At 46.6% G+C, this 122,620-nt stretch overlaps 3 protein-coding genes, 1 long non-coding RNA gene and 6 other non-coding genes across 13 annotated transcripts; 3 read left to right on the top strand and 7 right to left on the bottom strand.

Annotated features, from left to right (window-relative positions):
• Positions 1-29,590: 29,590 nt before the first annotated feature.
• Positions 29,591-33,162, bottom strand: UBC (ubiquitin C). The gene is given in 7 exon segments (XM_027956404.2): positions 29,591-29,701; positions 29,703-30,391; positions 30,394-30,468; positions 30,471-31,301; positions 31,304-31,386; positions 31,388-32,172; positions 33,096-33,162. Coding segments are annotated over 6 exon segments (2,487 nt in total). The 5' UTR covers positions 32,170-32,172; positions 33,096-33,162; the 3' UTR covers positions 29,591-29,674.
• Positions 33,163-40,669: 7,507 nt separating this feature from the next.
• Positions 40,670-40,741, bottom strand: TRNAA-UGC (transfer RNA alanine (anticodon UGC)). The gene has a single exon. It is a non-coding gene; the product is annotated as a tRNA-Ala (tRNA).
• A 3,329-nt stretch (positions 40,742-44,070) lies between these two features.
• On the bottom strand, positions 44,071-44,142 carry TRNAD-GUC (transfer RNA aspartic acid (anticodon GUC)). The gene has a single exon. It is a non-coding gene; the product is annotated as a tRNA-Asp (tRNA).
• Positions 44,143-44,268: 126 nt separating this feature from the next.
• On the bottom strand, positions 44,269-45,215 carry LOC114118845 (uncharacterized). Its single transcript, XR_003591982.3, has 2 exons — positions 45,112-45,215; positions 44,269-44,540 (listed from the first exon to the last, which is right to left on the bottom strand). It is a non-coding gene; the product is annotated as an uncharacterized LOC114118845 (long non-coding RNA).
• TRNAF-GAA (transfer RNA phenylalanine (anticodon GAA)) lies at positions 44,647-44,719 on the bottom strand. The gene has a single exon. It is a non-coding gene; the product is annotated as a tRNA-Phe (tRNA).
• Positions 45,216-46,934: 1,719 nt separating the features above from the next.
• On the bottom strand, positions 46,935-47,006 carry TRNAD-GUC (transfer RNA aspartic acid (anticodon GUC)). Its single transcript has one exon. It is a non-coding gene; the product is annotated as a tRNA-Asp (tRNA).
• Positions 47,007-47,268: 262 nt separating this feature from the next.
• Positions 47,269-47,340, top strand: TRNAA-UGC (transfer RNA alanine (anticodon UGC)). Its single transcript has one exon. It is a non-coding gene; the product is annotated as a tRNA-Ala (tRNA).
• Positions 47,341-51,995: 4,655 nt separating this feature from the next.
• DHX37 (DEAH-box helicase 37) lies at positions 51,996-82,857 on the bottom strand. 3 transcript variants are annotated; one of them, XM_027956402.3, is made up of 27 exons: positions 82,654-82,857; positions 79,507-79,676; positions 76,480-76,592; positions 74,846-75,212; positions 71,507-71,655; positions 70,572-70,664; positions 69,316-69,412; positions 68,344-68,457; positions 65,500-65,601; positions 65,211-65,325; positions 64,510-64,605; positions 64,223-64,305; positions 63,250-63,397; positions 62,720-62,796; positions 62,191-62,423; positions 60,318-60,429; positions 58,570-58,676; positions 58,291-58,479; positions 57,708-57,832; positions 57,492-57,608; positions 56,070-56,242; positions 55,156-55,270; positions 54,895-55,032; positions 54,606-54,700; positions 54,440-54,513; positions 52,669-52,766; positions 51,996-52,512 (listed from the first exon to the last, which is right to left on the bottom strand). In XM_027956402.3, the coding sequence occupies exons 1-27, from the start codon at positions 82,757-82,759 to the stop codon at positions 52,427-52,429; spliced, it is 3,492 nt and encodes a 1,163-aa protein (XP_027812203.1). In that variant the 5' UTR covers positions 82,760-82,857; the 3' UTR covers positions 51,996-52,426. The 3 variants fall into 3 exon arrangements, with proteins under 3 accessions (XP_027812203.1, XP_060257069.1, XP_042090449.1); XM_060401086.1 differs by lacking the exon at positions 82,654-82,857 and adding an exon at positions 82,093-82,111; XM_042234515.2 differs by lacking the exons at positions 51,996-52,512; positions 52,669-52,766 and adding an exon at positions 52,773-54,138.
• Positions 65,810-65,882, top strand: TRNAR-UCU (transfer RNA arginine (anticodon UCU)). The gene has a single exon. It is a non-coding gene; the product is annotated as a tRNA-Arg (tRNA).
• A 4,027-nt stretch (positions 82,858-86,884) lies between the features above and the next one.
• On the top strand, positions 86,885-112,457 carry BRI3BP (BRI3 binding protein). 2 transcript variants are annotated; one of them, XM_042234514.1, is made up of 4 exons: positions 86,885-87,201; positions 98,536-98,638; positions 106,169-106,252; positions 106,649-112,457. In XM_042234514.1, exons 1-4 carry the CDS (start codon positions 86,998-87,000, stop codon positions 107,068-107,070), a joined length of 813 nt encoding a protein of 270 aa, XP_042090448.1. In that variant the 5' UTR covers positions 86,885-86,997; the 3' UTR covers positions 107,071-112,457. The 2 variants fall into 2 exon arrangements, with proteins under 2 accessions (XP_042090448.1, XP_027812202.1); XM_027956401.2 differs by lacking the exon at positions 106,169-106,252.
• Positions 112,458-122,620: the final 10,163 nt, after the last annotated feature.

The raw sequence follows: 122,620 nt of genomic DNA, 5'->3' as shown, positions 1-122,620 counted from the left end.
ACAGTGCCCGCTGCCTGGTGTGAGTGGGCATCCTGGTTACATGCTTAACACAGTGCCAGCAATACAGGGAATCAACACTCCATGCAGGCTGTCACATGTTGTCTGCTCCACCCCAGCCCAGGTAGAATCATTAGCCCCCAGAGCAAAGCATGAGAAGTGTTTCTGGGAAGCTGAATGACTTGATTCAGAGAATCATAGCCAGTGAGTGGCAGAGCTGGGATGGAACAAAGTTGTTTGGCTCCAGAGCCTAGATGTGAATTACTACTCTCTTAGCTGAAGAAAGAGTGGAGAGAGGGAAAAGAGGAAGTAGCTGGGTAGATGGTGGGAAGAGTGAGAGAAAGCACAGAGAAGAAAGAAAAAGCCAACCAGGAAGCAAAAGCTATCACTTTAGGCCACATCTGGAGCCTATGTCACTGCAGCACGTGGGATCTTCTTTGCAGGATGGGAACTCTCAGTGGCAGCACATGGGATCTAGCTGCCTGACCAGAGGTCGAGCCCCCAGGGGCATCCTTCATTGGGAGTGTGGAGTCTTAGCCACTGGACCATTAGGGCAGTCTATCACTCAGTTGATGAACACCTACTGTGAACACCTATTATGTGTCAGTCACTCTGTTAGTGACTAGGGACCCAGCAATGAACATGACAAAGCTCCCTGGCCTTGTGGATCTTCTGTTCCAGGAGACAAGCAAGATCAGTAAATGGTAAGCATAATCACTGGTCAATTATATGACATGCCAGGGCTGCACTAGTCAATATGATTGCCATTGACCATGCGTGGTGACAGGGCACTCAAAATCATGCTTGCCCCAAGTGAGAGTTGCTATGTCCTTCATACACGCCAGGTTTCAAAGACTTACTGTGAAAGAAAGATCACAAAATATCTCAATATTTTTATAGTGATTACACAGTTAAATGATAACATTGAGATATATTGGGCTAGATAAAAATATGTTATAAAAATGAATTTTGCCTGTTTCTTTTTCCTTTTTAAATGCAGCTACTGAAATTCCCTAACAGTCCAGTAGTCAGGACTCTGAGCTCACACTGCTGAGGCCCAGGTTTGATCCTTGGTCAAGGAACGAAGATCTCCCAGGCTGCACAGCATGGACAATATATATATACACACATATATATGCAGCTACTAAAATTTTTTAAAATTTCTTTTCTGTTGTACTGAACTGTATTAGCGCATGATACGTGCTTTAGAAGGAAAAATACAGGATAAGTGCTCCCAGTGGGGAGGGTTGCAATTTAAAGGGAAGTGGTTGGGGGAGGACCTCTGTGAGATGACATTTGAGCAAAGACTTAAAGGGAGTGCAGGAACAAGCCATGTAGATATCTGGGGAAATGTTTTTTCAGGCCCTGGCAACAGTCAGTGCAAAGGTCCTGAGAAAGAAGTGTGTCTGGATAGATTTTCCTTAAGATGCTGATTTCTCATGTTGTTGCAAATGACTTCTTAGGAGCTGTTTCTCTTCAGTAGGTGAAAATGACCCTTGCATTTTGTTTTTTACAATCAAAAAACACTTATTTAGAATTTAGGAAAGTAGATTATTATTGTATTTATCAATACAATAGGGCTGTAGGAATAGCAAACTGAAAAAACAAAGGAGGAAAGACCCAGTTTAATTAAGTAACGGTGGCAGAGGGTAGTGGGGGACAAGTCATTAAATGAATAACAAAACAGTTGAGCTTCATGGAAGAATTCCCTTTTTCTAGGGCCCACGCTCTTGTGATTCCTGCTCTCTGTGTCTAATGAACACATCTGCTGTGTTTTGTTTTGATTTTTTCGGCTGCACTACCCCCACCAGGGATCAAACCCGTGCCCCCTGCCGTGGAAGCTCAGATCCTTAACCACTGGACTGCTAGGGAAGTCCCACACCTGCTGTGTTTAAACCAGCAGGAGATACAGTGATCGTGTTTACAGACTCCCCATGCAACAGTGCGCTCTTCAGAAGTAGTAGAATCCTGGTTGGCTTGACGTCCTATGAGAGGATCCACAACATGGTTCCTGCTGGTGGCACGGTTACCAACCACAATAACCCAGGCTCAGGCACTCCCACCTTCCCCTTTTGCACTTCAAAGTGTTTCTTGCCCAAGATGATGCTGGTGTCACCCTGGGTATTCACATCCTTCACTGACGCCATTTTGGAAACACACAGACTCTTGCAATTGTATGAATATTAATATTAGTGGAGGTCTCCAAACCACTGCCCCCCACATCCCCTAGGAGGCTCAGTCAAGCCCCACTTCCTGCAGAATCACCCACCACCTTGGGCATCTCCAGCCACCTTCCTTCTCAAAGAGCTGGCAGTTGAACTTCACCTTTGCCCCCGCCTCTCAGCACTTGAGGCATGCCTCCCTGGCAAGAGCTAAGCCTCCAACACAAAACCACCTTCCAGATCAAAGGTATAAGTGTGTGGGAGGGCTCAGCCAGATGCCAGGGGCTAATAACTCTGCTCTGTTTCTGCCAGATTGCAAGAGAAGAGCCTTTGTCTGCTCCCACAGCCCACAACAGTTGGAGATGTGAGGATGGTTCCAGTCCTAGGACCCAGAAGGCTCCTCTGAGGTCACCTGGCCCTGCCGGACTGGCCCAAAGAAGGGATCTACACCCATCCATTCATTTACATAGCAAATATTCAGCGAGCACCCACTCTGTGCCAGGCCTACTGTGTACAAAGGGCTGGAACAGAACAATGAACAAGACAGTCCCCACTCTGGCCTGGCCTTCCTTTTTAGTAGGAGAGATTTTAAAACAAAACAAAACATGCCTAAGCAAGTAAACAAGGATGTTGATGATGCGAAAGTGCCAATGAGAGAAACAAATGAGGTAATACCACAGAGAAATGAGGGGGTGGAGGGGTGAGACCAAAAGGGTGAGACAGACCAGGGAGGACATTCTGGCAAAACAGCCAATAAATGCAAAGACCCTGTGCAAGGAGATGTCCCATCTGTGCAAGGATCAGATAAGCAGAGATGGCGTCATGAAGGGCTGGCCCCTCAGCACAACCACCCAGTTTATAGCTCTTGTCCCAACATCATTACTGATAGCAGCCCCCTCTTACTCTCAAAGTTTGTGCAATAAATTTAGTTATCATGTTTTCCTTAGGCCGTGATAAAAAATTCCAATTTTTAGCCACATAGGTCTCATAGCGGAAGAGTAATCTGACCTGATTTAGGTTTTAAAATATCTTTCAGGAATTCCTTGGTGGTCCAGTGGTTAGGACTTGGCACTTTCACTGCTGAGGGTGTGGATTTGCTCCCTGGTCAGGTAACTAAGAGCCTGCAAGCCACACAATACAGCCTATAATATATAGATATATATATATTTCAATGACTGCTAATTTTGAAGAGGTGATAACAGCATTATGGTTTTTGGTTTGTTTTTTTTTTGTTTTTTTTTTTTTGGCCACACCACACAGCATGTGGAAGATTAGTTCCCGGACCAAGGATCAAACCCATGTCTCCTGCATTGAAAGGGTGGAGTCTTAATCTCTGGACTTCCAGGGAAATACCTGTTCATACTTCTTAGATGTACATACTGCAAGATGTAGGGGGGAAAGGCCATCATGATTAAGCCTAGCTTCAAAATAATTTACTAAAAGAATGAATGAAGCAACCTTAACAAAAAAGCTTGATAATAATTGAATCTGAGAAACAGGTACATGGGAGTTCATGGTACGATTTTCTCTACTTTTGTGTACGTTCCTACTATAGACAGAATGTTTGCATCCCATTTCCCCCTCCCCACCCATAAGTTCAAATATTCGATCCTAACATCCAGCGTGATGGTATTTGGAGATGGGTCCTCTGGGAGGTGATGAAGTCATGAAGTTGGAGCTCTTTCGAATGAAATTCATGCTCTTATAAAGGAAACCCCAGAAAGCTCCCTCACCCTTTCAGCCACATGAGAACCAGGAAGCCTGTGACCATCTATGAACCAAGAAGTGGGTTCTCACCAGCCACAGAATCTGCCAGCCCCTTGGTCTTGCACTTCCAGCCTCCTGAACTGTGAGAAATACATGTCTGCTGTTTAGAAGTCACCTAGTCTGTAGTATTCTGCTACAGCAGACTGAACAGACAAAGACAATTTCCTTTTTAAAAAATAGTAATAATAGCAATACATCTCCCCGATTGCTACTTGAAAGTCAAGAGTAAAGACGGGCACAGTGCTGGCCTGGGGGGATCCAAAGGTGGGCAAAGCAGCCACGGCACCAGTCTTCTTGGAGCTCTCGGTCCTGGAGACTGATGACAGATAAATAATCACAGAGGGGGAATTCCCTGGTGGTCCAGTGGCTAAGACTCTGAGCTCCCAGTGCAGGGGGCCCAGGTTCAATCCCTGGTCAGGGAGCTAGATCCCACATGCTACAACTAAGACCCAGAGCAGCCAAATAAATAAATAAAAATTAAAAAAAAAATAATAATCACAGAGGCCTCAAATTAGAAATTGCACAACAAAGGAAAAAGAGTTCTTGCAGAACTGAGAGTGGGAGGTCCTATGCCAGGATATTATCCTCGCCCTCAAAACCACCTTCTGCTTCTCCACCCTAATGTCTTCCTTAAGAAGATGACCCACAGGAACCAGGTCAGCAAGCTCCCTTGTCTTCTGTTTTTTAGCTGGTTCTAGCCAATGGGAATTAGGAGACCCCAAGAAGGTGAGTGACGAAAAATGAGATGTTCTCCAGCCTCCTCCAGCTATATTTCCATAGATTAAAGATACCCCTGGGACTTCTAGGGTGATCCAGTGGTTAAGACTCCACACTTCCAATGCAGGGGATGTGGGTTCAATCCTTGGTTAGGGAACTAATCCCACATGCCACATGGTGTGACCAAAAATAAATAAATAAATATAATAAAAATAAAAGGTTTGAATTTAACAGACAGCTTGTTATCCATGCTAATACAAATAAATACTTTAAAAAAGTTATACTGCTAATCCCCTTCTTACTCCTCTTATTGTGAATCTATTTTCTCTCCCCCAGAATCTGGGTTGACACTGTGACCCAGATTGGTTTCAATCACAGGTTGAACTGTGGCAGAAGTGACCCTGTGTCACCTCCAAGAGTGGGCCTTAAGCCATCAGAAGCTTTTGCCTTCACCTCCTAAAACATTCCTTTAAAAAAAATTGTTTTTATTTGTTTGTGCCAGGTCTTACTAGTGGCTTGTGGGATCTTCAGTTGTGGCATGCAGGATCTAGTTCCCCAGGGATTGAACCCAGGCCCCCTGTGTTAGGAGTGTGGAATCTTAACTGCAGACTACGAAGGAAGTTCCTGAAACACTCCTTCTTGAACTCAGCCACCATGCTGTAAAGAAGCCCAAGCCTTGTGAGTGAGGACCTCGCCTTCAGACAACAGCCCAGCTGAACTCCCAGCTAGCAACTAGCATTTGTGGACCTGTCAGGCATCTCAGCATTCCAGAACTATTCAACCCAGAAGATAATAAATTCTAAGTTTTTGTTGCTTCAAAATCACTACATTTTGGAGTGGTTTTTTTTTTAGCAGCAACAGATAACAGAAACACTCAGGTTGGTAGTGATCCTTTCCAGGCAAGGCAGACCCTCTCCTTCCAGTTTCTAAAATCATTCCCTCCCCTCCAATCTGCAGCCCGAGGAGGGAGAACATCTTCATGACCTCTTGTTCTCCTAATAGCTTTAAAACAGTCCTCATATTAAAGCCTCTTCAAAATCTTCTATTTGAGGTGCACTGTTCTCTTCCTTCTTGGAACCTGACAGATACAGGAACTGATACGGTGGTGAAAAAGGAATTAGTTGGGAAAGAAGAGACTCCTAGAGACAATGTTCTGAGGGCAAAAGCCTGGAAGTAAGAAAGCATAGTCATAAAAAACAGCAAGTCTGTATCCAGAGAGTCCAGGTTCAAATCTTGGCTCAACTTGACACTTACTCCTCTGGACTTCAATTGCCCTATCTGTAAAATGGGGTTAATAATACCTATTTTGGAGAGTTGTGGTGTGAATCAGAGAAGGCAATGGCGCTCCACCCCAGTACTCTTGCCTGGAAAATCGCATGGACGGAGGGCCTGGTAGGCTGCAGTCCATGGGGTTGCTAAGAGTCGGACACGACTGAGGGACTTCACTTTCACTTTTCACTTTCATGCATTGGAGAAGGAAATGGCAACCCACTCCAGTGTTCTTGCCTGGAGAATCCCAGGGACGGAGGAGCCTGGTGGGCTGCCGTCTGTGGGGTCGCATAGAGTCAGACATGACTGAAGCGACTTAGCAGCAGATATGAATCAAATAAGCTCATATATCTGAAGATTAAGATTTCACATGCTGCACAGTACAAAACAAAACTAAGCAGAGGAGAGGCCCTCCTTGTCCACTAGATGTCAATTTAGAAAGCCTTCCCTGGCTGGTCCAGATGGGGTCGGGTAGCTCCATCATTCATTCCACAAACCATGGAATGGGTTTGCATTGGGCCCTGCTGTGAAGACAAGCGAGGTCTTTGCCTTTGTGATGCTTTCATAGCAGTGGAAGAGACAGACATAAGCAATCAGGCAGGGTGAAGTCAGAGTGTCATGAAAAGAAGATAAGAAGATGTCGACAGGAGAGTTACTTGAGATGGGTCGGCCAGGGGAGGTCTGTCTGTGAAGGTGTCATTGGAGCCAGACTTTAATGGAGACCTGTGAAAAGTGTTTAGAGCAGTGAGCACAGCACATAACAAGGTCCTGGGGTGAGCACAGCCTGAACACAACAGATGATCCACACAAGAGGCTAGGAAGCTTGTATCTCAGGGAGTGGCAGGGGGGAAAGTGGGGCACCTGGGCCAGGGCCAGAGCTTCAGGGCCTTGTGAGCCCTGGGGAGGGGTCTGGGCTTTATCCCTGGGATTTAAGCAGGAAGTAACTTGATCCTATTTGCTTTGAAACAGGTCCACTCTGTGACCTCTGTAATATACCCTCCCTGAAGCAGATTTCTTTCCCTGAGAGCATTTTTCTCAGGTGGCATTATAGACTCATTGATGTGAAAATAATACTTTTGTCACCACAGGTCTGGGACCTGTGTGAGGCTGTGTCCCCCTCTCCTCCCTTGGAAATTCTCGGCAAACACAGTTAAAAAGCCCTGTGAGTGAGTGTCCAGTGGTCCCCCTTGGTACCACCACATCTTGCCTAAAGGATTTTCTGCAGCTGGCTGCAATGTGCAGAATAGTGTCGCCATCCATTGGTTGCCAAACAATATTTTTGGAACTTGCTTGTACCTAGGTTTCAGCCACCTCTGGCACACACATCTCAGTCTGGTGCCCAGAAACAATGTCCCCCTTAGGAAAGAAACTGGCAACTTTGCTGTTCTGAAGTTGAATGGAATTTTTTAAAAGGGCAAAGGACTTTTCTATTCTAAAGGAGTCTTTGTACCAACATTGGCCTCAACAACATTCCTGCCTGGCCATCCTCTTTTTTCCTTTTTCAAACAATTTTATTTATTTATCTATATTTGGCTGTGCTGGGTCTTCGCTGCAGCACGGGCTTTTCTCTAGTTGCAGTGAGTAGGGGCTATTCCCTAGTTGTGCTGCACAGGCTTCTCATTGCAATGGCTTCTCTTATTGCGGAGCATGGGTTCTAGGGTGTGTGGGCTCAGAAGTTGCCATTCCTGGGCTCTAGAGCTCAAGCTCAATAGCTAGGTTTAGCTGTTCCACATCATGCGGAATCTTCCTGGACCAGGGATCGAACCCATGTCTCCTGCACTGATGGGCAGATTCTTTACCACTGAGCCACCAGGAAAGCCCTAGCCATCTTCTTGCTCTGAGGCTGTGGGATATGGCCCCAGGCCTCAGCAGGCCCCAGGCAAAGGAGGTGGGTATTGGAAAGGAAGGGGGCATGACAAGAGCTAAAGTTTTCTGGGCAAGACAGAAAATGTTGCTCTGGCAGAAAAAAAAATAGCAAAACAGACGGAGACTTACTGCAGATGGAGCCGTTTAGTTAGGCTGAAGCACAAACACTTGGCTTTCACTGAAAAAAAACCAGTGTACAGCTGACCACACACAGTGAGAGGTTAAGTGGTTCTCTTGAGTTAGGAAGAGAAGCCTGAAAAACTCCACTCAGATTTCAGCAAACCAGAGCTCATACACTTTGGGCCTAAGAACAAAAGCCCTAAGAAATTGAGACAGAAACTTGGACTGTGGAGCTTTTGTGTGCTTTTAGCTACTTCCCTGAAAACCTCTGCCATAATCATGCCACCTTCACAATCCACATTTCAGATGCTTGAACAAAGTTCACTCCCACCCCAGGGCCTTTGCACCTGCTGTGTCCTCTACCTGGAATCCTTCCTGCAGGGATGTTCACATGGTTGGCTCTTCTTCATCCAGTTGTCTGCTCAGATGTCACCTTCCCAGGGAAGCCCCAGTCTCCCGCACTCTCAAACCACTCTATTTTCTTTCTTGAACATTATCTGAAATTATTACTTTTGTGTCTGTCTTCACTCACTGGAATGCAGCTCTATGACAGCAAGGCCCTCTCTCAAGCTCTTCTCTACCCAGAACCATCCTGACACACAGAATGCCCTCAGTAGACTTTCACTGAATAAAGAAATCAATAAAGCTGTTGATTACGGCTGCTGGCTCCTTGCCAAAAGATTTCACATCTGCAGCAATTGCAATGCTTTCAGCTGAAAGTACTAGAAAGCACCAACCCATTGTGTTTAATAATAAAGACATTTATTACTTCCACATCTCAGGAAGTCTTGAGATGGTGCAGCTTCAGGGTTCTCAGTGTCAGGGGTCAAGTATGGACACCACTGAGAACTCAGATTCTTTCTGTCTCCCTGCTATAGTATCTTCTGCGATGTAAGATAGTGGTTATTAACCTGGAAGTCCCCCAGCAACCACCCCTTTGTCTTATTGTCCAGACACTGTGGACACTGTGTCTACTGCTCAGCCAATCATAGTGATAGAATGATGCTAACCTCAAACCTGGCTATCCTTTAGCATCCTCGGGTGCTCTAAAGTCAGAGGTAATGCTCCATCCTTGAAGATTCTGGCAGTCTGGGGTCCAGCACTGGCATTAGTATTTTTAACTCCCCTTATCCCTGGGTCGGGAAGATCCCCTGGAGAAGGGCATGGCAACCCACTCCAGTATTCTTACCTGGAGAATCCCCATGGACAGAGGAGCCTGGCAGGCTACAGTCCATGGGGTTACAAAGAGTCCAGCACAACTGAGCAACAAAGCACAGCACAGAACAGTGACCCCCGCATGCAACCAGGGCTCGGAGCCATTCATCTCTGGCTGTGGTTCTCCATTCTCAGAAATGGGAACAACAGAGAAATGCAAACTTTGGGTCCTTACCTCAGACCTGCTGAATCAGACCCTCTGAGGTGAGGCCCGGTGATCTGTGTCTTCCCAAGTCCTCCAGGGGATCAGAACCTCTGGGCACTGCAAAAAGGGAGGGAAACAAGCTCCCAGGAGAGCAAGTGCTTTGAGTCCAGCCTGAGTCAGAAAGGAGGGGCTCCCGCATCCACTGGTCCTCTAGATGCTCCTCCTTGAGAGAGGCCCATGGTCTCCCATCCCATCCTTTCCTTGAGGCAGCTAAGACATGGAGCAGCTTCAGGTGTCCCCAGCTCTCTGTGAGCTTGATTTTGGATTTCCATTGTGTTCTGAATTGAAGTTAGTGCAATCAGCTGGGGATTCCATGGGTGAAGGGCATGTGCCCTTCCAGCTCCTCCCTCCCCAGACCTGCCCCACGGGTAAGGGAGATAGGCTCTCAGGCAGAAAGTTTATTTCAGCAAGATGTTTACTGATCCCAATATATTGGAATCAAGTTCCTGAAACCCTACCCTAAGGAACTCATTCAGAGAGGAGCAAGACACCAGCGTCACTCCAGGCTTTGTTATTTATGTAACAGTATTTGAGTCATTTTACTCTTTGTTCTGTTTTCCCTCCTTCCCCCCCTCAAATAATCATTAAGATTTCTCTTGTTTTGATATTTCTCGAATCCCTTCATGTCTCTCCATATGTTGTGTGTGAAACTGTGTGCCCTGAAAAAGGTTATGTTCAAGTCTCAACCCCCAGGACCTGTGAGTGTGACCTTATTTGGAAACAGGGTCTTTGCAGGTGAGATCAAGTGAAGATAAGGTCATCCAGGATTTGGGTGGGCCCTAAATCCAATGACTGGTGTTCATACAAGAGAGGGGGCTTCCCTGGTGGCCCATTGGCTTACGACTCCATGCTCCCAATGCAGAGTGCCTGGGTTCAGTCCCTAGTCAGAGAACTAAGATCCCATGTGCCACAACTAAGACCTGGTACAGCAAAATATATTCATTCAGTTCAGTTCAGTCTCTCAGTCATGTCCGACTATTTGCGACCCCATGAATTGCAGCACGCCAGGCCTCCCTGTCCATCACCAACTCCCGGAGTTCACTCAAACTCATGTCCATCGAGTCGATGATGCCATCCAGCCATCTCATCCTCGGTTGTCCCCTTCTCCTCCTGCTCCCAATCCCTCCCAGCATCAGGGTCTTTTCAAATGAGTCAGCTCTTCGCATAAGGTGGCCAAAGTACTGGAGTTTCAGCTTCAGCATCAGTCCTTCCAATGAACACCCAGGACTGATCTCCTTTAGGATGGACTGGTTGGATCTCCTTGCAGTCCAAGGGACTCTCAAGAGTCTTCTCCAACACCACAGTTCAAAAGCATCAATTCTTCAGTGCTCAGCTTTCTTCACAGTCCAACTCTCACATCCATACATGACCACTGGAAAAACCATAGCCTTGACTAGATGGACCTTTGTTGGCAAAGTAATGTCTCTGCTTTTTAATATGCTATCTAGGTTGGTCATAACTTTCCTTCAAAGGAGTAAGTGTCCTTTAATTTCATGGCTGCAATCACCATCTGCAGTGATTTGGAGCCCAAAAAATTAAAGTCTGACACTGTTTCCACTGTTTGTCCATCTATTTCCCATGAAGTGATGGGACCAGATGCCATGATCTTCGTTTTCTGAATGTTGAGCTTTAAGCCAACTTTTTCACTCTCCTCTTTCACTTTCATCAAGAGGCTTTTTAGTTCCTCTTCACTTTCTGTCATAAGGGTGTTGTCATCTGCATATCTGAGATTATTGATATTTCTCCCGGCAATCTTGATTCCAGCTTGTGCTTCATTCAGCCCAGCGTTTCTCATGATGTACTGCATAGAAGTTAAATAAGCAGGGTGACAATATACAGCCTTGACGTTCTCCTTTTCCTATTTGGAACCAGTCTGTTGTTCCATATCCAGTTCTAACTGTTGCTTCCTGACCTGCATATAGGTTTCTCAAGAGACAGGTCAGGTTGTCTCGTATTCCCGTCTCTTAAATTTAAAAAAAAAATAATTTTTTTAAAATAAAATAAATTAAAAAAAGAAGAGTTACCTGATGGGGCTGGGGGCAGGGGAGGGGTTGAAAGTACTGCCCCCTGTTACCCAGGGTGCCAAATTCAGTAGGTTTTAATGAGGTTATAATTTTGCATTTCTAGCAAGTTCCTGGGAGACACTGATGCTGTTACTTCGAGGATCACACTTTGAGCATCACTGAAACACCATCATGCTGCCTGGATGACCGACTCATCCCCTAACTGGCCTAAACTGTCTCTTCTGCCTTCCACCCGCAGGCAGACAGCTTCTTAAAACTCACCTCAGAAACAGTCATTTTCTAATTTAAAACCCCGAGGAGTTCTCAGGGCCTTCAGGACAAAGTCCAAACACCTTCAAAAGCCACTTTCGCTACCTGGTCTCAGCTGTGAGAACTCATCCCAGACACAGGAAGAAATAGATAAAGAATCACTTTTCTTTGAATTTATCAAATAATTTTGAATAGATATAGTATTGCTCTCCTAGGCCTGTTGTAACAAAATGTTTGCCACAAAAGGGGCTGCTTAAAATACAGAGATGTATTCTTGGACAATTCTGGAGGCTAAAATCTAGAATCAAAGCATTAAGCTGGGCCTCACTCCCTGTGAAGGCTCTTAGGGGAGGATCCTTCCTTTCCTCTTCCAGCTTCTGGTGGTTGCTGGCTTCCTCGGTGTTCCTTAAATTGTAGACACATCTCATCACGTAGCTGTCTTCTCCCTTTGTGTCTTCAGAGGCCTTGAGCAAAACATCCAGCTAAGCTGTACCAGAGTGCTGACCCACAGACTTGATAAAAGGTGTCTGTCTCCTCTCCCATAAGGACATCAGTCACCTTGGATTAGAGGCCCACCCTATTCCAGCATGACCTCATCTTCACTAATCTGCAATGACTTCATTTCCAAATAAGGTCACATTCTGGGACTTCCCTGGTGGTCCAGTGGTTAGGACTCTGTGTTTCCAGTGCAGGGGATGTGGCTTCAATCCCTGGTCTGGCAGCTAAGAGCTTATCTGCCTCACAGTTAGTTCAGTTCAGTTCAGTAGCTCAGTCGTGTCGGACTCTTTGTGACCCCATGGACTGCAGCATGCCAGGCTTCCCTGCCCATCACCAACTCCTGGAGCTTGCTCAAACTCATGTCCATTGAGTCGGTGATGCCATCCAACCATCTCATCCTCTGTTGGCCCCTTCTCCTCCTGCCTTCAATCTTTCCCAGCATCAGGGTCCTCTCCATTGAGTCAGTTCTTTGCATCAGGTGGCCAAAGTATTGGAGCTCCAGCTTCAGCATCAGTTCTACCAGTGAACATTCAAGACTGATTTCCTTTAGGATGGACTGGTTTGATCTCCTTGCCATCCAAGGAACTCTCAAGAGTCTTCTCCAACACCACAGTTCAAAAACATCAAGCATCAGTTCTTTGACGCTCAGCCTTCTTTATGGTCCAACTGTCACATCCATACATGACTACTGGAAAAACTGTAGCTTTGACTAGATAGACCTTTGTTGGCAAAGTAATGTCTCTGCTTTTTAATATGCTGTCCAAGCTGGTCATAGCTTTCCTTCCAAGAAGGAAATGTCATTTAATTTCATGTGTGCAGTCACATCTGCAGTGATTTTGGAGCCCTAAAGTCTGTCACTGTTTCCATTGTTTCCCCATCTATTTGTCATGAAGTGATGGGACCAGATGCCATGATCTTCGTTTTTTGAATGTTGAGTTTTAAGCCAGTTTTTTCACTCTCTTCTTTCACTTTCATCAAGAGGCTCTTTAGTTCCTCCTTTAGTTTCTGCCATAACGGTGGTGCCATCTGCATATCTGAGGTTATTGATATTTCTCCCTGCAATCTTGATTCCCGTTTGTGCTTCATCCAGCCCGGCATTTCACATGATGTACTCTGCATATAAGTTAAATAAGCAAGGTAACAATATATAGCCTTAACATACTCCTTTCTCAATTTGGAACCAGTTCGTTGTTCCATGTCCAGTTCTAACTGTTGTTTTTTGACTTGCATACAGGTTTCTCAGGAGGCAGGTAAGGTGGTTTGGTATTCCCATCTCCTGAAGAATTTCCCACAGTGTTTTGTGATCCATACAGTCAAAGGCTTTAGCATAGTCAATGAAGCAGATGTTTTTCTGAAATTCTCTTGCTTTTTCTATGATCCAACAGATGTTGGCAATTTGATCTATGGTTCCTCTGCCTCTTCTAAATCCAGCTTGGACATCTGGAAGTTCTTAGTTCATGCACTGTTGAAGTATGGCTTGGAGAATTTTCAGCATTACTTTGTGCAGTGCTGCCTCCAAATAAATAAACAAACAAGGTCACATTCTAAGGTGCTTGAGGTTAGGGATCCACATGGCTTCTTGGAGCACACACTTCAATGCATAACAGATGTTGATCATAACAATAGCTGACACTTAGGGACCCTGGACTGTGCCAGGTGCTATTCTGAATGCTTTACATCTTAGCTAACTGAATCATCACACTGACCTTCTGATGTCAGAACCCATAGTATTCCTACTTTCCAGATGAGGAAACTGAGGCACAGAACAGTGAGGTGTCCTGTCCAAGGTCACACAACCAAGAAGTGACCAAGCCCGGATTGGAAGCCAAGTCTTCAGATTTTTAGAGCCTGAGTGCTACAAGATTCAAGGTAAACAGAAAGGCCTACCTGATGAATTCAGTCCCCTCCCTTGCCTGTCCCCCAGCTACTTGTTTCACTCTTACAAATTCTGAGGGACTTCCCTGGTGGTACAGTGGATAGGAATCTGCCTGCCAATTCAAGGGACACCAGTTCAATCCCTAGTCGAAAGATTCCATATGCTGTGGAGCAACTAAGCCCGTGAGCCACAATCAATAAAGCCCACAGGCTCTAGAGCCTGTGCTCCATAGCAAGAGAAGCCACCACAATGGGAAGCCCACACTCTGCAGTGATGAGTAGCCCCCGCTGGCCACAGCTAGAGAAATCTCGCTTGCAGCAACAAAGACCCAGTGCAACCAATAAATAAATTTTTTTTAAAATTCTGAAGAATTTCGTATTTATTATTTTTAAAACACATCAAGGTGGCCAGCGTGAGATTATTATAAAGCTGTTAGAGGACTTCCTTCGAGATCCAGTGGTTAAGACTCTGGGCTTTCACTTCAGGGGGTCCAAGTTCAATACCTGATCAGGGAAGTGCCACATGCCGCAAGGTACAGCCAAAGAGGAAAAAAAAAAAAAAAAAAACAGGTGTTAAACTTGCTTTACCCACTTTACTGTTAAACCATGGGGTTATTTTGAATCACTTCTTTGCCCATAATTTTTTTCAGAGTTTAAAACCTTCAAAAGCTTCACTCCAAACTCCAATAGCAGAGGTCTACCCAGCGGCCATTCCCCATCCCTTCCTCCCCGTCTCACAGAATCCTGACAGTATTTAACCAGCAGAGTTTGCTAACCCCTCCCCAGGCCTAGGATCTGGCATCCTTATGATATTATAGGTAACCATTATAATGCTAAGGTAAAAGCAATGGAATTTTTCTTAATTTTTCATTTTGTATTGGATATAATTGATAAACAATATTGTGTTAGTTTCAGGGGTACAGCAAAGTTGTTCAGTTAGATGTATATATGTGTCTATCCTTTTTCACATTCTTTTCCCATTTAGGTTATTACAGAATATTGAGCAGAGTTTCCAATGCTATATAGTAGATCCTAGTTGGTTATTTATTTTAAATATAATAGTGTGTATATGTCAATCCCAAACTCCCAATTTATCCCTCCCTGTTAAAAACAATGGAAGTTTTAAAACACACACACACAGTTTGCATCTCTATATATTTGTGCGCATTTGCACAGTGAGAGCAAATTTTTTTAATTTTTAAATAAATAAAATAATCAACTTTTTTTTCTTTTTTCTCTTTTTCTGGGCATACCATATGGCATTCAGGGTCTTAGTTCCCTGACCAGGGATCGAATCTGTGCCCCCAGTAGTGGAAGCACAGAGTCTTAACCACTGGACCACCAGGGAAGTCTCTTAACTTCCTCTTTTAAAAAACAATTTTATTCATAAAATTCAGTCTTTTAAGGTGTATAATTCTGTGACTTTTAGTATATTCATAATGTTGTACAATGATTACCACCATTTAATTGCAGAACATCTTCATCTCCTCAAAAAGAAACCCCAGCATACCATTTTAAAGTCATTCCCTGCTCCCCCTCCTCCATCCTCTGACAACCACCACTCTACTTTCTTTCTCTGTGGATTTGCTTATTCTGCACAGTTCATATAAATGCATCCAGTTAACTCTTAAAAGAATATAAACAGACTTTGTATGGGCCAAATGATGAGACTGTGCTATGAACCATGAATTATGGTTCATTCAATTCTGTGCCCCGACATTCAACTGAGAAAAACCAGTACCTGAGTCCTTGTGGTGATATTCAGATACTAAATTAACCCCCACTGGAGCAGCCTCATTTCTGGCTTCTTGTTATGCAAAGCAACAAGTCTCCTTAAAAATTGTTTTGTTTATTTATTGGCTGTGCTGGGTCTTAGCCATAGTATGTGGGATCTTGTCCCCTGACTAGAGATCGAACCTAGGCCTCCTGGGAACACGGAGTCTTAGTCAGTGGACCACCGGGCAAGTCCCTCAAGTCAAATTTGATTGGATTTATTCTTATTTGCCACCCAGAGCCCTCAAAGTGATACAGTCCTGCAACCCACACCCCTACAGCTACTACTCCTTCCAACCACGAGCCTCTGTATGCACTATTCCCTCTGCCTGGAAACACTCTCCAATCAGCTGTGGCTTTCCCATTCTTTTTATTTCAGCCTGTGTTTAAAAGTCACCAGAAAGTCTTATTTTAGGGGTTTGTTGGAGGCCCTGCCTACGTCTTGCTGGATGGGCACATAGGCATTCACACAGATACATGCCTTGTAGAGGAAAGAGTTCTGCTCCAGAGGAGGCAGAAGGAGTACAATTCTGGCGGGGGGGGGGGGGGGGGGGAAGCAACTATACTCCAATAAAAATTAATTTAAAAAAAAGATTCTGGTGGGACAACCATCAGTGCCACCTAGGCTGAATACCCAACTGTGAGCTGGATCCAAAGTATACACTTTTTTCATTTTGAAAAACTTCCCCAAGCCAGTCTCCAAAAAGTATCACCATTTATACTTCCATTAACAATATATGTAGTGTTTTCTCTGTATCCTCAACACTTATCATCAAACTCTTTATTTTCACATACTGAATACACAAAAGATTACTAATTGCTTTGCTCTGCACTTCTTTTCATTATAAATGAGGCTGAACATTTTTTCATATAGTTATCTGCCGTTTTTGAACTTCATTTTGACCTCCCGTGATTATTTCTTCTACTGGCTTGTTTGTTAATGCTCACTTTTTGTATATGAAGGACATATGCAATTCTTTGCCTGACACAGGAATTCTGAATATATTTTCCAAGTTGGCTTTGCTTTTGATATTTTGCAAAAGATGAAATTCTCATGATCAGATTTATTTCTATGAATTCTTAGTTTTGGGTTATATTCAGATAAGCCTTCCAGGACTTCCCTGGTTGTCCAGTGGTAAAGAATCTGCCTGCAATGCAAGGGACACAGGTTCAACCCCTGCACCAAGAAGATCCCATACACCAAGAGGCAGCTAGGCCCATGCATCACAAATGCTGAACATACATGTTGCAACTACTGAAGCCCAAGAACCCAAGAGCTAGTGCTTTGTAACAATAGAAGACACCACAATGAGAAGCCTGCACACCAAAACAAGAGAGTAGCTCCCACTCACTGTGACTAGAGAAAGCCTGTATCCAGCAACAAAGACCCAGCACAGCCAGAAAGAAAGAAAGAAAAAAATGTTTGAAAAGACAGTCTGCTAAAGAAAAGAAAAGGCTCCCAAACCAAGAATTTTTTTTAAATCTACATTCTCTTCCAGTGTTTAGTAGGTGTTTCTATTTTTAAATCTCTGCTCTGTAAAGCAAATTTCCCCTCACTAGTCTCCATTTCCCACTTTTCCTGGCAATTCTTATGCATTCATTTTTTTATATACTTCAGCATCATTTTCTCAAATTCCCCCATAATTTTCTGTTGGTTATATAATTGGGATTGCATCAATTTCTGGCTAAATCTAAGGAACTGACGTTGTTCCAAAATTGAGCCATCTTCTCTAAGAACAAAGATCATCTAGCTATTCATCCAAGGTTTCTTTTATATGCGACAGTAGAATTTTAACATCTTTTATATTTATATCCTCCACATATCTTGAGAAGTTTGCCACTAAATATTTCATCATTATGGTTGCTATTGTAAATTGGATCTTTTCTTCCATGATAAGTATAATTGTATATTTATAGCCAAGTCCAAAGATTGATTCCGCAGGTTTGAGTCAAAACTCCAAGAATTCTGCACTGTTAATCCAAGATGGAGTCCAACGTGATGCTCCCTGACTGGAGCCTGAGAAACTTTTTATTCAACACTATGAATCTCAGTTTGGGGAATAATTTTAGGGTGGAGCAGCAGATTCGTTTTCTTCTTGTGCCACATTTCACATCCTTTGTAATTTCTGAAAAATAAGAACTGAAATGAAAGTTTCGCCCAGCACAGAACTGAAGAACTGACAAGAGGAACTGTTTTCTTACTTAAATGAAATGAAACACAGCCTCAGATTCTCATATAACAACAACTCAGACTCTGCTCAGAGTAGATGCTTTCTCCTTTTAGAAATCACCTTCCAAGACAAGCCCAAACTTCCATCAGTTGAGTGAAAGGAGGCTCCAGAAGCTTGTGAGAAAGCACTCTTTCCCAGCATGTGGCCCATGTTCATTCAGGATGTAGGGTCTTTACAAATCACCCACTCCAACTGTCCTGTGTTACAAATCAGAATTATGAGGTTCGGAGAAACCTGTCCCAGAGAAGCCAGTGTCTACTTCACAGTTCACTTTGCATAAATACAAACTCTGTGCAATTTCTATAGAGACATTACAACCCAAAGCCTCAAAGAAAATCTCTGGAAAGCTACACAATAAACTGGTAACAGAGATTATCTCTAGGGAGGGCAATCAGAGCACAGCAAGAATTTTTTTCCCCCAAACCCTTTCATGTTGTGGTGACTTTAAAACATATTTGCAAATTCTTGGACATTTCTTCATGAAAAGATGGGAGAGGTTGTGAAAAGACAACCTATAGAATGGGAGAGAAAATATTTGCAAATCCTACATCTAGTAAAGGGTTAATATCCAGAATATAGACTTTTAACTCCACATCCCCAAAATCAAATAACCCAATTTAAAAGTAGACAAAGGACTTGAATAGAAATTTCTGAAAAGATGATATACAAATAGCCAACCAGTATATGAAAAGATTCTCAGCATCACTGACTGTCAGAGAAATGGAAATCGAAACCACAGTGAGATACCACCTCACATCCATTAGGATGGCTACTATATTAAAACACACACACACAGAAAATAACAAGTGTTGGGAAGGATGTGAAAAAATTGGGAATTGTTGGTGGGAATGTGAAATGGTACAGCCATTATGGAAAACAGTATGGTACTTTCTCAAAAAATTAAAATAGAACTACCATGCATGCTAAGTGGTATCCAACTCTTTGGGACCCTATGAACTATAGCCCGCCAGGCTCCTCTGTCCATGGGATTCTCCAGGCAAGAATACTGGAGTGGTTTGTTGCCATGCTCTCCTCCAGGGGATCTTCCTGACTCAAGGATCGAAATTGTGTCTCTTATGTCTAGTGCATTGGCAGGCAGGTTCTTTACCAGCAGGGCCACCTGGGAAGCCCAGAACTACCATGTGATCCAGGAATTCCACTTCTGAGAATATACCCAAAAGAATTCAGAGCAGAATCTCAAAGAGGTATTTGTACATCCATGTTCATAGCAGCCAAGAGATAGAAGCAGCCCAAGTGTCCATTGACAGACAGATAAACAAAATGTATACACATAAAATGGAATATCATTCAGCCTTAAAAATTAGGAAGGAAATCCTATCAACATGGATGAAATTTCACGATATTATGCTAAGTGAAATAGGAGAGTTACACAAAAAAGACACACTGTAAGATTCCACTTACATGAAGTCTCGAGAGTAGTCAGACTCTTAAGGACAGAAAGTAGAATGCTGGTTACCAAAGGCTGGGTGGAAGTGGGTGGGGAGTTATTAATGACTTTTAGTTTTATAAGATGCAAATGTTCTGCGCTTCTGTCATAATGATGTGCATACAGTTAACAGTACTGAGCTCCTTACTTTAAAATGTTTAAGATGGTACATTCTATGTTATGTGTTTTTCTTAACCACATTGTGGGGGTAGGGGGAGGCAAAAAACAGAATAAAAATGTAGAAACTGATTATCTTCCCCTTGAGTGTGGACAGCTGCCTCGCAGCTCTGCCACTCCCTCCCTGGGGTCAAAGCTGGTGCACTGGCAACCTGTCCACATCAAAGCCCAAGGCAAGAAGGAAAGAGAGGGTGGAGGACAACCAGTTCTTTCTTTAATAACGTGATCTTGAAGTTGTACCTTCTAACTGTACTTGATTCTAATGCATAGAATGTGGTAGAAGTCATGCATCGTTCGCCTGGCTCTCAACAGTGGCTGGTTCTTGGAAGCCAGCCGCTGTAGTGGGAGGAACCCTCAACCACATGCAGCTGATCCATGCAGTGTTCTGGTAACAGCTGCCACAGAGGTCTCAGCCAAAACCAGCTTCCAATGTCAGACGAGTGAGTAAGGAAGCTTCCCTGATTCCTCTAGCCATCTTCCACCCCAAGCACGAGAGATCCCTGTAGTAACCAAAAACCATGTGATAGCATTATAAACAATCATAATTATTTTCCACCACTAAGTACAGAATGGCTTACAAAGCAACAATAGATAATCAAAGCCATACTGTTGCTCTTTTTTGGGGGCAGGGACGGGTTCCTGCACTGGATCTTTCCTGTGGTGCACAGGCTTCTCTAGTTGTGGTGCATGGGCTTAGTTGCCCATGACATGTGGGATCTTAGTTCCCCGACCAGAGATCAAACCCATGTCCCCTGAATTGCAAGGCAGATTCTTAACCACTGGACCCACTGTGCTCAGTCGTGTCCAATTCTTTGTGAACCCATGGGCTGTAGCCCACTAAACTTCTGTGGAGTTGCCATTTCCTCCTCCAGGGAATCTTCCTGATGCAGGGATTGAACCCATGCCTCTTTTGCCTCCTGCATTGGCAGACAGATTCTTTACCACTGTGCCACTTGGGAATAGGTAGGCTTTTAACTTGAAAAAGATAATCAAAGCCTTATTGCTCCTTTTAAAAAGTCTAAGGATTTTCATAAGCTAAAAGGATTCTAGATCACAGTTTTTTGCCCATGTATCCTAAAGAACTACTTTCAGAGTTTTTTCCTAATTGTGGAATATTTTAAACATTCAAGAAAGGACAGAGAATAATGTGCTCCGTGCTAAGTTGCTTCAGTCATGTCTGACTCTTTGCGACCCAATGGACTGTAACCCACCAGGCTCCTCTGTCCATAGGACTTTTTTCAGGCAAGAATACTAGAGTGGGTTGCCATTTCCTTCTCCAGAGGCTCTTCGGGACCCAGGGATAGAACCCACATCTCTTGCCTCCTGCATTGGCAAGTGGGTTCTTTTACCACTAGCGCCACCTGGGAAGCTCAAACCTTAATAGTACAACATGTTTGCTCTGCTTGTTTTTTGAAAGTACATTAAAAAAAATTTTAATTGTAATTTTAAAATACACATAACATAAAATGAACCATCTAACCACTTATAAGTGTACAGGGCAGTGGTGTTGAGTACTGTGGTACAAAACCCCTTACCATGGCCCCTGGTGGCTGTTGAAGTTTGGGCTAACCTTGGAGAGAACTGGACTCTCCATTTAGGTTGTAAAACTTTTCACTAGCGCCCTCTTCCACCCCGATGCTCCAACCTCTTGTGCATCTGGGAGAAACCTATACATTGGGGTAATCACAGATGGTTCATTTTCCAGATAACATTTTAAAATCTTCCCAGGGAAGTCCTTGGCTGTCTGGTGGTTAGAACTCAGTGCTTTCACTACAAGGCCAGGTTCCATCCTTGGTTGGGGAACTAAGATTCCGCAAGCCACTTGGCCGGTCCAAAGAAAAGGAAAAAAAAAAAACCTTCCCAAGCGAGAGCCTCTATGACTATTTTCTATTTTTCCATCTGTTTCCTAAACACTTTTCCATGTATACACACGCACACACACACACATATAAGGCAATTGTCCTCCAATACTTGCATTTTGTTATATACTTCTCAATATTGTACAATTATAATCTTGATAATTATTACTCAAGAACAGTTGCTTTATGAGTATTGTTCAATTGTCATCACCAATAGAATGATACTCAAATGTGTTCTTTCTATTATAATTTAAAAAGACCCCCAAACTGTGTAACATTTAAAGAAATGATGGTACACCCATGTCCATAGCAGCATTATTCCATAGCCAAAAATGGAAAGAATCACAATGTCTATCAACAAGAAAAATGGATAAACAAAATGTGGTATATACATATATTAGGATATTGCTTAGCCATGAAAAGGAAGAGGATTTTGACACAGGCTGAAACATAGATGAATCTGGAGTGCATTATGCTCAGTGAGATTAGCCAGTCATAAAAAGACAAATACTGTACAAGTCTGGTTATATGAGGTCCCGCTGCTGCTGCTGCTAAGTCGCTCAGTCATGTCCAACTCTATGTGACCCCATAGACAGCAGCCCAACAGGCTCCTCTGTCCCTGGGATTCTCCAGGCAAGAATACTGGAGTAAGTTGCCATTTTCTTCTCCAATATGAGGTCCTAGAGAGGTCACTTGCTATCTATTTTACATATGGTAATGTATATGTTTCCATGCTATTTTCTCAATTCGTCCCACTCTCTCCTTCCCTAGCTGGATCCACAAGTGTGTTCTCTATATCTACGTCCCATTTGCTGCCCTGCAAGTAGGTTTATCAGTACCCTCTCTCTAGGTTCCATATGTATCCGTTAACATACAATATTTGTCTTTCTCTTTCTGACTTACTTCATTTTGCATAATAGGCTCTAGGTTCATCCACCTCATTGGGGTCTTTTTTTTTTTTGACCAACCAGCATGTGGGATCTCAGTTCCCCAATCAGGGATCAAACCTGTATCCCCTCCTGCATTGGAAGCAAAGAGTCTTAACCACTGGACCACCAGGGAAGTCCCTATACAGTTTAAGAATCAGCAGTCCTAAAAATCAACAACAGTCCTGTGTGTATGTCTCTGCAGATTTGCATTCCCAGAGCAAGTCAGTCAACCACTCAAGAGGATAAGAACCAGGTGATAGCCCCTTATCTGTCCAGTTAGATGAACAAGCTGTACGTGAAATGGAGTCTCTTATGAAAAGCATCATACTTATTTTTAAGTGACAGCCAGGCCCTTTTATAGTTTCATAGCTCTGGGTGTTCCATATCCAATTTTGCCTTTCGCTCTGCATCCACCATAGCTAATAATTAGCAGCACACAGTTCAAAACCAGTGACGGGTGAGGCAATCAATATAAACAGTAGACACTGTCCTGAAGGACAAAGTCCCCAACTAAGATACAAATGACTTGGAAAAATGTTTGTCATATTGAAAGTACTTTTGTCACTGGAATAATGAATGAGGTCCTAATGGTGTTAGGAGAAACGTAAAATAATTTCCAAATTAAAAATATTATATCATTATTCACCTAGTGGACAAGCAAAGATCAAAGGTTGAGAAGCCCCAGTTCTGGCCAGGCTGTGGGTGTTGATTCTTGTTGGCAGAGTGTAAATTTGAGTAACCTCTTTGAAGGGAGACTTAGCAAAGTCTAAATGTAAAATGCATGTGCCCTTTTACCTACAAGTTCCCTTGAGAAGTGTAGCTATCAGACATACACGCACACATGGGCAAAGATCTATGTGTAAGAACGGTCTTATAGTGAATTCCCTGGCAGTCCGGTGGGTAGGACTCTGCACTCTCACTGCCAAGGGCCTGGGTTCAATTCCTGATCAAGGAACTAAGATCCCACAAACCACAAGTTGAGGACCAAAAAAAAAAAAATTTTATAAAAAGAAAACTTTAATGAAAGAATAGTTTTATAATCGTCACACTGATTATCGTAGCAAAATATTGGAAGCAACAAGAATATCTAATAGTAGAAGAATGCTTAGCTAAATGATGGTCCATCTACACCAGCACCATTCCACAGGATTTTCTGCCATGATAGGAGCATGTCCACTAGTCACATGTCTCTACTAAACTTTTTTAACTTTGGCCAGGCCACAAGGCTTGCAGAGATCTTATTGATCTTATTGGCCAGGGATTGAACCCAGGCCACAGCAGTGAAAGGGTCAAATCCTAATCACCAGATCACCAGGGAATTCCCCCCATCCCAAACTCTTAATATGTGGCTTGTGCAATAGATGAACACATTTATTTGATTTTAACTAATTTAAAAGTAAATAGCCATATGTGGTTAGCTTCTTGGAACTGAGCTACAAACTTCTAACAACTTGGCTTTGACTTTCATTTAGCCACACTAATGAGTTATGCCTGAGACTTCCCTGAAGCTGTTCTTTCTCTGACACGCGTGACGTGGCTGACTATTCCTGAGGCCCAGAGCTTGCTGCAATGGCTCCGCCACCCAGCCCAGCAAGGAGATAAAACGCTTCTTCTTGGAACTGGACCCGGATTCAGACATTTTAGGTCCTTAGCACTGACAGCCAAGGTCAGAGCAATAAAACAGAAAAAGCCTCAGTCTTCATGGTGCTTCCATGGGGATCTGAGAGCACAGTGGTTAAGAGTGGGCAATTCCACTCCTGGGTCTAAATCCGAAAAAACCAAAGACACTAATTCAAAAAGATACACACACCCCAATGTTCATAGCAGCTTTACAATGGCCAAAATACAGAAGCAACCTAAGTGCCCAGTGCCCATCAAATGATGATGTGGTATACTATATATATATACAACGGAATACTCTTCAGCCATAAGAACAATGAAATAATGCCATTTGTAATTACATGGATGAACTTGGAGGGCATTATGCTAAGTGAAATAAGTCAGACAAAGACAAACACTGTATGTTATCACTTATATGTGGAATCTAAAAAAATATAACAAACTAATGAATAAAACAAAAAAGAGGCAGATTCACAGATACAGAGAACAAATTAGTGGTTACCAGTAGGGAGGGAAGGGAGGAAGAATGGATATGGATGGTAAGAGTGAGAGGTACAAACTATTGGGGATAAGACAGGCTCAAGGATTTATTGTATAACACAGGGAATATAGCCAATATTTCATAATTATAAATGGGAAGTTGCATAAACATTTAAAAATACCAAAAAAGTCAGTATAAATATGTAACAGGAAAAAAAAAAAAAAAGAGCATGGAACTGGAGCCAGACTGTCTGGTGCCCTCCCTTTAGCTCCTATGCCTCAGTTTCTGCATCAATAAAATCTGGAACACATTTCTTATCTTCCAATTTGCCTTTGTCACAGAGTCACTAAGAAGTTTCAGACTGAGGGACTTTCTTGATGGTTCAGCAGTTAAGATATCCTTTTCCAATGCAGGGTGTACAGGTTCAATCCTTGGTTGGGGAACTAAGATTCCTCACAACTCATAGCCAAAAACAACAACAAAATGAAATAAAACAGAAGCAGTATTGTAACAATTCAATAGACTTAAAACATGGTCCATATCATAAAAAGCTTTTAAAGAAAATTTCAGATTGAAGTGAGCCCACTGCATGGTGAGGACTGAGTTATCAGTATCCTAACAGGTAGGGGATCTTACCAGACATTGAACTGGTGCCTTGGCAATGAGAGAGTGGATTCCTAACCACTGGACCACCAAGGAAATTCCTTTCTCTTAATCTAGAATTTCTTCTCTTAATCTAGAACAACCCTATGCTTTTTTTCCCCAAGGACAGACTTTGATGAACCAGACCAGCTGACTTAATAAATGTCTCCCATTCTGGATTTGTCTGTTTCCTCATGCATGTGCACCATTCTGAAAAATATATAATAGAACACATTTACTGTCCTCAAATTTGCACATCTCCACCTCTCATCTTATCATTTCACCTAGTACCTCTTCCATGTCTTCTTGTTCCAGCCAAAGCCTTAATCTCTTCTTTCCATCCATCCAGTCCCTCCCAGTGAGGAGGAGGGGGCAGGGAGTGCGTAAACCAGTGTGGAGGGATCAGCATTTCCTTTAAAGCCTGTATGAAAAGTCTGTTTTGCATTGTATATGACCCTCTAGGAAGTCCACTTACCAGTTTCCCTTTCCTGGTATTTTTGGGGGTTTCTGAGGAATACTTATACCTTTCACAAGTCTGTGCTGATAGTCACTTGTTTCTCAGCCAGCCTCCTGCCCCAGGAAATTCTGCCAGTGACCTCTTGCGATCCTATACGTGCCTTCTTTGAGAAACTACTTAATCTCTCTGTGCTGTTCCAGGAACCCAGCTCTTTCTTCATCACAGCCAAGGATAAAGATTTTAAGTCAGAGATAGGGTAATGGAATATTAGGAAAAGAGAACAGCTGGAATGAAACAAAGTGGAAAATGTCAGAGAGCATATGGAAAAAACGAAAGTGACCAGCAGTTAACAGAAGCAGGCAGATCATTTTAAGGGGTCAGACCTGATGAGATGCTGTAAGAAACGGAGTCTACATTGAATAACAGCTATGTTAGATGCTGTGGAGTCATTCCAGCTGAAATCGAAAGAGATGGCTTCAGGACTGGCAGAAAAAGGATAAAGTAAAAGGAATTAGGGGAACAGTAAGTTAACTTTTACTGATGAGTAAGCAACCTTCTGAGAAATAGAGAAGTATTAAAAGCACAAATTGCCTGGCCATCCACAACCGCTTGAGGGCGTTGCAAGCTACATGACTAAACCAAAAATCTATCCCCGTAGCTTCCTCTTCCCGCAGATAGGCACTACACACTAAGGACGGTATCAGTTTAAAAAGCACTTGCCAATCAATACACATACCTCTGTGAGAACCATATTTATAATAATGCGACGAGGATTTTGTTGTGCTTTCAGACAAAAAAGGAATACTAAAAAATATGAGCTATTCATTTTTTTTCTGGTTTATTCAACATTCACATGATCACATCTATGTAACTGAATCCTTACATAGTATTAACTATGTGTGAAACCAAACTTTGGGGTACTTTCGGATTTAGCAATCATTCAACTTTCAGAAACTGAACAAGTCTAACATTTCTGTTCTCTAACAAGAGAGTAGATCCCTTGATATTAGAAATTCTTCTCATTCATCACCTTATCATCGTTCCCGACAAGCTTATTGTTAGAGAGTCCTGTAAATATTCACTAGGGATTGTGTTGCTCTCGTGGTCTTTGAGAAAATTACATGAAAAGTGTATTTATCCTTTATACAGAATGAAAGGATGTAAGAGCTCTATCAAACTATAAAAGATATAAAGTGAAAAAGCATGGTGCAAGAAACTGTAAACCAGCAATTAATTAGTAGTTGCTTGTTGTACATGCATGGGGAAACTCTGAAGTATATACTAGGGCAGGTGGAGAACTGGGAGGAAAAAACGGAAGATCTTGCACTATATACTGTTTATATATCTGTAACACATGCAAGTATCATTTACTCAAAAAAGTAGGAAAATATGACAGTACTTATAAAACTGTTGACTGATTTTTAAATTATCACCAAGAACTTCATTAAATAGAAATCTTGTTTTTATACTATCCAAGTATTAACATATGAAAAATACATGTATGAGAATATACTTCACCAGCATCTTAACAGCAAAAACCTAGAAACATATGTTGGTAGACAGGTTAAGTAAATCATAGGCCATCTATACTATTGAATACTGGAATATTAAACAGAATGACAGCAATATTGATATGCTGTCACAGAAAGATGTCCACAATTGCCTAGTCAAAAAGAAAAAAAAAGCTGAGAAACACTACATGAATGGTCCTATTTGTATTTGTACGTATGTATACATATATATGCATACATGCATTTACTATACAGGAGTCCAAAATACCACCAAACTAATTTTAGTTATCCGTAGCAGACTTCCCTGACAGTCCAGTGGTTACGATTCTCTGCTTCCACATCAGGGGGCGAAGTTTCAACCTCTAGTTGAGAAACTTAAGATTCCCACATGCTGGAGTGGTCCAAAAAATGTCTAACTGGTAAGATGTAGTTAACTAGTCAAGAATCCGACTGCCAACACAGGAGACACCGATCCCCTGGAGTAGGAAATGACAACCCATGCCAGTGTTCTTGTCTGGAAAGTTGCATGACAAGAGACTGGCAGGCTTTAGTCCATGGTTAGCAGTCTGACACGACTGAGCAATGAGTACACACACACACTTAGGGACTGACGTGGGCTACCTTTGACTTTGTAAAACACCTGTGTAAACATTTTAACTATAAACAGTAAGAGGCAAATATACTAATTTTTCCCCCCTGAATAAGCTTATATGGAACTTTCACTTTCTACAACAATTTTAATGTTTGTATTAACCTGTACTTGTTTTTCAAAACTTTTCAAGTATTTACATTTGTGATTAACAATTTCCTTCATTAAACTTGACAGGAAGGAGCCACGTGTTCTTAAATGACTTCTCCAGTAAGCATCCCCACCCTGAAATACCCACAGCTTTATTAGACATATGCTTTACTGCTCCAGAGCGAAGACCCTTCCAACTGCAGTGCATACGTGTCTTGGTGAAATGACCCAGCCCCACCTTCTCGAGTGCTAACTAGCCATTGACACACTCACAGTTGAAGACAAAGAACTCATCATTCGATAACACTGATGGAATTGTGCAAAACCTGCCCCACAGAACAGCCATTTTCAAGATGCTATTGAAGTTTTTCCCCTAGTTATGACCACTCATTTCCAATGAGTAACACAACTATACAATAACTATTCACAGTGACTAAATGTGGTTACAGGTCTATTCACATATTGACCAGATTCACATAGTGACTAGATGTGTGAAGTACCATTATCCTTGTCATCTTGCTTCTTGACCTATGTATTCACTTTTATGGGTGAATCATGAAAATCCAATGAGATACACAGGCATTCATGACAAGTGAAAAACCGCAAGTAACGAATTTGCCTAAGATTTACAAATTTACCAAATGGCATTTCTTGTCCCCCATACCTAGGCCTTACTTAGCTCTCTCAGTGACACCTATTTTTCTCTGCACAGATGCTATATGTGGATGCCCTAAATATGGGCGTGGAAGGGAGAAATTGGAGTCAATTTGTTCTTTGGAGTAAACAACCTATTTAAACTCCTTCAGTGTGTGATTTCAGCAGTGCCTACCCACCAGCTCCTTCCAACTTTCAAAAACCTTGGCTCTCATCACTTAAAAAGCATACCAATAGCACCTGATTTTGAAGGTGGCAACAGCAACCCACTCCAGTACTCTTGCCTGGAAAATCCCATGGACAAAGGAGCCTGGTAGGCTGCAGTCCATGGGGTTGTGAAGTCAGGCACAACTGAGTGACTTCACTTTCACTTTTCACTTTCATGCACCGGAGAAGGAAATGGCAACCCACTCCAGTGTTCTTGCCTGGAGAATCCCAGGGATGGGGGAGCCTGGTGGGCTGCCGTCTCTGGGGTCGCACAGAGTCGGACACAACTGAAGTGATTTAGCAGCAGCAGCAGCACCTGATTTGATGTCACTACTGTAGAACACCAAGAGCCAACTGCTTCACCCACAATTAAGCTGTATAAAAATTCTTCATATAGTCATATAAAATTAAGGAATCTTGACAACTTTACTACAGCAAAAATGACAATAGCTTCAATTACTAAATCCCAAACTTTCTACATTAACTCTGAGACTATGCCACATCTTTTAAAAAAATCTGGTCAAATGATTATCTATGTACCTCAAGGTGACCTTGCAACTATGTACTGAAGGTGGTTTTTCTGCAGGCTCTCTTCCACCATTCCCACCCCTTTTAATAACCACCTCCCTGCTGGTATTCCAGAAACTTTCCCACTCTTAAGCACAACTCCCAAATGCAGTGCTTTTAAAAATCAGTAGCTTATAAGTAAAACTACATATGAGTGTACATTAGAATTCTAACTACGAACTCCAAATTTTCTATTTATACTCATTCACTACAGTTCTAATTAAGGCCACCTTTTCTTGACATTTCTTACCTCCAGGTTACTACTAACACATCTGCTGGAACAAAAACCTTGAACTTTTACCCACCCTTAACTAAATAAATAAATTACACTATTTGGGAATGCAACAACTTTATTGAGAGAAAAGTGCAATGTAATGTATCGAAAGCTTAAAAGGGAGAACTTAAAACACCTCCCCTCAAGCGCAGGACCAAGTGCAGAGTGGACTCTTTCTGGATGTTGTAGTCAGACAGGGTGCGCCCATCTTCCAGCTGCTTCCCGGCAAAGATCAGCCTCTGCTGGTCTGGGGGGATGCCCTCTTTGTCTTGGATCTTGGCCTTGACGTTCTCGATGGTGTCACTGGGCTCGACCTCCAGGGTGATGGTCTTGCCGGTCAAGGTCTTCACGAAGATCTGCATCCCACCTCTGAGGCGGAGGACCAGGTGCAGAGTGGACTCTTTCTGGATGTTGTAGTCAGACAGGGTGCGCCCATCTTCCAGCTGTTTCCCGGCAAAGATCAGCCTCTGCTGGTCTGGGGGGATGCCCTCTTTGTCTTGGATCTTGGCCTTGACGTTCTCGATGGTGTCACTGGGCTCGACCTCCAGGGTGATGGTCTTGCCGGTCAAGGTCTTCACGAAGATCTGCATCCCACCTCTGAGGCGGAGGACCAGGTGCAGAGTGGACTCCTTCTGGATGTTGTAGTCAGACAGGGTGCGCCCATCTTCCAGCTGTTTCCCAGCAAAGATCAGCCTCTGCTGGTCTGGGGGGATGCCCTCTTTGTCTTGGATCTTGGCCTTGACGTTCTCGATGGTGTCACTGGGCTCCACCTCCAGGGTGATGGTCTTGCCGGTCAAGGTCTTCACGAAGATCTGCATCCCACCTCTGAGGCGGAGGACCAGGTGCAGAGTGGACTCTTCTGGATGTTGTAGTCAGACAGGGTGCGCCCATCTTCCAGCTGCTTCCCAGCAAAGATCAGCCTCTGCTGGTCTGGGGGATGCCCTCTTTGTCTTGGATCTTGGCCTTGACGTTCTCGATGGTGTCACTGGGCTCCACCTCCAGGGTGATGGTCTTGCCGGTCAAGGTCTTCACGAAGATCTGCATCCCACCTCTAAGGCGGAGGACCAGGTGCAGAGTGGACTCTTTCTGGATGTTGTAGTCAGACAGGGTGCGCCCATCTTCCAGCTGCTTCCCAGCAAAGATCAGCCTCTGCTGGTCTGGAGGGATGCCCTCTTTGTCTTGGATCTTGGCCTTGACGTTCTCGATGGTGTCACTGGGCTCCACCTCCAGGGTGATGGTCTTGCCGGTCAAGGTCTTCACGAAGATCTGCATCCCACCTCTGAGGCGGAGGACCAGGTGCAGAGTGGACTCCTTCTGGATGTTGTAGTCAGACAGGGTGCGCCCGTCTTCCAGCTGTTTCCCGGCAAAGATCAGCCTCTGCTGGTCTGGGGGGATGCCCTCTTTGTCTTGGATCTTGGCCTTGACGTTCTCGATGGTGTCACTGGGCTCCACCTCCAGGGTGATGGTCTTGCCGGTCAAGGTCTTCACGAAGATCTGCATCCCACCTCTAAGGCGGAGGACCAGGTGCAGAGTGGACTCTTTCTGGATGTTGTAGTCAGACAGGGTGCGCCCATCTTCCAGCTGCTTCCCGGCAAAGATCAGCCTCTGCTGGTCTGGGGGGATGCCCTCTTTGTCTTGGATCTTGGCCTTGACGTTCTCGATGGTGTCACTGGGCTCCACCTCCAGGGTGATGGTCTTGCCGGTCAAGGTCTTCACGAAGATCTGCATCCCACCTCTGAGGCGGAGGACCAGGTGCAGAGTGGACTCTTCTGGATGTTGTAGTCAGACAGGGTGCGCCCATCTTCCAGCTGCTTCCCGGCAAAGATCAGCCTCTGCTGGTCTGGGGGATGCCCTCTTGTCTTGGATCTTGGCCTTGACGTTCTCGATGGTGTCACTGGGCTCCACCTCCAGGGTGATGGTCTTGCCGGTCAAGGTCTTCACAAAGATCTGCATCCCACCTCTGAGGCGGAGGACCAGGTGCAGAGTGGACTCCTTCTGGATGTTGTAGTCAGACAGGGTGCGCCCGTCTTCCAGCTGTTTCCCGGCAAAGATCAGCCTCTGCTGGTCTGGGGGGATGCCCTCTTTGTCTTGGATCTTGGCCTTGACGTTCTCGATGGTGTCACTGGGCTCCACCTCCAGGGTGATGGTCTTGCCAGTCAAGGTCTTCACGAAGATCTGCATCCCACCTCTAAGGCGGAGGACCAGGTGCAGAGTGGACTCTTTCTGGATGTTGTAGTCAGACAGGGTGCGCCCATCTTCCAGCTGTTTCCCGGCAAAGATCAGCCTCTGCTGGTCTGGGGGGATGCCCTCTTTGTCTTGGATCTTGGCCTTGACGTTCTCGATGGTGTCACTGGGCTCGACCTCCAGGGTGATGGTCTTGCCGGTCAAGGTCTTCACAAAGATCTGCATCCCACCTCTGAGGCGGAGGACCAGGTGCAGAGTGGACTCCTTCTGGATGTTGTAGTCAGACAGGGTGCGCCCATCTTCCAGCTGTTTCCCGGCAAAGATCAGCCTCTGCTGGTCTGGGGGGATGCCTTCTTTTTCTTGTATCTTCACCTTGACATTCTCGATGGTGTCACTGGGCTCCACCTCCAGGGTGATGGTTTTACCAGTGAGGGTCTTTACAAAGATCTGCATTGTCTGTTGGAACAAAAAAATAACACAAAAAAGAGCCCCACCATTTAGCAGTTAATTCACAGCTCAACCAACACCTTATGTTAAAAACTTCACTATTTACCAGCCAGACAACTAACTTGCCCAACAACTCACAAGCTTGACAAGCTCAAAAACAGAGTTTCAGGTACTTAAGAAAGAAAAGCAGGGAAGCCTGACCCAAGTCAATTCACGGGCCTCACTTATCCTCCCCCCTCACTGGATGTCTGTCCTTTGTCAACATTGCAGCGTCCACCCCAGGCCCAAACCCTGTGTCCCAAGACGAGTAAACACCTCCCCACATACGTGCCGGGAGACGGCCCCACCCTAGATTATGAGCCCACAAAAGGGCTGACGTCTTCTAACTGCAGGGGCCAGCGCGTCCCCTCCCCCATCACGGGCGTAGGACGGCTCAGTGGCGTCTGCAATTAATAGCCGGCCCCCGAAAGACAAGAAAGCTTGTCGTGCTGTAGCCCACAGGCTTGCAGAGTCGGAAACGACTGAGCGAATTAACACCACCACCGCGACAGGAAACCGAGTAGTCGCACCTGTCAAACCGTGACCTAATATTCGACTCCTTCACACACTACCCAACCCTCGTCCCACAGAAAGCTGGACCCCGCCGCCATGGAGACTTCATGAGCCTCTCGCGTTCACTTGACACTCACAGTCCCCTCCCTGCCCCCTATCCTCGCGTCCCACCTCAAAACCAGCTTCAGAGCCTGCCTTCTCCCACTGAGGGATCGGGAACGGCCGCCATTTTGCCGCGTTCCTACCCCTCAGGGCCACCCGGCTGCTCGCGCGCCAGAGGGAACTGTAGGCCCCGGATGCCCCTCGGCCCGCGGTGGCCGGTGAACCACCCGCGTCCCCAGCGGCTGCACGGCCGCAAGACCCCGAGGACCCCGCCTCACCAATTGGTGTTGGTGCCAGCAGCAAACAGAGAGAGATGAAGACTGAACTCCCGGTCCGGACGGAACTGCCTGCGCCACACCCGGGGCTTCCTTATATAGTCATGGGAAGCCCCGCCCCTGTGGATTCTTCCGCAAAGACGCCGGAAAGGGACTACTTTTCGCAGGCCTCCCACCCTCTAAAGAGAAAAGCAGTCCCCCAGAATCGACTCATTCTCTTCCTAAGATGCTCTCTTATGAAGACTGGGGCTTTGGAACCAAGTCTTCTGGGGAGCGGGCGGCCGTCCTGAGCGGCCGAGCGGAGGGATCAGCTCGTTCGCTGAACAGTAGACAACGGAAGCAACCGGCCCTCGACTTGCCCGGAAGGAGGTGGAGAGCGGCAAGCGCGAAAACCCGGCACGGATTTATCTGGGCGTCCGGAATGGTTTGTCCAGCCAACCGGGCCCGTTGCCCCCTCCTCTCAGCCCAGACGGCCCCCGTTGTTCGCTAGACGCGCCCTAGGCGGACTGTGGTCCGGTCTAGCGCCTCAAGCCGAGCCAGGGTCCGGGTCCCCAGGTGCGCACGCCTCCCTGCCCCTCCCCCCACATCGCTAATAAAGAGGGGTCTTTATTCTGGATCTACTTTAGACAACGACACTATTTCCCTAACCCCCTTATCTTCAGCCCGTCGCGAGGCCTCCCCGGGGGTCCAGCCCCCAACTTGTGGCGGCCGAGCCCGTCCTCCACCGGGCGGGCACCAGGACAAGGTGAATGACTCGGCAAATATCAAGGCTACGGTCTAAAGCCCGCCTCAGATAGGTTGTCAGAACCCTCAGGAATTCCTCCGAAATGTTTCCAAGGGAGAAATCCCTATGGCAGGTGTACACTGAATTTTGAAAAGAAAAGCACAAATTCCACACAGCTGTGTAAAACTCTTTGAGCTGGACCTGGAAGCTGATAGAACTTTCCAGATTGTTCTTCCTGGTTTGTGCTTCATTTGTAAACAGGGAGGCGTCAGGATTTGAATTCTGTTGATATTTACTTGAGCTCAGAAATCAAACCTGTTTAAGCCCAAGACTTTAAAAAGATATTAATTGAATCTAAGTTCTGTTTATTCCTGGGGGTGAAATTAATATCCCAAACATAAAACTTAATTCTATAGGCAAATTTCATTTGGGTAAAAGAAAGATTACCAGTTAGATCTTTTTTATTTTTTTAAGACAATGTATTTTGTGATTGATCTCTATGTCATTTCTGCAGCAGATTTTTAAACGTATTTAAACCATATGAATATGATGAGACCTTAAAACACTTTAACATGTTTACATGAAATTTACAGTGAAAAATCTTCCTCGTGTCTGCAATTTCCCAGCTACTGTTCTTTCTGGACTCTTCTAGAATATTTCCTATTTCTGTAAATGAAAGGAGGGTGTTTTTAAGTTTTTACCGCTAACGCCTTCAAAAATATACGTATATAGAAAAAGAGGCAACCAACTAAGAAATATTCTGCCGTTAAGAAAAGACTACATTCCTGCTTGAGATTATGAACATTACATAATTTAAAGATTATACATAAAATGTGAATAAAAACAAAACATATATTTTCTTTGGTAACCCATATATATGTAGTTATGAAAAAGATCCAGCGGTTTTCTAAACAGCCTTTAACCTCTGTCAATTTTTAACATTTTTCAGAATGAGTTTATTACTGGGAAGTTAAAATTTAAAATATCACTTTTCATGTTAGTAGAGCCTAGGTGATAGGGACTAAGAGACAAAGCTGATGATTAAATAGTTAATCCCCTAGGGGATTATAAGAGAAAAGAGTAAGGGAGATCGTTGTAAATTAAGGGGTCTTTCACTCAAGAAAGCAGCTTTGCTTAACCACAAAAGCAAGCAGGCTTGCTCAGCAATAAAACCATACAACAGAAGCATCAGGCAGGCCCCCAAACCGATGAAACAATGGTAGAATGAGACCCACATCCTGCCCACTGAGCTCAATAACTTATTGATTCCTAGGACATGCTCCTCTGGGCACATTAAAAAATATAAAGAAAGGGTGACATTATACTGAAACCTGACATGTTTTACCATTTTTAGTATATGTTACCACCTTTTTGCTCATCTCTATCATGCCGTGACTATCCTGACTCGACCATGTAGGGATAAGAAAACTACACTGCCCAACAGGGAGGAGGTACTGATGATGGCAGCTTTACGTCTACTTGAGAAGTCTACTTGAGAATGAGGAAGATGGTCTTCTCCCCCTCCCTAATTTTCTTTTGATTATAAAACTGTAGCCCACTAAGTACCTGGCGCTCAGCACCGTCTCACCCAGCCACTTGTAAGCCTTACAATTACCTTAGTCTAATAAATCACTTTTTATTTATCACTTTGCCTCTCATCAAATTTTTTCTGTACTGAAACTTACAGAACTGGAGCTCCTTAGAGCCCCTTCTCCCTGCAAACCAGATTTCTGTGGTTTCACAATGACTTCTAATACAGATTTCTGTGAAAGTTATTTCTAAATTTTTGGAAAGGGGATTTAAAGGAACAGAACATTGAGTCTCTAGGTTTTTGTTTTTGTTCCGCCCACCCCCCGGCTCCCTAAATTTCAGAAGAAATTTACAGAGGAACAAAAAGGTGAGGTTCTTTCTCAGATGACCAGGACTGGCTTCAAACCACACCCTGTTTGCTTTGGGCTGTTCCTTTGCTGGAAGCCTTGTGATTCATGCTGTTTAAAGCCTGAGTCACAAGCTTTGTGACATAGTTTTTTTCAGAATCCAAAAGGTACAGAGAAAAACAGGCCTGATTTCAGAGACATGGGAGGAAAGAAGGATAAAGAGGAGAGAGAAGAGGGGCTCAAAGGAGAGGGAGGGGAGCGGAAGGGGGAATGGGCCAGGGGTTATCTCCAGAGAAAACTATATTCTTATGAACTGAAAACACTGATGTTGTCTTTATCAGAAGAGTTCTCTACAATATGCTTGCAGTCTCTAATTTAAGTCTAATTGTGGGTTTGGTTGAAGCAAATAGAAATAAAAATTTGCCCAAGGTCTAGCCCTGAGGTAAGAGGGAGGGGAGAGAAAAATGACCTCTCCAAAGACAGGTGGCTGCTATTTCTCCGGAGCGGTAATTTTCAACTGTGAGAGATTTGGCCCCTGGGTGGGCATTTGACAATGTCTAGAGACCTTTTTTTTTTTTTTTTTGGCCCAACACTAGGCTTGTAGCATCTCAGTTCCCCAACCAGGGATTGAAGTCAGGCCACAGCAGTGAAAGCATAAGTTCTAACCACTGAACTTCCAGGGAATTCCCAGGAGCCATTTTTGGTGGTCACACTATGGTATTGGGGTTCAGGGGTGCCACTGATATCTAGTGAGGAAGGCCAGGGATGCTGCTAAACAATCTGCGGTGAACATTCCCCCACAATACAGAATTAACTTAGCCCCGAATGTCAGTAACCCACTGTGTTGACAAACCTTGCTCTACAGAGGATTATTGTTGTTGTTACAACTGCTTTTCTATTTGCTGAGAAGGGCTCCCAAGATTTAAATGTCCCACTTGGATTCAGTAATCCAAGTCACGCTCCTAAAATCCCCTGACCTAGAATGCAATGTGCTAGAACATGCCAGAAGCAGGATGAGTCACTGGATCCATTTTCAGTTTCTTCCACCCACTTATTCGTCCTTTGCAGACACCCCAGAAAGGATTGCTTCAGAGCTGGCACCAATGGAAGAGTGACAGGCCCAGCAACAAGGCAGAATTGGCAGGCAGGCACGAGCATGTGATGAGCTGAGCTCACAAAGGGCCTGGGTGTTGGGCTGCAGGAGACTGGACTGGTGCCTGTTTGTCTGCCTGCCTTTCCTCCTTCCCTTTGAAGGTCACAACATTGTATGGGACTTAACTCAGCATCATGAGAACGTCCACAAAATGACCAACAAATGTTTTCCTCCCAAGAGAGAGGGTGAAATTGGAGAGCTAGATGGGAAAGTTTTGCCTTACAGTGTCATCAGTTATATAACCATAAAAGGAAGTCAAGGAAACCTACTGTTTGGGGGAAGAAAAAGAGAAGCCCTAGAGACTCTGCTCCCTTCCCTGCGTACATGTGTGTATTTGATTGTCCAGCTTCAAAACAACCCATTTCATAAACCACCAGTGAGAAAATCATACTGAAGTTCCAGTCCCCAATTTTGCCTAGTATAGGAATGTTAAGCAGTTAGTTAACTTATTGGGTCTTTGCTTTGTTTTGTGTTTTAATTTGTTGTTTCTGGATTGTGGCAAAATACACACAAAATATATCTTCTTAACCACTTTTAAGTGTAAAAGTCAGTAGTGTTAAGTATATTGTAGGGGAGGAAAAATTATTTTCCTTTTACCCTTCTAAGTTCTTAGCCAAAACACCTGTAATGAAAGATTTAGCAAGAGATATTAAAGACAGTTAATATTAACAGTTTATTAACATGCACACCTCATATATGTTAGTGAGATACTCCAGAGGGAAAATGTGTCACTCAGAGAGGAGACTTTAGAATTTAGGCTTACATACCATTTTAACAGGCTTCCCAGGTGTCTCAGTTGGTAAAGAATCAGCCAGCAGTGCTGGAGACCGGAGTTTGACCCCTGGGTCTTCACCTGGAGAAGGCAATGACAACCCATTGCAGTATCCTTGCCTGGAGAATTCCATGCAAGAGGAGCCTGACAGGCTACAGTCCATGGGGTCCCAAAGCAACTAACACACACACATCATCTTAATATAGAAGGGTCTCTTCAGTCAGTTCAGTTCAGTCGCTCAGTCGTGTCAGACTCTTTGGGACGCCATGAATCACAGCACACCAGGCCTCCCTGTCCATCACCAACTCCCGGAGTTCACTCAGATTCACGTCCATCGAGTCAGTGATGCCATCCAGCCATCTCATCCTCTGTCGTACCCTTCTCCTGCCCCCAATCCCTCCCAGCATCAAGGTCTTTTCCAATGAGTCAACTCTTCGCATGAGGTGGCCAAAGTACTGGAGTTTCAGCTTTAGCATCATTCCTTCCAAAGAAATCCCAGGGCTGATCTCCTTCAGAATGGACTGGTTGAAAGGTCTCATAAGGGAGAGTAAATGATTTTTACTGGGAGAACAGAAGGATAGATAGAGATATGACACTGAACTTTGTGATAAAGAAGTTCAGTGTCATTTTAGTCTCCCCTATGTCAAAAGCCAACCTTCTCTGATTAGTTAAACTCTTGGGAAGAGGATCTTGGACCCCTGAGCTGCTTTTGAAGGATCTGTGTTTGGCCAGATAAGGGGAGTTCAGTGAAAACCTCGCTTTGCTGTTTTTCAAGTGCCAATAGCTCAAAATAATATCAAAGGAACATATTTTCGTGTGGTATATTCTTCTACCTTTCAATTTTCAGCTCACATGCAACCATCACCACCATCTGTCTCCACTCTTCATCTTGCAAGACTGAAACTCTGTACTCATTAAACACTAACGCTAATCCTTCACACCCAATCCTTGGCGACCATCATTCCTTCTGTCTCTATGAATTTGACTGGTTTTTTGTTTTTTACTCCTGGAAGAGTGTATGCAGGGATGTTAGTTCCCTGACCAAAGATGAAACCCCTGCCCCCTGCAGTGGAAGGGTGGAGTCTTACCCAGAGGACCATAAGGGCAGTCCCATGAATGTGACTACTTTTGGTACCTCATACAAAGGGCTTTGATTTTTTTAAATTGTTAAACCAGATCTAATGATTGGAAAACATTTTTTCCCCCAAAGATTCAAGACATCTTTTCTAGAAAGCTCCATTTCCCAGCGCAAGCCTTGTTCTTTCTTCCTTATGGTGTTTTTTTCTTTATCATTGTGCCATTAGAAATATTTAATCATAAGATACACAGTAAAACAGAAGCATACGATTCATTTCATGTGAGGTCTGATAACTTTAAAAATAATCTCAACTTTTTTTTTCTCTTAAAACCTTGTTGACATTTAGGGAGAAATAACCTTCATGGAATTTCCTTACAAAGAGAAGCTGTCACCGGTATTTGACTCCCTAACTGGTGAGTCATTTCATGAATTTCAGTTTCATCTCAAAACATGAGGGCTGTGCAGAGTCAGATCCCTCCAGCTCTAAGCTGAGCTGTTTTTATGATTTAAAATATGAGGTCAGATCAAATGAGAGAAAGGATTTGATGGCTGACAAAGAACTGCCAGCCCCACAGAGTGCAACAGGATCCCTTCTTTTAATAAAATAGCTTTTATTTTTAATGATAAAATACATACAGTGTACAAATATAGTTTGAAAAGGTTTGTCCGCCACAGCCATTCATGCATTCATTTGTGGCCTGTTGGGGAGGACGCGGGAAGCAAAATGCTGCCTCCTCGAACTGCTGGTTTCCTTTTGGGTGGCTGCCTTTGAAAAATGGTCGTTACTGAGAGCAGAAAAAAGAGCAAGGGCCAGCACAGTTGCTCAGACCTTTGAAGGACTTCCAAGCTTGCCGTCTCACGTCCTGGAATGAGTCACCAGGCCTCCAAGCTTCTAACTGCAGTCAAATGCCAGGAAGCAGGGGGTAAACTCCCTAAATGATTGTTCTCACTTTTGCTGTGGTTTCAGTCATCATGTCAGGTTTTGCCTTGACATGTTTCTTGTAACTGTTTCCTTTTGCCTCTTCTAACAGCAAAGGTCCATCTAGTCAAGGCTATGGTTTTCCAATGGTCATGTATAGATGTGAGAGTTGGACTGTGAAGAAGGCTGAGCACCGAAGAATTGATGCTTTTGAACTGTGGTGTTGGAGAAGATTCTTGAGAGTCCCTTGGACTGCAAGGAGATCCAACCAGTCCATTCTGAAGGAGATCAGCCCTGGGATTTCTTTGGAAGGAATGACGCTAAAGCTGAAACTCCAGTACTCTGGCTACCTCATGCGAAGAGTTGACTCATTGGAAAAGACCTTGATGCTGGGAGGGATTGGGGGCAGGAGAAGGGGACGACAGAGGATGAGATGGCTGGATGGCATCACTGACTCGATGGACGTGAGTTTGAGTGAACTCCGGGAGTTGGTGATGGACAGGGAGGCCTGGTGTGCTGCGATTCATGGGGTTGCAAAGAGTCGGACACGACTGAGTGACTGAACTGAACTGAACAAAATTACTTGGGAGTATTAGGGAATTAAGCAAGGGGAGGTCACATCTATTGTAAAAATCTCATTTTCACGTAGTGACTGGAGGAGTAATCAGTTCAGTCCCTCAGTCGTGTCCAACACTTTGCGACCCCATGGACTGCAGGACGCCGGGCTTCCCTGTCCTTCACCATCTCCCAGAGCTTGCTCAAACTCATGTCCATTGAGTCAATGATACCATCAAACCATCTCATCCTCTGTCATCCCCTTCTCCTCCTGCCTTCAGTCTTTCCCAGCATCAGGGTCTTTTCTAATGAGTCAGTTTTTCACATCAAGTGGCCAAAGTATTGGAGCTTCAGCATCAGTCCTTCAAATGAATATTCAGGGCTGATCCTTTAGGATTGACTGTAATACCTTCTGTTATAATCACGTCTGAGGTGTTTGTATGGTGAACACCTGCAGAAATTGAAGTAAAATGAAATCACGAGAAAAGAGATGCTATAGTGGAGATGCCGGGGATCGAACCCGGGGCCTCATACATGCAAAGCATGCGCTCTACCACTGAGCTACATCCCCCTCCCTCCTTGATGTAGTTTCTGAAATTCTCTGCTATAGTCTATTCTTTAGATTTTTTTTTCAAATAAAATTTTGTATATTTAAATGGGTGTTGCAGTTTAGCAAAAACAAACCAAAATAAATCCGGACTTGACTTTTATGTTTCTGAACTAGGCCTGTGGTTCATAGCTCTGCAGCCAGCAGCCGAAATTCTAACTGATACCAGAACCAAGGAACAAAAGGAGACAGACCTATTCGTGAATGTTTCTCCTCACAGTCCGAAAAGAAGGAAAGGAAAATAAAGAGTTTCTTTCCAATGAATAAGGACTTGCCCCCACTGTACCCTCACCCAGAAATCTCTAGTTTCTTGTTCTTTACAATCATTCCAACTTTCGGTGACTTATATTTTTATCTATGTATAACTGAAAAAGAATATATATATGCATGGCCTTTGCTATACACTTGAAACTAACAAAGCACTGTAAATTAACTATACTTTGATGAAAATGGAGTTTCCTTCAAGTCAACAAGTTGCCATTCACCGGTTAGGTGAGAGACAAGGAGAACACAGAAAACTGAGGCTTCACATTTTCCCACCAGCACTTGAGATTTCCTGGTAGGAAAGAGTCACTTACTATGATGTGCAGAACACACCTGAAAATACCCTGCTACCTCAGTCCTCAATTGATCATCTCTCTTCCAGTCTGTGGATACCTGAAACTCTTCAAAGTAAAGTCCAAATGAACTGGTGCCCAGGACACTGGACCCAGCAGCTGTGATTTCATTATCTTACCTCTCTGGGCCTTCTCTGTGAAATGGAGATTTGAATAGTAACTACTTCATAGAGTGATTGTGACCGTTGAATGATATACAGAGAAGGTTGATCTTTTTATTTATTTATTTTTTCATTTTCATTTTGACTCCAGAAACAATTTGTTTTGGGTTATAGCCAATTGACAAGGTTGTGTTAGTTTCAGGTGAACAGTGAAGGGAGGCCGCCATACATGTACCCATTCTCCCCCAAAGCTCCCTCCCATCCAGGCCATCACATGACATTGAAGAGAGCGCCATGTACTGGACAATAGGCTTTTGACTGTTATCCATTTAAAATATATAGTGTGTACATGACTTCCCAAACTCCCTAACTATCCCTTCCCTGTGGCAACCGTGAGTTCATTTTCTAAGTTTGAATCTCTTTCTGTTTTGTAAGTAAGTTCACTTGTATAATTTCTTTTTATATTCCGCATCTAAGGGATGTCAAATGATACGTCTCCTTCACACAGAGGTTTAGAACAGTGCCTGGTACAAGACCCGTGCTCTAAAATGCCAGTTCTCATTATTAAAAATGCTGTTATAGGAAATGGCAACCCACTCCAGTACTCTTGCCTGGAAAATCCCATGGACAGAGGAGCATGGTGGGCTACAGTCCACGGGGTAGCAAAGAGTCGGACATGACTGAGCAACTTCACTTCACTTCACTTCACTTCATGAACTCCAGCAAAGGCCTATTGCTTTGCATAATCATCCCATGTGTGGACTGATGCTTTGCTGATGCTGTTTGGTGAAACAGAAAAAGAACAGGAGGGCACTGGGGTGCAGTGCGGAATGGGGCTCCGCAGAAAGCCATTGTCTGACCTTATTCCCGTAGCTCAAGGGGACAACCACAAGAGCGACCTTACCTGCAGAATGGAAGAAGGATAGTGGCTTCGGCGGAGGTATTCTGGACCTGGCTTGGAAGCCAGTTGAGGGGTTGTAGTCAGTTCAGTAAGTGTCCCTGATTGCTCTGCTCCAGACAAGCCCGATCATGTTTAAAACTCATGTGTAAAACTTAGAATCAAACCCATGCTCCTAACTGTGGCCTTTAAGGCTCTCAGTGATTTGGCAACTCTGTGATCTGGCATCTGGGGGACCCTGCCCCACCAGTGTCCCTCCCATACTCCCCTTCTCTTCTCTAGGAGAACTCTAGCCACACACCTGTCTTTGCTGTTCCTCAGGCAGACCAGACTCCCTGCACCTCAGGGCCTTTGCACTTGCCGTTCTTTTGGCATGGAAAGCAGATATACTCATGATCATCTTTTTCTTATTGTCAGGGTCCTCAGAAAGGCCTTTCTCTGACTAACTCTCTAAAAGGACTAACTCTCTAAAAGGATCTGTGGGGATATCCCTGGCCGTCCAGTCTTTAAGACTTAACCCTCCTACTTCAGGGGGCCGGGTTTGATCTCTGGTCGAGGCAATAAGATGCCGCCTGACGTGCTGATGGCCAAAAAAAAATTCTTCTTTTAGGTTTTTAATAAAAAAGGCACCCATGAATCCTTTGCATTCACTTTGATTTGTTTTGGTTTTCTTCATAGTATATATCGGTCTCAGAACCTGTTTTTACACTGTGTTAATTGTCTGTGTCTGTAACTTGGTAGGTTCATAAGAGCAGAGCCTCCTCTGTCTTGCTTTCTGCTCTATCTTCTGTGCCATGAACAGTGCCTGGCAGACAACTACTCAGTAGATATTCATAGAATTAGTGTGAAACCAAAAAAAAAAAAAAAAAATGAACAGACAAATAAATTAATGAAGACTAGGAGCCTGGGGAGAATGATAGCTATATTTAAAAAGTTCAGTCTGCAAGTGAATTAAGAGGAGAAAACAGTTCGGTTTAGAGTCGCTCTGTTTCAAATCCATTAACATTTTCTGAAGGCCAACCTCTGAGCCGGCGCAAGACCTAAGAAGATGAAATATTTGCAGCAGAGTGAGCATCTTCTGGTTTTAGAGGGAAACAGTTTTATTTGGGGAAACCATTAGAGAAACCAAACACTTGACAGCGGCGTTGTGGCATGCCGGAAATGGAAAATTCCGCTTCAATGTGAGAACTTTTTCTTTCTTGTAACCAAGGAAAGAAGTGAGGGTGCTCGTGGGTGACTGTAACCAAGCAGTTAACAAGACAACCGCCCGACCAAATCTCGCTTGCTTGCCAGGTTCATTTTTTAAGAGAAGAGTAAGGAATTTTTCGGAGAAGGCAATGGCACCCTACTCCAGTACTCTTGCCTGGAAAATCCCATGGACGGAGGAGCCTGGTAGGCTGCAGTCCATGGAGTCGCTAAGAGTCGGACACAACTGAGCGACCTGACTTTCACTTTTCAGTTTCATGCATTGGAGAAGGAAATGGCAACCCACTCCAGTGTTCTTGCCTGGAGAATCCCAGGGACGAGGGAGACTGGTGGGCTGCCGTCTATGGGGTCGCACAGAGTCGGAGACGACTGAAGCGACTTAGCAGCAGCAGCAAGGAATTTTTATGAAAGTTCAAGCATTGGCTTGAAAAAGAAATGAAATTAAAATGCAGGGGGTAGAAAACAAGTTGCCTCCCCGTCGGGGAATCGAACCCCGGTCTCCCGCGTGACAGGCGGGGATACTCACCACTATACTAACGAGGACTAGCTCCGTCAGTGGCTTTTCAGCTCAGCCCTTAAAGGTATACTCAGTGTTCCTTAGCGTTCCTTAACCAGTGACGTGTTCTAAAAGGTTAAATATCTCATCTTTTCTTACAAAATACAAAAAGGCAATGTTCTACTTCATTTAATTCCGTCTTAAAAAGTCCGTTTCCTCCTCTGCTCATGATTTAGTCGCGAGGGTTCTGAGAACGGAAATTAATAAGCAGCAAAAAATAACCAGCAAAAAGTAACCAACAGACGTCAACAAACGTCTAACAGAGGTAGTTTAGGAAATGAAAGAAATGGAGTCAAGTAATTCTTGGACTTGTCGGATTTTTCCAGTCGGGGAAGTGTGAGGAAGTTCCCATACCGTCTTGGCTTCCCTTTGATAGTACTTGAAGCTGTTTTAAACAAAGAAAATGAAATCCTTTTATTAATTCGAAAGAACAATTTCGTATTGTTTTCCCCCGACACAGGAGGAAAGGGGGAAAAAGAAAAAAACACTGCTGCCGAAACCCGGGATCGAACCAGGGACCTTTAGATCTTCAGTCTAACGCTCTCCCAACTGAGCTATTTCGGCTACTGCTGGCATAAGGCTGCATTTCTTTCCTCCTCGTGATCTACGGGCCCCGCGTCATCGACCAGGAGATCCGCTGCTGGGGGACCTGGATCAGCCGGAATGCACGCATTTTAGGATTGCCCCGCACCTTCCCCCTCTCGTCCTTCAAGGTCGTCGCCTCCGAGAAGCTTTGCCTGACCACGCCTCCCACCACTACCCCAGCCCTGTATTGTTCACTGTTAGCCTAGGTACTGTTTTCCTTGTCCACCATCTGTTGCCTCCCTCCCCCAGCGAGAATGACAGATCCAAAGACGGGCAGAGAAGTCATCAGCCTCGGTCACTGCTGTATCGCTTAAGGCCGACAACAGTGCCTGGCACTTAATAGGTGCTTAAAAATATTAGTTGAATCTTACCTTTCTCAGAGTTCCGCTTTTTCAGGATCTCTTCTCTGAGCAAAAGGATAAGGTCTCCCCCTGGGTGCAGCTCCCGGAGCAGCCCAAGGCATAGCAAGGATGCTGACCACGCCAAGGCGTGTGGGATGCCTTATAGGCCAGATTGTGGCTTTCCTCCAGGCAGTGACTCAAATCCAGACTCTAAGCATAGCCACCTCACCTGTGACACCTGCTCAGCTTCAAGGCACCAAGAAATCAACAGGTCGGCATCCAGGTTCGGCTCTCTCTGCTTCCCTGCCCTTGGGAGATGGATGCGTAGGGCGTACTGTTTGGGAGAGGTTGAGCAAATGGGTGTGAAGTCGTTTAATAAGTGTTTGCGAAGCACTTAATATCTATGTGATCCAGTCACAAAAACGGTAACAAACTAGTTCCTTGTGATAGGAATGCTAAGAAGCAAAATAAATGGTAGTGAGGGGGTGGAATACCTGCTTATGGGGGCAGTAAGAGGAAGGGAATGCTGGGAAGACTTGGAGCAGGAAGAGCCCGCTGAGGAAGAGCCTCTGGAGTAGAGGCAAAGCTAACGCAAAGGCCCTGGGGCTGAAAGAGCCGGGCTATTTGTAGGAATGGAAAGGAAGCCAGTGTGGAAGAGGCAGAGAGGGTGAGGGGGCAGAAGGTAGGAGGCAAGGAGAAAGAGGTGGACAGAGGCCAGGTCTTGCCCGTCTTGAAGGCCGTGGTAAAGGGTTTGTATTTTCTTCTGTGTGGGAAAGCCTCTGGGGAGAGAGTGATATTATTTACGTCTTAAAGTCTCCCTTGGCTTTCTTGTGGAGAATGGACAGGAGGGACTCAAGTGGCAGCAAGAAGACCAGTGAGATAACAATACACCAAAGCAGCATCTCCAGAATGCCTTCAGGAGAGAGGAGATACGGCAGGAGACCCTACTGCTGCTTTTCACGAAAGCATAGTAGTGTATCAGCTTGATAAAATCCAGTGTGGAAGAAAGGAAGGAAGGAAGGCAAGGAGAGTGAAAAAATCCACAGTCCACGGAAGTACAGGATTTTGGAAAGGCAGAGTCACTCCCACCTTATCCCAGTTTTCCCCAGAAGTAACCAGTGTCTAGACCAGATTGTGATTTATGTGACCTTAGACAAGTTATTGGACCCTTTCTCTGTGCCTGTATTTCATCTGGTTAATATCATAAACTGACCCCCACCAGACTTGCTGTGAGGACTGCATGAGTGCACACCTGCTAAGCGCTTGCGCATGCTATCCTGCACGCGATAGGAGCTATATAACGTGTGCTCTAGTTGTCATTAATTGTGATCAGATCAGAAATGTAACCAAGACGACATTGCTAATCAACTATACTTAAATATAAGATTTTGTTAAAATTTTATCGATTTATTACGATAGAATTATTTAACATTGTGTAAGTTTATGGTGTACAATGTGATTAGATACATTTATATAGTCTGAAATTAACCACAGTACAGTTTTTCATTATCTGACACGATAACCATTTCTTTTCATGTCATGATAGCATGTGAAATCTGTTCTCTGAGCAATTTTCATTTTAAACTATAGCCATAAAAATGTGTTAAAATAAATTTTCTTAAACATACAAATATGAATACACTCACTGCATGTTTATTCTTACATAAAAGAGAGCTTGTACGGCTTCTAGGTTGAGTACCAGGTCCTTTTCACTATGTTCTTGGAGCCACGGACATCCTTCGAGACTTACATGTACTGGTCACAAACCGATTAGCATGGCTTTCGTTTATCTATCCGTAGACTGTTTAGGGAGACATTTTGGAGATTGTAGTGAATTAAAACGTCTTGTTAGCCTCCCCGTCGGGGAATCGAACCCCGGTCTCCCGCGTGACAGGCGGGGATACTCACCACTATACTAACGAGGACGCAACTTACTAAGCATTCTCCAGCCGGACTCATAAAGAAATAACATTCTTTCGCTGCCACATCCACTCCGCACTACAATCTCCACCCGCTCAGTGCTGGGCGTCCCTGGCTAGCGGGCTCCTCGGGATGTGGACCTATTTGAATTGGTAAAGGCACTCACGGACTGAATTCTGAGTGTCCAGAACGAACGCCATGTTTGGAAAAGAGGAGAAAAATGTGATTTCCTATATCCTCATTCCAAGAAGACAGCATTTGAAGGGAGGGGATGTAGCTCAGTGGTAGAGCGCATGCTTTGCATGTATGAGGCCCCGGGTTCAATCCCCGGCATCTCCAGGTCTTTCTTTTCTTCTCTCTTTCTTTTTTTAAACCACCTCCTTTGGATCAGTCCGGAGAAGGCAAGGGCAACCTACTCCAGTACTCTGGCCTTGAAAATCCCATGGACAGAGGAGCCTAGTGTGCTGCAGTCCATGGAGTCGCTGAGAGTCGGACACGACTGAGCGACCTCACTTTCACTTTTCACTTTCATGCATTGGAGAAGGAAATGGCAACCCACTCCAGCGTTCTTGCTTGGAGAATCCCAGGGACGGTGGAGCCTGGTGGGCTGCCGTCTATGGGGTCGCACAGAGTCGGGCACGACTGAAGCGCCTTAGCAGCAGCAGCAGCTGGATCAGTCATACAGCAAATCAGGAAAGGGGACCTAAATTCTCCGTATCATCTGACTTAAGAAGTGGGTTTCATTGGAGAGGGCAGTGCTAGTCAAATGCCCCTGGTCTCAATCACAGATGCCCCTGTCCCCTCCCCTGAAGATTCCCATTCAGGTCAGCAGGGAGCCTGCGGTTTTAAACTAACACTCCTAGTGATTCGGGTCATCGAGCAGTTGGAAAACACTAACTTTCTAAGGAGGGTTTTGCAGCTGGCCATTCATTCATTTAAGGACTCCTAAGCACCTAGTGGACACACTGAGCACCTACTGTGTGCTCCGGTAGTGTCAGTTACCCTTGAATCCCCAGATATGGCATGCAAGATTTCACACCCCTCCCAGACTTGGTATTCCATTTTAGAAAGCTAGCAATAAGCAAGGAGCAGTAAATCTTATGAAGACAGTAATAGTGATGACATGGAGACTAAAGAGGGAGGATGTGGGAGCTGCCATAGATAAAGTGTGTGAGTGGCGGGACACTGCAGAAACAGAGGACATAGCAGATGCAAAGGCCTTGAGGTTGAGAGCAGTGGGGGATGGAATTTGCCTTTAATGAATGAGAGTAGAACAGAGTTCACTTCCACTGTATAACTGGAAGGGATTTGATTAGGTCATATCTGAATGGCCTAGTGGTTTTCCCTACTTTCTTGAACTTAAGTCTGAATTTTGCAATAAGGAGTTCATGATCTGAGCCACAGCCAGATCCCGGTCTTGTTTTTCTTGATTTTGTAGAGCTTTTTTCGGCTTCCCAGGTGGCTCCTGTGGGTAAAGAATCCATCTGCATGCAATGCAGGGGAAGCAGGCAGACATGAGATGGATCCCCAGGTCAGGAAGATCTCCTGAGGAGGGCATGGCAACCCACTCTTGTATTCTTGCCTGGAGAATCCCATGGACAGAGGAGCCTGGTGGGCTACAATTCATAGGGTTGCAAAGAGTCAGATATGACGGAAGTGAGTGACTATGCATAGAACTTCTCTATCTTTGGCTGCAAAGAATATAGTCAATCTGATTTCGGTATTGACCATCTGGTGATGTCCATGTGTAGAGTCATCTCTTGCATTGTTGGAAGAAGGTATTTCTTCTTGACCAGTGTGTTCTCTTTGCAAAATTATGCTAGCCTTGGCCTTGCTTCATTTTGTATTCCAAGGCCAAACTTGCTGGTTACTCCAGGTATTGCTAGACTTTCTACTTCTGCATTCCATTCCCCTATGATAAAAAGAGGATCTTTTTTTGGTGTTAGTTCTAGAAGATCTTGTAGGTCTTCATAGAACCATTCAACTGAAGCTTCTTCAGCATTAGTAGTTGGAGCATAGACTTGGTTTGCTGTGATATTAAATGGTTTGCTTTGAAAACAAACCAAGATCGTTCTGTTGTTTTTGAGATTGCACCAAAACCTGCATTTTGAACTCTTTTGTTGATTATGAGGCCTACTCCATTTCTTCTAAGGATCCTTGCCCACAGTAATAGATATAATAATCATCCACTATTTGTCACAGTGGAATTGACAAATAGATTCAAGGGATTAGATCTGATAGAGTGGCTGAAGAACCATAGACAGAGGTTCATAACATTGCACGGGAGTCAGTGATCAGAACAATCTCCAAGAAATAGAAATACAAAAAGGCAAATTGGCTGTTTGACAGGGCCTTACAAATAGCTGAGAAAAGAAGAGAAGTGAAAGGCAAAGGAGAAAAGAAAAAATATAACCATCTGAATGCAGAGTTTCAAAGAGAGATAAGAAAGCCTTCGTAAGTGAACAATGCAAAGAAATAGAGGAAAACAACAGAATGGGAAAGACGAGAATACTGCAATGGTTGCCATTTCCTTGTCCAAGGACAAGAAAGTTAGAGATACCAAGGGAACATTTCATGCAGAGATAGGCACAATAAAGGACAGAAATGGTATGGACCTAACAGAAACAGAAGAGATTAAGAAGAGGTGGCAAGAATACACAGAACTAAACAAAAAAGATCTTAATGACCCAGATCACCACGATGGTATGATCATTCACTTAGAGTCAGACATCCTGGATTGATAAGTCAAATGGGCCTTAGGAAGCATCACTACAAACAAAGCTAGTGGAGGTAATAGAATTCCAGCTGAGCTATTTCAAATCCTAAAAGAGTTAGGATTAGCAAGGCTGCATGCTGTTAAAATGTTGCACTCAATATGCCAACAAATTTGGAAAACTCAACAGTGGCCACAGAACTGGAAAAGGTCATTTTTCATTTCAATCCCAAAGAAGGGCTACGCCAAAGAATGTTCAAACTATCGCATAATTGCTCTCATTTCACATGCTAGCACGGTCATGTTCAAAATCCTCCAAGCTAGCTTCAACAGTATATGAACAGAGAACTTGAAAAGGCAGAGGAACCAGAGATCAAATTGCCAACATCTGTTGAATCACAGTGAAAGCAAGAGAACTCCAGAAAAACATCTACTTCTGCTTCATTGACTATGTTAAACCCTTTGACTGTATGGGTCACAACAAATGGCAGAAAATTCTTCGAGATGGGAATACTAGACCACTTTACCTGCCTCTTGAGAAATCTGTATGCAGGTCAGGAAGCAACAGTTAGAACTGGACATGGAACAACAGACTGGTTCCAAATTGGGAAAGGAGTACGTCAAGGCTGCATATTGTCACCCTGCTTATTTAACTTATATGCAGAGTACATCATGAGAAATGCTGGGCTGGATAAAGCACAAGCTGGAATCAAGATTGCCAGGAAAAATATCAATAACCTGATATGTAGATGACACCACTCTTATGACAGAAAGCAAAGAGGAACTAAAAAGCCTCATGATGAAGGTGAAAGAGGAGAGTGAAAAGCTGGCTTAAAACTCAGTATTCAATAAAACAAAGATCATGGCATCTGGTCCCATCACTTCAAGGCAAATAGATGCGGAAACAATGGAAACAGTGACAGACTTTATATTGGGCTCCAAAATCACCGTGAACGGTGACAGTAGTCATGAAATCAACACACTTGTTCCTCGGAAGGAAAGCTATGACAAACCTAGACAGCATATTACAAGGCAGAGACATTCATATAGTCAAAGCTATAGTTTTTCCAGTAGTCATGTACGAATGTGAAAGTTGGACCATAAAGAAGGCTGAGTGCCAAAGAATTGATGTTTTCCAACTGTGGTGTTGGAGAAGACTCTTGAGAGTCCCCTGGACTGCAAGATCAAACCAGTTGATTTCAAAGGAAATCAGACCTGGGTATTCTTTGGAAGGACTGATGCTGAAGCTGAAACTCCAATACTTTGGCCACCTGATGCGAAGAACTGCCTCATTGGAAAAGATCCTGATGCTGGGAAAGATTAAGGGCAGGAGAAGGGGACAACAGAGGATGAGACGGTTGGATGGCATCACCGACTCAATGGACATGAATTTGAGCAAGCTCCAGGAGATGGTGAAGGACAGGGGAAGTCTGGCATGCTGCAGTCCATGGGGTCACAGAGACTTGGACACAACTGAGCGACTAAACAACGGGAGAGGGTTGACTCTTCCAAGACACTGGAAGACCTGTTGCAGGGGAAGGATGTGATATGTTTTCAATGGCTCCCTCTGGCTGCCATGTGGAAAATTCATCATAGTTGGGCAGAGGGGACCTGAGGCCAGCCAGGAAGCCACTGCCACGGCCCAAGTGGGAGCTGGTGGTGGCACCCTGGCAGTGGAAGTGGGGGTGACCCAGTAGTGGAAGTGGGAAGCGCAAGGGGCAGATCCTGGAAGCGAACTAATAGATATAGACCTGGCAGATGGCTTAGATGTGGGCGGAGGAGTAGGGGATACCTCCTAGTTGGGGAACACTCGGGCCATGCTATGGAGAAAGTAAATAGTTTTGGAAATATTAACCCCCACGTATCTTTGTTGTTCTGTCTTATGTATGTATATTATGGAATGTATGTGTTTATTTTTTTGGCTGCACTGCAAATCTTACAGGATCTTAGTTCCCTGACCGGGGATCAAACCTGGGGCCCAGCAGTGAAAGTGCAGAGTGCTAACCACTGAACCACCAGGAAATTCCCGAATTTATGTGTTTCTATTTGTGCAAGTTGATTCAGGGCAAAAACCTAAGTAAATGAAAGCTGATCAACTTCTATAGGCTCACTGTGCCCTGTGTCACCACTAACACGTTTGTGAGCATCTACTCAGACTAGTTTCCACATGCATGCGTGCGTGTGTTGAGTGTGCAAGTATGCAGAGGCAGGATGTTCCCAGACCCGCCCCCCCCCGCCGCCCAATATGGAGATTCACCAAAAGAATGTACTAGACTCAGTATACAGCTGTTGTCACTTAGGATTTATTACACAGCAATGTAGACTGTGGGGAGCTGACCCCACCAGCTCCACGGGAGCCAGCTGGAGCCCTGGGGACCCTCCCTGGCTGGGGCAGGGGAGGGGCTTGTACCATACCAGCAGGGAACGAAGAGCAGAGGAGGCCCTGCTGCTCTACAAGGGACTAATGTAGTCCACAGAGCATGTTTAAAATGGGACCAGCGTGGGAGATAAATCCATTTTCTATTTTGTAATAAATATTTAAGAAAAGTCACCCTAGGTTGGACTGCCCAGGATGGCAGCAAATTGTGCCCAGGATTGAGCCAAGAGGGTGTCCCAGGGCTCCACCTGTCCCTGGGTGCAGTCTGGAGTCAGGGTGGCCACAGCAGACCCTGATCGCTGCCAGGCCCCCTCGGCCTGCAAGCAGGCGCCGTGTCAGTGGTCACCGGTGGGCGGCCAGGCTTTCTCAACATCAGCGTGCACGGCCTGTGGGAGCCACTCAAGGTACTCGGTTAGCAGGTCTGCAGAGAAGGGAGGGAGAGGGGGTCAGAGTGGCTCTCTGCCCGCCTGCCAGCTGCAGGGCAGACCCTCCCACCACCCCCAGGTCCCCTGGGTGGCCCCATCCCATCGTCCCACCAACCCCGTTGCTGTGGGACACCCGCCCTGGTCAGGCTCACATTTGGGGTTTTTGCTCCAAGCCACCAGCAAGGCATCTCGGCAGTTGGCTTTCTTGGCAACAAGGGCTCTCAGGAGGCTCTCTGTCCTGGGCTGCAGCCTGTGCATGGGATGCAGGATATGGAGCATCTTGAAGTCCACTGCCAGGCCAGCCCTGCCTACGAGGTCTCCTTCCCTCCATCTCACTAGGGGTGCCGGGCGGATGAAAGGATCTAGACTCCATCACCTCCCACCACTTGCCTCTGGTCCACCCACCCAGGCTGCTTCTGTACTTGCTGCTTGTCTCATTTAGAACCTTCCTCCAGACCTCTGCCTGCCTCACAGCCCTGCCTCCCCTGAACCTGCTCAGTCAGGCTTTCCTTTTCTTTCCCTGCCCAATGCCTCATCTCCACGTCCTGCTCTGTCCTTTCGTGGCTGGGCTACCAACTGCCATTTGTACTAGTTGTTCAACCTCCCTGCACTGGAACATTGCACAGGACATGGTCGTGGCTCGATCCCAGCACGAGAACATGGCCGGCACAGAGTGGATGCTCAAAACCAAGTGCTGGGTGAATGACCTGGTATGCAGGGGCTCCTGGAACCACAGCCCCATCGTGAATCCCCGGGGAGTTGCAGGTGTGTGTGCACACCTGTCTGCCTGCTTCTGGTGCCTCAAGCCCCTTGCCTGGTCTGGGGTGCCAGCCTCAGGAAGAGGGAGGCAGCTTCTTGGGACTGGTCCATGGGCAGAAAGAAGAAAGACATGTGTGTATGCTTAGTCGCTTAGCCATGTCTGACTGCGAGCCCATGGACTGCAGCCAGCCAGGCTCCTCTGTCCATGGGGATTCTCCAGGCAAGAATGCTGGAGTGGGTTGCTATTTCCTTCTCCGACCGATCTTCCTAACCTAGGGATTGAACCCAGGTTTCCCACTGTGCAGGCGGATTCTTTATCATCTGAGCCACCAGGGAAGCCTAAAGAGAGGAGCAGGGATAAGCCGAGACCAGGAGGAAGGGCAGGAGGAGGAAAATGATGGGTGGGATGGGGGTGGCTTCTTGCTCACTGGGCAGAAGCCCCCAGGGGCACAGGTGTAGCCAGGGCACAGGTGTACAGGGTGCCTCCTGCTTGGACCTGGCAGCTCTATAATAGGCTGACTTGTTGTTTAGTCACTAAGTCATGTCTGACTCTCTGCAACCCCGTGAACTGAAGCCCACTGGGTTCCTCTACCCATGGGATTCTCCAGGTAAGAATACTGAAGAGGGTTGCCATTTCCCTCTCCAGGAGATATTCCCGACCCAGGGACTGAACTCACGTCTCCTGCATTGTGGGCAGATTCTTTACCACTGAGCCATCTGAAGCCAACAGGTTGGCTAGTTATCTCCCCAAAAATCCATGTCTGCCTAGAACCTCAGGATGTAACCTTATTTGGAAAGAAGGTCTTTGCAGATGTAATTAAGACAAGGTCAAATAGGAGAGAGTGGACCCTGGATCCGATAACCTGAGAAGACACAGAGACAAGGGAAAGCCATGGGAAGAGAGGGAGAGACTAGAGGGATGTGGTGGCCAAGGGGTGCCTGGAACCACGAGGGTGGGAAGAGGCTAGGAGGCTCCTCCCCTGGAGCCTTCAGAGGGAGCACAGCCCTGCTGACACCCCAACTTGAACTTCTAACCTCCAGAACTATGAGAGAATACACGTCTGCTATTCTAAGCCCCTCAGTGGGTAGGGATCTGTTACGGGAACCCCAAGACACAGCTCTTCCACCACCTGCCTGCCCCGATGCTCCCAGGGAAGCCCATACCTGGCCCATGTCTTCAGCATCGTGCTGGGGCTGGATAGCAAACAGCCCTTGTATGAGGCCAGCTTGGGGAAGACCTGGGGAGAGATCACAGGACAGTGGTGAATCCGGGGCTCATGACCTGCCCATGGTGCCAAGAAGAGGCCAAGGGAGTTGTTGGGCTGCTTACCTGCCCCTCCAGGAGAACCCGGGCAAAGTGTTTGTAGCAGTCAAGGCCTTCTGGAAAATCCACCTGGACAGCCGGGAGCGGCCAGCCAACGTGATCTGGAGCACAGGAGCTGGTGAGCGAGGGGCCGCGATGGATCCCCACGGCTCCCCGCTCAGTCCCATCCCCACCCATCTGCAGGGTCCTGCAGCCTGGGATGACACTGCCCAGGACGCAGACACTTCCCAGGGCACATAGGGTGGGGAACCACGTGTCTGGAGCCCAAGGCCATTGGGAAATCACCCTGACTCACAGAACACGCTGGCCCGGTGACACAGCATCCGCCCCTTCTCAGGGCAGTAGGTGGGGGGCGGCTCCTCCAGGGGCTTATCAAACTGGCAGTAAGAAGGCAGCAGGACTGGGATCCACTGCATGTCCACGGTTGAGACACCTGGGGGCCCGGAAGTAGGGGATAGTGTCTCAGTGAGGGGCTTGTGGGCTCTCCTCACACAGGTCCGGTGACACAGCTCACCAGAGGAAGGGGGTCAGGTGAGGGTCCAGCCAGTTGCACTACCTTTCATGTACATCTTGGTGGTCTCCACGATCTCCTGGTAGACCACAAACTCAGGGAGCTCCTTGAAGAGCACAGAACTGGGGTGGATGAAGACAGGGTCGTCGAGGAGGGGGGTCTGCAAGAGAAATGGTAGGTGGGGATGAGTCTGGGAGATACATGAGCAGCGCATGAGGCTGACCCCTGTGAAATTCAGTTACACTCTTGGCCAGAAAAGCAGGACAGCATCCATCAAAAGACAAATAGCTACACCAGCAGGGTGTGTCCACCGATGGAGTGGGTAGCCTGCTGGGAGAGGTACAGACACAGGCTACAGTTATGACCTGCCCAAAATGGGACACTGAGCTAAAAAAGCCAGTGTAAAAGGCCACACAGTGCAGGATCCCATTCATGGGAAACGCATTAGAACAGCAAATCCATATAGACAGAAAGCAGACTCAAGGGGTGTGGAGATTCAGAGAAAATGTGGAGTGATATGGTGATGGGTACAGGGTGTCTTTTTTGGGGGAATAAAAATGTTTTGAAATTAACTATGGTAATGGTTACACAACTCTGTGAATAGACCAGAAACCTCTGAATTGTACATTTTACAGTGGCGAGTATGGGATGTGCTTTCTGTCTCTGTTCAATGAAGTTGGGGGGAAGCTCAAGCCCAAAGGGAGAAGCAGCTGCATTGCCATTTCACCTTGGTCCTAGGTGGGAACTTTCCTGGGGGCAGTGGGACCAGTGACTGAGGACGACAGGCCCACCCAGAGCCAAGGGTCCCCCCAGCTGCCACTCACAGGCATCCTGACACTGTCCAGAGCCAGGTGTCTTAAGCGCCCAGACTGTTAGGCCATGAGACAGACGGGAGGATGAGGAGGGCAGGGGCCCTGGGCATGACTGCCCCACTGGCCATTCCCGAGCCAGCGGCAAACCTTGTAGGCGTTCTTCCACTTGTCGTCCACCAGGTCCTCGCTCTGGACTTTGCGGGCCAGGTGGTCACCCAGGCCGGCTGTCACAATCTGCCGCAGGTAGGTCACCTGGTTCTCGTTAGGTGGCTGCATCTTAGGGTCCACGAAAAGCCCGGCCTCAGGGCACATGGTGTTGACTGAGAAGAGAGCCAGGTGTCAGGACAGCTAGGCCCGGGCTGGCTCTGCCTGGCCTCAGCCACTTGCGTATCTAGGCCCCTGGGCACAGAGGTTGCTGGGAGACAAAGCCCCCAGTGGGGCAGAAACAGCTGCCCACACATGTCTGCTTCTTTCTTGGGACAAAACCCCAGTTTCCTTGTGGGCAGCAGACTATGCTGAGACAACGTGCACCTGCCTCCCTGTCGGCCTCGGGGCAGGGAGCACACCCACCCAGGAGACACATTGCACGGGCCATGCTCTCTGAGCAGGACAGTGTGGAGACAGACCATCTCTCCCGAGGGCCCTGTGCTGCGGAGCCCTGGCGTGAGACCCAGGGCGAGGCCTCCTCCTTCCACACAAGAAGGATCTGAAGCCCATTGTGCACCAGGGAGAAAGGAGATGGGGCTTTGGGCCTTGCTGTATGAGTGGGAGGGAGCAGAAGGGTGAAAACAAGAAGGACCGGGAAGGCAGAAGGGAAGAGTGGGCTTGTGGATCTTAGTTCCCTGACCAGGAATGGAACTTGCGCCCCTTGTAGCGGAAGCCCCAAGTCCTAACTGCTGGACTGCCAGGGAATTCCAGGGCTTTCTGTTATGAGGTTTGCAATGTAGATCTGTCTTCTCTAGAAAACCTTCAGTGAAACCCATGTTGTTTAAATTAAAAGAGAAAGAAGAAGGAAAAAAAGGGGAAGGAAGCAGATCCCTGGGCTGGACAAAGAAGATCTGCCACCCACACCAGGCCCTGATGTGGTTTCAAACAGGTCTGGTCCTCACTGTTCAGACCAAACGGGAGTGGAAAGTGGGGAGCTGAACTGCCACCTGCTCCCCAACTTCAACAAGAGAGGCCCCCTCCACTGCTGGAGAAACAAACCAGGGTTGGACCCTACTTAAGAGTAGAGACCCCTAGATGTGGCCACTGGGCAGGAGGTGCAGCCAGCAGCTGGTCCACACTAGGCCTGGGACAGAGGGCAATGAGAGGGACATCATCAAGGAAAAAAGATGGACATACAACCTGATGAGAGAGCGTCCAGGTATCACTGCCCTGCTCGTGTGCATGTCCTCAGAGGACCACACAAGTGCCACACGCTACAGTCAATTTTATTGAATATGTAAATTCGCAAAATGAGAACTGACTATATGTAGATGACATTGCTCAGAATGTCAACAGGGTCAAGTTCTCTGCCGGGTGTTGCCCAAGGATGGGAGGAGGCCAGAGGGTGGGGGGGCGCCGTACCTGCGGTGGTTAGCTGGCCCCGCAGGCGCCGGATCTCCATCATGGCCTTGTACCGCAGTCCGTTGGCCTCGCAGAACTGGGGTGAGCAGCCTGCGTACTCGCAGGCTCCCACAGCGCCTGTGCGAAGAGGAGGGGAGCACTTGCTTGCTGCCCTGCCCTGCCCTGCCCTCCCACCCTCCCCACCACCCACAGGCCACGCCCATATTGGGCACTCACCAAGCAGCACCATTAGGTCTCCAAGCTTCAGAGAAGCTCCTTGCCCTGCCCAGATCCTCTTCATCTGAGCCACGCGGGCCCGCTTGCCCTTCAGTCTGGCGAGCTCCTCGTCACTGGCGGCTGGCCTACGAGCACACGCCACTTGGGCTTTTTGCCCTGATGCTTGTGGCCACAGGGGCAGGGGACCTGCCAGTTACTCAGAGTGGGCCCAGAAAATGCCTGGTGGGGCCTCTGATCACCATGATCGTGGTCTTGGGAATTCCCTGGAGGACCAGTGATTATGACTCTAGGTTTCCACTGCAGGGTGCACGGGTTTGTTCAATCCCTGGTCAGGCAACTAAGATCCTACAAGCCTTGTGGCAGGGCGAAGATTAAAAAACAAACCACCCTCCGACCCCCCATCTGGAGATCTGTAAAGACTGGAACACTGGCAGGGCACAGGGAGGATGTAGATTTCATACAAGACCACTCACTGAGTCAGTTATGCCCCAGGAGGCTGGATTTCACAGTATTGCTCAGCCCAGGGGGGTCGCCCCCCACCCACCCACCCAGATCCCTGAATGCCCGTCCCACAGCCCCCTACCTGTCCAGCTCCTCGAACAGCTCCCGGACGGTCATGGCAGCCACGATGGTGATGGCGTAGGGCAGGCAGCCATGTTGCCTGCTCAGCGCCAGCATCTTGGCATAGCGTGGCGCCACGGGGAACGTGGCCATGGTCCTGCCCAGCTCGGTGATGGGGCAGCTCAGCCGGGACCTCTGCAGCTGCTTCACCCTGGAGGATGGAAGGTTAGCTCGGAGAGGGGTCAGAGCGGAGAATGGGGCGGGAGCTGGGCTCCCCGCTTCCCTCAAGTCCCTCCCCTACCTTTCTGTTTTTGGGGGAGCCTGCAGGGCACCCAGTGCAATCAGCAGCTCCTCAGCAGCGATGAGGGCTTCCACGGAGGGGGGTGTCGGAAAGGGAAAGTTGATGACCTAGGACACAGGGAGCCGTGGCGGGAGACATGTGTGAATGCAGAGGAGGGCTGGAGGAGGGGGCGAGGGCAGGTCTGGCAAGGGGATGGGGCTCCCACTGCCTACCCTCCAAGCACCATTCACGCTCAGAACATGGGACATGGGGGCCTGGGCACAAAGTCCATGTGCCAGGGGAACCCCAAAGGCTCTTTTTGTTCATTCATTCACATTGTCTCTTACTCGAGAGCATGTACTGAGCACTTCATGTGCACCAGGTGCTGTTCCTGGTGACAGAGGTTGATAAAACAAGACAAGGGCTGAACTGGAATATTGGGATTGACATGTAAACACTACCGACACTATGCATAAAAGAGCAAACAAAAAACTACTGTATAGCAGAGGGAATTCTACTCAGCACCCTGTGGTGACCTAAACGGGAAGGAAATCCAAGCAAGAGGGGAGATACATACACATATAGCTGATTCACTTTCCTGTAGAGCAGAAATAAACACAGTACTGTAAAGCAACTATACGCCAATAAAAACAAAATGAAAAAAATAATACGAACGAGACAAGGGCTCTGGCCCCACTGAGCTTTCACTGCAGATGACCAGTGAGTGATACTCAGTCTCACGTGAATAAACAGTCTCACGGGAGAAAATGTGCCCAGACAATGAGGTGATCGGGGAACAGAGAGCGACCAGGCTCAGGGATTGCCTGAGGGTTGCTTAGAAAGAGTGACCAACTCAAAACCAGTGTTCAAATAAATAGCTGTACACAAATGTTCATGGCAGCATTAGTTGTAGCAGCCAAAAGGTGGTAACAACCCAAATGTCCATCAACAGTTGGACAAACTATGGTCCATCCATCCATACAATGGAGTGCGATTCAGCCATAAAAAGGAAGGAAACTCTGACGTGTGTCAGTGTGGACAAACCTTTAAAACACAACCGCTGGTAAGTTCAGCTGTGGATGACCAAAACACAGAAATATGAAACAGCTATCAATTGACAATATTTTCCGAAATAAACTAATTCAAACTGTCAGCTAGGTTCTTTGACAGTGAAAAATAAAAACCCAAACATACTAATGTAATGAAAAGCATGATCCTCTCTTTTATGATGTTATCTTACTGTGAACTGAATTGATAAATGAATTTTAAATTGGCTAAAACAAACAAAAATCCACAATGTTGACTGAAAGAAGTCAGATAAGAAAGAATAAGTATCAAAGGATTCTATTTTTATGAAATGTCCAAAATGTAAATTCCACAGAGATAAAAAGACTCATGGTTGCCAGTGGCTCGAGGGAGGAAGGCTTGGGAGTGACAGCTGATGGGGAGGGGGTTTCTCTGCCTACACCACCCCTCAGGGAGCAGGGGAGAGGCGAGTGACCCTTCCCCTAGAAGACCAAGTGGGCAGAACATCTCTTGAGTCCCAAGGTCACTGACCACGCTCTCCTCAGAAGGCACAGTACTGGGAAGGTAGGGGTCTCACAGGAGACCACCAGGGGGCTGGGTGAGCACCACGTGGCTCAGCTCTCAGGGCCACAGGGAATGGGGAACAGCCCATGAGGGGGCTCAGGCTGCCCAAGAATACCAGCCTGAACTCAGGGACACTGGCAGGTCACTGGAGCGAGGCCAGGGCTGTGGCTACAACTGACCTTTTCGATGTTGAGAGCTTTCATCTGAAGGATCAAATCCTCCACTGGCCTCCGGGTGATTTCAGGAGGCGGGTACTTCTCAAAGTCACCGAAAACTGCAGATGAGTAGAGTCTGAGCAGAAGGAAGCACCAGAGATTAAAAAAAGAAAAGGGAGTAAACAAAGAGACTCAGCCAAACTACCTGGGATTGAATCTTGACTCTACCACCTTACTAGGCAAGGTATTTACCCTCTTCCTGCCTCACTTTCCTTACCTGTGAGATGGGCTAACACAGCAGCTACCCTGTCGAGACTGGGAAAGATACTTTATTTATTTATTTGGCTGCGGCGTGCAACATGTGGGATCCTAGTTCCCTGACCAGGGATCGAACCTGCGGCCCCTGCACTGAGAGTGTGGTGTCTTACCATTGAAGCACCAGGGAAGTCCCCGGTGAAGATACTTTAGGTGTCACACAGAGTGCTTGGAACTGTGCCTGGCACTTTATTTCTTACTACTTTTCTTTGCATAGTTTCTCATTTTTTTTTCTTTTTTGTAATTTAAAGCAAAGTTGAAAAGAACAGTGTAAAGTTAGTTATTGAAGGAAAAAAAAAAAGACCAGCACATAAACTGGGAGAAAATTATCTGCCAATGATACCTCTGACAAGGATCTACCTCTGACAGGATCATCAGGGAATACTTACAACTCACCAATCAAAAGACAGACACGACTGAAAAATAAACGACAGATCTGAATAGACATCCCTCAAGAGGACACGTACAAATGGCCTATAAGCATGTGAAAAGATGCTCAATGTCATTAGAGAAATGCAAACCAAGACCACTGCGATATACCACCTGTACTTTCATTTCCCATGAAGTGGAAAACGGCAAGCATTGGTGAGACGTGGAGAAATTAGAACCTTCACACACTGCAGGTGGGAATATAAAATGGGGTGCCTGCTGCGGAAACAGTCTGGCGTGTTCCTCAAAATATCAGAATCACCACATAACTGTGAGATTCTACTCCCTAGGTATTTACCTGAGAGACATGGAAACAGACATTCAAATACTTGTACATGAGTGTTCACAGCAGCACTATACACAGGGGCCAAAATGTGGACGCAATCCAAGTGTCTTATCAGCCGATGAACAGATGGGGTCCCTCCAGTGTGCAACAGAATGTTGTTCTGCCATTAAAAGTAACGAAGCACTGACACAGGCTATGGATGAGCCTTGAATACATGATGTGGGGTGAAAGACGTCACATACAAAAGGTGACATACCGTCTGATTTCCTTTACAGAAAATGCCCCGAATGATCAGATCCATACAGACAGGAAGTAGATAGTGGTTGCCAGATCCTGGGGGGTGGGGATGGTAGGGAGGTGTGGGGAGAAACTGATTACTGGGTATTGGGTTTCTTTTGCAGTGATGAGAATATTTGAAAATGAACAGTAGTGGGACTTCTCTGGTGATCCAGTGCCTAAGACTCCACACTCCCAATACAGGGGGCCCAGGTTCATTCTCTGGTCAGGGAACTACATCCGACACGCCACAACTAAGACCCGGGACAGCAAAATAAATAAATAAAATACATTTTTTTAAGAAGAAAATTAATAGTGGTGATGGTTGTACAACTCTGAACATATTAAAATCTACAGAATTGCACATTTCAAAATGGTGAGCTTTATGCTATGGGAATCTGATGCCAATAAAGCTATTAATAAAATAAAAACAAAGGTGCTAATCAACACAGGGCCTGCTATCAGTAGCAGAATAACGAACGATGCAAGTGCCGACCTCCAGCGGGACATGGGGCCCCCTTTCCCCGGACGAGGGTGGGTGACCACTGCACAGTAGCCCTGAGGACACTGAGGGGCCCCAGGGAGCCCCACCTGTAGCAGTGGCCGGGCTCTGTCCGGCCCGCGCGGCCAGCCCGCTGGTCAGCTGAGGCCTGGGAGACCCAGGTGACGCGGAAGGAGGACACGCCGGTGACACGGTCGTAGTGCCGCTTCTTGACCTTCCCACAGTCCACCACGTACTTGATGCCCGGGATGGTCAGGGACGTCTCGGCCACGTTGGTGGCCACGACACAGAGCCGTGCCCCCTCTGGGGGAGGTTGGAAGACCTAGGATGGAGGGGAAGGCGGGTGGCAGCAAGAAAATTGACCACAGTCTCGCCAGTCAGGGAAGAAATCATGGGACTGAGGTCAGAGGAAGTTAGCAGGCAGGGCAGGGCCCTGGAGGTGACCAGCTTGATAGGTTCTCTCCTTGCCTACGGCCACTGTTCCCAAACTAAACATGGGAATGCTCTTGGAGTGCTGATCTAACGGCTGATGGGGAGGTGACCCAGGGCCTGATCTGCCCCCATCTCAACGTCCTGGGAACCCCTGCTGGGCATCCATCCAAGGCCCCACCCAGTTACCTGCGCCTGTTTCTCCGGGGCCAGCAGTGAGTACAGAGGGAGCACGTGGAGGGGGAGCGAGGCATCGGGCTGCTCACCTGCAGGGGCAGCAGAGGTCGGCTGTATCTTGTGGCCTCAGCTGCTGGCACCCCTGCCTGCTCTGTCAGAGAGGCTCCCCTGCAGCTCCACTGCCAGGCCTCAACCCTGGGCACCGGCAGAGGGTGGGCACACTGCAGTCTCTCCTCGGAGAGCCCCCCCAGTCCTGCAGAGGGACCCCCAAGGGCTTGATCGCAGCCCCTCCAACCCCACACTGCCTGCAAAGCTGAGCCTGGGAGTGTCGCCCCCATGACAACCAGCACAAGAGATACTTGAAGGCCTCCTCTGTGCTCGGTGGTTTCAGGAGCCCAGGAGACAGCAAAGGGTGGAGCAGGCAGAAACCCCAGCTCCCCTGTCATCCCCAGGGAGGATTCCTCGCTCGACCCTGGCCCAGGCAGCAGGAACCAGCGGCCTGGGGCTCAACAGGCAGTGAGCGAGTCCCTGCCAGGTCCCACCTCCGTCCACCCCGAGGTCCCCTGAGTCCAGGTCCAGGTCGGAGCCCAGGGCCGCCTCTTCCTCCTCATCCATCTCTGCCTCCCTGTCCTCATCGCCTTCGCCTGCTGGCAGCACTGAGTAACTGTCCAAGCTGATCTGGGGCAGCATCTACGGTAAACAAGACATCAGCATGGAGGGCTGCAGGTGGCCCTACGTGGAGACTGGTGTTGCGAGCAGAGTCCAAGGCCACATGACCCCAGGCCGGTCGCATGATACCCCTGCCTCAGTGTCATCTGGGAGTCAGGAGTGGTCACAGGACTGCTCGTAGGGCTGCCCTGAGAATGCAGAGCTAACACACATGAAGCCCTGAGACCACTGCCTAGTATGGTATAGAGGCAATATTGAAGTCGTGCAAATGCCCTGGGGTGAAAGCCCCCAGTGCCCAGCCCGCCCTCCCCCAGCTCTCCAGCAAACCCCAAAGGCCACTTTCTCTGTCCCACCCCTCCTGGGCATTTCTGCAGGCCCAGCTCAAGGCCTCAGGGCTGGGCCTTCCAGAAGCTTCCTCCCAGCCCCCAGCACAGGGAGCCTGGAATGTCTGAAATCCCAGCCCACCCTCCAGCCCCTGAAGCAGCACCAGCCAACCACTCCCTCCTTGGCAGGAAGGTTCTAGATCCCTGCTGCCCAACAAGGTCACCGGCAGCCCTGAGGGCCCACTGGGCACCAGAAAAGTACCTAAAATGACCAAGGAATTGAATCTTAATTTTATCTGGGTTTTTTCTGGCTATGCTGTGTGGCTCGCAGGATCTTAGCTTCTTGATCAGGGACTGAACCCAGGCTCTCAGTTAAAATACTGAGTCCTAACCACTGAATCACCAGGGAAGGCCCTTATGTGGTTTAATTAACTTTACGTCTGTGCAGGTGCACAGAGCTGGTGCCCACCACGCAGACAAGGCAGCTTCAGAGCCTGGGCTGCCTTTTTTGGCTTCTACGTACCGCGGCCTGGGCCTTCTTTGCCCGTGCCCGTGACTTCTTAAACCTCCTTGTTTCTTCTACCGAATCTTTCTGATCGTCCTTTTCTGGGAAAAGATGAACCAATTAGAAAGGAAGACATCTCCGGGCTCATGCCAAGTCAGCAGGATCCATCATTCACTGTCCAGGGTCACTGATCACCATTCATGGGGAAGGGAGGGCAAGCAAGGGACCGGCTCCTTTAGGGAGGCTCCAAAGGCCAGGCGACCTGCCCCCAGCCTCTTGGGTGATGGGCTTCCACTTGGGATTACCTGGGGGCCTGTGTCTGGTGAGGGGGAAGGCTCTTCTCAGCCTGCGGCATAGCGCGTGCACCTCCGCCTGCCCCGTGAGGAACACCAGGATGCCGCCTGCAGGGAGAACCAGACCCACCGTGACCCGCTTGTTCACATGGCAGATGCAGCCTTGGCAATGACCGTGTGCCAGGCCCTGATCTGAGAGCTGGGGCGCAAGGAAGTGCCGGTTAAATCAAAGCTGCAGAGGCCCAGACGAGCAATGGGACGAGCTGGGATGAGGAGGTAAACCTTTACCATGGAAACAGGCACTGAATCCCTGGACATGAGCACTGGGAAAGCAGGTCTACTCCCAGGAAGTGGGAGCAACCCAAATATCCATCACCTGGCAAATGGATAAATGGAACTACCAGAGCATGTGCCATGGGGATGTGCGGAGAACTGTGAGGGCGGGCGGGGGTTGGGGGGATCAGGAGGGACACTCAGGTGAACACACCTGCCCACTTGCTCTGTATATGTGGGGACAAAAGGCACCCAGAGCCCCACTGTCTGGTTAGTCCCTGAAGCCTTGCAATCCTTGGGGCAGGACAGGTGTGGTGAGTGCCCCGGGACCACTGCAGACACTGAGGTACAGAGAGAGCAAGTGCCACCCCGAGCCCCCGCTGCCTGCAACCCTGGGTCCGCAAGGGGAGGACCCCCGGCCCACCCTGCCAGGGTCTCACCTGCGGGCAGCATGCGATGGATCTTGCAGACCTTCCGGAAGCACTCCCCACTGTAGTCTTCCAGTGGCGTCCGCTTGTTGAAATGCACTGTCACCGGGAACTGCCGGGACTCAACCTACCGGGAGGTACGGGGTCAGGGGTGGGGGATGACCTGAGCCCTCCCACTTCTCTGAACTCTGACCATGAAGGCTGCTGCTACCCCAACCCTCAGGCAACCCCAAGCTCTGCTATGGCTGACAGAGGGGCCCTCCTCCCGCCGGCAGCCCTGAGACCCTGGCCTGGATGGTACCTTGATGACTGGGGGTGGCTGGGTGAAGAGCCGCTGGTTCTGGGTGAAGTCCTCCACTCGCAGTGTGGCCGACATGATGAGCAGCTTCAGCGGCAGGTGCCTCTGGGGAACGAGAGACCCGGGGACCCATGGCCACCCGAGGCCAGGAACACTGACGGCAGCATCGGGGGAGACTTCTGCCCTCCTGGTCTCATCTCCAGCCCCACAAACCTGCTCCTCAGCCCCTCTTCTGGATGCCAAAGACCCAAGAAAAGCAGAAGTGGATGGTAGTGGCCTGTTGAAGGAGCCCTTAAGATCCCCCTGAGGGACTTCCCTGGAGGTCCAGTGGTTAGGACTCAGCACTTCTACTGCTGGGGACCAAGGTTCAATCCCTGGTCGGGGAACTAAGACAGTGCAAGCAGTGTGTCATGGCAAAAAACAAACAAAGGCTTAAAAAAAAAAGATTCTCGAGTCAAGCCCTGATGACGTTAGGCGAGACAGGAGGGCTGAGCTTGGGGTCCACCCCACACACGGGAACAGTGGGTACGGTTGCTGTCAGCCCCCGCTCGACATCATGACTGTCTGTCCCCAAAATGGACAAGGAGGTGCAGCCTGACTCAGGGATGGGTGCAGTGGGTGTGCCTGGTTTTCAGCCACCTCAGCAGCACCTCTTGTGCCCCCTGTGGTGGGCTCTGCTCTCGAGCCCGTGGAAGCTGTCTTCTGAAGCTTGTAAATTGCAAACCCCGGAAGTTCAGCGTCTTTGGTGAACAAAAGCCAAGGTGAGAGGCACAGTGCAGACCAAAGGTTCTGCCTCCTCCCCAACACAACCTCCCTGTCTGGCCCCACCCCATGCACCTCTATGACCCCATGCGTCTCCTGTTTTTCCCACCTCACTCGCTCTGCTCCACCACCCTCAGCTGCCTAACCATCCTCAGTGCACAAATCAAGACCACAGTGAGATGCTGCTAGAATGGTTGAGGACTAAAAACACGCAAAATGTCAAGTGTGGGTGAGGACGTGGAAGGCAGCCTGTACACTGTGGGCGGGAACACGGGAGGCGTGACCACTGCAGAAGCCAGTCAGGAGCGGCTCAGATGAACACAAGGAGCCCCTGGGGGACCTGGCAACCCTGCCCCTGGCACGGGCCCCAGAGAAAGGAAACACGGCCACCTGGACATGGACATTCACAAGAGATGGAAAGTGGGAAGAGCCCAAGTCTCCAATGGTAGATGGATGGGTATATGAAATGTGGTCCAGCCACACAATGGACGATGATTCGGCCATAAAAAGGAATGAAGCACTGACACACGCAACAACGGGGATGAACTCTGAAAATGTGCTAAGTGAAAGAGGCCAGCCACGAAAGGCCGCATGCTGGGACCTCCCTGGTGGCCCAGTGGCCAAGACTCTGTGCTCCCAATGCAGGGGGTCTGGGCTTGGTCCCTGATCAGGGAACTGGATCCTGCACACTGCAACAAAGATCAAAGATCTTGCATGCCATAACTATGACCTGGTGCAGCCAAACAAATAAATTAAAAAAAAATACACACACATACTGTGTGATTTCATTTACGTGAAATATATGGAATAGATAAATCCGTAGAGACGGGAAACAGACCATGGATACCTTGAGATGGGAGAGTGGGGGAGGACCATGGAGATAGCTAAAAGGTTTCTTTTCAGGGTGATGAAAATATTTTAAAGTTGACTGTACTGATGGCATATAACTCTGAATATGCTGAAGCCCACTGAATTGCACACTTTAAATGCATCAGTTACATACAGTTAACAAAAAAAACCCAAAATGAAAACCCGACACAAGCCCTACACCTGCCCCAGGGTCTTTGCACCTGCTTTTCTTGACATTTAGAATCTCCTCCTCTGGCAGCTGCTTCTCACTCCTTCCCTTCCCCCAACCCCCACTCAAAGGCCACCCTCTCTGTGAGTCTCATCACACTACCAACCCTCCTACCTTCTGCCTGATTTTGCTCCCTCTTTCTGGTTTTGTCCACCAGGAATTCACAGGCTTCTGAGTGGCTTACTGCCAGTTGCCTTCCCTTAAATGGAAACCCCATGAAGGCAGGAACCTCTGTCTTGTTTACTGAGATCTGATCGGTGCCTGGCACACAGCACACATAGAACTGATGTCTGATGACAAAGGTTCTGCACTTCTAAGAACTAGGCATGAAAAAGCATCAACTTCTCAGTGGGACTGGCGGGAACTGTTCCATGGCACCCCATCCTAGCACAGCATCCCTTTGATGACCATCCCCGTCCAATCGAGGGACGGGGGGAGATGGAGGGAAAAGCTGACCCCAGGCCGGGCACAGGGTGTCTCACAGCACATGGAGCATACGGGCTTGGTGGGCGGCCCCACCAGTTCTGTGGATTTCAAAGACCTGGCTGGTGTCTTAAAGCCAGATGCAGTGGGGTCTGGCTAAGTGCACGCGTGTTCAATCAAGTCCAACTCTTTGTAGCCCCATGGACTATGGCCCGCTAGGCTCCTCTGTCTATTGAATACTGGAGTGGGTTGCCATTTCCTTCTCCAAAGGATCATCCCGACCTAGGGATCAAACCTGCATCTCCTGCACTGGCAAGTGGATTCTTTACCACTCAGCCAGCTGGGAAGCCCACAGTGTCGCCTGGCCCACCGTGAGCTCCTTGCTTGAGCCTCTTGCTCTGATGGAGGGAAAGGTAACATGATGGAGGCTGAACCTAGGGGTGGAATCTATTTACACCAAGACCCAGAGCCCTCGCTCCTGGCCTGGAGGAGGCAGTTCTAGGAGACCCTCTCATGGCAGCAGTCCGGGTGTGGATGGGCGTGGGCTGAGTGGGCCTCGGGGTTCCCCGGCACCTCCCGCCTACCTTCTCCCGGAGACACACGATGCGGGACAGGAGGCCGATGAGGATGTCAGTGTACACACTCCTCTCGTGGGCCTCGTCGATGATCACCACCTTGTACTTCAGCAGCAGGAAGTCCTAGGGAGGAGTGGGGAGGGGGTCCAGGGATGAGGATGGCCACATGGACTGGAGCACCCCAGGATGAGTGTGCATCCCAAAGCACCCACTCAATGAATTCCTTTGGTAGCTGGCACGGATACAAGAGCACTTGGCCTGCAGCGGGTTGTGGCCTATGACCCCAGGCCTATTTCTCCATCTGTAAAATGGGACAAGAGGACCCATCTCAAGAGGTCATGGAGAAATTTCGATGACAATTACTGTTTATAAAGCAGACAGCACAGAGCCTGGGGCCTGGCAGAGAAAAGGCAGCTGTGATCTATTAGAGCCGAGCTACCAATGCGGATGGTGGGGAGGCGGGCAGGAGACAGGGACCAGGGGAAACAGGGCAGCACACGCCACACAGACAGGGGCCATCAGAGCCCAAAGCACTCCCACAGCCGCCTTCACAGTGATCCTGGCTGGCCTCGAGGCAGAGGAGGCAGGAGTCACCTCTGCCCTCCCCAGAGACCCCTGCCCAGGGGGACCTCAGACAGCCAGTGGGTAGCAGTGTGCTGTTGGCTAATGCCTAAAGTCTGTGAACCAAACTGCAACAAACATACAAGCTCACATGTAATGAACACCGATTAGGTGTTCTGCTAAAGTGCTTTCATGCTTCACATGATTTAAAGCAATTAGGAGGAAGGTACCAGCTTGCAGATCAAGAAACCAAGGCCCAGAGAGGTTAAGTAACTTATCCAAGATCACACAGCAATACAACAGTAAATGCAGTGCTTTGCCAAAATTTGTCACGCTGGCTGCTCACATCCTGGGTGACATCCTAGCTTCCCACTCTTACGCTCACCAGCCTTGCTCTGTGACATGAGAAAAGCAACCAACCTTTTGGATTTCCTTGAGCAAGACACCATCAGTCATGAACTTGATTCTGGTCTCTTCGGTCACGTTTCCTTCATATCGGATCTGGTAGGAGACAACCCTGCAGGCACAAGCTACAGATCAGTCCCCTAGAGCTGCGGCTGCTTGGGGTGGTGGCTACTCCAAGGAGATAAGCAGAGCAGGCCTGGTCCTGCTAGGCAGGCGGCTAAGGGCAGGACTCACCAGCTCACCTACCAAGGCCCAGACACTGGGCCACTCTGCCTACCTCTCTAGGACCCTGGCCTCCAGTGTGAGGGGTGAGGGGAGCTCACAGACAAGTGCAGAGCATGTTAACCACACATGCACATAGACCTTGGCTGGAGCCTGATGTAAACAATCAACTCTAAAAATTTTTTAGGAGGCAACCCAGGAAATGGGAACACGGAAGGAACACACTCAGGAGTTAGGACACACTTTTTAGTGATGGTGATGGTACTGCAATTATGTTTATAGTTGTCCTTAAAAAAAAAAAAGTTACAGGGCTTCCCTGGTGGCTCAGACGGTAAAGAGTCCATCTGCAATGCAAGAGACCTGGGTTCAGTCCCTGGGTTGGGAAGATCCCCTGGAGGAGTGCATGGCAACCTACTCCAGTATTCTTGCCTGGAGAATCCCCACGGACAGAGGAGACTGGTGGGCTACAGTCCATGGGGTCACAAAGAGTCAGACAAGACTGAGCAACTAGGCACCCTGGTGGTCCAGTGTTTAGGACTCTGAGTTCCACTGCAGGGGTCCAGCTTCAGTCCTCAGTTGGGAAACTAGGATCCCCAAGCTACGAGGGGCACCCAAAAACACATAAACAAAAATCCCCAAAACAGAGGCTTGATCTTTCAGACCTACACGATGAAATATTGAGGCTGAGATGATAAGACATCTGAAACTTGCTCCCCAAGAACTGAGGGCGAGCACAGGGCACAGATGACACACAGCTGGTCACTAGGTGACAATTCCTGAAACCGGGTCTCGGGTACATGGTGGGGCTCGTTATACTAGTCTTTCCACTTTTGTGGAAACTTAACACTAACAAGTTAAATAAAGAGGATGAAAGAAAGTGGGGGCAGCTTTGTGTATACTATAAATTTCAAGATATGCAATGAAATGGCATAGGAAAGATACGGACATCTGTGAACAGCCTCCAGGGTGAACGAGGGCGTGTGTCACGGCTCAGCTCGGTGGGTCTGGAGGGCCACCTTCAACCCTCCTCCATGAAGCACAGCACTCACCGTGGCGACAGATTCATCTCCTTAGCTACTCGCTGGGACATGGCCACTGCGGCTACTCGGCGGGGCTCTGTGACGCCGATGATGCTGTTGTCACTGTGAGGGGGAGAACACAGGGCTGAATTTCAGGCAGGAAAGAGCTGACCCAGCAGGCCCGAGGCTGCTGTCCCTACAAACGTCCCTGGCTGGTGTCTGCGATCCTGGATTTCAGGGGCCTCCCACTTCTCCCTGATGGATAAGAGGGGCTCCCTGGGCTTGGACTGTCAGTACAAACCACACGGTTCATACTGACAACTGCTTTCCTTCAGGGAGTCTAGAATTTGGCAGGTACCAGGCAGACAGTGCCCACGTGACCAACCCCCAATGAAGAACCCCGGGCGCTGAGTCTCTATGGGCATCCTAGTAGAGGATAATCATATGTGTTATCACAACTCATCACTGGGGGAAAGAAGCATGTCCTGTGTGACCTTCCAGGAGAGGGGTCTGGGAGCCTGTGCCTGGTTCCCCCAGACTTCACCCCACGTGCCTTCCTCCTTTGCTGATGGAACACTGTGTCCTTCACTGTACGACCTGGGAGTCTTCCAAGAAAATTGCTGAACTTTTGAGCGGTCTTGGGGGCCTCGACATACACGGGTCAAAAGGGCTAACAGGAGATGACACACCGCCGCTCCCACTAGGAACTGATCTAAGTGTTTTACACAAATCCAGTCATTTCCTCACATAACAACCCTGTGAAGTAGGTGGCAATGATGAGCCCCCATCTCACAGCTGAGGCAGCTGAGGTCCAGAGAGGTTAAGGAGCTTGCCTCAAGTCACACGGCATGTCAACCACGGAACTGAAATTAGATCTTCAGGAGCCCGTGCTCCTGACGACTTTGGGGAACCACGTCTCCCTGCCACCTGAGAGGCCTGCGGGGGACCCTGTGGCCAGCCCCCACCTGCTGTAGCCTGCTTCGTAGAGAAACTGCGGCACCTGGGTGGTCTTCCCGCTGCCGGTCTCACCACATACGATGACGATAGGGTGCTCAGCCACTGCCTCCATGATCACTTGTTCTTCAGCGAGAATTGGGAGCTTCAGCCGCTCTTCCTGGTGAGAGAGAGGAAGTCAGAACTCAGGGAATGGGGGGCAGAGGGGCGTTGCAGCCGCTGCAGAAGGGCAGACAGGATGAGGGGACTTTGTTCAAAGCAAGACTATACAGGTGATGTGGTTCCTACAAAGGCAGCAGCTGGCACCCAGTTAAGGGGAACAGGTGGGCCCCACTGGAGGATGGAAGCCTTGATGGCTGGGGAGGGGGCCAGAGACATGGGTTGGGTCCTTCGGAATGTCACATCTGGCATCCAAAGGGTCAGCCTGGTACAGAGAAGCCCCCGTGCGGCACAAGAACCCTCTGTTGCTGGGGGAGTTCACACTTATGGAAGAGTCAATTCAGCAAACAACCGGGTGCTAATTTTACCAAAATTCAGGATGTGAGACACAGCGTCACATCCTAGGCGTGATTCTGCTAGGTACACACACATGAGTGTATGCAGATACACACACACACACGCACACACAAGTATTACATAGTGAGGGAGGAGTTTTGTGAACCCCTGCTTGCTCTGATTATGTGTGAAGCATGCCTAATTTTAAAAATTCTGTTCTCTACTTCTATTCTATTGGTTAAAAAAAAAAACAGCACTGGCCATCTCATGACCCCATGATGGCTGTGACCTCCAGTTTGCAAACCCTGTCCCCCAAAGTTTTGCATCTGTGATGGCAAGAAGAGGACAAGAACATGGAAAGCAGCAGAGAAGATGGGAGCAAAAAGCAAGAACGTCTCAAATGTCCAGCCAGAGAGGACTACTTAAACCGTGCTCTATTCAAGCAGAGGAATACTCTATAGCAGTTTCAAAACCACAACCAAACCAAATAGACCTCAGTGACATACATCTTCACAGATAAGTAAATCCCAGGAACATAATGATTAACAAAAAAACAAAGTGCAGGAAAACATATATGATACAAGGCCACTTATACACCTAGGCTCAAGAATACGCTTGTGGAAAAACCACAGAGAAAGGCCAAGGGAGGAACCCCGGGGGGCACCAGGGATGCTGGATGGTGGAGCCTGGGTCACTCAATCAATGCGTGGAGCAGAATCCCACACCCCTCACTTGCCAGTGGATAGCATCAGGCTCTGACATCACCGACAAGGAAACCTTTGTGGCATGCAGCCAGGGGCACTTCAAGGTCTGTTTGAGCAGTGAGCTCACCCTAATTCTTTATATGTGTCGAGGGAATTTGTAATTTCCTCGATTCTGTCTCATCGCAGCAAAAATCTGAAGCCCTTGGATGGACCAGGGTCAAAAGCCCTTGGATGGACCAGTGTTACAGCTCAGTTTTATTCAGAAAGTAAAGAAAAATACATCCTCAAGGCGTGAGGGCATGTGACCCAAAAGACAGGACGAGAATAGAGGCCCAAGTTTGGCTCTTCTCTTTATATGTTTTTTCCTCCTCCCCCTGAGCCTGCTCTATACAAACTGGAGTGCCGTTTGTTTTACCTGAGGTGAAGTGCCGTTTGTTTTACCTGAGGTGTTCACTCTGGTCCTCAGACCTTCCTTTGTTCTATTTTCATGGGCTTTTCCTTTCCTTGTCTTTTTGCCACCACCATTTTGGACTCCTTTTTCCTATTCTAACTACCTAACATATATACGCACACAAATGTACCTGTGACAGGAAGTGCAATCTCATTAAACTGTGTATGTTAAGTTGCTTCAGTTGTGTTCGACTCTTTGCGACCCCATGGACTGTAGCCCACAAGGCTCCTCTGTCCAGGGATTCTCCAGGCAAGAAAACTGGAGTGGGTTGCTGTGCCCTGCTCCAGGGGATCTCTCTGATCCAGGGATCAAACCTGCGTCTTTTACGTTTCCTGCATTGGCAGTTGGGTTCTTTACCACTAGCACCACCTGGGAAGCCCTCTCAGTAAACTGCTGCTGCTGCTAAGTCGTTTCAGGCGTGTCCAACTCTGTGCGACCCCATAGACGGCAGTCCACCAGGCTCCGCCGTCCCTGGGATTCTCCAGGCAAGAACACTGGAGTGGGTTGCCATTTCCTTCTCCAATGCATGAAAGTGAAAAGTGAAAGGGAAGTCACTCAGTTGTGTCCGACTCTTCGCGACCCCACAGACCGCAGCCTACCAGGCTCCACCGTCCCTGGGATTCTCCAGGCAAGGACACTGGAGTGAGGTGTCATTGCCTTCTCAGCAAACTACTACTTTCATATGGAACAGTGACTAATATTTTCTATTCTTTTCCATTAAAAAAAAAAAATGCTGGTTACATCCCATATGTTCCCACAATCTGATCTGTGGTTTGAAACTGCTGCTCTGAGACCCATGAGCCCTTTGCTTCAGGGCCTTTGCTCACCAAGTTCTTAGTATGGGATGGCCCCCCTGTTCTCAGCTGGTCACTGAGCTCTTACCCTAGAAGACACTTTCCCTGAGAAGCCTATACTCCTACACTGCCCCTTCATGGTACCCGATCTTCCCTTCCACGGATCTTGTCCCTCCCCTTGTGTGACACTGCGTTGTCCATCTTGGTCTTGTCTGCTGGACTGAAAGTTCCACAGGCTGTAGACTGCTCTACTTCCTGGGCTGGCGGGTGGACGGAGTAACCATCATCTACAGTGGGCCAAACCCTGAGGCATCACCAACCTCAAAGCAGTCTCATTAAACGACTTATTCTTAATGGGCACAATGCACTAATATTTTTTATTCTATTCTTCCATGGGCCTCGAGCTTCCTATCCCTTAATCTTGTTGTCGTGACAACCCAGTAAGATACTCACTCTACCAGACAAGGAAAACAAGTGCAGAGGGGTGGAACCCCTGTGAGTAGACAGGTACCCCCATTCCACCAATCAAGAAAACAGGGCCCAGGAACGAGCTGGGAGGTGGAGGGATCAGCACTCTATTCCAGGCCAACTGACTCCATAGCCTAAGCTCTTATCCCGAGGAGTGGACACTTGGGCCAGGACCCGTGGTCAGAGGCTGCAGGTGACAGCGACCAGAAGATGAGAAAGGCATCTGACACCCATCTCAAGAGCCCCACCACATGCCAGGCACTCGCTCACCAGCCTGACAAGGCGGGCACAGCTATTCCCCCTTTCCAGATGATGAAACCTAGACACAGAAGGTGATGCAACCTGCTCAGATCCCAGGATGCCCTCTCGCTGCACCCACAGCCCCCACTGTACTGACCTGATTCCCTAAGCTCTCCATCAAACACCAAAGTGACCAACCTGCATTTCAGGGGAGCGGTTCACAGGGATGAAGATGGCGGGCTTCGAGGGAGGCCTGGCCAGGGCAGAGACTGCCGCGGGAGTAGCTGCCGGAGGGGCAGGAGTCTTGGCTGGGCCGCTGGGCACTGGGCTCTGGCCGCTGGTCCCAGACGGAGCTGGTGGCAGGTGCGCTGGGGTCGACTCTGCACTGGCCTCTGACTGATTGTCTGTTGGGGCCTCTGACTGATTATCTGTTGGAGCCTCCTCGGGTTCAGAGTCCACTGAGGATTCAGACTCCTCTTCTGCCTCCTGGCGGCGGCGCTTCCGGTGGGCCCCACTGAGGCTGCTGATCCTCTCTGGACCCTGGGCTGCCATATCATCCGGTTTCCTGCAGGGAAGGCCAGAAATCAGACTCTAGGATGGGCCAGCCAACCTGAGGCAGCTCTGGGTTGCTGAAGGCTCATCAGAGGCAGGACTCAGAGGCCACGCTCCTTCCTGCCTCAGGGCCTTTGCACCCGCTGTCCATGGTCCCTGCAGGTAGCTTCTCCCTCACTTGACTCAAAGGTCGCCTCTCAGGAAGACTTCCCCTGACTCTGCAGCCTCAATCACCTCTCCCACGCCCTCCATCCTCTTCGCCCTGCTCTTTTCTACTGAGCAATTACAGCACTAGATTTATGTGTATTTATCTAACTACTGCCCATCTCCCCACTATTAGAACGTAAGCTCCTTATGGAAAGAAACTTTATTTTTGTGCACTGCTCTATTTCTAGGGCCCAGAGGAGAGCCTGAGATGCAGTTTGCATTCAATAAGCAGTCATTAAATGCGCCACAAGTCTTATGGGACGGGACTGCAAATGAACACAGTGGGCCAAGTGTGAGGGAGCAGCGAGCAGGGGCCTGAGCTGAGGGAACACATAGGCCCTACCTAAGACCAGCTGCCCTATGGGAATGCCAGCTGGTGTGGCCACATCATTCAACGGGTCAAGACTGGGGCAGGAAGAGGAACCCGGATTTTAACATGAAATCTCCTAGTTCTTAAATATCGACTGTGGAAGTGTCTGTCTTCCAAAATTCACGGTCACTCACATACTCAAAATGTGATCTTATGTGCAAATGGGGTGTTTGCAGATGTCATGAAGATGAGGTCAAACTGAGTTAGGTTCCTTATAAGAACAGAAAACAGAGACCCAGACCCAGATAGGAGGCGGCCATGGAAGACTCAGAGAGACACATGGAAGACACTACAAGGACACACAGACTGGGGTGACGTGGGCTGCTGGGGGACAGAAGCTGTCCCCCCAGAAGCTGGGGGACAGAATGGAACAGATTCTCCGGCCTCTGGCAGGAAACAACCCCACTGACACTTGACTTTGGACTTCTGGCCATCAGAGCCACGAGAATAAATTCCTCTTGCGTTAAGGTACCTGGTTTGTGGTGCCTGGTTACTGAAGCTCTAGAAGACCCCCATGTGGGCAAAAGATCCCAGCATATTAAGCAGCATGTGAGGTCTCTACCCACTGGACGTATTTTAGCACATGGGTCATTGCAAATGTATTTTCTCGTAACCCCAGAAGACCCCATGACTCCCAAGACATTCCCCACCCTGGGAGCCCTGGAGGGAGGAACGGGCTTCAGAGAGGAACCTGGTGACTTACTCTTTGGTGTGGTACATGCGTTCTCCAGTGCCCAGCTTGGACGTGGTGTAGAAGAGTCTCATCTCAGCTTCTGAAACCTGGACTTCACTCAATTTCTGTAGCATCTCAGCTCGCTGGGGAAGGAAACGAGTGTGTTATACATTTGGCATCATGAGCCTCTCTTTAGAAGGGAAGTTGAGACTCTAAATAAATTTACAGCATCTCTAACACCCACAGTCTTTTTTAAACCAAAGGCTGAACTTCAATTGCCTGGCGTCACAGTGTTCTTAACCTTGACAGACATGTGAGCTTGGGGTGGCTTCTCGCCCCCTTACAGAGTCTGTGGTTGGATAAACAAGGTTCTCTTTGCCCCATGGTGTGTCATAAGAGATTATCGACTAGCCAGATGCCCATCAAAGGGAGATGGAATAAAGTAGGGCCCATCTGTATAATGCAAGACTCCCCGGCAGTTAGTACAAGGGAGGAATAGCTCTTTGTGTGATGGGAAGTAGTCCCCACGCTATCTGGAATAAAGCAGTGAGAGGTGGGCCCAGCTGGCCCCCTTCCTCTGGGTGAACGAGTTAGGAGTGTTTGTTTCACTATTCTTGAAATTATAGATATTTTAATATGTGCTCATATATGTGTATATATGTACACACACATATATACACATGTGCACAAATTTCTTAATTGAGAAAAGAAAAAACAACGTACAAAACAGCAAGCAAAGATGCTCGCAGGATTAAACACAGCACCCAATCACAGGACAGTGAGTCCTCCCCTGGATGAAGAGCTCCAGGGACTGATGTCAGAGCTGCTAATCGCAGGCTGGTGTGTGTCGCCTGGGGGTCACAGCACCCTGTGTGGTCACCCTGTCAGAAAGACTAAGGAGGGATGGGAGAGAGGTTCAAGAGGGAGGGGCTGTATGTATACTTATAACTGATCCACTTTGCTATGCAGCAGAAACTAACACAGCATTATAAAGCAATTATATTCCAATTTAAAAAGACTGTCAGGAGGTAGTCTCCTGAAGCCTTTAGATCAAGTTTCTTGGTCTCCACACAGTAGCATTCAGAGTCAGATAATTTTTTGATGTTCTGGGCACTGCAGGCTATTTAATAGCATCCCAGGCCTCTACCCTGCAAAATGCTAGTAGCATCCTCCAATCGTCACAACTCCAAAAGTCTCCAGACTTGGCCAAATGGGCTCAGCGGGGGCAAAACTGTCTCTGTTGAGTCACTGCCCCAGACCCGAATACCAATTTATAGGAAACTGGACAGTGGAAGAACACTTTTTAAATTACAGAGATAAGAAAATTTAACCCAGACCATGGGAAAGTCTTTGAGACAAACCAATCTCTGCAACAAATGGTAAGGGGGAAAGACAAGAGATGGGGTGGGGAGTGCAACGAAATGGTGCAAAGTTTGACTATTTACTGGATATTTGATGGTGTTTTGAAAAAAATCTGGATGTATTAAAGGCACTGCGGTTATTGGAAATGATCTTTATTTTAGAGATGCAAACTGAAACACTCAGGGATACAATGCTACATAATGGGTTGAATGGTGGCCCTTCAAAACAATACATCCATGTCCCAGTGCATGCTAAGTTGCTTCATTCATGTCCTACTCTTTGCGATCCTATGGACTGAAGCCTGCTAGGCTCTTCTGTCCATGGAGATTCTCCAGGAAAGAATGCTGGAGTGGGTTGCCATGCCCTGCTCCAGGGGATCTTCTGAACTCAGAGATCACACGTAAGTCTCTTACGTTTCCTGCACTGGCAGACGGGTTCTTTACCACTAGTGCCACCTGGGAAGCCCATGTCCCAGGATGGGATCTTATTCAAGTTAAGGGTAATTAAGGATCTCAAGATGAGATACTGGAATAACCGGGTGAATCTTAAATTCAAAGACAAGTGTCCTTATCAGAGATACACAGAGGAGAGACACACAGGGGAGCAGCCCATGTGAAGATGCGGGCAGAGAATGGAGTGATGTGGCCACAAGCCAAGGAAACCTGGAGCCACCAGGATTTGGAAGAGGCCAGGTACTGCCCTCCCCTGGAACCTTCAGAAGGAGCATAGCCCTGCACACCCTTATGATTTCAGACTTCTGGCTTCCAGATCAGCAAGAGAACCCATTTCCATTGTTTAAGACACCCAGCTGGTGGTCATTTGTCAGAACAGCCAAAGAAACAGTACAGATTGAGGCTGCCTGGGCTTTGATCTATGGGGTAGGAAACCGGCTGGCCATGGAGATGATCAAGGTTGACCATGGGCCCGACAACTGTTGAAGCTGGTGACTGGTACACGGGACCTCGTGACACTAATGTCTCTACTTTTATATATGCTAGAATTTCTCAATATAAAATTTTCTCCTTAAGAAAATATTAAGTAAAAAAGGTCAAAACGCTCTAGGATAAAGTTTAAAAAATAAAATAAATGCGGGGTGGAGAGTAAACAGTGAGCACGTTGATCGACTGACTCCTGGTTCAACAAACATGGTCTCTACAAACCTGAACCCATTCCAGACTGATAGACACCCCAGAAGCATGTCCTCCTTCGAGGGCTGGAAGGTTCTGATTCTTTGTGTCCCACAAGGGGCATTAGTTATATGTGGCTATTTGCATTTAAATTAATTAAAACCAAATCACATTAAAAATTCAATTCCTCTGCAACTTCCCTGGTGGTCCAGTGGCTGGACATGCTCCCAATGCAGAGGGCCTGGGTTCGATCCCTGGTCAGGGAACTAGACCCCCCATGCTGCAACTAAAGATCCCGCATTCTGCAACTAAGATGAGCTACAGCCAAATAAATACATTAAAAAAAAAAAAAATCAACCCCTCAATCTGACTGGCCACATCTCAACTACTCAACAACCACACATGGCGAGTGACCACCATATTGGATGCTGCAGACAAAGAACTTGTCCTTCATTCCAAAAAGTTCTACCTGATGGTCCTATTGAAGAGATCATGTCAGGGACACAGACCCCTTCCCTCCCCATCCCTCGCCAGCCTGGAGGGCTGAGTGCAGACACAGCATGCCTACCCGGCTCTTCTTCTCCTTCTGGTCTAAGATTCTCTGCAGCATCTTCCGTTCTTTTTTGGTCAGGGGCTTCTTCTCCTTCTTGGACAGGGGAGGGGCTTTGGTCTTTTTCTTCTTCTTCCCGGGAAGGACAAGAGCGTTGCTTGCATCGACTCCTTTCAACGTGTCCTTATCTGAAAAGATATGATGCCTGACCCACAGCCCTTGCAGGCTAGAGAGCCAGGATGCCTAGGGTCTCAAGATGCTATCTTAATGCTGTTTTCCTCTGGGGGGGCCCTTCTGCCCTCTGTGCGAGCCATCCAAGCACCTGCACAGGAACGGGGATGTAGGCTCGCCGCACTTTCACTACACTGTCCATCCAGCATCTGCCACAGGTCACCCTCCACCATGAGTCGGGGTACCTCCACCCTTGTGTTTTGGGAAGACAGAAGGAGATAGAGCAAGGAGGGAATAAACTACACCAGTGCCTTCCTCCCAGTAGGGTCCTGCTTTCAGAGAGTCTGTGAGATCAAAACCACTTTTACAATAACTCTAAAAGATACTCTCTTCTGGGTGTACAGTGGACTAAGTACTGAGCTTCTGTTATATCTATTTTTAAATGTCGGCATTTTTGGGAATTCCCTGGTGGCCCAGTGGTTAAGACACCATGCTTTCACTGCAAGGGGTGCAAATCCATTCCTGGTTGAGGAACTAAAATCCTGCGTCACAACTAAGCTCGTGTGCTGCAGCTACTGAGCCCACGTGCCACAACAAGAGAAGCCCGTGTGCTACAGTAAAGACCCACTGAAGCCAAAAATCAATCAAAAGCAAAAAAAACCCAAACCCCTAAACCCCTGTTTTAATTTCTAATATGATAAATTTTGATAGAACTCACATTAACAAAAGCACTTGGGGTCTTCAATGTTTAAGAACATTAAAAATGTCCTTAGAGGAAAAAATTTGAGAACCAGTGTGTCATAGGAAGAAAAAAGGGGGGATATGCTAAAAATAAAAATAAGAAAGAGGGTAACAACATTGGATCAGTGATCAGAGAAGGCTCTTTGCAGAAGGCAAGCTGCTTTATAATCTTATAAGGTCCCTCTGGCCCCTAAAAGTCTCAAGGATAAATGGAGATGTCTTGTTCTAGGGTGAGAAACTTTTCCCAAATCTTTGGGTCTAAAAGACCTCGGCTCCTCTGTGCTCACTTCACTGTCAGTCTATCTCACCTTCTGAGCTGTCACTGTTACAACGAACGATGCCCATCACAGGACAGGTCAGTAAAGACACAGCCTGTCTTTACTTTTTAAAGCATTCTCAGTTACAAATATATTCTCCCAAAATACCACCCCCATGTAACTGCTGGACCCATGTGACAGCAGAGAAAATTGAGGCACAGAGATGTCAGGCGAGTTACTTCAACTCCCAGCCAATCCCTGCAAATTCTGAGGAGGGAATTCAGACTCCAGATTCCCACCTTGACCATCTTTCCCATAACTTCACTGCCTTCAGGGTCCAAGAGGAGAGTGTGGAGGAGAAGCAGGCTTCCCCACTGGGCCCCGTTCTCCCTCACTCCACCTCCAGAACCTAGGCCCACTCTTCCCCAATGCCTAAATCAGCTTGAGCTTCAGGGATCCTATACAAGCAGCCGGATGAGTTTAACTTTGGAGCGTGCTCAGTTTCAAGGGTCAGCAAGACAACCGAACTCACTCAATAACTTCACCCTCAACTCTCCTGTGAAACTGGACCCATCAAGGTCCCTGATGGCCTCCCTGGTGTTACATCCATGGGTCCTTCTCTCCCTCCCTGACCCCATAGCAACACGACACAAATGGTGGGTCTTCTTCATGGTCCCTGGACAACCACACTCCCAAGGATCTCCTCCCACCTCACTGGGCTAAACTTACTGCTCAGTGAGAGCTGGCCCAGTCTTTAGACTTAAATAAATATCATCTACACACAGTGATGATTCCAAACTGCTATCTCCCCTGGACTTACCTCTTCTAAGCATCTGAGTCAATAGCTGCCTGACTATCCCTCTACTTGGATATCTAACAGGGCCCTCAAAACACTCATATCCAAAACCAAGCTCTTGGCCTCTTCCCAAGCGGGCCCCCTCCCCGCCTTCTCCAGCTTCCAGGCACTGGACCCTGGGATTAATTCTTGACATTTCCTTTGTTCTTGTGCAGTCAGCCAGCAAATCCTATCAGCTCCATCTTCCAAATACATCTTGAATTCAACCACCTCTCACATTCTCGGCTGCTGCTGTCCCGGACCAAGCATCAGCTCTTGCCCTACTGACTGTACTCAGCAGCCTCCTATCCAGTCGACCTGATTCTTTGCCCTCTACTGCTCTTCCTCAACACAGCACCAGAGTGATGCTGTTAAAACCTAAGCCCATGCCTTGTTCCTCCTCTGCTCTAAACCCTGCAGGTCCACTGTCCTCACCATGACCCACCAGGTCCTACCCATCCTGCCCCTACTTAATATTTCATCTCCACTCAGCCATTCTGATGGCCCTCAGGTCTTAAGGATTCAATGCTTTCTCAATGGGGCCTTCCCCCTCTACCGCACGAAAACTCTGCAACCCACCAAACACCTCTTGTACTTTACCTGTTTAGTACGAATGTATGCAAAATATTCTATATATTCTGTTTTCCTTTACTTGTCTCTTCCCAAAAGCATATAAACTGTGCACGACAGGGATTTTTTTCCACCTTAATCTCATCTTCTGTTACTCTCCTAGACTGGCACACCAGTCTTCCCGAACAAAACGGAGGAGTCTTAGCAGAAATGTCAAGCAGCCTGGAGCTAAACAGACAGATCTGGGCTGAAAAATACAAACTTAAAGATCGCTGGTAGGGAGGTTATAATTGATGCCATCAAAATGAATGGAATTACCTTATTTTCTTGTCCAAATTCCCCACGTTGCTATACTACGACCACACTGGAAAGAAACTCCAGGTATTGTTCCAAACTCAGTTAAAACGAAAACTGTCATTATTCCCTCTTTCTTTGGATCATCTGAGGTGGGGGGCCTCTCTCCGGTAGCCTTCCGGAGTCGCAGAAGCAGGACATAGTCCGAGCGTCCTTTAGCCCCCCTGGCCAGCCCTGGTCCCAAGGCCCTGGTTGGTCTCTCACCCGAAACCCAGCCCCTGTCCAGGGCCTTCTTACCCTCCAGTTCCAGCCGCACGGGGGGCGGCTCGGGAGGGCCTTTAGAGGTGCCGGGGGCCGCCTGCTGGCGCCCCTTGATGTTGTACCTCCGGCGCAGCTTCCCCATGGCGCCCGAATTCCTGCTCCAGCAGGTAGGGTAGCAAGACCCGCGCACTTCTAAGCCCAACCCACGTGGGCTCCCACCAAGGTTCAGGACGGAAAACTTCCGGGCTACGCTCTCGCGAGAGCTGGTACTAACAGACCTTCTGCGGGCGGAGCTAGAGGCGGGGTCACTTTAAAAAGCAAGGCCGGTGGGGGCGGAGTGAGGCGGGGCCAAGTTAGGGAGGGGCGGGGCCTGAGGTGCCCGAGAGTCATGTTTAAGCCCAGGGCTGTTCGCAGGAATGTGGTTTGAACCTCTAAATCTGAATTATCTACTAATATTAATTTGGGAGTGAGAGTGTTTTGTCGGCTTTAAAAATATAACCTACTCCTAATACAGTCTTCTTCCCTCTTTTTTTAGCTTATCTGTACTTTCTGATATTCTTACAAGCAACATTATTTGTGTAGTAAAAAAGGCATTAAATATTTTCATTACAAAGACAGAAAAAGTAAAAGAAGGCATCAATTAGACAGCTTTGCATTTTCATGACCACATCACATTTCTGCACTGCACTCGGAAATATTGTATTTTCTGAATTCTGTAATTATTTTGTGAATAGAACAGCTATACTGTGTCTTCACTAACTCAACATTCAAAAAACTAAGATCATGGCATCCAATCCCATCACTTCATGGCAAATAGATGGGGAAACAATGGGAAGAGTGACAGACTTTATTTTCTTGGGCTCCAAAATCACTGCAGATGATGACTGCAGTCCTAAAATTAAAAGATCCTTGCTTCTTGGAAGAAAAGTTATGACCAGCCTAGGCAGCATATTAAAAAGCAGAGATATTACTTTGCTGACAGAGGTCCATATAGTCAACGCTATGGTTTTTCCAGTAGTCATGTATGGATGTGAGAGTTGGACCATAAAGAAAGCTGAGCACCGAAAGGAGAAGACTCTTGAAAATCCCTTGGACTGCAAGGAGATCAAACCAGTCAATCCTAAAGGAAATCAGTCCTGAATATTCATTGGAAGGACTGATGCTGAAGCTCAAGCCTCCAATACTTTGGCCACCTGATGTGAAGAATTGACTCATTGAAAAAGACCCTAATGCTGAGAAAGATTGAAGACAGGAGAAGGGGACACCAGAGGATGAGATGGTTGGATGGAATCACAGACTCAATGGACATGAGTTCGAGCAAGCTTTGGGAGTTGGTGATGGACAGATAGGCCTGGCGTAGTGCGGTCCATGGGGTCGTGAAGAGTCAGACATGACTGAGTGAACTGAACTGATTGTCTCCATTTTTTTTCTATTAAAAGCATAAATGCTGCTGCTACTGCTGCTAAGTCGCTTCAGTCGTGTCCGACTCTGTGTGACCCCATAGACAGCCTCCTACCAGGCTCCCCTGTCCCTGGGATTCTCCAGGCAAGAATACTGGAGTGGGTTGCCATTTCCTTCTCCAATGCAGGAAAGTGAAAAGTGAAAGGGAAGTTGCTCAGTCGTGTCCGACTCTTAGCGACCTCATGGATTATAGCCCACCAGGCTCATCCGTCCATGGGATTTTCCAGGCAAGAGTATTGGAGTGGGGTGCCATTGCCTTCTCCGAAAAGCATAAATGGTTAAGGGTAATGGTTAAGGGTAAATAAATTATATCATAAAAAAAAAAGTGAAGGCGCTAGAAGTTATTTTAGAATTTTAGAGAGGATATTTTCAAGAGTTAAAGTCATTGCCCCAGGAAAAGCATTTGAATAATCCAGAACAGGAGCTGGCTGCCAATTAGGTAAGTAACAGTTGTCAAAGGTAAGAATGAATGAAAACTGTGATTAATCTGGACAAGCTCCCCTCTTCTTCAGAAAAGCAAAAATATATCCCCACAAACACACAGGTGGAGAATGAAAGGATTGTGATAGCATACATATGAACATTCTTTTAATTAATTAAAAAGGATTTTTGGGGAAAAGTTACAATGAGCAAATCAAACGTGTTTTCATGGATTTTATTGCTTAGGATAATAGCAGATTACAGTTTCTTCTTTAAATATGCTTATTTAAGTAAATAAAAAGTTACTATTAGGTAGGTAATAGTATATTCTCTTATATTTGCTTCTGAAATATTATATACCAAAGGATTACCTCCAGAAGATATAAAGAACATTCCTGGCACCCCACTCCAGTACTCTTGCCTGGAAAATCCCACGGGCAGAGGAGCCTGGTAGGCTGCAGTCTATGGGATTGCTAGGAGTCGGACACGACTGAGCGACTTCACTTTCACTTTTCACTTTCACGCATTGGAGAAGGAAATGGCAACCCACTCCAGTGTTCTTGCCTGGAGAATCCCAGGGATGGGGGAGCCTGGTAGGCTGCCATCTATGGGGTCGCACAGAGTCGGACACGACTGAAGTGACTTAGCAGCAGCATAAAGTAAAAGGAAAAAGGAAACTACACAACAGCATGGATCTTAATGTTGAACAAAAGAAGCCAACCACAAAAGATCATATTTTATGATCCAATTCACAGAAGTTCAAAAATAGGCAAAATGAATCTCCTAAATTTTGGAGGGGGCGTAGTGAACAGGAGAGGGCAAAGGAAGCCTTTTGGCAAAACTGATAATGTTCCTTTTCTTGACCTGGGTGCTGGTCACATTGTGTGTTGTTTAAATTCATAGAGAAGCACTTATGACAGTATTTTTCTGCTTGTATGCCACTCAGTTGTGTCTGACTTTTCACGACCCCATGGACTGTAGCCCACCGGACTCCTCTGTCCATGGAATTCTCCAGGCAAGAGTACTGGAGTGGGTAGCCATTCCCTTCTCCAGAGGATCTTCCCAATCCAGGGATTGAACTCTAGTTATGAACTGCAGGCAGATTCTTTACCACCTGAACCTCTAGGGTGTCTTGTATACTGTACTTCAATTTTTTAAAGTTTACTTTAAATATTTGTTTATGATGATGATGAAATATACACCAGTGAATATAGCAAAACCTCACCAGAAATCTAGAAAAATGTAAGTTCAAAACAAGATATAGGGACTTCCCTCGTGGTCTAGTGGCTAAGACTTCATATTTCCAATGCAAAGGGACCTGGGTTTGATTCCTGGTCAGAGAACTAGATCTCACGTGCTGCAAGTCAGAGTTCGCATGCTGCGATTGAAAGATCCTGCCTGCCACAATGAAGACCTGGTGCAGCCAAATAAATGAATAAATATTTAAAAAGGTAACTTTTCACTCTGGGTTGACAGAAGTTAAGTTTTATTTTTATATCATTTACTTATTGAAGAAACAGGTCGTTTATCCTGTTGAATGTTCCACATTCTGACTTTAGCTTCTGCTGTTTCTAATTTTTTTGCTTCCATCCCCCATGTTTCCTGTAAACCGTGAGTTAGATGTGGAGGCCACATCAAGTTAGGGTTCAAAGTGTTTTGGGAAGAATCCATCACACAAGCGGCTTTGATACTTCTACCACCAAGACTGGTGGGTCCAGGCCCCTCCATTTTCAATTTCTCCACCAACATGTCACCTTTTCGTTTCAGTCTGTTGATGATCATGGCCTGGATCCATCATTTCACTAAGGGGTGCAAACTTATTTTCTAATCTCTGTCACTCCCTTTTCATTTACTACCTGGATTTCCTAAAAAGAACTTCCCGTTCTCAACTATTTTCTGACTCTGAAATAGAGTTCGTTCAAGAAGGGCAGGAGGGAGTGCTTAATGCTTTTCTTTTAAACATTTCAGAATGAATGAGTAAGCTGGTGCCCCTGCCATCGGCAAAAGCGGCCAATTATTGGGTGTTATAAATTCAACGATATGCAAAATACATATAATTCATATTTCCCGATCAATGGTAGTCATCCTTCCTGTTGGGGCTATTTCACCTTTACAATCTTGGGTTGCTTGTTCTAGAAAAGTTTAAGATAAAGTTTTGGGGTTTTTTTAAAGGAAAGATTTAAGGCCACCCAGGTCACAAGAGGGCTCAAGGGGGAGGGTGGCGGGGAGATCGGTAACCTCCCAGCTGTCCCGCGCTCCCGCCAGGTCGTCGGCAGGTCCCGCGTCCGGGGGCGGGGCAAGGCGTGGGCAGGGCCGTCGCGCCTTTGCGCGAGGGGCGGGGCAGGTGGCGCGGCGGCGGCGGCGGAGGCGGCGGCGGCGCGCGGGCAGAGGTGCGGCGCGCGGCCCACTAGCGCGCCAACGCGATCCCCGCCGGAGCCGCGGCGTCCCACCGTGCGGCCCTCATCCTTCTTCCCGACCCGACATCCCGCCGGCTCCAGGATGGGTGCGCGCGCTTCGGGAGGACCCCGGGCCCGGACAGGGTTCCTGCTGCTGCTGCTGCTGCTCGGGCTGGTGGCCCCGGGCGCACAGGGGGCGCGGAGCCGTGGCGGCACCGAGAAGAACAGCTACCGCCGCACGGTCAACACCTTCTCGCAGAGCGTCAGCAGCCTGTTCGGCGAGGACAACGTGCGCGCAGCTCAGAAGGTGGGCGCTGGGCCCGCGCCCGCGGTCACCTTGCTTCGGCCGCCGCGCACCTGGCGCCCAGGGCCCTCCTGGGCCGTGCGCGGCCTCCGGGGCTGCAGGCCGGCCGGGCTCAGAAAAAGGGAGGCCCGGGTCTGGGGCGTGGGTCCGGGCCTGCCGCCTGTGGCCCGAGCCCGGGCTGGGCCAGCGTCGTGTCTGGGGGCGAGTTCCGGCGCAGGTCTAGTGCGCAGGGCCTCGGCGCGCCCTGTGTTCCATGCGGTACTTCTCCTTGAACCTTGCTCCCGAGGGCACTAGGTCCGGGCCTCCCCTCGGCAGCCTTGACGCCGCCGCGCCTCTCATTCATTCATTCAACACGTTTGAATGAGCGCCTACTGTGAGCCAGGCACCGTGGCGGCTGCCCAGGGGGCGCCCTGCTCGCCGGCGCCCTCTCCCCACGCTGCTGCGCTCTCCCCAGCAACCCCGAATTTCCTGTAGCCTTAACGCCGACCCACTTCCCCTGAGCACCTTAGGCCCTCCTCCTTCTGCTTTGAAGATATTTAGGCTTTTTATTATTTTACTGTAATTTTTTTAAGGATGAGAGTAATGCAGTCTGCTCCGTTGCTTTGGCAACCTGGCGCAGTGACCCGTTTAAGCACCTACTGTGTTCTGGGCCTCTCACTTGGAGCGTTTTATTTACTTTGGAGCTGTTGAGGAGCCCCTGGCCCCTGGCGATGGTGTTGAGCGCTCCGGAGCCCTTTCCCCGTTCTGCTCTAGGTAGCTGGGTGAGCCACTGGGGATTAAACAGTACACCGAGCAAGGGGAAGTGAATAAGGGGGACGGTTGCATGTGGTCAGGCGGTTCCTGAAGTACAGCCCATACTGTTCCTTCTCGTAAGCTCTTTGCTCTGCACCAGCCTTGGGCTTTTGGAGTGGAGAAAAGTTCCACCTCTGACTGGATGGCTTCAGGCAAGTGGCTTCACTTTTTTGAGGCTCAGTCTCTTTATTCTTTCAATGGGGATAATCATATCCTCTTGTAATTATGAATCGTTGGTCCCTTCTTGGCCCAGAGTCATGGCTGAATCAGTGTCAGATACTGTTAGTTATATCCTGGCCAATGCTCAAATCTCGGTTGCTTAGCCCTGCTGGCAGCGCTTTCAGGTTTTAAAAAAATGTTTTCTGCTGCTTGAGATGAAGGGGAAAGAAAACATTAAAACCCAAATCAGACTGGCTGAATATTCTAATTGGATGAAATGAAGTATAGGTTAATTTGTTAGGAAAACTGTTAACTTCTGACTGTCCTCTCCTATGGGTGTTCTGAGAGGCTGTAAAGGTGATGGATAAATGGGGCGGGGGAATATCTCTTTGTAGCTGGCTTCAGAGGGAGAGCACAGAACACCTGAGTGCAGAGAAATGGCCATCCAGACTGCCTGAGTATGCAGGGTGAATCTGCACCTACCTCCTGCTGTGTGCCTTAGCCATTTGAAGGCAGAAATAATTTGTTTTACAGCAAAAAGACTTTCCCTTGTGGCTCAGCTGGTAAAGAATCCACCTGCAATACGGGAGTCCTGGGTTCGATCCCTGGGTTTGGAAGATCCCTTGGAGAAGGGAAAGGCTACCTACTCCAGTATTCTGGCCTGGAGATCCCATGGACTTTTCAGTCCATGGGGTCGCAAAGAGTTGGACACAGCTGAGCTACCTTCACTCACTCACAGCAAAAAGAAGTCTGGCCTTTTTGGGGGAGGGTTAAGCACAAGCCACCATGTCAAGGCTGATTATTCTATCTGGGAATCTGAGATTCACAGACATGAAATACAAAGTAGATATTTAGGGGTTCAGATGTGGGTTCGTATTGATAAGACATCTGTATTCTGGCAAAGTATCTGAGAATCTTGAAATCAGAATTCCTTTTGAGGTAAACCAAGGTTTGTGCTTTCAATAGAGATGACCATAATACTAACTAATATTTGTTAATAATTGAAACAGATATTTGAAGGGCTCCCCAGATGGCACTAGTGGTAAAGAACCCATCTGCTAATGCAGGAGACATGAGCGATGTGGGTTCGATTCCTGGGTCAGGAAGATCTCCTGGGGAAGGGAATGGCAACCCACTCTAGTATTCTTGCCTGGAGAATTCCATGGACAGAGGAGCCTGGCGGGCTACAGTCCATGGGGTCCCATAGCGTTGGAGACAACTGACACAACTTAGCACGCACATTTGTTTAAAATGCACTTCCTTTTTTCTGGCCAAGCAGCATGAGGGATCTTAGTTCTCCAACCAGAGATCAAACCCATGCCCCCTACAGTGGAAGTGCAGAGTTTGAACCCCTAGGGAAATCCATGCCTTTTTTCTTTTTTTTAAGATCATAATTGGCTTTAATCAGCAATTTGTGAATTGGGCGACATCCCTTCTAGCATATAAGCACTCCCTGTTCTAAGTTCTTTTATAAATAGAACAACTCACTTCATCCTTAGAATAGGCCTATAAGGTTGGTACTGTTAATATTTCCATTTTAAAGATAGGGAAACTGAGGCACAGAGTGGTAAAGTGACTGGCTTCAAGTCAGCCTGGGTGGCAGAGCCAGGATTTGAACCCAGGCATAGTGGGGCTTCCCAGGTGGTGCAGTGGTAAACAATCCACCTGTCAATGGAGGAGATGCAGGTTTGATCCCTGGGTCAGGAAGATCCCCTGGAGTAGGAAATGGCAACCCGCTCCAGTATTCTTGCCTGGAGAATCCCATGGAAAGAGGAACCTGGAGGGCTCCAAAGAGTCGGACACAACAGAGTATGCACACACACATGTACACAGTGGGTCTGGAGTTACGCTGGTACCTTCACTGCTCTTTTGGTATCACAACTCTCCCTGAGCCCCTCAATCAGTGCAGCGTCCAAAATGAAGCTCCCTGACATTTCCTGTGGAGTGTAGCCTAGACCAGCCAGGCTTGGGGAAATTGCTCTGTTAATTATAATTAAAGGAAAACTGAATCTACTAGCAACTATAGTTTTCAACAAGCCAGACCTTCTTAGTGGGTTGTAAAGTTTGAGGGTATTTAATGAGACACTCTATGCTCTATCTAGGAATTGTCTAAAATTAACCCCAGCCCTTCTGGTTCAGAGCCTAGGCCTTGCTCTCCCAGAGACTTGGGTTTGAATCCCAGCTCTGCTTCTTACTAGCTCTGTGACCTTGGGCTGGTTGCTTGACCTCTGTGTGTCTCCTTTGTGCAAAGGGGATAAATTAGCAGGCTGAATGTGACTAGTCATGGTGTACAATACCAGGCACTGAATAAGTATTTAGTAAAATGGTAGAAGATATAAGGATTCATCTGGTGTGTTTAGTATAAAGATGTACCCTCATTTAACCAGCTCCTCCCGATGGTGCATGTTTTGTTAGTTTCCGATTGGATTGGATTGGCCACTCCAATGCTGGCTGCAGTAAAGGTTTTTCTATCTAGATTTTTTGGAGCGTGCATATACAAGTTCATCTGTAAATTGTTAGAAAGTCAATTGCTGAGCCAAAGGGTCTGTGCATTAAAAATTTTTTAATTGAAATATAAAAAGTGCACTTTTCTGTGTTAAGTATACAGTGAAATGAATTGTCATATAGCAAACATGCCCATGTGACCCACACATCGCACTGGAAATATAGGGGTCCAATCCCCTAGCCCCAAGATAACCTCTCTCCTAACTCTGACAACATAAACTAGCTTTGTCTGCCGTGTCCTTTATACACAGTTCCAGTTCATATATATTTTGAGTACTGAGAGACATTACTGAAATGTTCCCCAGTTACACCAGTTTCCATTCCTATCATACATGTGAGGGTTGCTTTCCAGTACCTCTCCAACGAGGTGTCAGTAAACTATTTGGTTTTATTATTTTATTGTGAGATAGGTGACCTTTTCACTTTTTCGGAATCCAGTGGCATCTTTACTGGGAACTGATTTTTGTTTTCCTTTGCCATTACTGAAACTGTTAGTCTTTTTCTTTTTAAGAGGCTGGCATTTGTTTTGCTTTGTAAGAAAATATTTTGAGCAGAGTAACTTTGACACATTCCGGTCTTTTTTTCCCCCACCAACATTTTAACAGCTTTATTGAGGTGTCATCGATATAGACTGCACACATTTAAAGTGGGACAAAAGTGTACGCGTTGGTAAATTTTGACATATGGATATACCCCTGACATCATTACCATCATCAAAATAATGTCTGACTTTTTCTTTGAAAAGCTGGAAGAATTGAATAAGTTAACAGTGAGATACTCCACCTGGGATACCATATTCTCCCCAAACTGTTTCTTTTTCTCTACAAACACACACACACACAGTTGTTGTTGTGTTTTTTTTTTTTTTGAAAGTAAATTGTGGACATGATGATATTTTCTCCTGCTGCTGCTGCTGCTAAGTCGCTTGAGTCGTGTCCGACTCTGTGCAACCCCATAGACGGCAGCCCACCAGGCTCCTCCGTCCCTGGGATTCTCCAGGCAAGAACACTGGAGTGGGTTGCCCTTTCCTTCTCCAATGCGTGAAAGTGAAAAGTGAAAGTGAAGTCGCTCAGTCATGTCCGACTCTTCAAGACCCCATGGACTGTAGCCTACCAGGCTCGTCCGTCCATGGGATTTTCCAGGCAAGAATATTTTCTCCTACAGAACCATAATACCATGGCCCCTTTGCCCCCAAACTTAAATTTAGTTCAATAACATTTTGTAATATACAGCCCATATTCACATTTCCTTTATAGCTTAAAAAAAAAAATACAGCACCCTATCAACAGCTCATTGCATTTGGTTTTAATGCCTCTTTAGTTTAGTTCCTTTTAATCTATCACAGTCCCTTTACCTTTTTGGGAATGGGAATCGGTGCTTTTATGACATTGATGTTTATGTCTTCTTTTTCTTAACAGCTTTATTGAGTTATAATTCAGATACTATACAATTCATTCACTGAAAGTTCAGTGGCTTTTATTATACTCAGCGGGGTTGTACATCACCACATTCTGTACATTTTACCACATTTCTGTACATCACCACAATCAGTTTTGAACATTTTCATCACTCCTTCCCGCCTTAAAGAAACCCTAAATTTCTTAGTGGTCACCCCATCTCCCCCAGCCCCTGGCGGCCCATAGTCTTTGTTCTTATGCATTTGCGTATGCATTCTGGACATTTCCTGTAAATGGAGTCAGACAGTAGGTGATCTTTTGCATCTTGCTTCTTTCACGCAGCATTATGTTTTCAAGGTTCATCCATTTTGAAGCTTTTGTCAGTATTTCCTTCCTTCTTAGGGTTTCCCTTTGATCCGTTTATCAGTTAATGAGCATTTGGGTTGTTTGCACTTTTTGGCTACTAAATGGTGCTGCTCCGAACATTCATGTGCAAGTTTTTCCATGAATATATGTTTACTTTGGAGTATGTACCTAGGCATGGACTTTCTGGGCTCCTCTGGTGGCTCAGATGGTAAAGAATCTGCCTGCAATGCGGGAGACCTGGGTTCCATCCCTGAGTTGGGAAGATCCCCTGGAGGAGGGCATGGCAACCCACTCCAGTATTCTTGCCTGGAGAATTCCATGGATAGTCCATGGGGTCGCAAAGAGTTGGACAACTGAGTGGCTAAGCACAGCACAGCACATGGCAGCTTGGACATCTCAAGGGGTTTCTGTTCAGCTGGACCATTTGGCATTTCTATCAGCAGTATATAAGGATTCCAGTTTCTCCCCATCCTCGCCAACATAAGTTCCTGTCTTCCCCGCCACCCCTTGGATATATTTAATTCAGTTTATTTTTAGCTGAAATATAGTGGATTTACAATATTACACTAGATTCAAGTGTACAACCCGATGATTCAATATCTTTGGACTATATACCATTTATAGCTATCATGATAGGATATCAGCTATATTCCCTGTGCTACGCAATATATCCTTGTGACTTACTTTATACATAGTAGTTGTGTCTCTTAGACCTCTACCCCTATCTCGTCCATCCCCCTTCTTCCCTTTCCCTGCTGGTAACCGCCAGTTTGTTCTCTGTATCTGTGAGTCTGCCTCTTTTTTGTTATATTCATTACTTTGTTATATTTTTTAAGATTCCCCCCAAAGTGTTATCATACAGTATTTGTCTATCTTTTTGGCCTTGCCTCACAGCATGTCAGATCCGAGTTCCCCAACCAGGACCTGCACCCTGTGCAGTGGAAGCACAGAGTTGTAACCACTGAACCACCAGGGACGTCTCATTATTTGTCTTTCTCTGTCTGACTTATTTCACTAAGCAGAGTACCCTCCAGGTCCATCCAAGTTGTTGAAAATGGCAAAGTTTCATTCTTTTTTTAATGACTGATTAGTATTCCGGTTTGTGTGTGTGTGTTTGTATATATCACATCTTTCTCCATTCACCTGTTGACGGTTGTCTGTCTTTTTGAGCGTAACCATTCTAGTGGGACTGACATGGTTTCTCCCTGTGGTTTATCTTACTTTTTGGCCTCACCATATATCACATGGTACCTTAGTTACCCAGCCAGGGATCGAACCCCTGCCTCCTGCATTGGAAGCATGGAGTCTTAACCACTGGACCACCAGAAAAGTCCCTCTCCCTGTGGTTTTGACACCCAGTTGGTTTTTCAGTTGTCCCGTGATGCATCTAATCTGTTTCCTCTGGGTTAGATTGAGGACTTGCCATTCCAGTAAGAATTCTACCTGAGGGCCTTGTGTCTTTAAGAGGGCAGCATGTCAGGACATTGGTGTCATCTTGTCCCATTGCTTTGACCCACCCTCCCAGAGGTGCCTTTTCCCCTTTGTAATGCATTCCTGATCCTCCCGTGTGTTCCAGCACTTCAGTTCCCATTAACTTTGTCTTACTTCCTGTTCCTCAGATCCTTAGGCAACCTCTAAACTGCTCCTTTGCTGCTTTTCTTTTGAAAATGCTTGGGAGCCAGTTTAAATGTGCTTGGCGGTAATGGGGGTAAGGAGAGTTTAGGACGCCCTCCAGATTTAGGACGGGGTGATGAAATGCTGAGCTGGAGTAATTGTGTCTTTTCCCTTGGACTGGCTGTAGCTGTGGGCCTCCTGAGTTGGCTCTCTTGAATCTTTTTAATTTTAGCTTTTCATCCTGAATATTGCCCAGGAGACACAAAGGGAGAAAGAATCGTATGATGAACCTCTATAACCTTCACCCAGTTTTGACATTCTTGTTGTATCTCTTCCCCCATCAAAAAATGTTTGAAGCCTGGCATAGTGTTTTAAAACTAATCCAAGACATATTGGTTCATTTTTGAATATTTCAGTCTCTGTCTTTTAACAGATAAGCGTTTTGCAAAAATGGTTTGCACAATACCATCATCACAGCTCCTGACAATTTTTTAATAACCCTCCCAAGTCCATTTTTCTATTTCCCTGACCAACTCAAAACATCTTTATGCAGAAGTGCTTCATTTGAATTGGGATCCAGTTTCCTGACCAGGGATCGAACCTGGGCCTCCGTGGTGAAAGTCCAAATCCTAACCACTAGACCACCAGGGAATGCCCAAGTTTTGTTTGTTTTAATTCTATTATTAAATTTTTGAATTGAGGTATAGTTGATGTACAGTAGTATATGATTGTACAATGCTGTTGAGTCTTGAGTTCCCGGTGTACAACATTCACACTTTTTATAGGTTATGCTTCATTTATAGTTACTATAAAATATTGGCTATATTTTATAGGTTGTAGGAAAAACATGCCGTGCCGTTGGTTTGGCTTTTCACCTATTTCTGTGAACTGCTTCAGGCTCTGGGCTTCGCTGAACCCCACCTCAGTCTGCAGGGCTGCCCTGAAGAAGGGCCACAGTCTGGCTGGCTCACCCAGAAATACCGTCTGGAAGCTGGAAACCTGAGATCAAGGTGTAAGCCAGGCTGCTGCTTTCTGAGGCCTCTCTCCCCATGGCTTACGGATGGCTGTCTTCTCCCTGTGTCCTCTCGTGATCTTTTCTCTGTGCATGTCTGTGTCCCCATTTTCTTTTTCCTCTCAAAAATTTTTTGATTGGCGTATGGTTGATTTACAGTGTTGGTTTAGTTTCAGGTGTACAGCAGAGATTCAGCTAAACATGGGCATGGTGGTGCCTGACTCTTTGCAACCCCTTGGACTGTAGCTTACCAGGCTCCTTTGTCCATGGGATTTCCTGGGCAAGAATACTGGAGTGGGCTCATTTTCTTTCTTTTTTAAAAAATTTTTTAATTTTTTTTCCATCCAAAGCAGTGTTAACTTTTTTTTTGCCACGCTGCACAGCATCTGGGATCTTAGTTCCCTGACCAGGGACTGAACCTGCACCTGTAGCATTGACCACGCAGAGTTCTAACCACTGGAGGACCTGTGGGGAAGCCCCCCATCTCTTCTTATAGGGACCCCAGTCCTGTTGGATCCAGGTCCTCCACATTGGCCTCATTTCATCTTCACTGAGATTTGGAGGAATACAGTGCTGCCCGCAGCACCCCTCAGGGCTCCTGTTTCTTCACACAGACAGGGAGCCAAGGACTAACTTGCTGGAGCAGAAACCACAGTGAGCGATGCCAGCCCCAGGGGGCAGAGTGTTCCCTCCCATCCAGTCCAAAAGGCCCACGATGAGCCTTTCCATGTATCACCCTCTCCTGCCCCGGCTGGTCCCCAAGGTGTGCCTGACCTTTCCTCTAAGCACAGCCAGGTCCTGTCCAGGCCAGTGGGTTTCCCAGCACCTGCCCAAAGACAGTTGTTTGGTGGGAAGGAGAAAACTCCTTTGGAGAGAGGACTAGACCTCCAACCTTGCTGGATGCACTGGGTTGCTGCCCAGCTGTCCTCAGATCTGACACAGACAACCTAAGGGGTCCCCACATCTTTTTTTTTTTAATTTAATATTTATTTGGCTGCACTGGGTCTTAGTTGCGGCACGTGGGATCTTCTGTTGCAGCATTTGAACTCTTAGTTATGGCATCTGTGATCTAGTTCCCTGACCAGGGAATGAACCTGAGCCCCCTTGCATTGGGAGCAGGGACTCTTACCCACTGGTGGACAGGGAAGTTCCCTAATGTCTATTCTTCCTTAGTCCCATTTTACAGCTGAGAAAACTGAGGCACAGAGAGGGTCAGTGGCAGCAGAAGCTGTAATGTCTCTTCCTCCCAAAATAGCTACTTTCGTACGCCCTTTCTAGGGGAGCTGGTGCCCTTGAATGGCCTGCTCATTTTTTTCCCAGGTGCCCCAGGGTGTCCTTTCCCTTTTCCTCCACTTGAACAAAATGTAGCAATTGCTACCTGTGGACAAATGGGCACAAATTGTAATGCTTTTAAAGAATAAGGAGAGGAGGAACAAAGCGTGGAGAACCCTGAAAGGGAATGCTATTTGGCAAGAAAGAGGAACTAAGTACTGATTCACGCTGCCACATGGGTGAAGCCTGACATTATTTTGAGTGCAAGAAGCCAGGCACAAAAGGTCACGGATTGCCTGGTTTCATTTGTACAGAAAGTCCAGGAAAGGCAAAACCGTGGAGATGGGAAGATTAGTGGTTGCCTAGGCTGAGGGGAGGAGGGAATGAGAAGCGACTGCGGATGGGGACAAGACTCCTTTTGGGGTGATGAAGATGTTCTAAAATTCAATTATGGGGGATTTTTAAAAAAACAACAACAACATTGAATCGTGCATGTTAAAGACAAGAACTTTATGGTATGTAAATGATACGTCAGTGAAACTCTCTAATAAAAAAAAAGAATTGTAACTAAACGGACACCAGTGTGTCTTCTCTCCAGGGGATGGTACAGTCTCCAAAATGCCCCCACCCACCTACCCTTATCTAAGAGAGGTCCAGGGCCCCTTTCTTCTCCCTGACATAAATACTTCCTTCTGTCCTTCCCACATGATTTTTTTTTTTAATGTTAACTGTTCCATTATTTTCAACTCTTTCAGTTAAAAATTTTTTCTTTTAAAATAGAAGTATAGTTGAGGACTTCCCTGGTGCCCCAGTGGTTAAGAATCCACCTGCCAGTGCAGAGGACATGGGTTCCACCCCTGGTCCAATAAGATTCCACGTGCCACAGGGCAACTAAGCTTGAGTGCTACAACAAAGATGAGATGCAGCCAGTACATAAGTAAAGGAATTATCGTTGATTTGCAGTGTTAGGCTAGTATCCTTCTGGTTTTTAAATAGCAACTTATTGAGGAATAAATCATATATTAATACTATACAGTCCTTCCATTTAAAGTGTATAATTTAGTAGGTGGGGGGTGGGGTCATTTCCTTTTTATCTTTTGGTCACACTGCAGGGCATGCAGGATCTTAGTTCCCTGACCAGGAATCAAACCCTGGGCCCCCTGCATTGGCAGCTCAGAGTCATCTTATTTGCTGGACCACCAGGGAAGTCCCTGTCTGTGCCATTCTTCACCTAGGCATATAAGGGAAGATCCATATGCGAGTGTTAACACTGCTGTCTCTGGAAGGGGGATTCAGGTTGTAGGAAGTGAGACTTTATACCATGTGTATAGCATATTGCTTAAAGTGAAATAAAACTGCATGTGTTCATACTGGGAGAGCTACCGCAGCCCTCCAAGGCCCCCGGGTCCTTAAAACTGGGATGGAGGTGCGTCTCTACTGTTTGCACGTGCCCGAGACGTGACAATGGGACTCAACTGTGAGAACTGCCGTTTTCGCCCTTTAGAGTTGCTCCCATGCAGCAGCACCCGGCCTCCAGGTGAAATAGGTTGGTTGCAACACCTTCCACCATTTAGAAATGAGAATTCAGGCAGGGACTTTGACAAGAGTCAGCAGAGGAAGAGTCTGGAAGTAATCAGGAGTATAGTGAGCAGCTTTGCAGAGGGCTTCTGGCTTCTCTGATGAATCCCTCCTCCTGTAGAAAGGAGACTCTTTTTTTTTTTTAATATATTTTTCTTATTTATTTGTTATTTTGGGCTATGCTGGGTCTTATGCTGCAGGCAGCTCTTCTCGTTGCAGAGAGCTGGGGCTATTCTCTAGTTGCAGTGTGCAGGCTTCTCATTGCAGTGGCTTCTCTTTTTGCAGAGTACGGGCTCTAGGGCTCATGGGCTTCAGTACTTGTGGCACACCAGCTTTGTTGCCCCACAGCAGGTGGGATCTTCCCAGACCAGGGATTGAACCCATGTCCCCTGCATTGGCAGGTGGGTTCTCAACCACTGGACCACCAGGGAAGTCCAGGAGGGAGATTTGACCATATTCGCTTGGTTCTTGGCGCCCCAAGCTGGTTCCATGCTCCGTTAATCCGCAGGGCGATTTGGCCAAGCCCTGGGATGGCCTTTGTCATCAGCTGGCTGAGTTTTCTCATTCCACTGTAAATTTGGCCGGACTAGGAAGAAGGAAGCTGTGGCCTAGTCGGTAATGACTTTTCTCTCATTTCTGCAGTTCCTGACAAGGCTGACTGAGAGGTTCGTGCTGGGAGTGGACATGTTTGTGGAAACCGTGTGGAAAGTTTGGGCAGAGCTCTTGGAAGTTCTTGGACTCGACGGTATGTGTTGGGGGGCATTCATTTGAAGGCCGTGTTTCATTCTGGTGCTTCTCAAATTATGGGAGTGGTATCTAGGGCGGGTGATGCAGGAGAAGACTGGTGGAAGGGATACAAGAGAACCTATTTTATTATTGTAGTTGTGTTTGTAAGTAGCTGGGATTCCCAGATGCTACTTAGAAGGTGTAGGTGGGTAGTGCCAACTTGTCTGTCCCTAGGCTTCCTTGTTGGTTCAGATGGTAAAGAATCAGCCTGCAATGCAGGAGACCTGGCTTCAGTCCCTGGGTCAGGAAGATCCCCTGGAGAAGGGGATGACAACCCACTCCAGTAATCTTGCCTGGAGAATCCCATGGACAGAGGAACCTGGTAGGCTACAGTCCATGGGATTGCCAAGAGTCGGACACCACTGTCACTCAGGGAAACCTTGGGAACTGGAGGTGGAGTCTTTGGGTGGTCGGGGTCCGTAACAAACTACTCCAGTTACTCAGACAGGAAGCGATTTAATACAGAGAATGAGGTGCTCACAGAATCATCGGAAGGAGCGACGTGTGATCGCTAGGAAGTCAATGTGCTGGTCCAGGAATCAGGAGGCAGCTGCTGGAACCCTTTGCGTTCCAGCTCATGGCCCTGGTCCAGGCTGCTGCCTCTCTCCAGGAAGCCTGCAGCAGTCTGTCAGGGTCGCCAAGACCACCCCCCGCCCCCAGGTCCCATGCGTCTCTAGAAGGAGTCCCAGGAGCCAGCATTTGGTGGTACCCTCAGCTGTGATGGTTACAGGGAAGGACACACAGCACAGTCAGCAAAGGGGTGAAGTCTGGGGAACCCGGCACAGGCTCCCAGAGCCCTCTCCAGGACGGGGGTGGGCGTGTCACACAGGACACGCTTTGATCCCCATGTGAGGTGTCCTCAACCAGGGACATCCAGTTGAGGCTCAGCACCCAGGGTGTTTATTGAGGGGCTGGTCATGTAGGTACCCTCTGCCTCACACCTTCTAAATTCCAGGCCCCTGGAAGGAAAGCAGATATCAGCGTGAACCACATTGTTTGTGCAAAACCTCCAGGCCCAGATTGAACTCAGTTCTGGCCTGTCTCCCTGGAGGTAGCATCTGATCCTACTGATCAAAGGCTTAGTCCCACAGTTGCCCCCACTTCAGGCACTCGTTCAGGTTGTCACCAGTGCTTCCGACCGGCTGGTATAGATCAAGAGTACCAATGACCCGTCCCTGCCTTGGGTTCAAGTAACTTGCTCGAGCTGCTTGTGGAACCCAGGAAACCTGTTTACTCAGTAGATAACTGTTTTTTTATGAAAGGATGTAATCCAGGAACAGCCAGGTGAAGGAGATGCATGGGGCAGGGTTTCTGGGCAGGACTCGGAGCTTCCACGTTCCAAGTTCTACTGACTCACTGGGCACTGGTGATCGATTCAGCCTTCACCTCCTCCCGAGAGGTCAGGAGGGTCAATCGAGAGCCTCAACCCTCTAATAACCAAGTTGGTTCCCTTGGCAACCAGCCTACATTTTTAGAGGCTTTTCAGAATCACCTGATTAACAAACACAGGTATGTGTGAAAGGGGCTGTGAATTATCAAGACACCTTTATTGCTCTTATCACTTAGGAAATTGCAAGGGTTTTAGGAGCCTGTGCCAGAAATGGGGATGAAGGCCACTAATTTCTTATGCATCCCAATCTCACGCTCCAGAAATCCAAGTTCCCAGATGCTGGCCAAGGGCCCAACTTGCAAACCTTTCTGGAAAGTGGCCTTAGGCCTGCTGGCTGAGCGCTTTCCTGCTTATCTCCTAACCAGGGTCCCTTCTCAACAAATCAGCTAGAGTGATTTTTTTTTTATTACTATTTTTTTTGTTACTGATTTAAAAAAAAAACAAAATATAAAAGTCAGATTAAGTCCCTCTCGTTAAAACTGCCCAATGATTTCCTGATGCACTTTCAGTTGGCACAGTTCACACCAAGGACACTGCCTAGCTCCTAGACATACCCGGCTTGACGCCTTCCAGTCTCTGTGTGTTCCCTGCTGGGGATGGTCTTCCCAGCCCTTTGCCTGCTCCCATCTTTCCCATGCTTGGTTCTCTGGTAAATGGCACCTCCTCCAAGAAGCCCCTCCTAACCACCTTGTGTGAGGAACCTCATGCTCAGTTCTCACACTCGCGCTGTTCCACCTCCTGTCCTCCTTCCGTGTGTGTGTGTGTGTTACTCATCTCCCCTCTGCGATCCCATGAGCAAAGTCTTGCATGCCTTCTCCAGGCTGCAACCTTGGCCCTGGCTCTGCCCCTGGTACAAAAAGGCCCATTGTCAGTAAGAGTTGGAGGCCTGTCGGCCCCACTGCTTCACTGCTTTGGTGAGTTGAGTTGTGTCCCTCTCCAAAAGTGCCCCCCAAGACCCCCACACCTGTGAATGTGACCTTATTGGAGAATGAAGTCTCTGCAGATGTAATCAAGCTGAGATGAGGTCATCCTAGGTTAGTGTGGGCCTTCAATCCAATGTCTGGTGTCCTTATAAGAAGACGAAGGGACTTCCTTGGTGGTCCAGTGGATGAGACTCCGAGCTCCCAATGCAGGGGTCCCCGGTTTGATCCCTGGTCAGGGAACTGGATCCCACATGCCAAATCTAAAGATCACGAACTGGATCCCACATGCTGAATCTAAAGATCACGCATGTCCCAATGAAGATCGAAGATCCCATATGCTGCAACTGAGACCCAACACAGCCAAATAAATATTTTTTAAAAAGAGGGAAATTTGGACAGAGACACAGACAACAGACGGAGATGATGGCCATGTGAATGTGAAAACGGAGATGGAGAAGGAGGGGTGCAGTCGACGAGCCAGAAGGGGCAGGGAGAGAGCCTCCCCTGGAGCTTTAGCCGGAGTGCAGCCCCGCCCACACCTTGACTTCAGAATTCTGGCCCCCAGAACAGTGAGGCTCCATTCCTGTTGCTTGAAGCCACCACGTCTGGTCGTTTGTTACAGAAGCCCAAGGAGATCAATACACTCTCTGAGTTCCACGCACCGTCTCTTTGAATCCATCCACCACCCCCAGCCCTCTCCATCGGCCCTGGCATTCCCACTTTACAGATCAGAGACAGGCCTTGGAGTTGAGCTGGCTGCTGGCCCAAACCCATACCCTGGTTCGTACCTACTGTCATCCCCTCCATCCCTGGGAACCCACCCTCTGGCTTTGAACCACCGAATTCAGTCTCTGAGAGGCCTTAGGCAGAGAATCAGAGGCAGCAGCATCGCCATTTGAGAGGCTGCTGTGCAGATCCAAGCCTCCTGGGGCTACAGAGGGGCCCCTCCTGGGACTCCGGCTGAGTCAACACGGAACCTGGCTCCTGCAATTGAGTGCAATCCCGCTTGGAATCCATTTTCACCACCTGCCCAGATCATTAAACGCTCGGTATTTCCATCCCTGACCAATGAGCCCTGGAGAAACAAACCTGACTGCAAGAAATTGCACTCGGCTTGAAATGAAAGACTGGAGTCAAGTCAGCCTCCTGGTCGGGGAACTAGATCCTATGTGCCGAAACTAAAGATCCCACATGCCGCGGTGAAGATCAAAGATCAAAGAGTTCTTCCACAGCCAAGATGCCCTGAATACTCATGTTCATGAGAAGGGTGGCTGGGGAACTCACTTCTGTGTTGTGGTTTTTTCCCCCTTGATGCATTAAGTTTCAAAGCATTTGAAGACCTCTGGAGTCTGTGTCTTACCCTGAGATGTTTGAAGGTGCAAAAGGTTTTGCAGGAAACTGGACTCCAGAGTTGGATTTTCTGGTACAGAATGCATCCGTGAGCACAATCCTTTAATTGCCTGCTTCAGAATGTTTCAAGGTACTGGTTAAAATGGAGAGTCCTTAGCCTGGAGTGGTTCCGTAGAAATAGAATGCCAGCCACATATGTGACGTTAAATGTTCTAATTGCCATGTTAGAAAGGTAAAAAGAAACCAGTGAAATGAATAAGGTGTTTTAGTTAACCCAATAGATTAAAAATATTGCCATCTTGGTACTTCTCTTGAACCTCCACGCTTCCACTGGAGGGAGTGTGGATTTGATATAAACCACCCGCACAGCCACAAGAAAAAAAAAATTGTCATCTCATCTTGGAATCAATAGGAAATTATTAATGAGGTGTCTTAGATTTGGGGGCATACTAGTGTCTTGGAAATCTAGTCTGTATTTGGCCCAGCACATCTTGATTCACACTTGCCATGTTTCCCAGGCTCGATGTCCACCGTAATGACAGCACAGTTAGCTCCACCCTTGATCTCCTGGCTGAAGACACTTTTCTGGGAAATAGCATCCAGAGTCAGAAGGAAGGATTTCAGTCTCCCATCTTCAAGTTGTTGACTTTCTCTGAAGCCTTGGAGCCCTTGTGACACTTGTGACAATACGGGGGAAGTAGGGATTCCTCTTGGAGGCTGCCTCAGGACAGGGCAGGGACTGGGGGGCTCTGTCAACCTTGAAATACCAGCTCCACTCTGCTCTAGGTGTGCGACTGAAAAAGGTTCCTGGACCAACTTCCAAAGTGTATGTGTGTGCAGGTAGACTTCCCCCCACCAGCTGGCAAGATGCCGATGCCATGGGGTGACAGAGAATTCAACTCAGTTCTGACACTGTCTACCTAGAGGCAGAATCAGACCCCACAGGCAAAAGGCTCAGTCCCACAAGACCACCCTCCACTTTGGATGCCCATCATGAGTCCAGGTCATCGCCCGTGCTTCTGAGCAACTGGCTGCAAACTAGAAGTTCCCATGACCTCCTTCTCCTGCTCAGTTAATTTGCTAGAGCAGGGACTTCCTTGGTGGTCCAGTGGCTAAGAGTCTGCACTTTCTCTGTAGGGGGCAAGGGTTCAATCCCTGGTCAGGGAACTAGATCCCACATGCTGCAGCTAAGAGTTTGCCTGCCACAACTAAAGATCTTGCACGCCTCAATGAAAATCAGAGATTCCCTGTGCCACAGCTAAGACCCGGTGCAGCCAAATAAGTAAATAAAAATATTTTTTAAAAGAACATGGAGCTTGAAACAGTATAGTATTGACACAACAACAGACACATAGACCAATAGAGCTGAGAAATAAAGTCATACACATACGGTTAGCTAGTATTTGACAAAGCTAAGCATGCTTAATGGAGGAGAGACAATCTCTTCAATAAGTGGTGCTGGGAAAACATTCACATGTAAGAGAATGGAATTAGATCTCTATTTCACACCACTCACAAAAATTAACTCGAAACGGATTAAAGACTTAAATGTGAGACCAGAAACCATAAAACTCCTGGAAGAAAACAAGCAGTCAGCTCTTTGACCTTGTCCTTGGCAGTGATATTCTGGATTTGACACCAAAAGCAAAAATAAACAAGTGGGACTACATCAAGTAGAGAGTTTCTGCACATCCAAGGAAACAATCAACAAAATGAACTTACAGAATGGAAAAATATTTGCAAACACATCTGTTAAGGAGTTTATATCCAAAACAGATAAAGAACTCACACAACTCAATAGCAAAAATAAAGAAGAAAAAAAATGGACAAAAGGGAATTCCTGGATGGTCTAGTGGTTAGGACTCTGAGCTTTCACTGCTGAGGGTGCGGGTTCAATCCTTGATCAGGGCACTGAGATCTCACGTGCTTCATGGTACAGCCAGGAAAAAAAGGGTGAGGGGATGACAAGGGACCTGGATAGACATTGTTTCCAAAAAAAGGAAACATGAATATGAATGTTTTCATATTTATGAAAAAAAGGACACATTCCTTCTATATGAATGGTCAACAGGTACATGAAAAGATACTGTATTACCAGTAATTCAGCATTGCTAGTCATTAGGGAAATGCAAATCAAAACCACAATGAAATGTTAATTTGATTATTGGAATGACTGTTACCAAAAAGATAAGAGAGAACAAATGTTGCTGAAGATGTGGAGAAGTTGGAACCCTTGGGCACTGTTGGTGGGAATGTAAATTAGTCCACCACTATGGAAAACAGTATGGAGGTTCCTCTTAAAAGCAGAGAACTTCCCTGGTGGTGCAGTGGATAAGAACCTGCCTGCCAGTGCAGCAGGCACAGGTTCCATCCCTGGTCCGCAAAGATTCCACATGCCTTGGAGCAGCTTAGCCTGTGGGCCACAGCTGCTAAAGCCCACATGCCCTGTAGCCTATGCTCTGCAGCAAAAGAAGGCACCACAGTGAAAAGCCCACACACTGCGACCCAAGAGTAGTCCCCACTCGCCACAACTAAAGAAAGCCTGCATGCAGCATCCAAGATCCAGCGCAGCCAAAAATAAATCAATAAAATTTAAAAAAAAATTAAAAGTAGAACTACCATACGATCCAGCAATTCTACTTCTGGGAATATATCTGAAGGAAACAAAAAAACTGCATCAAAGAAATAACTACAACATCACTGCCAACCCCCACCCCCACCCTGTCCCCGGTCATGTACATTGCAACATTACTTAGAATAGCTGAGACATGGAAGCAACCTAACTGTTCACTGACAGGTAAATGGATAAAGAAATTTTGGCGTGTCTATATACGTTGGAGTATTCTTCAGCCATAAAACGGGAAATCCTACCATTTGTAACCACATGGGTGGACCTTGAGGGCATTAAGCTGAATGAAATAAGTCAGAGAAAAGCAGATACTGTATAATCTCACTTATATATAGAATCTTAAAAAAAAAAAAAACCAACTCATAAATTGAGAGATCAGATTTGTGGTTGCCAGAGACAGTGAATGGAAAATAGGGGAATTGGAGGAAGATGGTTAAGAGGTACAAACTGCAGTTATAGGATAAATGAATCCTGGGGGTGTAATGTGCAATGTGATGACTGTATTTAACCCTGCTGTGCAGTATAGTTGGAAGTTATTAGAGTTAGGAGATCCTCAAAGTTCTCAGGAAAAGGAAAACTTTTTTTTTTCCCTATCTATGAGATGATGGACATTTTTTGTTTTGCTTATGTATTTTTAATTGCAACACATTTGCTTTACACTATTGTGGAGATGATGGATATTAACAAAGCTTATTTTGATCATTTCACAATATAAGTCAAGTCATTCTGTATACCGTGAACTTAAATAATGCTGTATGTCAGTTATGTCTCAATAAACGTGGGAGAGAAAGTTGCATGCTGAAGTATGATGTGTGCCTCTTTCGAATGGTTTGGTTAAAAAAAGGGGGGGATATGTGACTAGAGATGGAGCAAAATGTTAACATTGTTAAACCTAGATAATTTTGATTAGGAGTATTTATATTACCATCCTTTTAACTTTTCTGTTTGAAAATTTTCTTAAGTCGGGCACACAGAAGATGCACGTCCTCCATTTCACTCCATTCTTAAGATGGAACTTCATGTGTGGGTACCAGTTACAATTAGGTTTGGCTGTGAGTAACAGAGACCCCCAAATTACAGCAGCTTATACAAGATGGAAGCTTATATTTCTCTTATGTGAAAAGTTCACAGGTAGGTGGCTTTGCAGCACATTCTCCTCAGGTCCAAGGCCCCTTCCATCTTATTACTCCCCAATAGGTGACTTCCTTTCCCTCATGACCCAAGACAGCTGCTCCTCTACCAGCCATCGCATCCACATTCCAGCAGGCAGAAGAAGAAGAGGTAAAGGGCCTATTACCACTACTTTTAGGAAGCCATCCCAAAACATTTCTGCCCACCTCTCCTTGACCAAAACTTAGTTATGTAGCTAGCTTCAAGGGAGGCTGTGAAATACCCTTCTAGGCAGCTGTGCACCCAGCCTAATGCTGGGTATGGAAAACAGGAAGGAAGGCAGCTGAAGGCCAGTGTACAGGCTCTGCCCTACCTGAAAGGTGTTTTAAACCCATGATAGAACAGTGTTGCCCTGTCTTCTCCCAGGGTTCTATACCCAGGCAGCCAGCTTTAGTTTCTCAGAGTGTGGAAGAAGCCCAGCCAGTGAGCTGAGCCACCTAGCCCAACTCGCACAGAAGCCCTGTGACTCCCTGTAACTGGCTGCTGTCCCTCTGTTCTGTCCTGCAGTCTCGAACCTGTCCCAGTACTTCAACCCCAGCTCGGTGGCCAGCAGCCCCGCCCGGGCCCTCCTGCTGGTGGGCGTCGTTCTCCTGGCCTACTGGTTCCTGTCTCTGGCCCTGGGCTTCACCTTCAGCGCCCTGCACGTGGTGTTCGGCCGCTTCTTCTGGGTGGTGCGGGTCATTCTGTTTTCCATGTCCTGCGTGTACATCCTGCACAAGTATGAGGGTGAGCCTGAGAATGCCGTGCTGCCCTTGTGTTTCGTGGTGGCCATCTACTTCATGACCGGGCCCATGGGCTTCTACTGGCGAGGCAGCCCCAGTGGCCCCAGCGTGGAGGAGAAGCTGGAACAACTGGAGAACCAGGTCAGACTGCTCAACATCCGCCTCACCCGTGTGCTGGAGAGTCTTGACCGCCCCAACAGCAAGTGACAACCAGCCAGCCGGCCGGCTCCCCCCGCACCAGCGCCCTCTCTCCGGAGACAAAAAAGAAGAAGGAAAAAAAGAACGCCAAACCCCAAACAACCTTAATAAACATGCCTGAGCAAGAGAGGGGCGCTTTGTGAGGGTGTTTCCGGCCACATGTCAACTCTTAGGACATCTTCCAGGAGGAACTGACAAGATCGTTGATGTAGGACTACCCACCAAGTGTCATTAGTGGAAAAAAATATTTTTTAAACAAAGGATATAACCATATTAGCTGTACAGTAAGAGAAGTTTATCTGTGCATAGAGCATAAAGTTAATTTTTTCAAGCATTTAAATACATCTTTTGTAAGGTTTTTTAATAAAGGCAGATCGAGTTGAGTTTATTAAAACTTTACACAGAGGGGAAGAAATTGCTAATTTGATCTTTTGTGAAAGTTTCAAGGCAAGTGTTTGCTTTTGCAGCACAGGGATTGGTGGGTGAGGTCTGAGTGTGTTCTTTTCATGTTCCAAAGCTGTGACCTTCATTTCATGTTGTTTTTGGTTGATGTTGATTTGATGAATTGTGTCGCTTCTGAATGTGGACTGTTGGGTTTCAAGGTTGAAACTCAATGTCTTTGAGATCCTAGATGATTCAACCAAGCCCCCATCAATCAGATTTCTGACTGAAGAAGTCATTATTTGTAGAAAACCTAAGATTCCCTCTCCTTTCTGTACTTTGATGTATTTTAACCTCCACATTTTCTAAAGGAAAATTCAAGAACCAGACAAAGAAATATCATTGGAGTTTGATACCAAGAACTGCCTGAGCGAGCATCGAAGCTCATTCAGGTATCTGATTTGAGTCCTAATTTTACCATTGGCCAGCTAGGGGGATATAGGAAAGCTACACTCTCCAGGGTTTTTTGTATACTTATTTCATTTTGGTTTTTGGTTGACTCAGGACCTTAGAAGGAAAACCAAGCATAGCAGCTAATAACCTTTCAAGTCTGTTGCTGCTTACAAAGCATTCTCAGGAACAATAAGCAGAAACCCACCAGAGTTGGAGAAGATTTATTTTATCTGAAATTTTTACAATATATATGTTAGGTGCTTTTGGTTTGGAATATGTGCTGGCTTCATTTTAGGTGGTCTCTAGTGGTGAAGAGAAGTACATGGGGGGCAGACAGCTGTGGGGGTCCTAAACAAAGGGGGCTTTGTAAGGCTTGGATCAGGGGCTAGTGGAGATGGCCCTTTCTGGGTACCAAACAAGCACAGGAAATCAAGGAAAGGGTGACCCAGGTTTTGCTACTAGGCTTCATGGCCGTCTCCATCAGCGTTCCTTGGTCACCTGTGTATCCTGGCAGCCCTCTCAGAGCCCCTGTACACAGGTTTGCAGGGACCCCTGGCAGATAGGGTAGAACCAAGACTTTCTGGGCCAGGTATCCTTTCAGAGAAAACTCGGCTGCCTGCCAGCTCTTCCCGTGCTGTGTTTCTGTGCTGCTTTATTTGAAGTTGCAAGTACCGGGAAAAGAGAAGCAGGTGTTTTTCAAGAATGTTTATGAAACTTCTGTTTTTAAGGTGCACAATTAACGGGACCCAAACTCTCTTGCATTTGCAGCTCACTTCTTGAAATTATGTACATGTCCTCTAGAATTTGCCTGGGCAAATCTTTATCCTTGGTTTCTGTGTTGAAGCCGTTCCAGTTTTGTCCATGGCACCCCACTCCAGTCCTCTTGCCTGGAAAATCCCATGGATGGAGGAGCCTGGTGGGCTGCAGTCCATGGGGTCGCCAAGAGTCGGACACGACTGAGCGACCTCACTTTCACTTTTCACTTTCATGCATTAGAGAAGGAAATGGCAACCCACTCCAGTGTTCTTGCCTGGAGAATCCCAGGGATGGGGGAGCCTGGTGGGCTGCCATCTATGGGGTCGCACAGAGTCGGAGACGACTGAAGTGACTTAGCAGCAGCAGCAGCAGATACTTAGAGACAGATGTTTTCACACAGATTATAGAGAACTCCATGGAGGTCGTGTTTGCCTTCTTTCCCTTTGTGCATTTGATTTCTATGTTTTTGGCATGTCTGGGTGTTTGCTTTGCTCATGTTAGGCAGTGGGATAATTGACGTTCTCTGCACAAAGATTTTAAGTTTTAAATTACTGTGTGGGTACAACATCTACCCTTCTCTTGCCCACCCTCACACCTGGAAACCTGATGGAACTGTGCTGTCTTGAGACCCTGGCAGAAAAATCATTTTAACTTCTAGTAAATTGAGGAAGGCCCATATATCTGGGTACTGGTAGACTGAGGCCTCATCATCAACTGGAAATTATTGTTAAGAATATATACACCTTGGGATTTTCCTGTGGCCCAGGGGTTAAGAACCTGCCTGGCAATGCAAGGACATGGGTTCAATCACTGGTCCAGGAAGATTCCACTTGCTGTGAGGCGACTAAGCCCATGTGTCGCAACTAAGACCCAATGCAACCGAATATGTGAATAAATAAATACTTAAAATAATATGCACCTTGTTTTCTGGATTGGCTGAGTATAGGCTATGAAGCCAGTTGAACAATCTGATACACCCAAATGAAAGATGTCTTAATTTTTAACAAAAGTTAGTTAGTTCCTTAAGAGTATCACTTCAGGGTAGAATAGTCCTTGAAATTCTGATGGAAGTCACGGAGGTTCAATATGCATAACTCCTGTCTTTTAATGCGTAAATTTGACTTTTGCTTGGGCGTCCTCTTATCTTCAGATAGTTTGGATTTTTTTTCTTCTTTCCTTGGAAGCTTGTAGGATAATTGACCTCCCCCAGTACCCCTCATCTCCTTTTTTCTCTCTTTTTGTACATGAGAAATGTATTTTTGTATCATATCTCATACCTTGAAGAGAAATTTTTTTATATCTTCAGGGCTGTAGAATACACTAGTGTAACATATCATTCAGTGTGATATGAAAACATCCTGACGAAAACTACTGTGAATCTCTCTTATAGTTAAAACTCAGTTTTTTAGGTATCTTCAAGTTCATCAGTGTTAATTTCCCAATGCTTCAATATCGCAGTAAATACCAAGAGCAGAAAAGAGCCCAGAAAAGAAAAAGGATTTGTTAACTCCAACTTGCTGGATTTCCATGGATATTTGGGGATCAATGTTTGGAGCAATCTCTTCCTTGACATCCTGGCAAAGATGCTATTGTGGCACTTCAGCCTTTCATATTTTCCATTTTTGTATTTTCTAATACCAATCAGCATTACTTGCCTTCTGGGTTTTTTTTGTTTGTTTGTTTGCTTGCCCTTTTTTTTTTTTTTTTTAACCCCCTATCATTTCTTGTAGCAAAATGCAACAACAGAATTTCCTGAAAGCTGGCCTTGTGAATTGTGCTAGGGTCTTTAATTTATGAAGGGGACCGAGTGACATCATGGAGAGAGGTTAGTGCCTTTGAAAGAGATTTTAAATACCCATAGTTGCCTGCAGACGATAGGCATACCATGCCTCTCAAGACCACAGGAAGCCTGTCACACGTGGGCTCAAGAAGCAGGAGAGCAGGATCTATGCCTGCTGACTGGCAGGGAGTAGCTAGTTGGAGACATTGCCTGTTGGCACTAAGGGTGAACATGCAGGGTGGCGTCAGTACTTAGGAGGATTGTGAAAGGACTTTTGTACACCTACCCATCAGGGCTGGCTTGTGGGGAAGATGCAAACCACTTTGGTGGTGTTTCAGTAGCCTTCTAGAGAGGTTAGGAATACCATGTCAGACGTCCAGTGCAGAAGCTAAAACATGGACAAGACACCTTCCCACTATCGGGAATCCTGCTTTATTTCATTCTCTTGCTTCCTGCTACGTTTTGTTTTTCCTTTTTTTCCAGCTGCACCGCATAGCTCATGGAACCTTAGTTTCCCAACCAAGGATGGAACTTAGGTCCTCTGCAGTGAAAGCGTGGCATCCTAACCACTGGACTGCCAAATAATTCCCTCTGCTGCTACTTAAGATGCTTTTGAGGAAGGCTCTCTGCCTTATAGGTTGATACCTGATCACTTCTTCGATGGGTTTTGAATTGACTGACTGACCAAAAAGCCAGCTCTTGCCATCACTTCTCGGCCTTTTGGCTAAGACCAAGTGTAGTATGGGGCTTCCCTAGTGGCTTAGTGGTAAAGAATCCTCTTGCCAGTGCAGGAGATGCAAGAGTTGCAGGTTCGATCCCTGGTTCAGCAAGATCCCCTGGAGTAGGAAATGCAACCCACTCCAGTATTCTTGCCTGGAAAATCCCATGGACAGAGAAGCCTGGTAGGCTACAGTCCATGGGGTCACAAAGGGGATGCAACTGAGCACACACAGCCATCCATCTAGCTCACTTTAGCAGGAATTTCTGGGGACTTCCCTGGCAGTCCAGTGGTTGAGACTCCATGCTTCCAATGCAGGGGACATGGGTTCAATCCCTGATGGAAATAGCATGGCCAAAAAATTAGAAGGAATTTCCAAGACCTAAAGGTGTCACCCACCTCCCCCAACTTTTTTTATATAATATATCACCATTCTGCAACATTTTTGTTTATGGCCACTTGAGTACTTCAACCATTGCTCCTTATTGTGAATAATAGAAGCATATACTTTTGCAGGATCTAACACAGTAGCCTTCAAATTAGACTTGGACAACCATCAGTGTGATAAATAGGATCTGGAATAAACAAAGCTTGTCCAGCCTACTGAAGTCTGCACGCTGCTCTTCACTGATTCCTTGATAAGTAGGAGATACACCAGGACCAGTGTTTCCCTGGTGGTGGTATGAAAACCTGATTGCCCTTTGCACCATCTCCTGAAAATCTGTGGCAGCTAGTGGTGTTCACCCATATGTTCTACCATATGTCCTAATATCTTTTTGCAGATTTAAAGATTTTATTGTAGTGTCAATTTAATATCCGCATGTGTGTTAACTCTTTGAATACTGTAATTAAATTGATTTCTTTGTGATGGTGATGGTGATTAGCGCTCACTTAAAATCCAGCTTAGCACTTATTTCCCTCTTCTCAACTGGAAATCATATTTGTGAGGTATGGTACCCATGATCCACAGTGTATTCATGAGTCAACTTCACATTTCGTGTATCTGGTTATACATTTTACATGGCATTTGATTTGATACTCTGAATCCATCTGATTTTAATATAGTGGTGTGTGCGTGTGCCTATGTGGCGTGTGCTCACTTTAGTTTTATGAGCTTGGGAAACTAATTCTACAAATATCATAAATAGGCGTAAATGTATAAGGCTTATTTTTTTGGCAAAGCAATCCATACATTTCTCTTATTTATTAAATCACTGGCTTTGGTGTTACGTAGAGATATTTGTAGGCCAATTTCAGAACAGAATTAAAATATTGTGAAAATTACATCTTAATAAATGTTTATTGTAATTTTTGTGTACAGACTTCTTAAATATATTTCATTACTTCCAACCAAGCCTGTGTGCAGTTTTCCCAATCCTGACATGTCATGCTGATTCCGTGATCCTCTTCCCCAGTCTGAAGAGTGGCCATACCATCTTGAATTTAATTGTTTAACTGGAGGTAGGGTTGCCAGATAAAATACAAGATACCTGTCTATTTGTCAGATAGACAACAAATACTTTTTTAGTATGTGTGTGTGCCCTGCAGTATTTAGGACACACTTACAACAAAGGGGGGGGGTGGAAAAGAGCTGTTGCTTATCTGAAATTCAAATTCAATGGGGTGTCCTGTATTTTTATTTGCTAATTCAGGCAATGCTAGCAGGGTACGGCAACTGATGTACAGCTCTCCACCCCACCCTGAACTGAGATGCTTTCATGGGTGCTAAAAATTATTTCCTTAGCATTAGCCAGCATTCAGAAACAAATGTTCCCGCAGTTCCCCAGAGACAACAGGCATACCATGCCATGTGAGACCGCAGGTGACATTAAATGCACTTACCAGTGGAGAGTATTGCTCCTGGGAATGTTTATATTGCAAAGAAAATCAGAGTGGTCTCCAGAAAACCGTTTGAGGCAAGTCATTGTGACGTTATCTGGAGGCCCGCTGGCTGGCCTAGCTGGGAGAGAGAACAAGTCAAAAGTCGGGACTCCACATCCTGAAAGACAGTGTAGCCGTGAGGCACAGCATCAGTGCTGGGTGCGAAAGTAGGGACCAGAAGGAGAAATGATAACATCACTCATCTGAGTGCATTAATATGTGTGGTTCATCCTTTTGCAAGAGCACACATCTTTTTAAAATAAAGATCCATGCACCCCAATATTCGTAGTAGCCCTGGTCACCATAGCCAAGACATGGAAGCAACCTGAGTGTCCATCGACAGATGAATGGATAAAGAAGATATGTACATATATACAATGAGATATTACTCAGCCATAAAAAAGAACAAAATCATGCCAATTGCAGCAACATGGATAGAACTAGAGATGACCACACTGATTGAAGTAAGACAGAGAAAGACAAATATATGGTATCACATATATGTGGAATCTAATATTAAAATTATATAAATGAAGCTATTTACAAAATAGAAACAGACTCACAGATTTCAAAATCAAATTTATGGTTACCAAAGGGGAAGTATGGGGGGAAGTGATAAATCAGAAGATTGGGATAACATATACTCACTATTTTATATAAAATAGATAGGGACTTAGTTCTCTGGTGGTCTCGTGGTTAGTTTTTAGAACTGAGATCCCACAAGCTGTGAGGTGCGGCCAAAAAATAAAATAGATAACTAGTAAGGACCTACTGTATGGCACAGGGAACCCTACTCAATATTCTGTAATAACCTATATGGGAAAAGAATCTGGAAAAGGATGTATGTGAGTATTTGAACAGCTGATTCACTTTGCTTTGCACCTGAAACTAACATGGTATTGTGAAGGAACTGTATTCCAATAAAAAATTTTAAGTGTAGCTACTAAAATATTTTATTTAAATAGGCCACATGGCATGTGGGATCTTACGTCCCCTGACCAGGAAGCCTGCAGAAGCCTGCAGTGGAAGTGCATAGTCTTAACCACTGAACCACCAGGGAAGTCCCTACCTACCTGGAAATTTAAATTGCACGTGTGGCTTGCATTTGTGGCTTTCAGAATAATTATACTGAATTATATTAATATAAATAGTGCCAGAATACGGCCAGCATGAATCACTCAGGTTCTTGTGCTCAAGACATTGAAGCATCTTGGTAGTAATGCCTGGCTCTGTGAGCTTATGTGGTCCCCAGGGAGGAGAGAAATGTGAGCTTAGGGATCTTTATGCAAGACACGGGCTTCTCCAGTGGCTCAGACTGTGAAGAATCTGCCTGCAAAGCAGGAGACCTGGGTTTGATCCCTGGGTCAGGAAGGTCCCCTGAAGGAGGAAATGACAACTCACGCCAGTATTCTTGCCTGGAGAATTCCATGGACAGAGGAGCCTGGTAAGCTACGGTCCATAGGGTCACAGAGAATTTGACACTACTTAGCAAGTTAAAACAGAGGTTCAATGCCAGACATAGAGCCTCAAGTCATATTTGTTGGGAAAGAAATGAATCTCATAATTCAGGACAGTATTTCATCTGCACAGTTCAAACTATACTTGAGTCTGTGTCTAGAAATCGTCTCCTTGTGGGATAATCAACCCTGATAACAAGACAATTAAACACACCATCAGATTTCCCAGCTTGATAGTAGTCCTCTGTTCTGCAAACCACTGTCAAGTGGCTAGAGGATCAGATAAAGATGAGGCTGGAGGATTTCCAATTATAGAGCTAGAATTAGACAAATGCACGTGTGCATGGCAGGGGAGGGTGGCCCTAGGGAATGATGATGTGATAGTATCAGTTCAGTTCAGTTGCTCAGTTGTGTCCGACTCTGTGCAAGCCCATGGCCAGCAGCATGCCAGGCTTCCCTGTTCACCACCAACTCCCGCTGCTGCTGCTGCTGCTGCTGCTGCTGCTGCTGCTGCTGCGTCGCTTCAGTCGTGTCTGACTCTGTGCGACCCCATAGACAGCAGCCCACCAGGCTCCTCCATCCATGGGATTTTCCAGGCAAGAGTACTGGAGTGGGTTGCCATTGCCTTCTCCAACCAACTCCTGGAGCTTGCTCAAACTCATGTCCATCAAGTGGGTGATGCCACCAACCATCTCATCCTCTGTCATCCCCTTCTTCTGCCTTCAATCTTGCTCAGCCTCAGGGCTTTTTTCCAATGAGCCAGTTCTTCACATCAGGTGGCCAAAGTATTGGAGCTTCAGCTTCAACATCAGACCTTCTAATGAAATTTAGGACTGATCTCCTTTAGGATAGACTGGTTGGATCTCCTTGCAGTCCAAGGGACTCTCAAGAGTCTTGTCCAACACCACAGTTCAAAATTCTTCAGTGCTCAACTTTCTTTATAGTCCAACTCTTACATCTATACATGACTACTGGAAAACCATAGCTTTGACTATACAGACCTTTGTTGGCAAAGTCGTGTCTCTGCTTTTTAATATGCTGTCTAGGTTGGTCACACTTCTCTTCCAAGGAGCAAGCGTCCTATAATTTCATGGCTGCAGTCACCATCTGCAGAACTGTATGCAGCCTGCCAAGCTCCTCTGTCCAAGGGATTCTCCAGGCAAAGTGCTGGAGTGGGTTGTCATTCCCTTCTCCAGGGTACATTCCCAACCCAGGGACTGAACTCAGGTTTCCCAAATTGCAGGTGGGTTCCTTATCGTCTGAGCCACCAGGGAAGCCTGGTGTGATAGTACAATATGTATTTGGTCTTCATCTCTGGCACAGAGTTCCTAAAATCTTTGAAATTTCTTTAGTGATAATGGTGAAGGGAGTGTCCCTTGTTATTCATATCAAGACCCTTTCAATCTTACGGGAAAAGAAAGTGAAAGTGAAAATCGTTCTGTCACATCCGACTCTTTGCGACCCCATGGGCTATACAGTCCATGGAATTCTCTAGGCCAGAATACTGGAGTGGGTAGCCTTTCCCTTCTCCAGGGGATCTTCCCAACCCAGGGGTTTATACTAATAAAGCACCCATCCTTTGAAGGAACCAGTGGTGTCATTAGAGGTTTGAAATTTCCACTGCATCACCCAGGTTTATTTTCTTGGGCTCCAAAATCACTGCAGATGATGATTGCAGCCATGAAATTAAAAGACACTTGCTCCTTGGAAGAAAAACTGCGACCAACCTAGACAGCATATTACAAAACAGAGACATTACTTTGCCAACAAATGTTCATACAAAGCTATGGCTTTTCCAATAGTCATGTATGAATGTGAGAGTTGGACCATAAAGAAGGCTGAGCACCAAAGAATTGATGGTTTTGAACTGTGGTATTGGAGACTCTTGAGAGTCCCTTGGACTGCAAGGAGATGTCAATCCTAAAGGAAATCAATCCTGAATATTCATTCGAAGGACTGATGCTGAAGTTCAAGCTCAAGCTCCAATACTTTGGCCACCTGATGTGAAGAGCCGACTCATTAGAAAAGACCCTGATGCTTGGAAAGATTGAAGGCCAGAGAAGAAGAGCATGACAAGGGATAAGATGGTTGGATGGCATCACCAACTTGATGGACATGAGTTTGAGCAGGCTCCAGGAAACGGTGAACAACAGGATGCCTGGCATGCTACAGTTCATGGAGTCACAAAGAGTAGGACACGACTGAGCAACTGAACAACAACAGCAACCCCCAATTTGGGGGAGGCATCCTTGTACCAGGAGGGAGTTGTCCATCTCTGCAGGGACAGAGCCTCCTATATTTAGGACCCTTGCGGACCCCACCCTACCCTAGGCTCTGCTATCACTGGCTGTTCATCTGCATCCTTTATCACATCCTCCCTAATAAACTAGTAATAGTAAGTAAAAGTGTTTCCCCGAGTACTGTGGGCCAAACTAGCAAATTATTGAACCCAAGGAGGGGGTACATGGAAACTGATCTGTAGCCAGGTTGGACAGAAGTGTGGGTAACCTGGGGGACCCATTGTTTCAGTTTAAAATTTTTTTTTCAAGTTTTATTAAAAATTTTTTTTTTATGGGAGTATAGTTGACTTACAATGTTGTGTTAGTTTCAGGTGTATAGCAAAATGAGTCAGTAATACATACGCATATATCTACTCTTTTCTGGATTCTTTTCCCATATAGGTCATTACAGAGTATTGAGCAGAGTTCTCTATGCTATACAGTAGGTCTTTATTAGCTATTTTATATAGAGTAGCGTATATTTCGGAGAAGGCAATGGCCCCCCACTCCAGTATTTTTGCCTGGAAAATCCCATGGATTGAGGAGCTTGGTAGGCTGGAGTCCATGGGGTTGCTAAGAGTCGGACTCGACTGAGCGACTTCACTTTCACTTTTCACTTTCATGCATTGGAGAAGGAAATGGCAACGCACTCCAGTGTTCTTGCCTGGGGAATCCCAGGGACGGGGGAGCCTGGTGGGCTGCCTTCTATGGGGTCGCACAGAGTCGGACACGACTGAAGCGACTTAGCAGCAGCAGCAGCATGTATTTAGGGCCTTCCTGGTGGCTCAGACAGTAAAGAATCTGCCTGCAATGTAGGAGACCCAGGTTTGATCCCTGGGTCAGGAAGATTCCCTGGAGAAGGGAATGGCTCCCCACTCCAGTATTCTTGCCTGGAGAATTCAATGGCCAGAGGACTCTGGCAGACTACAGTCCTTTGGGTTGCAAAGTTGAAGGAGACTGAGTGACTAACACTTTCACTTTTACTTCTCAGTACCACAATCTCCTAAACTGTCCCTCTCCCCACCTCACAACTTTTAAAAAAAGTTTTATGGGAATATAGTTGATTTCAAACATTGTGTTAGTTTCAGGTGTACAGCAAAGTGAGTCAGTAATACATATACATATATCCACTCTTTTTGGACAGAGGAACCTGGCAGGCTACATACAGTCCATGGGGTCACAAAGAATCGGACAGGACTGAGTGACAAACACTTTCACTTTCACCTCACAACTATTTTTTAATGATAAGATCTTAACATATTACCTCTTTGATTGCTTTACTATCATTGGGGACCCACTACTTTTGATTGGCATCTGAAATAGGGGTGGGAGGCAGTCTAGTGGACTGAGCCTGGAACCTATGTGGTCTGCACCAACCTCAAGTAGATACTGTCGCAAATACCGAACATTAAGGGGAGACTCCACTCATTTGGAGGTCAGAATGTTGTGAGTAGAGAAGTAGTTTTCCCTTCAGTTCAGTTCAGTGGCTCAGTCATGTCTGACTCTTTGCGACCCCGTGGACTGCAGCATGCCAAGCCTCCCTGTCCATCATCAACTTCCAGAGTTTACTCAAACTCATGTCCTTTGAGTCGGTGATGCCATCCAACCATCTCATCCTCTGCCGTCCCCTTCTTCTCCTGCTTTCAATCTTTCCTAGCATCAGGTTCTTTTCCAGTGAGTAAGTTCTTTGCATCAGGTGGCCAAAACATTGGAGTTTCAGCTTCAGCATCAGTCCTTCCAATGAACATTCAGGACTGATCTCCTTTAGGATGGACTGGTTGGATCTCCTTGCAGTCCAAGGGACTCTCAAGAATCTTCTCCAGCACCACAGTTCAAAACCATCAATTCTTTGCTGCTCAGCTTTCTCACATCCATACATGACTGCTGGAAAACCATAGCCTTGACTAGACGGACCTTTGTTGGCAAAGTAATGTGTCTGCTTTTTAACATGTTGCTAGTCTGGTCATAACTTTTCTTCCAAGGACTAAGAGTCTTTTTATTTCATGGTTGCAGTCACCATCTGCAGTGATTTTGGAGCCCTCAAAAATAAAGTCTGTCACTGTTTCCACTGTTTGTCCATCTATTTGCCATGAAGTGATGGGACCAGATGTCATAATCTTCGTTCAGCCAACTTTTTCACTCTCCTCTTTCACTTGCATCAAGAGGCTCTTTAGTTCTTCACTTTCTGCCATAAGGGTGGTATCATCTTCATATCTGAGGTTATTGATATTACCCCTGGCAATCTTGATTCCAGCTTGTGCTTCATTCAGTCCAGTGTTTCTCATGATGTACTCTGCATATAAGTTAAATAAGCAGGATGACAATATACAGCCTTGATGTACTCCTTTTCCTATTTGGAACCAGTCTATTGTTCCATGAAGAGAACCTTGTGCGCCAGGACACAGGAGAAAGGAACAGGAAACTTGCCTGTGGGTGTCCAGGAGTCTCTGGCAAAGGCATGGGTCGTTGGTGGCCTGCTGCAGGGTTTGGGGCATGGACTATGGCAGTACTTGCCTGGGATCTTTTGAGGGAGGTTACCATTATCTTCATCACCTCCACCATAGTTTGGCTCCAGGTAAATAGCAGGGAGGGAAAACAGCTCCACAGTCAACAGAAAATTGGATTAAAGATTTACTGAGTGGCCATAGGACTGGAAAAGGTCAGTTTTCATTCCAGTCCCAAAGAAAGGCAATGCCAAAGAATGCTCAAACTACTGCACAAATGTGCTCATCTCACACGCTAGTAAAGTAATGCTCAAAATTCTCCAAGCCAGGCTTCAAAAATATGTGAACCATGAACTTCCTGATGTTCAAGCTGGTTTTAGAAAAGGCAGAGGAACCAGAGATCAAATTGCCAACATCCGCTGGATCATGGAAAAAGCAAGAGAGTTTCAGAAAACATCTATTTCTGCTTTATTGACTATTCCAAAGCCTTTGACTGTGTGGATCACAATAAACTGGAAAATTCTTCAAGAGATGGGAGTACCAGACCGCCTGACCTGCCTCTTGAGAAATCTGTATGCAGGTCAGGAAGCAACAGTTAGAACTAGACGTGGAACAACAGACTGGTTCCAAATAGGAAAAGGAGTACGTCAAGGCTGTATATTGTCACCCTGCTTATTTAACTTATATGCAGAGTACATCATGAGAAACGCTGGACTGGAAGAAACAGAAGCTGGAATCAAGATTGCCAGGAGAAATATGAATAACGTCAGATATGCAGATGACACCACCGTTATGGCAGAAAGTGAAGAAGAACTAAAAGCCTCTTGATGAAAGTGAAAGAGGAGAGTGAAACAGTTGGCTTAAAGCTCAACATTCAGAAAACGAAGATCATGGCTTCCAGTCCCATCACTCCATGGGAAATAGATGGACAAACAGTGGAAACAGTGTCAGACTTTATTTTTTGGGGCTCCCAAATCAGTGCAGATGGTGATTGCAGCCATGAAATTAAAAGACGCTTACTCCTTGGAAGAAAAGTTATGACCAACCTAGATAGCATATTCAAAAGCAGAGACATTACTTTGCCAACTAAGGTCCTTCTAGTCAAGGCTATGTTTTTTCCTGTGGTCATGTATGGATGTGAGAGTTGGACTGTGAAGAAGGCTGAGCACCGAAGAATTGTTGCTTTCGAACTGTGGTGTTGGAAAAGACTCTTAAGAGTCCCTTGGACTGCAAGGAGATCCAACCTGTCCATTCTAAAGGAGATCAGTCCTGGGATTTCTTTGGAAGGAATGATGCTAAAGCTGAAACTCCAGTACTTTGGCCACCTCTCGCGAAGAGTTGACTCATTGGAAAAGGCTCTGATGATGGGAGGGATTGGGGGCAGGAAGAGAAGGGGACGACAGAGGATGAGATGGCTGGATGGCATCACTGACTCTATGGACGTGAGTCTGAGTGAACTCTGGGAGATGGTGATGGACAGGGAGGCCTGGCGTACTGCAATTCATGGGGTCACAAAGAGTCGGACACGACTGAGCGACTGAACTGAACTGAACTGAAGTGAGCATGGCCCCACCCATCAGAACAAGACCCAGTATCTCCCTCAGTCAGTCTATCCCATCAGGGAGCTTTCGTAAGCCTCTTATCCTTCTCCATCAGAGGGCAGATAGACTGAAAACCACCATCACAGAAAACTAACCGTCTAATCACATGGACCACAGTCTTGTCTAACTAAATGAAACTATGAGCCATGCTGTGTAGGGCCACCCAAGACGGGCGGGTCATGGTGGAGAGGTCTGACAGAATGTGGTTCACTGGAGAAGCGAATGGCAAACCACTTCAGTATTCCTGCCTTGAGAACCCCATGAAAAGTATGAAAAGGCAAGTAGATAGGACACTGAAAGATGAAATCCCCAGGTCGATAGTTGCACAATATGCTACTACAGACCAGTGGAATAATAACTCCAGAAAGAATGAACAGATGGAGCCAAAGCAAAAACAACACCCAGCTGTGGATATGACCGGTGATGGAAGCAAGGTCCGATGCTGTAAAGAGCAATATCGCATAGTTTTCCCTTAGATGAGTTCTTAAGACCAACAGTCCCACAGGGTCAACATGAAAGGTAACAGGAGACGATGATAACACGGCCACCTTAAGTGACAGTGGTGATTCTGACAAACAGAGCCTTCTGTGTGTCGGTTCTGCTCCACCTGCACTGGCTTCTTGAAGGTGCATTCTCTCTCTGCCAGCAGAGATGAAGATTCTGCTGTTTTCCTTAAGTGAGACATTGTTGTTGAGTTGCCAAGTCATATCCGACTCTTTTCTACCCCATGGACTGCAGCATACCAGGCCTCCCTGTCCCTCACTATCTCCCAGAGTTTGCCCAAGTTCATGTCCGTTGAATTGATGATGCTGTCCAGCCATCTCATCCTCTGTCAGTCAATCCTAAAGGAAATCAACCGTGAATATTCACTGGAAGGACTGATGCTGAAGCTGAAGCTCCAATACTTTGGCCACCTGACGCAAACAGCCAACTCATTGGAAAAGACCCTGTTGCTGGGAAACATCACAGGCAAAGTGAAACATTAGAGATTTGTAAAAATGGAAAACAATGCCATTCTTCTAATTGTTTTTGTTTAGCAAAGTGTAATTATTTTTCCAAAAACACGTTGTTTACAGTACTATGTAATGAACTTATCATTAATTTTTAAAAGTTTTTTTAATGTGGAAAATTTTCAAAGTTTTTATTGAATTTGTTACAGTATTGCTTCTGTTTTATGTTTTGATTTTTTTCTTTTTTTTTTTTTCCCTTTGGCTGGGAGACTTGTGGTATCTTAATTCCCTGACCAGGTATTGAACCTGCACCCCCTGCACTGAAAGGTGAAGTCTTAACCACTGGACTGACAGAGAAGTCTCTATTATATTTAAATAAATATATTAGATTAGCCAAAAAGTTTGTTCAGGTTTTTCTATATGATTTTTTACAAAGAAAAACCCAAAAGAAATTTGGTCAACACTGTGTGTGTGTGTGTGTGTGTGTGTGTAGGTTCTCAGTTTTTATTCTAATTTGTAATTATTTCTAATTTGATTGTTAATTATGATAGATTCTAATTCTAATTAATAAAGCACAAAAACAAAAGATTTTGGAGTCTTCAGTAAGTCAAAGTATATATATATAAAGCTCCTTGCCTTAGTCTGTTTGGGCATCTATAACAAAAATACCATCAATTGGGTGGCTTGCGCATTTATTTCTCACAGTTCTGGAAACTGAGAAGTCTGAGATAAAGGCACCCACAGACGTGGTGTCTGGTGAGGACCTGCTTCCTGGTTCAGAAAAGGCCGTCTTTTCTCTGTGTCCTGACATGGCAGGAAAAAAGCGAACTAGCTCTTCTTATAAGGGTACTAACCCCAT

This window comes from Ovis aries, chromosome 17 (genome assembly GCF_016772045.2).
Source record: "Ovis aries strain OAR_USU_Benz2616 breed Rambouillet chromosome 17, ARS-UI_Ramb_v3.0, whole genome shotgun sequence".
In the NCBI taxonomy this organism is placed as follows: domain Eukaryota; kingdom Metazoa; phylum Chordata; class Mammalia; order Artiodactyla; family Bovidae; genus Ovis; species Ovis aries.
The sequence above is the reverse complement of the archived record's forward strand: the minus strand, read 5'-3'. Positions and strand labels throughout refer to the sequence as shown.

What these genes read in the sequence shown, in the direction of transcription:
- DHX37 (XM_027956402.3), bottom strand. Translation starts at nt 82,759, where the DNA reads ATGGGGAAGCTGCGCCGGAGGTACAACATCAAGGGGCGCCAGCAGGCG. An exon ending in GGACCTCGGGGTGGACGGAG is followed by an intron (nt 62,797 to 63,249) that starts GTGGGACCTGGC and finishes CTGCCCCTGCAG; the next exon opens with GTGAGCAGCCCGATGCCTCG. An exon ending in GGGTTCTCCTGGAGGGGCAG is followed by an intron (nt 54,514 to 54,605) that starts GTAAGCAGCCCA and finishes ATCTCTCCCCAG; the next exon opens with GTCTTCCCCAAGCTGGCCTC.
- BRI3BP (XM_042234514.1), top strand. Translation starts at nt 86,998, where the DNA reads ATGGGTGCGCGCGCTTCGGGAGGACCCCGGGCCCGGACAGGGTTCCTG. An exon ending in ACGTGCGCGCAGCTCAGAAG is followed by an intron (nt 87,202 to 98,535) that starts GTGGGCGCTGGG and finishes TCATTTCTGCAG; the next exon opens with TTCCTGACAAGGCTGACTGA. An exon ending in AGCAGGCAGAAGAAGAAGAG is followed by an intron (nt 106,253 to 106,648) that starts GTAAAGGGCCTA and finishes TCTGTCCTGCAG; the next exon opens with TCTCGAACCTGTCCCAGTAC.